Genomic DNA, 144,179 nt, shown 5'->3' with positions numbered 1-144,179 from the left:
AATGTCCTATGCTTTCCATGACATCCGTCACATTGTACAACCGTACCTGGATGATCTACCAGCTCATTCAGTCAAACGCCAAGACCACCCCACCCATCTTTGTGAAATCTTTCTCCGCTGTCGACACTACCGCATTAGGCTTAATCCTCATAAATGTGTCTTGTGCATTGAGTCAGGCAGACTGCTCGGGCTTATCGTCTCCCGAGAGGGCATCCGTTTGGATCCCCTTAAATTCAAGGCTATTCTGAATCTTCCTCCCCCTGCTTCTTTGCAGCAATTGGAGAGCTTGCAGGGCAAAGCAAATTTCTTAAGAAGATTCATTCTGAACTATGCCGAAGTGGCTAAAGGTTTTACACGGTTATTGAAGCGTGATACCCCTTTTCATTGGGATGCCATCGCTCAAGAGTCCTTCAAGCGTCTCAAGCGTCTCCTTGTTTCTGCTCCATTATTGCGTCCTTCAAATTACCATCGCGATTATACTCTGTATTTGGTCACTGCCGATACCACTATCGGCATGGTTCTTGTTCAAGACGACAATGATGACACTGAGCATGTCATATATTACCTCAGCCGCAATCTTTTAGATATGGAAACTCGATATGCTTATGTTGATAAGTTGGAATTGGCCGCCGTTTGTGCCATCCAACGTTTCTGGCATTATATCTTGTTGTATACTATGACCGTGATTTCTGATTGCAACCCGATGACGTACATTTTGTCACGTCAGTTGCTGGGGGGCAAGTACTCAAAGTGGATCATCATCCTCCAAGAGTTTGACTTGGAATTCACCATTGCTAAGTCTAAGAAGTCCCTGGCCTTTGTTGAGTTACTTTGCTCTTTGCCATCTCCTACCGCGCCCTCTCGGTCAGAGGACCATATCCCGGACGAAACTCTATTCCTAATTAGCACCCTCAATCCCTGGTACGGGGATATCATTGTATATCTATAGACGTCCTCTTTCCATCCCACTATGCCCAAGGATGCTCGGCGACGGATCCGTCATCAGTGTCAGCCCTATCGTATTATTGGCGACACCCTGTACCATCTCGGCGTTGACTCCGTCCTCCGCCGATGTCTAACTCTTGAGGAAGCTGAGGGAGTTTTGAATGATTGCCATTCTAGCGCCTGTGGTCGTCACATGTCCGGATATGCCACTGCTCAAAAATCCTCCACGCCAATTACTTCTGGCCCTCCATCTTTAAGGATTGCATTCTTTCCGTCCGCTCCTGTCACGAGTGCTAGATATACCAACGAAATATGCGTGCGCCTCCAGCTCCGTTGCACCCTGTTGTCACCGTCGGCCCTTTTGCAAAATGGGGCATGGGTATATTATCGTTACCGTCGATTAATTTACAAAATGGGCCAAGGTGATGCCCACATTAACTAAAGATGGTCACATAGTGGTGTAATTTTTGTTCAACCATGTTATTTCATGGTTCAGAGTTCCTCAGGCCATCGTCACGGATCACGGGAAGCATTTCCGTAATCACATGATGACCGAACTAACAACCCAAGTAGGCTTATGACATGATAGTTCGACTCCATACTATCCTCAGTCCAATGGACAGGTTGAAGCCGTCAACAAGGTCTTGGTTATGATGCTTCAACGTACCATTGGAATTCATAAGTCTAATTGGCACTTGATGTTGTTCCCCGCCTTATGAGCCTACTGAACCTCTGTGAAAGATGCCACCGGTTTCACTCAATTTCAATTAGTTTATGGACTGGAGGCTACCCTTCCTATCAAATGCGAGATCCAATGGTCGTCGAGTTACTTCCCAACACTACTCTGGTAGAGGAATTCCTTCTTTACCTAGAACGATTGGACGAGACCGGTCAGCTAGCCTCTCTAGCTATCGAAGCACAGAAGAAGAGAGTGAAAACTCACTTCGACCATACCATCCACCCTCGTTCCTTTGCTGAGGGAGGTTGAGTCCTGCTATATGATCAAGCGAATGATAAGCTGGGGGTAGGTAAACTCGAGCCCATGTGGCTAGGCCCTTATATTGTAAAAAGAGTTTTGCAGAAAGGGGCATATGAGCTAATTGACTACGAAGGTAGTCCTCTCGATAAGCCCCGAAATGGGTTGTACTTGAAAAAGTACTATGCGTGAATTCCATGGACTTCGGTTTGTACATGCATGTGTTTTAGCAGGTGTGTTGTGCGTGTGTGTTTTCATGTTTTTGGCTTGGTGTGAAGGCGTGATTGCCGCTTATTGTGTTTTTTGCTTCTTTTGCAGATGTCTAGTGCACCTTACGTTGGTTTCGCTGATGGTGCCTACCGCAGCACCCGTAACTTGTCTTCTGCAGCGTGGGTGATCTACGATCCTCATGGTGAGTTGATAGACCTTCAAGGTGTGTGTTTAGGTTGCACCACAAACAATGTCACTGAATATAGTGTTGTGATTGAATTACTGGCCGAGGCAATTAATCTCAATATTCGTACATTGGTTGTGAACCTGGACTCTCAACTTGTCGTCGACCAGCTCAATGGGCGATATTCCATTCGAGACCATCGCATTTTAAGGTTTTATTTATGTGTTAAATTGTTAGAGAGGAATTTTGATTTCATTACATATCAGCATATTCCACGACGATTGAACATGTTATCTGATGCATTGGCTAATCATGTATTGGACAGACATTTGCGTAACATATAATCAAAACATCATACAAGCAAGCACATAAATCACAATAATAGATATATATATATATCATATATATATATATATATATATATATATATATATATATATATATATATATATATATATATATATATATATATATATATATATATCGTGTGGCGCACCGAGGCGCTCGAAAATAAGTGTACATGTCTAAATAAAGCCTGTGTTCTTTGTACATCTGAGACACATGTCTCTCAAAAAATACCAGTAGGAAATAAAGACCTAGGTATCTACTGTGGCGGGTTGTGCTCCCTATACTGCACAACCGCTCGTGTTACCCGCCTCAACAGGCGGTGCATCCTGGGTTCTACTCCTACTGTATGGATCTGGGACACTATGGGGACCTCCTCTATCCCCATGTAGTTTGGAATCCCTGCTAGTAGGCCCTCAAGGTTCCGGATCACTATCTCCATCATGTCATCTCCCAGAGGAGCTGGGGCAAGAGCTCCAATGCCCTGCACGTCCCTCTGCACCTTTGGAGCCAGTCCAAGGGGTCTCACCCGTCCTACATCTGCATACCATAGCGTTCATCATTAGGACATGTACATAACAAAATCAAAAACATCATAAAAATAAAAAATCAAAAAATGAGATCAAGTGTCTTACCACCGTCATCCCACTGCTCTCAAGTGGGTAGCTGCATGTCAGGATCTCTACGGAAGTCCATGCTTGCATACGGCTAATCCTCCATGAAGATCATCTGTCGCTCCAACCACTCTCGAAAAAATGTCCCCCATGCCACTGGTTGGCCACCACCTCCTCGTGGCATGACGTGAGCTCATCGGGTGGCCCTCGTCTCACGTGGCCTAGGTGCATCCAAAGGCATGTCCTGCAACTACAGTGCTGGCACCCGCTCCAGCATGAGCAAGAGTAAGATCGATCCATAACCAAACTGTTTCGTCTCACCGCGACGACAGTTAGTGAGTTGCCTCTTCATGCTTGCCATTACTGCCCCTACCTATTTAAACATGGTGGGATTTAGGCATTCGAGGGATAGTCAGAGATGAGTCTTCGAGGCCTCATGTTGGGCTTGGGAGCCCGCTACCCGTGTCACCATGAAAAGCATCACACGAAGGATTATGTCCTCCACCGTAGGGATTGCCACCTTTCCGCTCCTCGACTTGCATGCCTGTGGGCACACCTGAGCCATCAGCATATCTAAAGTATCACCCCCGGTCGCTGCCCCTCCAGAACGGGCCTCTCACCTAGACGAGACAGCCCGGTCAAAAAATAGATGTCTGTAGAATCGAACTCAATATCCCGGCCTCGGATGACAAATTTCCCATCCGTGGGATTCCAGGCCCTGATCAGTAGCTCCAGAAGGTCAGGTTGTGCCCGTAAGCGTGGAGTTAAGAAAAATTTGAGTAATCCGCACCCCCGCAATGCGTTTCGGTACCCGGCATCAACAAAAGCTGCTATATCATTGTTATCATGAGCGCGTTCTTGGCAGACGAGCGCCATTATAGCCCTGCATGACCAAAAATCCCATTAGTGCCCTGCTTGCAATGTTTCAAATGTGAATTTTATTAAAAATTTGTCGCGCGGCATCATCGCGACTATTTTTAAAACAGTCGCGCTGATAATGGGCGCCTGTGTTATTTTCCCTGGTCAGCACGGAAGTACATCACTTTTCCACGTTGATCCAGGTGCAGCCTGTGGAAATTTTTATCAGTCATCGCGAACCCAATAGGGAAACCCGCGATGACTGAGAGTGGAATGCAGTTTGAAAAACCGCCTAAATAACCACATCCCGCCGTCAAATGCAATTAAAAAGACATTGAATCAGAGCGTAGGGAAATGTGTGTCTCCCTGGAACTAGTTTCGGGACGAATGATGCACGTATGGGGCCGAATTTCGTTCGCCAACCTCAATGCTCCAAGTTGCTCCACAATGGCTGAATGGTAACAATGGTAAAAGATATGGTTTAACCTCCCTATTTATATTTCATAAATATTGATTTTTCTCATGGTTTTTGCTATATGCATGTTCAAACTATGGTTTTTAACTATGTTTTATGTGCATTGTTCATATTATCTTGAATGGGTTTACGTGTGCAGTGTTCTTTGTGCAGGATCTCAGGTGGTGGAATTATGACAGTTTTATATGCACTTGATCCCAAAAAGTCATCTTTAAGCTCTTTTCAGACTTAAAACATGAGAAGATGGCTGAGTTTCCCTCTCAACTCGTTAAAAGAAGCGAGAGGTGGTCGCCTTTAAGCTAATTTTTTTACCGTTTAAACTTAAAAAGATCGTCGGGTTTTTGTCGTTTCAGAATCATTATTGGCTACGAAACGACATGCTTCTGACTGCTTTTTTACTTTTTTGGGTTGAAGTTACTACTTACGAAAAGTACTCCTCGATCATATTGGTCGGGCGGTTCTTTCAAGTATTGTTTTATACTTTTTCGGGCTCCAGAGACACAACTCTACGAAAAAGGGCCCCCTTGGAGTTTTCTTTTCCGTGTCTTTTTCAAACTCTCTAAACATGAAAAAGACTTTGAGTTTCACCTATGTCAGACTCGTTAAACCCTGAAGACATTGGACTCGTCACCATGACGAGACTCGAGCTTTTCCTTCCTAGGACTCGTTAAACTATTACTAGGTTGGATTCAAAAACATGTTTATCATTGATTGTCTATGGTAGCTCGTCACTCTTGAACATCGACACTTTTGCTTTTTGTCGGGTTGGGTCACCATACATCGTCATTTTCCCTTCCGCGGGTTTGGTCATCATTCTAGCCTTATTTCACACAATTCATGCCACCTCCTTCGTGCCTCTGTTCTCTCATTGCCTGAATGCTACCGCCCCCCTTCCAGAGTTGTGTTGCCGATATGTTCAAGAGTATAATCCCTCTGCAGTTTACACCCTCGCTTCCTCCTCTGGTACTCTGCTCCACCATCTACCACTTGTTCCTTATCTTGTGTCGTTGATGAGGGAAACATTATGGCCCTCCTACGACGGGTCGTCTCCTGTCGACATCAGCTCATTATCGAGGAGATTGACCTAGCGATCCCCTTTTGTACCTTAGAGCTTGCATGCCTCAATGGAAAGTTCTTCGCACCTGACGGATGGCTTTCATCATTGGTCGTCGATTGGGTGATTCCATGAGTGTTTGACTTCAGCTCCCTTTTTCACACTTCGTGGATTGTACTGGACAATACCTTGAGAGCCATTGGCATTATTGGTGGTTTCTCTCGCACTTGTTATGGTTTTCATCATTGATCGCTAATCAAGCGATCTTCTATCATGCTCAAACTCAGCACCTCTATTCGCATAGTAGGATTTGTACTATGATTAAATAGGTTCAAGATCCGAAACTCAACTTACACATGTTCGGGCTCCATGGACTGGTTTTATGATTACATGACTCATTGATGGATGGCTGTGACCATACCTGAGTCTTCATGGATGGATGTGACCATACCTTTATTTTCATCATGGTCTCATTAGCTGGGTGGCTACGTCCATACCACAAGCCTATTTCGTATGTCTTTTGGATGGCTGTGCCCATTCCTAGACTACAAGTAATTGATTGCCTGAGATATCAGTTGTACTTGCGTGCAGGTTCTTCCCGATGGTGTTCCAGTTCAGTTAGTTTCGTAAAGCATTTCACCCCTCCCACTCTCTCGGGCTTCATACTTTAGGGGGCATCTGTTACACAGTAATTTTTCATTGCCTTCATCCCAGTCTTCCTACTATGTCATGAGTCCAAATCATTCATGCTCATGCTCTCTGATGTTGCCAAATGACCCACTTTGCCAAAGTTTATGCATCATCGTGACTGTTGTCAAAATAAACGCGCTGATGAGTGCTCCAAAATAGACCATATGCGCCGTCATCACGGAAGTACACGTGATTTCCATGAAGGTCGGATTTCATGAGATAGCGCGACTGTTGCTTTTATTTGATAGCGACGACATGACCTTCTCTGTTATGCAGTAGTGATGTCAGTGCTCCAGTACAGTTATGTACCCACGATGATCCAGTGTGGGTGAGTTTGTTCTAACAGTCGGCCTTCCAGATGACTCTAGACCTAGTTGTTGGCCTTGTTTATGTTGCCCTCCCTTCTCTGGCATGACTGTTCCGTCATTTGTGCTACCTTCCTTGGAGATAAGCTCATCTTCCCACCATTCGTGGAGACTCCTCCTATTTAAGCTTTCACCATTGCTATGAGCTGCTAATTTGGAATTCTTAGTCTTTGGACTGTTGTTGATAATGTTGTGAGCTTGATAGGTAGATGGTGTGACAAGTGTGGGATTGTTTGAGAGCTTGAGGAAGGTTGTGAAGTGCTTTGATCTTGTGTGAAGCTTGTGAGTGAGAGATAATTGTATTGGGAGATCCATCTTCAAGGGTGAATGTTTGAGGAACATGCTGGCTGGACCCCCTTGAGAAGGCTTGTGACATCAAGACCTGGGTTGTAAGCTTACTCTATTTTCATATTTAATACAATCGATGATGTTTTCCTATGTCTCGTATGCAATGTACTGGATAGCTCATGATTCCTTGACTTTATGGGTAAAAAGTTCTTTTTTGTATCTGGTTATGTGCTTTGTTGTATTTCCTTGCTTTGTTTCAGGTTGATTGCTCTCTAGGAGAAAGAAGTGGAAGTTGGAGCAACGCAATGGAACTTCATTGACCACCGGTTGAGGTAGGCCTCTAGCTTGAACTATTTAAGGAGAATTGTCATTGATTTGTCCTTGTTTGTGACTAGACCCACTCTAGGGCTAGAGGGGTTGCCTCTATCCGCAGAGGGGACACTTTCCTGCTTCACAAGTACCATACAACTATCCCAATGTTAGTTTGATTTCCCTTGCATGTTGTTGTACCATTGCATTCTTGGCGTACTTGCTGCTAAGTACCATATAGTTATCCCAATGTTAGTTTGTTGTCCCATGCATGTTGTTGTACCATTGCATGCTTGGTGTACTTGCTGCTAAGTACCATACAATTGTCTCAATGTTAGTTTGATTTCCCTTGCATGATTCTATACCAATTTCTATAGTTGCAACACCATGAACTTTCTATATCATACTGTTACACCTCACCATTTTGATGCCCCTCATTATGTTGTGATACACTTCGTCACTATACCCATCATGTTTCAGCATTCATCATCATGTTGCTACAATATATCATCATCATGTTGCTTCAATGTATCATGTTATGAAACCAGCTCACGAAAAGATAGATCAACGCCTTAGAATTTAGCCTCTTCAAGGGGGAAACCTCCTTTACATTACACAAATGAATTATTCTTTGATGATACAAATGAAAATACCTCCTTTGTATATATAGGAGTCTAAAGGGTCATAATGTAATTAGAGCCAACATAACAATAACAATGTAAGAGCACAATAATAACAATAGTGGGCTTCTATGGGGCACAATAGTAACAATATTGGGACTACATGGGTACAACGATATAATAAGGGGGTTGTACTAATAACAATAAGGGGTTACACTAATAGTACAAGGGCCTAACATGCCCCTCTCCTTCAAAAAGTGTTGTCCTCAATGCTGAGTAGCTCTTGATGCTTTTGAATAAAATTCTTGTCCTCCCATGTGGAATCTTTAGTGGGTAAGTTCTTCCATTTGATGAGATACTCTGAAATTGATTGATTCTGTAGCTGTTGGGTTCTTCTTTCTGTGACTGCTCCAGGTTCCAATATGATTTTTCCTTCCTTGTCAAGTTCTAGCAATATTGTTGGAACTAGGATATTCGACAACATTTGAATGAGTCCCCTCCTTGCTTCACCATTCTTCCATTCATACCTTCCTTTGTTTATCAAATTTGGTTGGATAATTGTACCAACCTCTACCATTTCTACAATCATATGTTCAATTTCACTCCTTAGGGAATATGGATATTTATAAGGCTTTATGTTTGGAGGAACACATCCTAGAATAAAATGAATAGCATGATCATGATCATGAATACGTGGGAGACCTTTGGGAGTCTCTAATACCTTGGAATGATTGTCTAGGACATTTTGGAGATCTAGAGAGATACATGATTTCAATGTGCGAACAATTAACGAATATAATTGTGCAATTATGCCTCATTGTTCTTTATCTATAAGCTTTGTCATTCTGTCAAAGTTGATTATCTTTCCTGGTTTCCCTGTGATACCCTTTAACTCAACTTCCTTTCCTTCCGAAGAAAATTTCATAAAAAATTATCAAAAATTAAAAGCCATTGTACCCAAGGATTGCAGCCATTGGACTCCTAGTACAAAATCAACACCACCGATTTGAACAGAAAACATTGTGCTATTCAATACATATTCTCCCATGGATAGTTGGATATTATAGCACTTTCCAGAGCAATTTATGGTTCCTCCACTTACAACCGTCACTTGACACTCTGGTTTTGGATCTAGGAAGCAATTCAAGTCCTTGGCTATCTTACAATTAATAAAATTATGGGTACTACCCTAATCAATCAACACTATTACATTTTCTTCTTGATATGTCCTTATGTCTTTACCATTTGATGAGTGGTAATTCTGACGAATGCATTACAAGATATGGTCGGATTAATTTCCTCTTTCTCTGGGGTTGGTTCCTGGGGAGTATCCTTTTCTTTTCATGTTTCTTGATACTTTTCTTCCTCTTCTTCATACTCTATGTAAAATAATTTCTTCTTATCACACTTATGACCTTTAGTGCATTTGCTATCACAATTGTAACAAAGCCCTTTTTCTCCTTTTTCTTCCAATTATTGTGGTGTAACCCTTGTAGGTTGTGGAAGGCTAGGAGAAACAAAACTTTTATATTTTTTGTTGTGAGGGGTAGACTTCCTTGTTACCATAATTTTAGTTTCCACTATTTAACAAAGCCCTTTTACTCTTTCCAATTTTTGTGGTGTTGCTCTAAAGAAGGTGTTTCTCTTTGTATCCTCATAATGTGCTATCATTTCCTCCATGAAAATTGACCATGTAACAAGTTGTTTACGAGAACAAAGCCCTTTATACCATAAAAATTGATCCAGTTCTAAATATGAAGATGCAATACATACCTTTTGTAACAGTGGTACACCATGTAGATCAAAATATTGCTCCATCTGAAGTATCCAATTTATCGGATCCTTGCCATCAAACTTCCTCATCTTGATTTTTCTTGATTTTAGGAGCTTGATTTTGAAACGACAGTAACTTTGTACTTTCAGATCTTTAAGTTCTGAAATTGCGACCTTCAGTACCCCTTTGCATCGTCTTTCCAATTCCACTAGTTTGATCCAAATTGGATTCTCCAAGGAAGAGTTATGCCAAATATCCCACAGTGACCTGATTATAGACTAGTTCAATACAGTGAACTGTACGATGTGACACGTGTCACTATTTTGACCTTTGGCTCTGAAAAATATATACAAGAAACTACAGTCCGTCCTCTTTCTATAACTGCTTATGAAATTTCAATCTGATGCTCAGAGAGAAAGTTATGATGATTTTCCCCAGGTCCCTTGTTTGGAATGTAATTCAGGAGTCTGCAAAAAGACCAACTTCCTCATATCATATCTCTGCAAATATATCACGAAAAGCTTTGAAATTCGGATCCGAGGTTTAGTGCGATTTTGTCTCAAATGGGATTTTTTTTCACTCCTTAAACATCACAGAACAAATTTATATTTAAAATTCCACGATGACCTATTTGGAGCAACGAAACCCTAGAATCGAAAGCTCTGATACTGAATGTTATGAAACTAGCTCACAAAAAGATAGAAAAGATAGATCAACGCCTTACAATTCAGCCTCTTCGAGGGGCCAACCTCCTTTACATTACACAAATGAATGATTCTTTGATGAGAAAAATGAAAATATCTTCTTTCAATATATAAGAGTCTAAGGGGTCATAATGTAATCAAAGCTGACATAAAAATAATAATGTAAGGGCACAATAATAACAATAGTGGGCTTCTATGGGGCACAATAGTAACAATATGGGGACTACATGGGTACAACAATATAATAAGGGGGTTGTACTAATAACAATAAAGGGGTTACACTAGTAGTATAGGGGCCTAACATATCATCATCACTGTTTTGGGGCTTTTCTGTTTGTTGCATTGATGGACTAGTTAGGGCATTCTAATAGCAGTCCTAACAACCTTCAAAATGTGGCTAGAATAGCCCTCCACAACTGTGGCTGCCTTTCTAAGAGGTGAGTAAAGCCTTGGTTGCAATGCTAGGCTATTCCAACCCCTATTCCATCATTCGGACTCCTCTTATCTACTATGGTTTGTTACAACAAGTTGTCCCTTAGTTGCAACATCCATTCTATGCGATATTCCTTCACCTAACCACCCCAAAACAATCCCCTTACCTCTCAACCTCAAGATGTGGGTTGCGGTCTTCTTCAATAGCTCCTTGGCCTCCGAGAATAGCCTCCTAACTCCTCACTATTCTCCTCTAGGCTTTTTTTTGCTAGGGTATATCCATACCACCCTTAGGATAGTGTATAGGCTTCTTCATATGCTACATTAGGGCTTCTCAATAGGAAGACATTAGGGGTTCTCAATAGGGTAGCCTTTGCCCTTCTCCATAGGGCAATGTTAGGGCTTCTCAATATGGTAGCATTAGAGCTTGTCCATAGGGAAGCATTAGGGCTTCTTCATAGGGAAGCGTTAAGGCTTCTCCATAGGGCAGTGTTATTCCTTAGGATCTCTCCTCCTACTAAAACCCAAAGATAAGTAGAGAGGAAGAGATCCCAAGTGTGTGTAGAAATTACTTGAAGGCCACCTCTATTTATACTAAAACATTGAGCACAAGTGGGGTTTATTTGGTTGTTGGCCGACCTTGATGAATTGTCCCATAACACAAATAAATTCATATCTCCATGAATACTTATCAGAATCATATGATATTTAGATCAATCCTACACCTCATTTGATGAGAGGGATCCAAGAAAAATATCAACTTCCATTAATAAGATGACCCACATGGAGTTTGGACCTATTTTCCAATTTTAACACTTCCTCTCAACTAGGGAGAACTCCATCCACTTATCCATATGTCCAACTATACTATCCTTGCCATCGGTGCCTTGCACTGCTTTACTCTACTCTACTGAGCTCTACTCTGCTTTATTGAACCATGAAGAAGAAGAATTGATCGAGAATGTCTCATACCATTCTCTACTGACTCAAAGTCAGTTTCATATGAAGAGAGTGTTTCATACCACTCTTACTAACCTGAAGTTAGTTTCATTGATCCCAGATCAATATACAAAGATAGTCTCAAACCACTCATACTGATTCCAGATCAGTTTCATTGATCGCAGATCAATGGAGCTCATCCTAGCATAGGGAGCATAGTAGATACAATGATGCGTCCTTCAATAGTACTATTAATGGTCCCTAACCCCATTTCCCTACTCATTGATCAGATGAGAGGTACTTCCCATGAGTCCCGAAATGCATGGGTAGGATGCCTCGACTGGAGAACTAATCATCCTGTCCTAAAGTCACCACAAGATATCACAGGGGAAGGCTAAGCCATTCACCCTATACACATCACACCATCAGGTGAGGGTGAGTCGCCCTATAGTCGTGTGTTTATCCAGTAAGTACCCCAAGCCCCCTAGAGCTCCCAGAGCTCAATGCATGCAACATGTAGGACCCTTATGAGAAGTTTTCTCAACGACTCCAAGTCATTCGAAAAAGTCGTAGATTTGACCTTTCCCCATGGCTTTGATAAAATGTTTGCGACCTATACATTAGTCTCAATGCAATGGAGCCTCCTCGCTCATCGACTTAACATATGCTAGATAATTTAGTATCTAATGTCTATCTGCTAGAGCAATCATCGAATACAGGATTCCTCAACCATCAAACTCCCCCTGTGGTTGTCACAGAGGATCACAGTGGTATTCATCATGTGTACAAAAAACTCACTGAAGAGCTTCCACAACCAGGTAGCTTCATATGAGATCATACTCGTGGCTATGTATTCGGTCTCGACTGTGCTTATAACAACTGAACCCTGCTTCCTACTCATCCATGACATTGAAGCAGAACCCAAAAAGAACTAGCATTGAGAAGCTCTCTAGTGATCCTCCACACTGGGTACCCAGTGAGCATTTGAATAATCATGCAACTTCATATTTTTAACAGTGTATCTCAATCCATGAGATATTGTGCCCCAAAGATATCTCAGAAGATTCTTGGCACCAATCCAGTGAGGCTCAACCAAATATGAGCTCACCATGCTAATCGCAAAACATATATCTGAATTGAAGTTCACCAAGAACATCAATGCAAATGAGTTTATGAAACTTAGAGGCATTTCCAAAATCTGGTTTGGCATCACCACCATATAACTTCTAAAAGTTAAGATCCTCGAGGTAGTCACAGGCTTGCATTTTACCATTCCATATCCAGAATCCAACTCCATCTTACTTCTGCAAGTGAGAGGGTTTGTACCTGTCATAAATAGGTTTTCTCAGAAGGTGCTGGTATGAGAGGTCTATCATCCAAAACCTTCAAACAATGGTTTGGATCAGCTTCACCCTTAGTGAATCTCAGCTTCATCTGACAGCTATCAATCCTCTCATATCAAACCCGGGGTGATTTTCTTCAAGCCATAGAGGGATTTCTTCCACCTACACACATGAGATTCCTGATCATGAATGTCAAACCTCCTCAGGTTGTTCCAAACCTGTGGACCTACTACATGAGGGTAATGGTCCCCTTGTGAGATTTTCCTTCGATACATTTTAGACATGTACCTTCATGCTCCTTTTCAATTCAGGCACCCCTGTCATCATCTGACTCAAAGACCTCTGGTGCTATGTGTCAACTGGCATGGTCCCCAATGGAATTTCTACAATTTGATACAAATTGCCAACCCTGAACCCAGGAGTAAAAGCATCCTTCAAAATTCTATTTTCAAACACATACCTTTCCATTGATGAATGCCACCCTGAAACCTTTGACTTCCATTTATGAAATGGACACTAGGTTCTTCTTGTGATCGGGTACATAAAAGAGATTATGTAAATGAATCAAGTTATCGTCATTCAATTGAGGGGTATCACCCTTTTTGGGATAGGTGGCATTGACTTCAAGTATAATCCCACGAATGTTTCCATCTCTACCAAATTAGAGAGAGAGAACCCTTATATCCAATGGAGTGCCTTGACGCATTACAACCAATAAGCCAAATTCCCAAAGAATCTGAAGGAGAGGGCCAATACAAGATAACACTTCTTTATCTTATCATAAACAACATTTGATTCTTCATACTTGGGGTTCCTTGGTTTCTCTAAAGATTTGGTTGTGTCCTATCATTCCTATGATCATTGAAGATGTCCCTAGAATGATTGTTATCATCATCAAGTGATGTGTCCCTACCAGTCAGACACTCCTTTTCATAATGGCTAAACTTATTTCAACCAAGGCATTTGCCTTTCCTTCCACCTTTAGATTCAGACTTCACATTGAAGTGATCTTCAGGTAGGCCATCAGAAACTTCCACTGCGCCATTCTAATAATATTATCTACTTCAACTTCACCCTTAGTGAATTATAAGAGGGATACAGAATCCATTGATCCTTTTGTCATTTCCCAACTATGTTCGGTGATTTCTCTTTCAATATTTCTTGGGCTTTGTCTCCACCTCAACTCTGATATCATGTTAATTTTTGGGTATGTTCTATGCTAGAGAAATTTATTTCAATTTTCAAAGTTCGCTTAATATTTTTTTCTAGATAAGAAATCACATCAGCATTAAAGTAAACTGCAGATAGAACATAAATATAAATCGCAGAAGACAAGCTAAGACAAGAGGACACACGATGTGGTGCTAACCAGGGACAAACTCCAATGTGGGGAAACCCTTGAGCAATTCTTCTTATATGTTCTTCAATAGTTCAACAGAGAGAGAGAGATAGTACATATACAACTGAAGTCAACACTTTGACTTATCTAGATGAGAGCATCGATGATCTCTAAGAAGATGTGTTACACTAAAAAATGTCACCATGACTATTTGAAGTTAGTATGGCTCCATCAACTGTCATACTATCCTCCTTGGCAAGTCTCATGCCTCTGCTTTTCATGTCAAACTCCAAGAAAGAGAGAAAGTCTTTACAAATCTATATATCTCTGGGTACGCAGTTTCTCTTAGCCTTACCTGTGTGTACGCACCTCAAGTTCACAATACCTGTGTACTTGTACGCTCTGTCTGTAAAGAAATGGGTGCGTACTCCTGTAAAGGTCAAAAGGCGCAAGTTTCACTCCAAAAAAGTTACTTGTGGTCATTTCTAGAGCATTCTAGAAGCTTGTTTGACTTGTATTGAGCGCCTCCAGATGGTTCATGTATCGCTATGAAAGAGGAACTTATCCCATCAAGAGGGGAGCTAACCCATCCAAAGAGGGGCTTATCCCATTGATGGTGGGCCTGATTAACTTCCTCTAGAGCACTATAAATATAGGAATTGGGCCAGAGGGAGGGGAGGTTGAAAGCTAAACATTCCTAAGGGTAGATGCTGCTAGAATTAGGACTTCCTTGTAGAAGCTTGTGAGGAGAGATTCCCATCCTTTCTTGTTTCATTTGGAAGTGGGTGAGCTGATCAAAGTAAAGGAAAACTCTTGCTGGACCCTGGGAGGAACTTGCACAACACCAAGGCTCAGGTTGTAATGGTTTCTTTTGTTTCCTATTTAATACAAATAAGTCCATTCTTCTCAGCAATTTGTTATTTATGAGTTGTTTCATATACTCCTTGGTTTGTATGTTAAATATGTTTTATTTTATGAGATATTCAGGTGCTATTTAATTGTTTGATTGTTAGTGAATGCAGGTTTTGAAGAGAAGGAGGAGCTCATCCGGATCGACGAGGCTAGACTACTACAACAGCGTTGGACTACAGGTAGGATCTAAACACTTGATTGCTTATATGGTAAATGCATATTTAGAGAAGGATTGTTCTTAATTGTCTTGTTTGTCACTAGAAAGCCTAGGGAGGTTGGTTTTGTCCACAAAATTGACTCTTTCCGCATGACAAAATGGCGACCATACTGGGGAATCCATTGATGTGAATGATTTTTCCTTTGTTTGAAACTTTGATCTGAGATAAGTCTTTTTCTTTCTGGTTTTTGGTTTTCTGACTGTGTATTTGGGTGGGCTAGCTTAGGGTTAAATTAGATTTTAATTTTTCTTAATTTTGCTAGCAGTAAGCAGCCTCTGAGTTAAGCACAGTGCGTACTTGTACGCACTGCAGCTTTGTGCACAGATCGTACATGCACCTGTGTAAACAGGTTGCCTGCGTACCCTGTCAAAATTGAGAAAATTTCAATTTTCTCCTTTTTGCCTCTTGGATTTTGCTTTTAATTTGTTTTTTCCACCCAGATCCACTGGCTACCTACCAGAGATCTTCACCTAGGCTTGTTTCATCAGTGTCAAGAGTTTTAGTGAAATTCATAGAGATTTTTCTCTAGGGTTTGATTTTTGCACTGGTCCTGTAGTGACTTTAGCTTTAGAAGTTGAAAAACCTTTGATCTCCCTAGTTTTGTTCAGTCTTCTTAGGAGTCGGGCCTTTCATAGAATCCACCCTTATGAGAAACATACCTTTGTGTCTTCTCTTGCCGAATCTCGGAAAATTTTGTTGATTGAACTGTGAATTTCATTTTACGAAAGAGAACAAAAGATTTTATGTTTGTTTTTGGCTAGTTTTTGATTCTGCATTGACTAGTCCTTAGTTAAATCACGACTGAGTAAAACATCCTGGGATCATACTTTGTAGGTTTTGGCCTCATTAGATTTGCTTATTAGGTGAGTTTCTTTTGATTTTCTTTTAAGTAGCTTTGATTTGATTGTCATAGATTTGTAAAGGTTTGCTTTTTTATTTTTAAATACTTTGTTAAGTAGGAAAAAATCCAAAAAATCTCTTTTGAAAGAAAAGTTTTCTTAAGTAGCATTTGAGTCTTTGAAAGGAAAAGGACTTTTCGCAAAATAATTAGTGGTCATGTGTTGTATGTTTTGGAAAAGATAAAGAGATTGTTTCTTTGATTTTCATTGCCAAGAAAGTTGTCTTTATATCAATTTTGCATTCTCCAACTCTCTTAGCTAGGGAATTCATTGAAAAAGAAAATTAGTATAAATCATCCTAAGTGCATCTTGTTAGTGGTTTGAGTCGAGTCTACACACCATCAGTTTCATCTCCGCTACCTTTTATCTTAAAGAAAAGCCATAAAAATTAACGCTTAAAGTAAAATCAACTTAGTAACTTTTTATTTACTAGGGCTCTGAAACACCAATATAGATCAGGCTAGTGTCATGGAGTAGGAGAGTAATTAACTCTCCAAGACAGCAAAACCAAACAAGTAGCTTATCTTGTGTTAGGATAAATCCAACTATTTCATTTGTACTCTGGGAAAGCTCCTCTTAAAGGAGAAGCACGAGACCGTGTCCGAACCAGTGAGGGGATCAATCCTCCTTCATTGGGAAAGACGCCAGATACGCACGTATTACAAATGGTAAACCTTGGATTATTTTCGAGGAGCCTGGGGTCACTTGTCGGTAAACCTTGGATTATTGTCAAGGAGCCGGCAAGGGGATTGAGCTTGTTACTCTGCCCTTGCGTGCTATCAGGTCGTAGACTCTTCCCCCAGGTATATTTGTTTCTGTTGGTAACCTTAGTGACCATTATCTTTAGGATTCTACCCGAGGTGACGGTGGAGGGAAGATCCCACTGTACCTGGAGCAGACGTCGGCTAGACTCACTTGGATTTTCCGGGGGGTTCACTTCACTCGAGACGGTTAAAGTGGAGGAACTTGTGCTGGTCTATTCATTAAGCATGTTTCCGGGGTAATTGTTCCACCCACCACTTCTATACTGAATTCGGCGATCTTGGGCTTCATCACCAACTAGTGTTTTCGGTCTGGAAGGCTACTGTTTGTGTATGGTCTGACGCTCTAGCTTCTTTAGGCATGTGATTCAAATTTGTTTGGTTCTTTAGAGACTTTAGGTGGTTTGTTTTGATAATTTTACTTTGATTGCGTGTGCAGTAGTTAAAAGTTTTTAACTGTGGCAGAATTACCGAGACAGTCCCGTAGACTTCGGGGCCAGTCTCCTGAGATTGTTACCGTGGCCGATTTGTTGAGGAAGTCCCGTAGACTTCGGGGTGAGCCTCCTCAAGACATCCCGAGTCATTACGAAGGTTTGAAAGTCCTTGTAACTCCTCCTAGTGGCAGTAAAGTAGGTTCACCTGAAGAAGGAGAGTCTTCGTTGGTACTCCATCCAGATTACCAAAGTCTAGAAACAGGTTATAATCCTGAAGCTGTTGCAGTTTCCGAGCTTGCTGGTAGTTTTTCATCTACTAGTGATATAGGCAAAGAACCTGTTACTCCAACTTCTAGTGTTACTGATTCACCTAGGGTAGAAAGAGTCATCACCGAAAATCTTCCTTCTGGTTTGATAGCTATTGAAGAACTTGCTCCAGAAGAAGAAGTAGGTGTCCCTATTCCTGAAGATCAACCAACCATTGATCTAAGGGAGCGTGAATCCATTTTTTACAGTCCACCTAGAAGTACTACTTGGTATCTTTCGTTAACTAATTACTTAGACAACTCAGGGATAAGTTTTTCTCCACCTCGTACTCCTTATCCACCCGGCGGTATTCATACTCCTATAAATATGTCTAGTCAGTCATTCGTGTTTACTCAACCTCCTGAATCTTTCTTGTATGGTGGTCCTTCTGTTCCTGCTGGGTATCAGTCACTTTCAGGTACTTTTGCAGGAGCATCTCCTCAACCCATTGGACATGGGTCATTAGCTGGAAACAATGGTAATAAACCATTGGGCGTAGGAGACATTTATATGATGTCAGGTTCAATTCCCGGTTCTCAACCTCAAGGTGGTCAGTTACCGCCTGGGGGCCAACCTCAATTAACGCCTGGGGGGCAACCTCAAGGTACACAAATTGTGTCTGGGGGGCAACCTCAAGGACAGTATGTACCCATGGTATAGTACATTCCTCAAGGTCAACCCCAGCCTCAATATGTACCCCAAGGTCAACCTCAGTATCAATATATGCCTCAAGGTCAACCCCAGTATCAGTACTTACCTCAAGGTCAGTACTCGAGTCAAGGTTATCAACCACCCCAAGGTCAATCTTATGTTCAAGGTATGGGAAATGTACCTCTCAATTATCAATCCTACCCTCAATCCGGTTATGGATCTCAATATCCTCAACCTGTCATGGGTCAATACCCCGGAATGAACATAGTGTGGGATCCATTGCAAGTTCAACAAGTGTTGCAGCCAAGCATACAGTTGTCATCTCAAACTGGACAACCTGTGGTTTCTGGTCCACCCCAGCAACCAGTCCAGTCTAATGTTCAAACTTCTGTACCTTCGGTAGTTACTCAGTCGCCAATTACACCTAGTACTCCATCTCAAATGACTGCTGCAACTATCGCAACATCTGTTCCTTCCACCACACCTACTTCTGGAGTATCAACACCTCCGGTTTCTACTGTCTCTGTCGCTACTCCGTAGACATCTTTACCCTTGTTTGGATCTACGATTCAAACTACGGTTCACATGCCTGTGGGGCAGCCAGGTTTAAGTATGGTTGTCACTACTCAACCACAATTTGTTTATCAACCGTACCAGGGACAGTACCAATACGGGCCTGCTGTCCAACAACCGGTTTACCAGTATCAACCGTATCCTGGGTACACTTATCAACCACCACAGCAACCCCAGTACGGTCGGTTAATCCTAGTTTTCCGAGAGGATACAATATCCTGAATGTGATTCTTGTTCCAAGCTATTCTGGATATCCTCCTCCTGGGACTGGTCTTGTGACCCAGAGTTTTAGGGATCCTAATCGGCAATTGCCGTTTATCGCAACTTTGGATTTACCAGACTTGACGCGCCTAACGAACGATCCAATAAATTATCTTCCGTTCTGGCCACCAATGCCAAATAAGTTGCCCAGTGACATACCCAAGTTCGAAGGTAAGTCTGGAGAAGATCCATCAAATCACATGATGACTTACCACCTCTGGTGTGCTTCAAATTCCATCTCGGATGATTCGATCCGTTTACGTCTTTTTCAGCGTACGCTCATTGGTCTCGCGGCCAAGTGGTACATTGAGTTACCACGGGCCTCTTTTTATAATTTTAGTCAGTTAGCTACCTCGTTTTTAACACATTTTCAGTTGTCGTTCAGATATGATAATGGCACCGAGTTATTAACTTCATTAAAACAGTCGACGTCCACTTATATTTCCGACCATATTCATGAATGGAGACGTCGAAGGCGATTAGTGAAAGTTTTTATCCCGGACCAAATCTTAGCTGAATGGTTTGTTAAATCATTATTACCGAAGATTACTGAAGACGTATCTAAGGCCGGAGTAGTTACTGAAGAGCAAGTGATCGCTCAAGCGCAGTACCTTGACTTAGTTTATACTCAGTCGGGTGCGTTACACGAAAAGATCCCAGATCTTCCAAAGTCGAATCAAATCGCTGCTGCTCCTTCGGGATCTCATCCTACTGATGGCATGATTGGTATGGTAAATACTAAAAGCAAGAAGAAGTCTTCAAAGAATTCTTCGCCCATTATCACCTTACCAGACTCCCCGATAGGAGAATCTTCTGCTGAAGTCTCCGCTGATATTCATGCTGTAGAGTCATCTATGGCTAAATCAAAAAATGGTGGGAAGAAGAAAGGCAAGAAGAAGAATAAAGCAGACAAAACTCCAAAGGAGAAAACAGAAAAGTCGGAAACCAATGATGAAAAGCGCAAGCCCCGTTATCCTTGTCTTATTTGTGAAGAAGATCATTTTACAAGAGATTTCCCTCATCGGGCCGAGGTTGCGAAACTCGTCAAAGGTTCCCAAATTCCTACTGTATTGAAGGATCCATTTCCGAAAGATAGAAAAATGATAGGTTCTTCCTCGAGTGCCGTTGAAGAACCCATATTGATGATGTCTCATGTAAGGATTGCGACTCGGTCACACGATTATGGTAGTAAAAGTCCTGTTGATGGATCGAAAGAAGCATAATCTTCTCAGTCAAATCCATCAACCTCAGCTCCCAGTTACGATCCACTACAGATCGAGAAACCTAACCCTGACTTAGTAATTAAACCGCCCGCCAAGGGTGTACTTCGAAGGTCTGCTTTCAATCCACATGCGAGAGCGGCCCAGAATTACAACATTGTTGAGGATTTAGCTGTTTCACCCTCAGCAATGTCGGCTTTAGAAGTGCTGCAATCATGTCCAGCACAACGAAAATTACTTTTTTCGGCTATAGGAGTTGTTGATGTTCAGGACCCAAACCTGATAATCTTTGATCTAGAAAATAGTACACCACGTTTACCTCATCAGATGGCTTTCCATATCCCAGTGATAGTAAAAAACAGGCCTATTCATCGGACTGTAATTGAGGAGGGAGCTTCCACGTGTATTATGTCGATACAGTGTTGGAGATCGCTTGGTTCTCCATCACTAAATCAATCCCCGACAATTCTTAAGGCCTTTGATGGCTGTGGGTTCCATCCGTTTGGCATTCTACAGGATTTGCCTATAGGGGTTGAAGGAAAAACTGTTAGTCTGGATGTGGAGGTGGTTGATGCCCCTCTACACTACAACCTTCTCTTGGGTCGAAGTTGGTCTTACGCTATGATAGCGGTCGTCTCATCGGTCTTCAGAGTAATAAAATTTCCACATAATGGCAAGATCGTGACCATAGACCAGCTGGCTTACTTTTCATCCGACCCAGCCTCTTCAGAGAGTATCCAGCATGTCGGTAAAATGACTATCCCTTATAAGGATGTTGGTGTAGGATTAGTTAAAGATGCCGGTTTACTGGGAACTTTTCCTTTTCCTCCAATCAACGTCGTGTCTTCGTTTGCATCCATTCATATGATTACATCAGATACCATTGTTTACGACGATTCTTGGATCGTTCCTTCCGAATCTGAAATAGACTCATTTGGTGATGCTATGCCTTTGAGTCCGTATGAAATTGCTTACGAAGCCGTGCAATCTTTTACCGACCTACGTTCAACCAAAATCGACCAAATGAATGTGGTCTGTGAGGAATCACTTTTCACTTCAACCTCGGAGTTAATAGTGTTTCCCGAAGTTGTGTCATCTGACGAAAAACTTCGTGAAGTCCTTTGTGTAGAAGATTTACCATGGGAAGATCTCCATCATAGATCTTCGTTTTTACCTGAGGATGATCGCTTTGAAAATGATTTCTCATCAGTTTTTACAGCTGAATATGTCAAAGAAGCTCAGAGTCCAATGAAACATCCTGATTCAGAGCTGAATTTGGGAAACATCTCTCGCACTGTTCCCATTGACATTTCAGTCAAGCCCAGAATCATTGAAAACATTCATATAGGTGCCTCGTGTTCAGATGATGAAATTCAGACGTACAAGGCCCTATTTCAAGAATTCCGCGACGTGTTTTCCTGGTCTTATGAGGAAATGCCAGGAATTGATCCCGCCATTGTTGTCCATGAGATTAAGACTTACCCGGACGCTAAACCCGTTCGGCAACGTTTGCGTCAGATTCACCCTTGAAAATTGGCTGCAATTAAAGCAGAAGTCGAGAAGCTGTTGAAAGCAGGTTTCATTTATCTGATCCCCTTAATGGATTGGGTATCGAATATTTTTCTGGTTAACAAAAAACAAGGAACAATAAGAATATGTATCGACTATAGGGATATCAATCGTGCTTGTCCCAAGGACAACTATCCAACACCCTATATCGATCAAATAATTGATGATTGTGTCGGCAGTGAAATATTTTCCTTTATGGACGGTTTTTCCAGTTACAATCAAATCAATATTCTACTTGTCGATCAACCAATAACAGCTTTCATTTGTCCATGGGGGACATTTTCTTACTGCAAACTACCTTTTGGGCTTAAGAATGCCAGAGCCACTTTTCAAAGGGCGATGTCTTATGTGTTTCATGACATCAAACACATTGTGCAGTCGTACCTCGATGATTTTCCTGCTCATTCATTACATCGAGCTGATCACCTTGTCCATTTACGCGCAATCTTCATGAGGTGTAGGCATTATCGTATACATTTGAACCCACACAAATGTGTCTTCTGTATAGAAGTGGGACGATTGCTGGGATTTTTAGTTTCAAAATCCGGCTTTCGCGTCGATCCCTCGAAGGTAGAAGCTATCATCAAGTTGCCTCCTCCTTCGAGTCTTCGCCAACTCCAAAGTTTGCAGGGGAAAGCAAACTTTCTACGCCGATTCATTCCTAACTACGCCGAGGTTACAAAAGGTTTTACATGGTTTTTGAAACAGAACGCTCAATTCTCTTGGGATGAGATAGCTCAACAATCTTTTGATGCACTTAAACACGCGTTGACCCATGCACCGTTGTTGCATCCTCCCAACTATAACCAAGACTACTTTTTGTACCTCGCTGCCTCTCATTCCACTATTGGAATGGTGTTAGTTCAGGAAGACGAATTCGCAACGGAACATGTGATATATTATCTTAGTAGGACGTTAAATCCCACTAAGCTAAAATATTTGCATGTGGAGAAATTGGCCCTGGCAGCCATTTAGGTTGTCCAACGTTTTCGTCATTACATTCTTCTCCGTAAAACTACAGTTATTTCGGATTGCAACCCTATGATCTACATTTTGACTAAACAATTGCTAGGGGGCAAGTACTCTAAATGGATCGTTATCCTGCAAGAGTTCGACTTAGAGTTTGAAAAATCTAAGTCTAAGAAATCTTTAGCCTTTGCAGAGTTGATGTGTGACTTCCCGCGTGCTGACACGGAAACTCTGGCAGAGGAACCCATTGCGGACGAATCTTTGTTTCTCATCAGCACTTTAGATCCGTGGTATGGGGATATAATCGTCTATCTCCAAACTCAATCCTTTTGGCCCGAAGCTTCAAAATCGGAACGTCGGAAAATTCGATTCCAGTCCCAACAGTACAAAATTATTGGAGATACTCTTTATCGTTGTGGGGCAGACTTGGTTTTCCGACGTTGCTTAACTCACGAAGAGGCAGAAAGGGTTTTGAATGACTGTCACTCTGGGGCGTGTGGCGGTCATATGTCTGGGTATGCCACAGCTAAGAAGGTGTTGCGTGCTGGCTATTTCTGGCCGTCCATGTTTAAAGATTGTATCATTGCCGTCTGAAAATGCCACAACTGTCAAGTGTTTGATCGCAAGATGCGCGCACCACCAGCTCCTCTCCACCCTATAATTTCCGTTAGTCCTTTTTCCAAATGGGGTATCAACTTTATTACATGTAACCCTCACTCGGCCGGGGGGCATGCGTATCATCCTTGCGGTTGATTATTTTACTAAGTGGGCCGAGGCGATGCCTACATTCGAGGCAGACGCAAGACAGCTGCAATTTTCGTATTCAATCACATTATTGCTAGGTTTGGTGTCCCACAAGCGATAATCACTGACCATGGGCGCCATTTTCGAAACATTATGATGACAGAACTTACAGGCCAGCTTGGTTTGCGTCACGATAGCTCAACTCCTTATTATCCACAAGCCAACGGTCTGGTTGAGTCCATCAACAAAGTTTTGGTTATCATGATCCGACGAATCATTGGGATTCATTGGTCGAATTGGCACAACATGTTATTTTCCGCGCTTTGGTCATATCGAACTTCAGTGAAAACATCAACATGGTTCACTCCTTTCCAACTAGTTTATGGTTTGGAAGCCATGCTGCCCATTGAATGCGAAATCCCATCACTTCAAATGGCTGTCGAATTACTTCCAGCTACTTTCGAAGAGGAGAAGCGTTTATTATAGCTAGCTCAATTAGATGAGACTCGACGCGATGCTGCACTGGCAATCGAGACTCATGAAAAACGAATGAAAGCTCAGTATGATCGAAATGTGACCCCTCGAAATTTTTCGGAAGGAGACCTAGTACTATTGTATGATCAAGCTAACGATAAATTAGGTGCTGGAAAATTCGTTCCTATGTGGCATGGGCCTTACATTGTTAAGCGAAAGCTAGCAAAAGGGGCCTATGAGCTGGTTGACTTTGACGGGGACTCTTTGGGTAAACCCAGAAATGGACTTTACCTAAAGAGGTACTATGCTTAAATGATGGGTGTGAAGATTTTAGTTAAGTTAGTTAGGTTAATTTTTCTTTCTAGCTGGTGTGTTTGTTAGTATAGATAGTGTGCTTAGCTTAGAAAGTGTGTTTTTCGTCGTTATTCTGCTTATCTTGGTTTTATCCTTGATGTTCGCAAATGTCGATGCCTCTCCAAACGTACATTGGATTTGCTGACGGTGCTTGTCGTAATACACGGAATATCTCTTCCACAGCTTGGGTTATTTATTCGCCCTCTGACGAATTAGTTTCTATGCATGGGGTGAGCCTTGGTCAAACAACAAACAACATTGCAGAATACAGTGCAGTGATTGAGTTATTGTCTGAATCTATTTCATTTGGGATTCGGAGTTTGATAGTGAGGTTAGATTCTGAACTCATTGTATTACAGCTTAATAGAGTTTATGCCATTAGAAATCCAGTATTATTAAGGTTATTTTTGAGAGTGCGTATCTTGGAACGTGAATTTGATTACATTGAATATCAACATATTCCAAGGTCTTTAAATACATTAGCAAATGCAATTGCTTCTCGAATGTTAGATAGACATTTGCAATAATCATACATGTAAATTTAAAAACATTTAATAAAACATGTTTAACAAGATAAGCCGGTAATAATGATATATATAGATAGGAGTGTGTCAAAAATACATCGTCTTTGATCATAGGTTGAAAAACACCTTATGATCGGCAAAAATGATAAGTACAAAAAAACCAAAATGTCACATGTGTCTACAAAGTGACCATCCAATCACTGGTGGTGCTCCCTATACGACACCACTACACAGGCTACCCTACACAAGAACCTCCTAAAAGGTCCTGGGACTGCGACTACATAGCGCTGAAGTCTGATAGGAATATCATCTATAGTAGTCTCTGGTATATCCGTCGTCAGACGCTCTAGATCCTGCTCCAACTCAGCTAAGGTCTCTGCAGCCGCGTCCTGTGGGACCGGTGCCGGTGCAACTGGTTGTCTCCTCTCGAAAGGCCGGAGATTGGCTGGACGCCGTGGACCTACATATGCATTTTGAAAATTTTTACTGTTAGTTTTGAGACGATATATAAAAACAAAAAAATATAGATAATTTAAAAACTTGTGAAAAATGAAGTACCTCTGTTGTCCCATTGTTCTCCCTGTGGAACAACCATGTCCGGATCACCGTGAAAATCCACTACGGCATAAGGAAAATCCTGGATTGCAAAGACCTGGTCCTCCAACCAGTGAAAGTAACCCGCAGGAAATCGGACAACTCCCGCTCCCTCATCAGGATGTCGGGCCATCACTGCAACCCATCGCATCAACTTTGGCTCCTGAGGAGGCCCAACCTCAACAGTGAGATGCTGCGGGATCAGCATCGGAACTCTCTCTAGGGAAAAGCTCACAACTAAAGGCCCATACCCAAAGGTCTTTAATTGCCCGTTCTTTGCCCTAGTCAGTTGGCCCTTCATATTGGCCAACACAGTGTCACACCAGTTGAAAATGGTGCCTCGGAAGCAATCAATAGCCATCTGCATTTGGGACCTGGTGGCAATGTGCAAAGCGGATGCCCCGCAAAGTCTGGTAACTGTAAAGGCAATTACCATAAGTTCAGGTCGGGATATGTATTTGATTTCTATCCCCTTCTCGTGGTTCTGATTATTGCACCACTCTAGCCAGAGACTAGCAAGGGATTGGCCACCCGGCCTAGTCCCGAACAGAGACAGTTGCTCGCCCCTATTAGGAAAACCAGTGAGAAAATATATGTCTGAGGGCTCTATCTCCAGTTGGTGCCCTCCGATGTAAAAACATTGATCCTGAACATTCCACCTTTCAACCAGCCACTCTAAGAATGGCACCTAGGCCCTCATGCCAGGTATGGCCCAGTATTTGTAGAGACCGCATGCATTCAAAGCATCAATGGAAGGTTGATGACCTATTGCAGCCAAATCGACATCTTCGTGTTCTCTTTCGCGCCAATCAAGCATGGTGGGCAATCTACACACCAGAAAACATCCATTAGAATTCACTAAATCAAAAATTAATGGTTCAAATTTGAGATTTGGGGGTTTAAAAATGCTTTGCGCGGAGTACGCACCCCGCGTTCAGAAACAGAGCATGGGTACGTAACTGCTCTGAAGGTAGGTTGCGTACACCTGCCATTTTCCCAATGGAGAAAATGTCGGGTTACGCAGGTCACCCATGGGGCACCTGTGTATCCCGAAAAGCGGATCTTGAAACCCCAAAGCCCCCAAAAAATCAAACTAGGGCCTAAAATGAAATTCTAAACGGATGAAAACAAAGAGGAGGATGTTGTGAAATACTTGAAAGAGACGGCGCTCGATTCCGACGGTCGGATTCTCCGCAAAGTCCACGGGAAGTTTCTTGCTAAAAGCCCTTTTCTCTCCCTCAACAGTAAAATGGTAAAAATGACATGGTAAAAGGTATTTTTATAGGTTTTTTGGATAAATGATTGCTAAGTTTGTTTATTTTTCACCATGGAAGGATATTTTTCAATGTATTTTTGCCTATCTTAAACAGGTATGAGTAATGTGTTGTTTTTGTGCAGGACAAAAGGACTTTTCAGGCAAAATTATCATTTTTCACGAACAAAAAAATCAGAGTCATCTTTTAAGCCCTTTTCTGACTCCTAAAACATGAAAATATTGCCGAGCGTTTCTTTCACACTCGTTAAGACAGAATTAAAATACGGTCCCCTTATAGCCCTTTTCTGACCGTAAAAACAGGAAAAGATTGCCGGGTTTTTGTCGTTTCAAACTCGATACTGGAAATAAAACGACGTGTCCTTGATCGCTTTTTACTTTTCAGGTAAAAGACACTAATCATGAAAGTACTCCTTGGTTGCAAGATCAAGCACTTCTCTCAAGTATTATTTTATACTTTTTCGGGCTTGGGAGACACAAATTTACGAAAAAGTTCAACCCTTGAGTCTTCTTTACTTTTTTCAGACTCTCTAAAATTGAAAAACGTTGAGTTTCTCCTATACTAGACTCGTTAAAATTTCACAGTAGAGGACCTGTTCGATTACAAACAGGAACAAACCACTCCTTCTTAGGGTTCGAATCTAAACTAAGTTGGACTCATCCGAAGGATGAGCTTATAATCAAGCATATGTTATCCTCCTCAAGCTTGTAAAAAATAAAGAGGTACTTGCCAGAAATGGTGGGGGAAAAGAGAGAAGAATGAGCCTATTTGTTATCCTTTCTCACAGAAAAAACCTTATTACCACTCTTGAACACGACACTTTTCATTCACCTGGGTTGGGAAATCCTTTGCCTCTCAGTTGATTAAACCACTTTGAAAGTCTTCAACCGTCTCTGGGTATTAACTTTGGGTAAATCGTCGCCAAGCCATCTGTCGTGTCATTATGTGTTCAAGAGGTCGCTACAAATAAACCATTCATATGCAAAATATTTGTCATCCATTTTGACCATCCCTGAGTCAGTCCTTACAGCAACATTTCTTCAACTTGAACTATGATTTCGTGTTGTGGGCTTGCCTGCAATGGGTCGCTTTCTATCGACATCAGCACATTATCTAGAGAGATGACTTAGAAATCATCAGTACCTTGAAGTTTGCATGCATCAATGGCAGGTTTTTCGCCTTTGACGACAGTTTACATCATTGAATTTCAATCGAAGGATTCCGTGACATGTTCGACATCAACCCATTCATTTGCATCTCATGGATTGTACTGGGTACTTTGAGAACCATTGACATCACTGGTGGTCTCTCTCACACTTTTTAATAGTTTACATCATTGACTGGTAATCAAGTGGTTTCTACCATGTTCGACATCAACTCATTTATTCACATGGATAGAATCGTACCAATTCGGGAAGTAGAAATGAAGACCCTGGATCTAGTTTCCACCATCCAGGCTGCGAGGAGTTTTGTATTCATTATATAGTAGACTAATCATAAACAGATGGCTGTGTCCATACTGTGTCTACATGTGTCTATGATTGTGATGTACTGCAAAATCATTCCTGTATCAGAGCAGTAGTTAGATTGTTAGTTAAAGTTTTCAATCTGAGTATGGGAATGCCTACCTCAGCGATGATATCATCTTATATATGTATTTTGTGTTGAATATTTGCAGGTTCTAACCATGTTCTCCACAAGATAATCCTTGAAATGATAAAGTACTTCACCCTTCCTAGATGATATAAAACCCTAATCTACTACAGGCTTCCCACTTTAGGGGGCAATCTGTTACACTAAAAAATGTCACCATGACTATTTTCAGTTAGTATGGCTCCATCAACTGTCATACTATCCTCCTTGGCAAGTCTCATGCCTCTGCTTTTCATGTCAAACTCTAAGAAAGAGAGAAAGTCTTTAAAAAACTATATATCTCTGGGTACGCAGTTTCTCTTAGCCTTACCTGCGTGTACGCACCTCAAGTTCACAATACCTGCGTACTTGTACGCTATGTCTGTAAAGCAATGGGTGCGTACTCCTGTAAAGGTCAAAAGGCGCAAGTTTCACTCCAAAAAAGTTACTTGTGGTCATTTCTAGAGCATTATAGAAGCTTGTTTGATGTGTATTGAGTGCCTCCAGATGGTTCATGTATCCCTATGAAAGAGGAACTTATCCCATCAAGAGGGGAGCTAACCCATCCAAAGAGGGGCTTATCCCATTGATGGTGGACCTGATTAACTTCCTCTAGAGCACTATAAATACAAGCATTGGGCCAGAGGGAGGGGAGGTTGAAAGCTGAACACTCCTAAGGGTAGATGCTGCTGGAATTAAGACTTCCTTGTAGAAGCTTGTGAGGAGAGATTCCCATCCTTTCCTGTTTCATTTGGAAGTGGGTGAGCTGATCAAAGTAAAGGAAAACTCTTGTTGGACCCTGGGAGGAACTTGCACAACACCAAGGGTCAGGTTGTAATGGTTTCTTTTGTTTCCTATTTAATACAAATAAGTCCATTCTTCTCAACAATTTGTTATTTATGAGTTGTTTCATATACTCCTTGGTCTGTATGTTAAATATGTTTTATTTTATGAGATATTCAGGTGCTATTTAATCGTTTGATTGTTAGTGAATGCAAGTTTCGAAGAGAAGGAGGAGCTCATCCGGATCGACGAGGCTGGACTACTACAATAGCGTTGGACTACAGGTAGGATCTAAACACTTGATTTCTTATATGGTAAATGCATATTTAGAGAAGGATTGTTCTTAATTGTCTTGTTTGTCACTAGAAAGCCTTAAGCTTCTAGGGAGGTTGGTTTTGTCCGCAAAATTGACTCTTTCCGCATGACAAGATGATGCATGAGATAAGTTGAAGACATGTTGCTTCAACTAATTCTCCAAGATGACTTCTTCACCTATCGTCGTGATGCATCTCGTCATCATGCTACACCTCATCGTGTTGCACCATACTGCACCCATCATCACAATGTTGGACCTCATGACTGTTGCACTTAATGTTGTACTGTTGTGCCATGTGTCATGGTTGAACCATGTTGTCCATGTTTGTTGTCCCATTGCTTGCTTGTTGTCCCTTGCATGCTTGGTGTACTTGTTTCTAAGTACCATATAGTTGTCCCAATGTTAGTTTTATGTCCCTTACATGTTGTTGTGCCATTGCATGCTTGGTGTACTTGCTGCTAAGTACCATAGAGTTGTCCCAATGTTAGCTTGTTGTCCCTTGAATGCTTCTATACCATTTGCATGTTTGGTGTACTTGATGCTAAGTACCATACAACTGTCCCAATGTTAGTTTGTTGTACCTTGCATGTTGTTATACCAATGTGCTATACTTGCATCACCATGAACTTGCTATATCATACTGCTATACCTCACCATTGTGCTACCCCTCATTATGCTATGATACACTTCGTCACTATACCCATCATGTTGCAACATTCATCATCATGATGCTTCCATCATCATGCTGCTTCAATGTATCATCATCACTATTTTGAGGCTTTTCTCTTTGTTGTATTGTTGGACTGGTTAGGGCATTCTGACAACAGTCCTAATATCCTTCAAAATGTGGCCAAAATAGCCCTCCACAATTGCAGCTCCCTTATTAAGAGGGGAGGAAAGCCTTGGCTACAATGCTCAGTTGTTCCAACACCTATTCCATCCTTTGACCTCCTCTTATCTACTTTGGTTTACTACAACAAGTTGTCCCTTAGTTGCGGTAGCCCTTCTAAGGGATATTCCTTCACCTAACCACCCCGAAAAAATCGCCCTGCCTCTCAACAACAAGATGTGGGTTGCAATCTTCTTCAACAGCTCCTCAGCCTCCTAGAATAGCCTCCTAACACCTCGTTGTTCTCTTCTAGGCTTGTTGCAGCAAGGGTATATCCATACCACCATTACGACAACATATAGGCTTTTTCATAGACTATGTTAGGGATTCTTCATAGGGCAGCATTAGGGCTTCTCCATAGGTCAGCATTAGGCCTTCTCAATAGGGCAGCGTTAGGGCTTCTCCATAGGGCAACATTAGGGCAGCATTAGGGCTTCTCAATAGGGCAATGTTAGGGCTTCTCCATGGGGAAGCATTAGGGCTTCTCCATAGTGCAGCGTTATTCCTTAGGATATCTCCTCCTACTAAAACCCAAAGACAAGTAGAGAGGAAGAGACCCCAAGTGTGTGTAGAAATGACTTGAAGGCCACCTCTATTTATACTAAAACGTTGGGCACAAGTGGGTTTTATTTGGTTGTTGGCTGACCTCGACGAATTGTCCCATAACACAAATAAATTCATATCTCCATGAATAATTATCGGAATCGGATGATCTTTAGATCAATCCTACACCTCTCAATGAGAGGGATCCAAGAATAATATCAACTGCCATTAATAATATGACCCACATGGAGTTTGGCCCTAGTTTCCAATTTTAACAGCATAAAAACAAACACATAAAAACATTATAGGGTGAAATAAATCTAGCATGTGCTAGAATTATGTTTACCAAAATTACAAAAATGTTTCCAGTGACAATATTGCAAAGAAAATTAAATGTAGCACATGCTACATTTATTTCTAGTACAGACAAAAGCACATTGCCAAGAACAACATTAGAAGGGGAAAGAAATTTAAGCATAAGAAAAAAAGAAAAACTCTTATCAACATTGGTAGGTGAAAGAAATCTAGCATGTGCTAGATTTACTTCTAGCACAAACACAAATATGTTGTCAACAACAAGATTACAACAAGGTAAAAGAAAATCTAGCACATGCTATCTTTCCTTCTAGCACAAACATAAGTAAACAACATTATTGTATGGCTAAAGAAACCTAATGCATGTTGGATTCACTTCTACCACAAACACAGGCATATTACCAATAACATCATTGTAAGGAAAAAGGAATCTAACACCCACAAGAGTTTCTTCTAGCACAAACAAAAACAAATTGCGAATAAGAACATTGTAAGGTGAAAGAAATATAATGTGTGTTATATTTCATTCTATCATAAACACAAGCACATAAAAACATTGCAGGGTGTCATAAATCTAGTATGTGTTAGATTTACTTCTATCACAAGCACAAGTATATTGTCAACAACAACACTGCAAGAAGAAAATAAATCTATTGCATGCTAAATTTCCTTCTAGCATAGACAAAAACACATTAAAATACAAAAACATTGCAAGGCATTTGATTTCCTTCTAGCACAAATCACTGTATTGTCAAAAATAATATTGCATTGCAAAAAAAATATAACACGTACTAGATTTCCTTCTAGTACAAATTCACAAACATATTGACAACAACAACATTACCAGACAAAACAAATCTAACACATGCTAGATTTCCTCCTATCAAAAACACAAACACATTGCAAATAACAACATTACAAGGTGAAAGAGATATAATGCATAGTATATTTCCTTCTAATGCAAACATAATCACATAACAACATTGTAGGATGAGGAAAATTCAGTCTACGTTATATTTACTTCTAAAACAAACATATAAATATTTCCAATGACAACATTATAGGACAAAACAAATCTAGCACAAGCTAGATTTCCTTTTAGCGAAAAAAAAAACATGTTAGCAATAACAACATTGCAAGGTAAAATAAAATCTATCTAATGTGTGTTATATTTCCTGTTAGCACAAACACAAGTATATAGCAACAATGTAGAGTGAGAAATCTAGCAAGTGTTAGATTTATGTCTACCACAAATACAAGCACGCTGCCAACAACAACATTGTGGAGTATAATAAATCTAGCCTATGCTAAAAAAAGATTGATCCTAACCATACCATATCAGGTGATTATGAAATGAATCACTTCCCCCCCCCCTTTTTTTTGAAAAGGAACAAAGAGATCACAGTTTACAATTCATTATAAAAATAAATTAAAAAGAGGATCTTCCTCTATGAGATCAACCTTCTGCTACGACATCAACAATGCCATAAGCTTGGGCTTTTGTTGCTGACATAGAAACATCTCTGTTCACGTCCTGTTGAATTACCTCTTCGGGTTGGTCCGTTCTTTCTATATAACATCTGGCTATGTAATCGCGAAGCATCATTACGTGTTTCGATTCGTTATGAAAATCTGCAGCCGATCCGTCATAATAGGAACTAGCAGGTTGGTGGATCATAACCCTAGCGTGAGGTAATGCTATACGTTTAGGAATTTCTCTTAGGATGAAAGATCCCATTGAAGCAGCTACCCCCATGCATATTGTATGTACATCTGGTACTACTACTTGCATCATATCGAAAAGACCTACCCTTGGTATTACTGATCCACCGGGACAGTTGATAAATGAGAAAATATCTTTATTTGAATCTTCTGCACTCAAACATACCATGAGACCCATGAGTTGATTTGAAATCTCATGATTGATATCCTGAGCTAAAAAAAGTAATCTCTCTTGATAAATTCGGTTGTATAAGTCGACCCAAGTTGCATCTTCATCTCCAGGGGCTCGGAAAGGCACTTTTGGAACACCAACGGGCATTTGTTTTAATGGAAAGAAGTGAAGCACTATACTCTAATATGGGAATGTAAAGTATATGAAGTTGTGTAACAGATGAACTCTGGATGGATGGTATAGGGGAGGTTTTGAACCTATCTGGAGATAGAGCTTTAGATGGATCAAAGATCAATGTAAAAGATCCTTCCATTATTCGAGTTGATAATGTAACGAATCACACTTTTACCGCTAAACTATACCCGCCACGATCCGATTGTAACATACGGATCGATCTTTTGTCCAACCAACCCATTTATATTTTTTTGAGTCTTTTCCAGATAACTTCGATCAGAGAACGATAAGCCCCATTCACTATTAAAATGATTAAAATTATCAAGCATGAAACATTTTGTATAATTTGAGTCCATAAAGTCTTTTTTATCGGAACTAGGCCGATGGATCACAATTAGAGATTTCGTAAATTGCTTTAGAGTTGTTTTAGTTGCAATAATTAATTTCTGAAGGGACTCTATTTTATCGATAGGCGAGTTTATTGAAAAAAAAACTTGAGGAAACCAAGAATTCTGGTAATATTATTGACAACTTCCCGATCACTTTCATATTATAAAGAATAGATTAGTGGCCCCTGTCGTCTAGTGGATCATGACATCTCTCTTTCAAGGAGGCAACGGGGATTCAACTTCGCCTGGGGGTACCATGATCCATTCATTAGGTATCCTAAATAATTTTCAATTACTGTCTTGTTCCTGGGTCGATGCCCGAGTGGTTAGTGAGGACGAACTGTAAATCCGTTGCAAATATGCCTACGCTGGTTCAAATCCAGCTTGACCCAACCAATATCATCAATACCAATCTATCGGTATGGTTATATTCATGTTAATCATGAATGAAAAGATAATTGGTTATTGAACCCCGACATCGATATCTATTCATATCGTAGATGCCCAATTCTATATGAATCGATACATTTCAAAAATGAAAGAGAAGGATAAGATATTTAATCGACCTAACACTCGGATAATCTATATGGCCTATCTAGCACCTATCATGAAATAAATATTATCTAATAGTAGGTGAACTGTACTATATTGGGATTGTAGCTCAATTGGTTAGAGTACCGCCCTGTCAAGACGGAAGTTGCGGGTTCGAATCCCGTCAGTCCCGATCCAATAGTAAGTGAACTGTGAATGATCATGTCAGGATCTGGATGGACTAGTCCTTATCATTCCAAGGTCATGGGTGGGCCTCTGGATAAATTTGATATGGGATACTTCTTTCTATATCATCACCGAAGCGGGATAGATTCACAATTCCATCTAAATCGTGGAGATCCAAGCAAAATATCTCTCATGTCTGACGAACGTCTTCTGGAGGAGCATAAGGTTCTTATTCGTACGAATCCTATTCTTTCGAAATTATACCAGACATGTGCTGATCGGAGGATCATTTGACATGGATGAATTTGGTCCAACATTGCGCTTCGAAGCGGGACACCCCCTACCAAATAAGGGGGAGGGGCAGATTTCTCCCCAATTCAGAAAGGTACGAGAGAGCCGTGGTGCAGCAGGGTTTGGGGAGAGATTTCTCACTCTTACTGATATTGAAGAGCAGATCATCCACTCCATCCGACGAGCTTCGGGTTCGCGTCCTGGACTACTGAAGCTATGTTGATAAACCACCTCCTCACCTTTACCTTTTGCTGCCAGCAGGTACAACACTGGTTGATCGTTATCAACCGTAGATCCCCTGTGCCCTAGATGTGTGGTTGGGTTTTCCATGCGGTGGCGCGAACACTAAGGCAGTCATTAGGTGAGTTATAGTGGTTACTGACTGCTTTGACGGATATATTCAGGCAAGTCCAGGGAGGTCCAGCCCCAGGGAAGTCTTTGAATAGCCCCGGGGAGTCGGCCCTTCTAATTAACGAATGAAGACCTTCACTATATAAAATCCGCCTATAACGAAAGCAGTAAACTAACACCTTAAATGATTGGGATAAAGTAGTGGTAGAATAGTGTTATGGAGTTATGTCTTCTCCTTATGCGCTTAGATACCTGGCTAATGAACCTTCAAGTTCTGAATCTCCGCACCTCATGAATTCGATCAACAATCCAAAAGCTCTAAGTCTATTTATGGATGGTCTAATTCTTCAATTGTTGAATCCCATTCTTTTAGCAAATCCCGTATTAAGAAGACTGGTGAACCTCTTTCTTTTTCGTTACAGCCCTAATATATCCTTTATGATAAGTGGTCTTTGCGGTTGGTTGGGCGGTCATATTCTATTAACAATTTTTATAAAATGGGTATCTTTCCGTATAGATCGTAATTCACTTATCGATAATACTTTATTAAGATGTTATATCAATCGAACCTTTAGTTTACTTATTCTTTGTTATTGTTCGTTCTATTTGGGTAGAGCCCCATTACCTTTTCTCAAAGGTAAAAATTATGAAGACAACAATGGCCGCTCTGTGACTATGGCTAGAGATGACCGCTCCGTCGCTATGGCTAGAAAAAACCGCTCTGTGGCTATAGATCCACAAAAACTTCAAGAACTTATAAAAGAAGAAAATTTCTTCCGGCAGCAACCATGGCCCATTATGTGCTTTGATCATAATAGCGTTTATCAACCGATACGATATAGTTTGACATGTTTTACGCATCATTTGTTCCCGGAAGAGTCAATATTTCCATCAGCTAAACCCTCTCCGACCCTGCCTTTGGACCCGTATTCCATTCGTACACGATTGATGGAGGCCTCTTCAACATGTGTTACTACGTCTCTAGTAGCATGCTCCTACTCCGTCTTCCCCTCCATAAGTTATCAAATTTGGTGCTCTTCGATCCCTAGTTGCTACAGAGAATGAAGGGCGAGATACAGTCAATTTTTTTACCCAAGTAGTTTTCGCTTCTTCCCGTTCTTGTTTCTCACTCTTTCCCAGGTAGCTCCCAACACAAACACAAGCACATTTCAATTTGAAAGAAATCTAACACATGCTATATTTCCTTCTAGCACAAACACAAGCACATAACAACATTTTAGGACTAAAGAAGTCTAGTGCATGTTAGATTCATTTCTATCACAAACACAAGTAGATTGCAAGCTGAAGGGAAAAAAAACACATGCTAGATTCCTTCTAGCCATTGCTTTAAAAAATAATCTAGTCGACTTAGACTTGGTCGAGTCAGACTAAGCCAATGCCTCACCAGGTCAGATCGGTGGCTGAAACAGAATGGATGACCGAGTTGTTATCGAGCCAGACATTTACCTGGTCAACTCAATAACAACTCAGTCGACTCGATAATGACTTGGCTGGCTTGGTAACAACTCCATCGACTAGGCTCTTTGACAAAAATCCTGAAGAACATTAGTCAAAAGTTGTTCCACCTCCTACATATCAATGGTTAGGTTGTTTATTTCATATTTATAGCCCTAAAGTAATCTATCGTTGTCATAAAGTTTGAAAATTACAAGGCCAAAGTATGGTTATCTTAGTGGCATGAATTAGAAAACTGAAAAAATGCATTGAGCCTTACAATGTTTTTAAAAACACAAACATTGTGGCAATGGACTAATAAATACATATTTACCTCTGACTGTTCTGGAGCTTGACCAAAATTAAATCAAGGGTTTTCGGACTTCATTAGGGTAGAGAATTGGTGTTATTGTTGTTGTAGTCTGGTGATTGTCCTTAGGCTAAGGCAGAAAAGAATCCTGGCAGTGGTGGCTAAGTATGAACTTTGTATTGGATAGTGCACTGGGTGCCATTTTGATATAATGGATATATTCATGATCCTACTTTGATCTTATGTTGTCTTCTCTCTATATTCTAAAGCTTTGTGTTTGGAAACATGAACGAAAATCTTTAAAATTATGTTTTTTATAAAAAAAAAAGAAATATTTAATGTATTTTTTACAACTACCGAGTCATTGAAATCAAATCGCTCGAGTCGATACCAAGTCGGGGTCAAAGTTGGAGCCGACCCTTGGTTGTTTCTAAACGGACCCAGAATTTTAAAACATTTCTTCTAGAACAAGAAAACCTATTTCCAAAAACATTGCATTGTGAAATAAATATAGTGCATGCAAAATTTCCTTCTTGCCCAAAGACAAGCACATCACCAATAACAACATTGCAAGGTGAAAAAAACTATGCGTTTTAATTTTTCTTCTAGTATAAACAGACATAGACACAAACATTGTAAGGTGAAATAATTCTAGCTCCTGCTAGATTTACTTCTAGCACAAACACAACCATGTTCACAAAAACAACATTACATGGCAAGGAAACCTAGCACATGCTAGATTTCTTTCTAACACAAACACAAGCACATTACAGGATGAAAGAAATATAACTTGTGCTAGATTTCCTTCTTGCACAAACACAAGAACATAACAACATTGTAGGGTTAAACAAATATAAGACACACTAAATTTACTTCTAACACAAACTGAAACATATTTCCAATAACAATATTGCAATAAAATGAATCTAGTGTGTGCTAAATTTCCTTCTAACACAATCGCATGAAAAATTACAATAACAACATTGCCCGGTAAAATAATTCTAGCATATTTCCTTCTAGCACAAACACCCAAATTTCCAACCACAACATTGCATTGTGAAAGAAATCTAGTGCATGCTAAATTTACTTATAGCTCAAACACAAGCACATAGAAACAATGTAAGGTGAAAAAAATCTAACATGTGTTATATTTACATTTAGCAAATTATCAAGCAAAAGAAAGCTAACACATTCTAGATTTCATTCTATCTTTTTTTGTGTAAGTCATCTTGTTATATTAAAAAGAAGTAATTATAGTACAAAAAGTCTGCTCCAGGAGACAGAGGGCTGCCAGACTGCAAGCCCAACCCCAAAATTGACCAAAAGAGACATCCATACTACCACGAGCACACCACGTAGGGTGGCAGAGCAAAAGAGCTTTACTAAAACAAACAACTAAACACCTGCCTAACTGAGGCAGCAGACAGACATCAACAACGACAAACCAACTAACCGGCAGAGCATAAAGGACCATAACAGACCAGCCGAATGAACCCAAAAACCAGCCGAGGCAAAAACCAACCCCATTACATCTTGAGCACAAAATAATTCCTGGATGCTTCCGGAGCTGATTCAGACATCGAGATGCCTGCCTGCGCAGGCTTGGGATGATTGCTTTGATAATCGCCCGCCGGTTCTTCCTTTTGGTTTTCGACCTGCCTTGCATCCTGACCAATGGTTTGCCTTAAGAGTTTGATTAACACCGTGAGCTTCTTTGTAATGATATCTACCTGTTGCTCCAGTGCGCTTATCTTGAATTCCAGGCTCTCCAAAATCGCTATGTGTTCCTCAGACTTAGCCTCAGTGATGTGTTGGACCTTACGCATTTGCTCTGCATAGTTGCCCTGCATGCTTAAGGCTTTAGCTAACAGTGTTTTCATTCTCCAGCTTTCAGCTTGTGTCCTCACAAATTGGGTAGCCAGAGTGGTCACAGTTCCTGGATCTTGTAGCCAGTCCACCTCCTCTTCCATTTCTTGCTCTTTCAGCTTCTTTTCTTCCCCAGTTACCATAGCGTCTAGGTCGTTAATCTTTCTCTTATTCTTTTGTGATGTGCGAGTTTCATAGATCTCTCTGGCCATCTTAAGATCTCTATTAGTATAGGCGTTACGACTACCTTCCCCTGCCATGATCGTGCTTTCACTCACTGTATAGTTCTGAGTACTTTCAGCAGAAGAGAGGGGTTCTGGCCTATAACACGATAAAACAATGCTTTTGCCCCCGCCTTTGGTTGTTACTAAATAGAAGTTGCCTGGGAGATTACCGGCTGAAGACCGCCTTTTCCTTTGCAACTTGCAGGTCATATCATAATTACTTCTGCGTGATGGAGAATTGTTTTGGTAGTGGCTCGTATTCTTTCCCTTACGGTCACTTTTTCTCTCCTACTTCAGCGTCTGCCAAGTGTCCCACTCCTTGACATGGCGTCGGCGGCGCATATCCTTATTAATCATACCTGATAATATACCATCTTTCTTCTTCTCGCGCCATGAATGCGCCAGATTCGCTTGTCCTTCTTTCCTCTGCCAATATTTAATGGTGCCTGCATTGCCAGCATGTCTCATCATAGTATGACGTCGTTATAGCCTTCCCACATATCATTCTCATTCATCGTCACCCAAATCTTTCCTGGAGAGCTGGGTGCACTTTTCTTTTAATTCTAGGCAGGCTACATTCTACCAACAGCTGTCCCACATAGTATTTGGGTGCTCGATCCCATAGTTCGCCAGATGGTTCGCAACCATATTAGCTTTCCGTCACAAAGCCTAAAAAATCAGACCTTTCATCTCCCCCAGCAATACTGCGATGTTGTCTGTAACCTTGGCAAGTCTCCAATGTTTAGTAACCTTACTTGCTTTAGCTCCCACATAAAGCTTTCTTGTCGCTTTGATTGCGAGCTTTGAATCTCCTTCAACCACCGTTGCGCCAACCCGTGCATTTTTGAGGATTCTGAGTCCTTGTTCCATGGTAGCAAACTCCATCTCATTATTTGTTCCTTCCCCTAAGGCTCTGTTGTAGATGTGTTGAATATCCCCTGCACTGTCCCTTATGATGCCCCCGATGCCCGCCAAACTTGGATTACCTCTGGACGCTCCATCGAAATTCAGCTTCAGAAAGCTCGAAGGTGGATGCTTCCAGCCAATTGATGTGGTGTTTGGTTCCTGTTGGCAGTTCGTAGTGATAATGCTTCTATCGACATCCAATTTGAAAGCTTTTAAAATGTGTAAGTCTCTAACCGAAGCTTGGTTATCTGGTTCTATTCTGCATCTTACCAGGATTAATTGTCTTACATTTTGGGTAATTGTATCTAGAGAATGATTTATGTCTCTATATTCATTCTAAAAAATTCTTCTATTTTGTTCCTTCCAAATGGTCCAGGTTATAAATCCTGGCAAGGTTTTCCATATGCTATTAATTCTTGAATTACTTGAATAACCGCTCTGCCAATTCATAATGGTGTCCTGGATAGAGTCCCTGGTTCTATCTGTCTTTTGCATAATGTTTTCCACCCAGTTCCACAGGTGACAAGCCCAATCGCAAGTATTGAAGAGATGATTCATCGTTTCTTCATCCAAATTGCACATGGGGCATCTAGATGGGCCATGAAACCCTTTCTTGTGGAGATTCTCCCAAGTGAGGGTTTTCCTTCGCATCAGGAGCCAGAGGAAGGTTTTAATCTTAGGCCAAAACAGAGAATCCCAAACCTTATTGCTCCATTGAACCACCTCCATTTGCTCTGGATTTTCGAGATGATCTCTGGCTTCCCTGAGCGTGAAGTTGCCACTACCTTTCATGCCCCATCTTAGCTGGTCTTTTTCATCAGCTTTCCTTATCTTCCTTTTGTTTAGCAGGTTGAGCAGATCTCTTATTTTGTTATTTCCCTCAGTTGAACTTTCTGTGTCGTTGAACATCCAATCTCTCCATTCCTGGTCCCTACTACTGTGATTCCAGTACTGATGGACAGTGTTTCTTCCCCTCTCCTGACATTGTCTCTGAAGGGCTCCAAACTCTAGTCCTTCAAGCTTCGGGAATTGCTACCAAGCATCCTCCCAGAATAAATTTGTTTCCGCATTTCAAATTTCCCAAAAGTTGTGATCTTGCACAATGTCATGGTTTCTTCTTGCTAAATTCCAATAGGAGATCCTTCAGGAACCTCCTACAATCTAAATAGATCCTAACTTTCGCACTCTGGGGCATACTTTTCCTTCCAATGTCTAGCCCACAGGAGATTGGGTTCCTTCAACCATCTCCACCAAAGCTTGGCTCCACAAGTCATGTTGATCGTAGAAAGGTCCACTAGATTTAAGCCTCCTAAATCTTTAGATTTTCAAAGTTTATTCCATGCCACTAGTGCCCATTTTTTTTTCTGCATTGCCAGTCCAAACGAAAGATCTTTGGATCACTCTTATCTACTGTAAGACTCCTTTTGGGGCAGGGATAATAGAGAGCAGGTATTGCGGAATGGCTTGCAATACTGCTTTGGTTAGGACTAATCTCCCAGCGAAATTGAGGGCTCTGTGAGTCCAGTGCTGACATCTCTTCTCCATTTTAGCCAGAATTTTCTCCCAATGTTTCTTTTGCCAGGGTTTATCCGTAAGGGGAGCACCTAGATACTTTGAGGGGAGGCTACCTCTACGGAAGCCTAGAATGCTAGATAAATGTTTTTGAATGGCCAAATGCGTATTGAAAAAAAATATAGTAGATTTCGAAAGATTAATTTCCATACCTGAGGCCTCACTGAAGAGATTTAGAATTTTTTTAAATCCCATGGCTTCTTTGACAGTCGGCGTCCCATGCAGCATTGTGTCATCCACAAATTGCTGGTGAGTAGTCACTGGAATTGAAAGTAGGGGCTGTAATCCTTTGATTTTTCCTTCATCTTTTGCTTTGCGGATGAGTCTGCTCAGACCTTCCATTAGGATAACAAAAAGGAAAGGAGACAGAGGGTCTCCTTGTCTGATTCCACGGGAGGGAGAGAAAGGGTCGGAAGGGGAGCCGTTGACCAGGATAGAAAATTTAGTGGATTTAATCAGGGCCAGTATCCATTTAATCCAATGTTTATCAAAGCCAAAAGCGTTCAATATGGCTTCAAGGTAGTTCCAGTTGACCTTATCATAGGCTTTAGATAGGTCTAGTTGCATCAACATTCCTGCTATTTTCCTGGTCTGAAGAGTGTGAACCATTTCCTGGGCTAGTAAAATATTGTCCAAAATTTGTCTTCCTTCAACATACCCCGACTGCTCTTCCGAGATAAGGCCAGGAAGAATGGGTTTCAATCTGTTGGCGATAACTTTAGATATAATTTTATATATCACATTGCATAAGGCTATAGGTCTAAATTTCTCTGGGGAGTTGGCCTCTTCTTCTTTTGGAACTAGAGCGAGGAAGGTAGAATTTAGTGACTTAAGGATGGAGCTGGAGCACCTGGAATCTTCCACTACTTCCCATATTTCAGTCTTAACCAAACTCTAGTAGGCTTTATAAAAGTTGATGGTGAAACCATCAGGCCCAGGTGCCTTGTCATTCGGCATGCTCCTAACAGCTTCTTCCACTTCATCCAATGAGATTTCCCTACTAAGAGCTAGGTTTTTCTCATTTGTGATTATTTTAGGAATGCCCTGAGTTAGTTCCTCAATTGCTTCAGTTCTGTCTACTCCCGGCTCCTGAGCTATATTATTAAAGTGCTTTGTGAGCAGTGTTGCTACTTCTTGGTGACTTTGGAGAGTTTCCCCTTTTTCGTTGTTGAGACAGAGAATTTTATTGGCCCCTCTGTAATCCAGCGCTGACCTATGAAAAAACTTGGTGTTTTGTTCCCCTTCCTTTAGCCATTGTATCCGAGACTTTTGTTTCCACAAAGTCTCTTCCTATTGACAACAGAGCTGCCACTATTACATCAATACTTTTTCCTGTTTTGCCAAGTCCTGGTTTCTATTCCCACTAGTCCAATCCTTGTGAATCTGTTCTAACTTTTCCTCTATTATGGTTTTCTCCTTGAATATGTTCCCAAACTCAGTTGCATTCCACTCTTTGATTTTGTTTTTGATGTTTCTTAATTTTCTTTGAAGTTTATACATTTTGGTTCCTCTTATGTCCATTGGTTCGTGCCACCATTTCTCCACCAGTTGAATAAAATTAGGGTGATTCAACCAAAATTTCTCAAATCTGAAAGGCTTGTTTCTGGGGGTTCCTTGGATGGCAGCTACCAGAGAGATTGGCCAATGATCTGATCCTCCACTTGGAAGAATGTCAGATTCCACTATTATTCCTTCTAGTAGTATGCTTTCAAAAATAAGAAATCTATCTAATCGAGAGGCTATCTGTTTCTCACCTCCTCTTCTATTATTCCATGTGAAAGTTCCACTTTTTGGCTGGATGTCCACTAGTTTGGCAGAACCAATGAAATCAGCGAAGACCTTAGCATCCTTATTGAGTTTTCTAATCCCTCCTTTCTTTTCCAAAAGTGAGGTTATCATATTAAAATCTCCACCCATGATGATCTTCGTGCTGGGATATCTGAGCTTTAGATTTAAAAGAGAGCAGAGAAATGAGAATTTTTCTTCTAGCTTTTGAGGTCCATAAACATTTGTGTATAAATAATTTTTAGAGTTACCTATAATTTGAGTTTCCATGGATATACACGATATTGTTGCTTCTCTTGAGAGGATATTTATCACACGGGAGTCCCATAGAGTTACTAAACCTCCCTCCCAACCTTGACTGGTGACTTCCATATATTCTATGTGTTTACCAAGCCTTTTGCTGATATTCACCATGTTGTTGCTAGCACACTTGGTTTCCTGTACAAACATGATATCCGGTTTCTCTTTTTGGAATTTTCTCTTTAGGAGTCTTTGTTTCACTTGGCTATTAAGCCCTCTTGCATTCCACGATATAACTTTCATTTTGAACTAGACAGATTATTGGTAAGGAGGGAAAGCTTCCAGAGCTTTCATCTTACCAAAGTTTAACATTAAAATACCCAGTTCCTGCAGTACTTCACTGTTTGTTCTGTGGCCTCTCTTCCTTCTCTGTTTCAAGCTGGTTGAAGTGCATAAAAGGCTCTTTGAATGGCTGCCTATTCCTTTCGCTATGCCTAATTTCTTATTTTGCCTGTCCAGCTCTGCTTTCTGCCTTGCAATGAATAGTTCATTGATCTTTTTAATCTCCTCTTCCGAAATGTTTTCTATTCCTTGAGTTTTCCAGTTTTCTGCCATGACTAGTAAGTTAACCCCTTCCTGCTCTAAAACCTCATTTAGCTCCATCTCCTCACTTCCACCATCACTGGTTAGCATATCTGCATCTTCATCTAGCTCTTCTGTTGGCCCCTGCATCTGAACTACTGCATTGAGAGGATGTTCCTCCCCTTCTTTGGTTGTATGATCTGTTGTTTCTTTGTTCCCTTCATTAGTATTTGATTCCTTATTTTGTTCTTCTGATTCCGTATCTGTTTCTAAGATTTCAAAGGCATTGCTGGTATTGCCTTGTGCTAAACCTGTTCTGCTTGTTCTTTTTCTATTTTCCCTTTGTCTTGCTTTTGGTCTTATGAAGGCATCCCTGCTCTTTACTGCTTGCTCTTTCTTAGGCTCTTCCCCTGTCTTGTTTAATGGACATTCTCTTACTAAATGTCCATGTTCGTGACACTTTCTACAGCGGAAAGGGATTTTCTCATAGTCAATGGCTTGGAAATAGTCTTCATCCCTGTATTCCAACCACAATCCTTCGTGTAAAGCTCCTGAAACATCCATCTCCACACATATCCTCACACAAGAAGTGTATCTTCTTTGCAGCGTGGCTTCCGAGGCTTTGATGAAAGTTCCTAGTTGATCCCCTATCTGCTTTAGAGCTGAAAAGCCCCAATAGTCTATTGGAAGGGAGAAAAGTCGGATCCACACTGGGACCTGTGTGAAAGTTTCTCTTTCTGGCACGAAGTTGGGTTTCCAAGGTCTCATGTAGAGACCTGCTGAAGCGAAGAAGAAGGGTCCCCCATCAAATAATCTATCCTTGTCCTCTAAATTCGTAAAAACAACACTAAAAAAGCTTTCGCTCCTAGGTGTAGTTTAACATCACCTTTGGGTTTCCATTGCTGCTTGATCCATTACATAGTGCTCTTTCTGTTGGCCACAGTCCCATGAACTTGCAGATCACTACATGTTCGGACATATGTTCTCTGTAGGTTTGTATCTCCGGATTTGTGATCACTACTATTAGGGCTTCTACTTTTTTGGGTCTGCATGCTCCTTGTGCTACTCTATCATTGATGGGGTTTGGTTCAATCCCATTTTCCTCTTCTTCTTTTGATTGATTCCCTTCCTCTCATTCCCCTTCCTCCTCTGCTTGTTTATCTTTGTGGATTGTGTGTTTCTGCCCTGCGTTTTCCTTCTTCTCGTTGTTCTCCTTTCCAGTGCTCTCTTTTCCTTTCATTCTTGGGTTTCTGGTTTCCTCCCTGTTCTCCTTTTGTTTCTTCTCCTTGCCTGTACCGTCTTCTTGCTGAAGCTTTCCATACCCTATTATCTTCACTCCCTCCTGCGCTGCTTGTTTCTGCATGACTATTTGTCTGAAGGATGGGGTCCCAATGGACCCCCCGTTTACCATTTGTCGGGTCAATCCTTGTCCTCTTCTGTGCAGTTCCGCTATTCTGATCCTGTGCGCTTCCAGTTCCGATCCTGGTTCTGCAGGCTTGAAGACCTAAACCCTAAACTTCGAGCCAGCTCTCAGACACCCTCCATAATGAATTCTTTCTCCTTTTCGTCAGGGTGGAGTATGCTAGATTTCATTCTATCATACACAAGTTTATTGCTAATAACAGCATTGTAAGATGAAACAAATCTAACGAATGTTAGATTTTATTTCACACAAATAAGAACATAACAACATTGACCCTTAGTAGCTCCCACACACATACTTTTATTTGCATGTTTGTTTTTTATACCTAACACCCCTCAAGTGATTTCATGGAATTTTTTGAGAAGCCAATGCACTTTTATCATAATTATTAAGCTATATGAAACCCACTTTGTATGCACATTGGTTCTTATCCCCCTTTTCATCTTATTTGGTTTGCAGTTCTAATGCATTTATTAGTGTGCAGGAAATATCGTATTTTTAACACCAGACTTTTTAGCCTCAAAACATATAAAAGCATATGCACATCGATACTCTGGTCCCAAAACATATACACATACATACACATGGGCATGATACCCCCACTAGCCTAATCTTTGCATGTACATGTTATTTACAATCGAGGGGTTGGAGTTGGAGTGTTAGAAAAATCATCCAACATAGACAAAATTTTGGAACCTAAAATACACTAGAGGATGTGTTCCACGGTTGGAACAAGGTAGTTATATTTATCTAATGCTTTATTGATATTTTTGAAATCAATGAAAATATCGATTTCTCCATTCTAATTCCTAACAGGGACCATATTGGATACCCATAGGAAATTGTGAATGATAAAAAATATTTTTCCTCTTATATTCATTTTCATTTGTTATTATATTGTTGAATACATATCTAAGAATGTTTTTTGAATAGGATTATATATTTCTTTAATGATATCACATCGTGAATGATTTTAGTGTCATGGGTCCTCGAATCAATGTAATTCTATGAGAAAAAAGTCTTTATAATTCCTTAAGAAAATGAAACAATGTAGCCCTCTCAATAGGCACATATCCACTACTTAGATTAATATTTTGTGGGTATTATTTTTTACAGAGCTTCGAACCACATATTTAAGAAATAATTTCTCACTCTTTGGTTTTGCATCTAGAGTAAGTATTAATTTGTTGATGACAATGCAAATTTTCATCAATGGTTGATCCCCTAAAAGTATCTCCCTATGTGAGGAATTATAAAATAGGGGCATCATCATCAAAAAATATCTAGTTTGTAATATTGTTTGGTATAGAAGGTCTATAAAATTCTTCATTAGAAAACATGTCCATTGAAAAGTTTCCCAATGGTATAAATATAGGAGTTGTGTTTGAAAGTACATTTGCATTTTCATTTTGACTTCAATGTACATAATTAATATTGAATGTTTCAAAATTAGAAATAATAAACCATGCCGCATCTCTATAATTCTTAAGGTGATTAAAATAAAATGAATTGAATTTCCTAAATGTTTGATAACTATTTGTAAATCCTTATTATTTGGAGCTATTTAACATCCAAATCTATCACTTAGTGACATTATTTGTGCATGGGAAATACAAGCGACAAGACATCAAATATTTGTATACTTTAAGATCTCTAAGAGTGCATCTAGACCTTTCTCATGAACTCAACTTAGAGCCATCAAAAAATAAAAACCATACATTTTAATTTACATCTATATTTAGTGATTTTGAAAATAACCATGTACATGTTCTTACACAATTACGCTAATAGGCGTTCTCTTTGTTGTCTTGGGGTAGGAAAACATTGTTCACCCCCGGCCAATGGGAAAGCTTAAATTTCGCCCTTCTAACCAATAAAATATTCCCATGTGTTTGTCCCTCTAACCAATGGAAATTTTCCATTTGTCCAAATTTATTTTGACATGTTTTCTCCTACCTGCGTGTTTCTACAACTCTTTATGGCATCCTCCACCCTATTTTGAAACCTTCTACTCCTCTCTGGCAAGTTGTACTTGTTAATTTTAGGTATGTTCTATGTTGAGACCAAATTTACTTTATTTTTCCATATTAAAGTTCAATATCAATTCTAGATTAGCAATCACATTTAGCATGATAGTAAAATTCAGATATAACATAAACATAAATCATAGAAAACAAGCAAAGAAATGAGGACACAAGATGTTGTTCCAACCAGGAACAAACCCCAATGTGGGGAAACCCTTGATCAAAGCTTCTTATGTTCTTCAATAGTTCAACAGAGAGAGAGAGCAAATATACATCAGAAGTCAACATTTTGACTTGACAAAATAAGACAAGAGATCTTCACTAAGAAGATAAAACATGAGGTAGCTGATTTGAACTTAGGTGAAGGCATACTGCCTCAATTGATTCTCCAAGGTGATTCCATTACCATGCTACACCCATCATTGTGTTGCACCCATCACTATGTTTCTCCCATCACTGAGTTGCACCCATCACTGTGCTACACTTCATTACACTATGTTGCACTCATCATACTGCATACAATCATCATTGCACTTCACCCATCATGCTACACTTCATCATCACTATGTTGCACCATGCTGCACTATGTTGCACCATTCATCATCATTATGTTGCACCATTGTCATGTTGCACTATCTTGCATCATTCATCATCATTATGTTGTACCCATCAAGCTGCACTTCATCATCACTACGGTGCACCATTCATGTTGAACAATGTTGTACCATTCATGTTACACTTTCATCAATACTTTCAGGGAACAACCTTACCTTCTTGCTATGGCTTGCAGCCTAGCAAAGTAGCTAGATACCAAGTTCTTAAATGGCAGCGATACCCTCAGACTTCTAATATAGAGACAATAGCCCCCAACTTACCTATGCCTTAGAACAATTGTAATTAACATTGTTGCGGCTAGGTTTCCTTTGCAGCGTTAGTCGTATTTGTGACAATGAATTAAGTCTATTCAAGCTTGAGATTAGGGCCTCTTCTAGGCCCCCTTCCTGTGGCTTAGGGCAGCGTATGAGTAGCATATAGAAGGCTAAGTATATGCATCCTCCTCGATTGTTGCCACAATGTTTAGGGTACTCAAGGACAACGTTAGGGTGACTGTGTATTCCCTATCAATAGGTCATCTTATAGATCTCAATTCAGTGGATGGAGTCTCCATGATGACAATGGACATTAGGAGTTGTTTAGACATCAGATTAAGTCTCTCTTTTACTGTGTTTTGAGGGTCTCTTGTAACAAGGAATTGTGACTGGTGGTTAGGGCATTTAGGCTTATCCTTCAGCTGAGTGTAAGATTCTTTTATGAGGGCTTACACTTCACTCCCCTCCACGACATCATTGTGTGTGCAGCTAGGGCTCAGGACTTTAGGGCAGCGTTAGAAGCCTATCTTCATAACTGTGTTAGGCCTTCATCTCCATGCCAGCATTAGGAGCTAGGGCATCTTCTCTTAGGGAAGCGTATTCTCTTAGGAACTCTTCCTTCCACTAAAACTCAAACAAGTTGGGAGGAAGAGATCACAAGAGGTGTAAGTGTGTGTCTCAAATGACTTGCAAACCTCTTCTATTTATAGTAAAATGTTGAAGATAGATGGGGTAATTTGGTTGTTCATTAGCCTTGATGAATTGTCACATAACACAATTAAATTCATATCTCCATGAATACATGTTGGAATCAAATTATTTTTAGATCAATCCTACACCTCTCAATGAGAGGAAGCTAGGAAAAATATTAGATGCCATGAATAAGTAGACCCACATGGAATTTGGCCCTAGTTTCCAATTTTAATAGTACCCTTATCCTTCCCACTGGTCAGTCTATCCCCATCCGCCATACTATACCTTCAACATTGAATTATTGCACTAAGCATAGGGTATTAATTGAAAGTGCCATAGAAAACAACGTCAAATAGATTGTAGCCTAACTCTTATCCGAAGGATTCAATATCAGGGTTGGTGTCTGCAATGTGGACAGTGCAAAGAATAGGGTGCTGCTTAACTGAGTGAAGCAATGGGAAATGTTGAAGCTTCCATCTATGCAAAAAGGTTCCACTCTTTTTTGGATTTTCTAGCTCCTTTTATATGCATGCCAGAGTTTACAACTCTATCGTGTCTACAGATTTTACCTAATGAAGCATGGCTGTGTATGAATTGTACAACATTGAAAGACCCAAGTTCATCTTCTCCCCATTGATTACCTCCATCTTCACTATTCCAGAGCTCTGACTCAAGCGCCAAGCATAAGGTTAAGAATTTTTTCATCATAAGCCTTGGATTCTCAATTTCGCATTACTCTCTTTCAGAATTGCGATTGATAGGTTTAGCAATCTCAGTTTTTGGGTATCTAGGTACTAAACAAACTATTGATTACTATGTGAAAAGGAAGTGGGTCTAATCAAGTATGTCTTATGCAGGATAAAATTTGGGAGGGTTTTCATCAGATTTGGGCACCTACAGTTGTTTGGCATGCTGGGGAAAATTACCCTGTTCTTTTCCTTAAGGGCCCAAATACGTATTTTGTGTTACATTTTCGGTTGTTTGGCATTCTGGGAAAAACTACCCCCATTCGTTTCCTTGAGGGCCCAAATAACCCTTTTGTGATACATTTTCGATTTGTAAAAACAACCTACTCCCCTTATCAGTTCTTTGTTTCTTGAAATCCTATGCTTCCCATGGTAATCTCTCCTTCTGCTGCTGCAACAATCTCTTCCTCTGATATCAACTACAAAAGATGGCTTACTATGAAATGCTACAATTTTACTACTAGTGTCCAGGATTTAAAAAAGGTTTTGTGCACCTAGATTGGTAATAAAAACATGTCTAGAAATTATTGCTTTTTCTTTATATGCCAAGTTTGATCCCATGGATCCTAATATAACATGCATTGAGTTTCAAACGACCTTGCCTCCAAGGAAAAATAAGACCAAAGAGTCCTCGATGTTGAAGCCCTAAAGGTCTTATAATTTGTTCGTAGGATGAAGCAGTATTTGGCTGTGAGGTTTAGTTTGAGATTAGGAATGAAGCCACATGGTGTAAGCTTCCTAGGCAGTGTGAATAAAATATACCCCACTACTAAATTTTCATCATATAGGCATGTAAATATACAAATAATGCAAATCTAAATTGTGTCATAGATTTCCTTCGTGATGTGAGTCAATTGCATTAAAATATGCCTTTCTTTTAGCAAATAAATGACACCTTTTCAAGTGCATGTAGCACAAATATCTGGCTATATAATTTCCAAGCCTTTCTAGTGTAAAAGTGATGGTTATGTTCTGAACTTAGAATACTCATGTAAACAAAGATAGAAACCCAAATCTAAAGCCCTATGGCCAACATACAAGTATAGACATGAATATTATTATGTAGATGCAAACCAATTCTTGTAAGCATTTTGTAAAATAATTTTCATTCAAACACATAAAAACTTCAGAGTTATAAATTTTGAGTCATAATTAAGGGAGGATTGTGATTTCTAGGCATTAAGAAAAATTCAAAAATGTTTACTTTGCATCTATATTCATCATCAAAAGAATAAACCAACTTTGTTGTGCATGTACAATAAACCAACTCTAGTCTCTTAAGAAGACCCTCAAGTCTGTCCAAGACTTTTTAGTGATTGTCCTACCATATCTCTCAACGTGGATCTCAAAGCTAGAGAATGCAATATTGATATGGAAATATGCATGGGCAATGAAATTTCTTGAAATAAAGATGCACATTCAGCACCCAGAAGAATCAAAACCCATAATGGAAAGCTCACATATAGGGCAGATATTTCCTTGTATGACTAGAAAAAAGAATGTTGTATAATAAAAACAGGCCACATCATTCTGACTGACCATGGTTTATAGGTTTAAAAGTTGTGGCACCACTAACAAAAGTCTTTCTAAAGTCAAAATCATAATTCAATTTTTTGGCATCCTGCCGCTGCCTTTCGCATGTTTGCAAAACTTGTTGTAACTTTGTTGAATGGTTTGTAGGGGTTCACTTTCGAATAGTCATCAAGAAAAGTTAGCTATTGTACTAAAGCTCCATCCCTTATAACAGACACCCATAATATTCAGCAAATCCAACCTCAAATGGAATTTTTGAAGGTTGTTATGACTAAAATAAACTGCAAGCTCTTTCTATTAAACAATATCATCCTTAAATTCCTTTCTCTTGAACTGCATATAAAGACTTAGAACACAACTGCAAGCTCACATATAGCACATAGATTTCCCTTTATGATTGGAATAAAGTGTGGTGTACAATGTGGACAAGGCACATACTTCTGACCATAGTATAGAGGTGTAAAAATTGCTCCAAAAACAACAAAAGGATTTCTAAAGTCATAGTTCACTGTTTTTAGCATCCTGAAACTGCCTCCCACATGCCTAAAAAACTTATTGGGCCTTTGTTGCATGATTTGCAGTGAGGTCATTTGCCAGCAGTTATCAAGCCAAGTTAGCAGTTGTACTGAATTTCCCTAAAAAACATCTATGGTGTTCGGTAAAGCCAACCTCAAATGGATGTTTTGAATGTTTCAATTAGTAAAATAGGTTGCAAGCTCTTGTTGTTCAACAATATGACCCTTAACATCTTCTTGACCCCCATTTGAAGATCTAGAACAGATTCTTTAGCAATTCCAATCAATTTCTTCACCTTCTCAACCTCCGAAATGAAATCTACAACAATAACTAGAATTGTGTGCAAGATTGTAAGAAATAACCTTAATGACTCACTAAACTTCCCATGTGTTGTGGCTTTGTAAGCTAACTTCCCATCTGTTGTGGATTTGTAAGATAGTCTAAGTTTCTCATCTAATAGAAAAAGCTTAAATACCAAATCTCATGGACCTCTGACATTTGAGCTAGCAATCTCACTCCAGCCTCCCTCTATTGCTAAGAAGGCCACAGTGCAGAAACAAATGTAGGAAGGTATGTCTAGCTGCTCACATAAAGATCCAAAAACAAAGGTTTTAACTTTTAATGGAGTGAAATCATTAATACCAAGTTATTGACTTGAGCGTTGCATCACCATATTTATGTTACTAGCAGCTGCATTCTCACCTGCAAGAAAAGATTTTCTATATCCATATTTAAATTACTGGCATACATGGTGATGGAATAACTAATGACATTATGAGTTGTACCTACAACATTTGCAGCTTAGACATCTGTATGGAGCTTCAAATCTTCTACATCCCATCTCACCTCATCGTAATTATCTCCTCTCACTTCTCTTTCATTGACCACTACAACCTCGCCATTTTGTTTTTCAACTCCAGAAGTGTCAAGGTATTAACCCTTATTGGCTACAGCTCCTTCATCCTCTTCTTCATGGATTGCACCCCACCAAAAGTGTCAAGTTCTTAACCTCTATTGGTTGCAGCTCCTTCATCCTCTTCTTCATGGACTTCAACCCTGCATTATCCAGCCCACCCTCAAATAGGCCTTCGGTAACCCTCAATACAACCATTCACGATTGAGAAAAATTGATGGAGTAGGCACAATAAGTGATGATTTGTTTCCATATGGTAGAGTGGGCAGATTTCCACCTAACTATTAAGTACAAGCATATCAACGATCTTTGTAAGCCCATGAACTACTGCACTCACATATGGCCATTGTAAAATTGACCCATAACATCATTTTATATTTATGCAATCCCAAACATCTTCAAAAAATTATCAATATTGTTCATGATAAGATACAACATGAAAACCTTTCAAAATTCTTTAATCTTTGGTAAGAATATTCAACAATGGCAGCATTTCCTTACCAAAGGGCCTCAGTTCCAAGTGTATAACAGTGACCTTAACATCTCTATATTTTGCAAAGGAAACATTAATTTGAATAGTTTCACCCTACACTACTAAGTTAAATCGTGCCTTCTCGTCTTTGAAAAAGTGAAGAGCCGCTTCTGGGAAGCCCTTCAGATGCAGCTAAGCAATCACTGCCTGTCCACAAATCAGTTCCTAATCATGCTCATAACACTTTCATACTTCATTTTTATGAGTGCCAACTTGAATATATACTCATGCATCAATTTGTATGACACGGTTATTTCCAACTCATTCATGTAATTGACAAAATTCTCAGGCACCTTCATTATACATACTTGAAAATTAAATGTTCCAATAAGGCCATTGTTTCTGTTTAGAAGACAAAAAAGCACAATTGTCACCCCTAGCACCACTCTTAAGTTTTAACACAAATAATATTATGTAGAGAACAATGTACAAGCTCCTTTCTTCTAATTATGATTGCATGTTTTCTCAACAAGGCTACATTTTCCATGTCATCTGACTAAATGTATTTAACAAATGGAATATGGCGGTACCCAAGTACAATCCTTTGTTTCAAACGAAGGTCACTATCTTTTCTTCCTGCATTATGTCACTCTTTTGCCCCAACACTATCTTCAAGCCCAGGAAGAAGGTTTTATGTTCTTGCACGTCATAGTTACTGGACAACTAGACTTCTTGATCACCTTATTTCTGTGATTTTTATCACTTAGTTATGACTCATGTAAGTTAGTTTCGATTGATTGCAAGTAAAAAGGGTAGAAGGTCCTCCAAGTCGTTGTCTTTTCTTCCTACATTGTGTCACTTCTCCCAAGTTCCAACACTATCCTCTGGCCCAAGCATAAGTTCATATCACCCACCATCAACATCCAAACGTATTAGGACAACATTCTCCATGGGGCTAAACAATGATGATCATCATCCTTGATCCACTTCGTGGATCTATCCCTTCTTATCTGTATAAGTTGAGAGTATTTTTGAGTTGCAAATTAATGAGAAAACAAAAAATGGTCATTATTGCAGTATATGGTGCCCTCATAAACAACAAAAGTAGATCTTTCTCTTTCTAACTTGAAAACAATCATCCCACAGTCATGCCTAGTAGCAAGAAGATTCATATCAAGATGTGCTAGAAGGATCCAGAAGCAATCATGATCTCTACAAAATGTTTGGACACCTCTACAATACTTGGATACATCTCAAACTTAGATACTTTTATCTTCTAAATTTTAACAATAATGTCATGGCATGGATGGAACATCACATGAGGCTTTATTTCAATTTAAGCTTTCTAGTGTGGCCAATGTATTGTATAAACAACACCTTATCATACACATATTTCTATACAACATATAAAAACCCTTTGCCCCCCTATTATGTGCTCAAAATATTATTTCATTTTTCCTTATAATTTATGCCCCAATATGAAAGCATGTGATATGGTATTTCTTTGTTAGTGAAGACCACGTGATACATTCACATGTGGGAATTAACAACATGTTATGTTAGATCTGTGTACGTATTTGCGTGCACCAAAACTAATAGCTAAAGGTATATTTATTTTGGTAAAGTTTATGTAATTCGCATGTAAAAATATTATAATTGATGTGTTAGTTCCTTTAAAGGAATATCTAGAAAGTTGTAGTAATTTGTCTTGTAAGAATGTGTGCTTATGTGAGGGGAAATATTAGTTAATGTGGTATTGTTTATAAATGTTCGTTGATGGTTATACACTTATAACTAATGCATATGTAGTGTTGTTAAAGGAAGCATGTTTCAATACTTTATTGACATTTCATGTATGCCATGAATAGATGTTGAATAATCGACATTAAAGATTGATTATTGGTTGATAAATGCTCTAGCTAATCATGATACCAATATTTGCTGACGAAAACATTGGCATGAAAAGATGGTGACTTGTGCAAAGGATAGATTATGTTTAAAATTATGGCAAGTAAAGAATTAATTGTCCATGCAAATGAGTGTGAGTTATAGGATGACCCACTGATGAGACAACCAAGCCACAAAGTCATAAAGATTGAATATTTGTGGGTAAATGATATCATAATGATTGTAATAACTTTTAGCTAGATATATTATATTTTAAGTTATTTTTCCTTTTAAGATTTTATGGAAATGCTTAAGGGATGGACTCCCTTATAACCAATGAGTGAAGGGTGCACCCCCTTAAGAGCGTTTAATAATAAAATTAAATGTTTGATGGTTTCCACCCTATGGGGTTTCCAGGGTATATCAATGTGTAATGATGTAGTTTCCTATTGTGCTACTTTTTTTATGTGGATTCCTTGAATGAGTTGATTTTTATAATATCAAGTATGTGGTTAACTAATCTAGTTAACGGAATCTTAAAAATTATGGAAGGTTACATCAACAAGTGTATGTCAATATGTTACAACATTGGTTGTTAATGGTTATGTAAGTTACTACTCCCTTACTAAAGTACTTTATGTAATGAGGAAGATTATATTTAATGGCTAATGAGGAATTTGGAATAGTAAACTAGATAGTCACTCATAGGTAAATTAGGTAAAAAAATTCTAACTCCACACATTTTCATGCAAGGTTACCGGGGTATGTTACAAGTGGTATCAGAACTGAAGGTTTGCAACAGTGACGCCTTTTGGGAATTTCTCAGTGGAAAATAAGTCAAGGTATGATACGAGTGGGCATGAGCTTAGGTATGATTCTAACAAAATACATATCTATATATGCAGTATACTGCTTTTGTCATGGACCACTTGATGCATGTTCATAATTGCATTGAAGAGTAGTAAGTAATAAAGTTTGCTGCAAAATTTTTTTCATGACATTTGAATCTTACTGAGGATAAAAAACAATAAACCTTTGTTACACCTGTAAAGAACCTTAGTACTCACTAGTGAATGTGAGAGTGGACTACCAACCTTTGCAAATATGAAAATATTGATGATATATTTAATGAACATGACTAAAGTTACAATGTACTACTTATAATGAATGAATGCAAGAGTGTAAAAGATAGGGAATTTCCTTGAAGACAACGATAAAATTTTTGAAAAAGGAAATTGACAGAACCCCTTTAGATGTTAAAAATAAATAATGAGTCAAGTAGTGAGACTTGATTGTAATAGCTAGTGACTAGTTGAGTCCATATTAACTTGTACCCGAGAACAAAAAACATACTAACTTGTCACAAATGAATTATCTAGAAATTTTTCACGTGCCCTCCTAAAGTATTCAACTTCCCAGGCCTTGATCTCTGAGAACAAAACTAACTTTTCAAATGCCCTCTTAAATTATCCAACTTGCTAGGTCTTGGTATCCGAGAACAAAACAAACTAACATTTCAAAAATGAATTACATGCAAACTGAGATGCTACTCAAGAAAGAGGAGTAATAAAAAAAAATAAGTTAATATATCTCTAATAAAATAGACATAAATTCACCAAGAAATTGAATCTTCATTCCATTCAATCTGCTTGGTGAACATCTGCTCTTGACACAATCAATGAAAAGCTAGGATCAAAAGCAGCAACCTAGTTCACTCCATGGTCATGACATTCCAAAACATATTTGACAACAACATCACCCTCTCCAAAAATATCTATGTTCATTTTTGTTAACCTTAATATCATCAACAGACGGTTTTCCTCGTCGTAACACAAATATCCCATACACAATCAATCTGATCCAGGGGGTTTCAAATGACCAAATCTTCCTTTGGATGAAAAGAAACACACATTACGCAAAAAAATGTCTCCAATAAGGTCAAATACAAGTTCAATATTGCCAGTTCCATATCGTTATTGTTTGTTCATCATTGGCACTGAAAATCTAAGGATACTCATTGTGGAAATTAACTCTCCGGATATAGGTAGCGTGCATATTGTAGTTATTGGAACTTAACTTTTTGATCTTAAAGTCATTCATTGTAACATTAACAAGTAAATTGGAGTTATAACAAATTCTCATAATTGTATTTTTTACTGTTATGTTAGATGACTTATAGTTAATATCATTTACAATTGAAGACACTACTCTTTAAATGTCCTAAATATACACACACAATGTCTACATAAGAAGCTACATGGCTCGGAAGCTTCGCTAAACGTACCAATTCTAAAATAACTTTGTTCGTTGGATGGGAGATGGTGGGATTTTTTCTTACAACTCTCCTTTGGCTAAGTGGCTACACTATGATATGCATTTCTAAGCCTGCCAAAATCATCAAGGACTTGTCATCTAACCCAATCCCTGCCCATTTAGAAGGTTTTAAACTAGGTATACCAATTTGATTACCTTGCGACCTTTTTCCTTGCAGGTAATTTCTCACCCCACCCTCCATCCAGTAGTGAGATTGAGATATTCCTCATATCTCCAAACAACAATTGACTCACAAACATGGAAAGATAACATTTTATTCCCAACCACCCAAGCTAGACCCAATTGAAACCACTACAAAACTTTCCACTAGACGTGTGTAATTTCTAGACATTTTATAATACATAGCAAGTAAAGGTAATCTCCTAGATGATCCATGAAAATTTTGTCAAAATACATGAGGGACTCACACAACACCAATGTGTTCAAGGCCCTCTCCATGTCATCAAGGTGTTAGACACCCACCATTCCAAGATATAAAAAGTATCCATTGAAACCCATATCAATCATCCAATTGATGGAACTACTTAAAAATGAACCTTGGTGATTAGTTTCAAAGTGGTGCTCAATCTATGAAATACATAAAAAAGGAGGTTCACATGGACCACAAAACATGCAATAAATATCCAAGCCAATTGGCTTACCTACAGACACAAACACGACTAAGGCTTGTGAAAATGTACTCCTCTAACAGACCCATCATGCTCATCAAATATATCAATGTTCCCATCTAATAATGCCATAACTGAATAACCCCACTATGAAAACTGGCCAGGACCCATGGCCTTTTCATATAAAAGCTCAACCCCTTTACCCAGTTACTTTGGGACTCAAATTTGGTCAACATTGCAAATGATCTTCTAGCCTATATAACATAAAAGGGGTTGAATCAACATACCAAACCGGTACAAACTCTAGACCAAACCCGACATGCAATATCATGAATGATTCAAACCATTTGCCCCATATTTATGTGGTATTGTAGTGATGCTTTATTATTTCTCCTTTAGGATTCTTATTTATAAAAAAAAAATTGAGGCATTCCCCTCCATTATAGGGAGAAATTTCTTAATGTGAATTTTATAAATGGACTTGCTCTCACTACAAAGCTCATTCAATCATTTAGTGGAGGGAATGACACAATGTCTTGATATTGTCACTACATCAACAAGCATCATGGTTAATCAAGAAAAGATAGAGGGCTTTATTATTTGGGCAAGAAGAATTTGTAGATTGGCTTGTCAATTAGGGGATTATTGTTTCTTAAGAGAACTTAAGTTTGGGTTCCCTCACTTGCCTTGATAGTTCCTCTTCATAGAAACTTGAGGTAAGTGAATTCAAAGAAACTCTTCAAGTTATGATCATTTATGTGTTATTTATGTTGATGATGCATATCCTGGTAATGCAATCGACATTGATAAGGAAAATCTTGTAGCTCTCTCAATAAAGGAAATCATTTTCCTTTTCTACAGGGAAATCCATTTACTAGTGAGGGAAGGATATTCCTTTCCTCTAACTCAAGGAATCACCTTGCAAGTATAAAATGAAAGTCCTTTTCTTACAGAATATGAGAGAAGTATAAATCTGAAAAATAATTAAAAAGTAATTTGAAGAACGAACTTGAGAATTGGTTGAAACATGTTCTTGAGAGGAGATTCTAGAAAGAAGAAAAGCATAATTAATCATTAAAAAGGAATGAATTCTAGAGATAAAAATTATAACTACCAGTACTAAAAAAAAAACTTTTGGGGGGGGGGGGGGGTCATACGTTGCCACCAAAAGTGGGAATTAGAAGTGCTTTTAGTATTAGTTGCAGTTTTTTAAACCCTCACTCAACCCCCCCCCCACCCCACCCTTCATGGCCCCTAAAAGCATCACCTCTAAAAGTCAAGCCTTTTACGGGTGGTTTTTTAAGAGAGATGAATTGCCCCCAAATGTGTCACTTTCAAAGGGGGTTCCAAACTTGAAAAGTGACTTTTGGGTGCAATTTTTTAGACCACCCCCCCCCCACCCCCACCTTCAAAGCATCACCTCTAAATGTCAAGCCTTTTAGGGAAGGTATTTGAAGAGATAGAGTTGATGGGTAGCCTAAATGGTTGGTTGAAGCCCCCTTGCGAAGTCATTGGCCCTCTGTTATGAGGCATTGGTTAAATTCTCCTTGGCTCCATCAGGGTCAAGCCCCAAAAGTTGCGTCAATTAGGTGTGAGGGTCCTTCAGGTGGGCTAGCCTAAGGGCATTGTGAGGAAAAACAAAAAGGTATTTTAAGAGATATTAACTAGCCCCAAAAAGTGACCTTTAGGGGTGATTGCAATAGCCCTCAAAAGTCATCTTTCAAGGTTGGTTGTAAATCAACTCCAAAAACTCACTTTTGGTGGCGATTTGAAACCCCATTGAAAATTGACCCATGGGGGAAATTTAAAACCCCCCTCGTAGCAACCTACAAGGGCGGCTTACAATCCCCCTTGTAGAAACTTATTAGGATGGTCTAAAACTGCATTGTAGCAATGTTTGGGGACGTTGGGAGACCCCCTCATACTAAATTTTGGGGGTGTTAAGAGCCCCTGTTGTGGCAACTTGTGGGGGCATTAGAAGCCACCCTGATAGTAGACTATACATACTTTAAAATTTTTAGATTGCGATACTTTCACAGTGTTATGCTGGGCACGAGTGAAAAGGATCAAAAAGTTGGGTAGTTGTATCCAATTGAGGTTGGCTTACATGACACGTCATTGAATTCATGAAATCAAGGAGAGTTTTCAAATGGCATTGAATTTTCTTTGCACAAACCTTCATTCGAGAATACGATCATCTCTTCGCATTCACTCCATAATGAAAGCACTGAAGAAAATTGATGATGTCATTGAATATAGTGTTGAACCCGATGTATTCTATGGGAATCTTAGGAGGCGTTTGGGAATGTTCTTTCTGTTGTTCTTGATTTGTGCTAAAGGGAATGGAATTATCAAATCATGAAGGGGAAAAAGATTTGAATATTTCCCAATAACAACCAGGCAAGTTGAAGGACCAATCCCTCCTAGCCTAGTCCCTTTACCTCTTTGTGTTATGTTTCCTTGCCAACAAACTCCTGCACTTTATTTTGATAGCCTTTGGTAGGGCATCACTGGTAGTAGAGTTTGTTTAATTCTCAAGGATTTTTCTCCCCTTAACACAAAGACATTTAGATATATTTGCATATAATGAATTTTCATTTAGTATCTTGCAGTTGGTTTGGTCTCTAACTCTTTGAGTCTGTAATCTGTTGGGTTGTTAGTGCATCTATCATATTTACTTTCTCTCCAAAGTGCATCCCTCAAGTCCAATATTTTCCCTAATGTTCTTTCTCCTCACTTTTTCATCCCAATGGAGAAATGCAAGGGTTGGTCAAGGTCGTAGCCAAGGCTAGGTTTGTGGTTGTGGAAGAACTAAAGCTTAACCTCAAACCACCCAAAATTGGGGTAGTAGAAATAAAAATGGTTTAATATTGGAAGGAACCCAGTCTTATCAGACTAATGCACACCCACAGGATCATTATGTTATTTCGGGTTGGGATAATGAATTGAAGAAACAAGCAATGAATAATGAACTGGAGCTAAATGAATGGCAGGATCTCATCCCTGACCCCGATACCAAAGGTCGATACACCCAGTTCGAGCAGACCCTTTACCTTTTCTGGATAATGAAAAATCTCTTGGAAAAAGCTTTAACGTCCACCTTTGCAGGAATTTTGGAGTTGGCAACAAAAATACTGGAAATCCACAAGGAATTCTAGCTCATTCAATGCCATATTCAATAGAAAAACACTCATTTAAGTCATATTGAGAATCATATTCCTTGCCTTACACAAAATAAATAAGGACACAATTTCCCTTTTATAAAGTAATAAGGAAAAAAATGGAAATTATTTTTTATTATTAAATTGATAATTAATTGAGTTTGCCTTGAATAATTGGAAATAATTTTGTCATAATGACTTGGAACCTTGTTATTAAATCTAAATACAAACATTCTCAATATATGTGATAAAATTTCTATGGTTTTGAATTATAAATCCATTTTTAAGATGCAACCAAAAAGGTGCATGTTTCCTACATTAATGTTCATAATGATAAACTTGTGACCTATTTAGCTGAAATTCTAAAATTTTGCTCAAACAACCTAATCCCAACAACTAATTTTACTTTGTTGATCATAACGTGATTATTTCTCATTAATTATCACTTCCAAGTTTTCTTTGGAGATTGAATAAATACAAATGAAATACAAGACCATAACAATCTCAATTTTGGATTCGAACATTTAGAACTCACTCTTTTTTCTTGTTTCTCACCAATTATTCCAAAGAAATTAGATTTCTATGCTAAAGTTTTAAATATCCCATAACTTCCATGAGAGAAAATAGATTTATGTATTGACTTTGCCTATGGATTTTGAAAATTGAAGTTGCCTCCTCTTATCAGGCTACCTAGTCATATGCTTTATTGACCTCGAAGATGGTAATAATTCCATTAACCACTGATCACATGAATTTTGTTTCTCACCCCCATCATCTACCGCATTCTCGACGATTTTGAAAAAGTGATTCTCAAAATAATCCCTGAGAGGCCCTCAAAATAGAATCAAAATATCCTCCATGCACAAAGATCAAGTCGACCTACATGAAGGGGTAAGTCGGCCTAAAGAGATCATTTTGTACCCCTCACAAGCCTATAAATAAGAAGGAACTCAACCTCATTGTGACTCAACAAAAGAAATCTCGATCTTCTCAAGTTAGAAGCTGGTAAAAGGACGAAAAGTAAGGAGAAGAACTAGATCTAAGTTTTTGGGCCTCTCTCTCTCTCGTGTTAGGGTTTCTACATTTGATGGATAGAAGAATTTGTTGGGGAAGTTGAAGTTGCAGAGAATTTGTTGGGCAAGTAAAAGTTGTAGAAGAGTTTGCTGGGCATATCAACATTTCAAAAGAATGTGTTGGGCAGGTTGAAGTTCCAGAAAAATCTGGTGGGCAAGTCGAAGTTGCTGGAATCAACTTCTTGTCATTTTCCCTGTTTCATATAGTTTCATAAAAAATCTACCCCTAGTTTCTGGAACTTTCTTGATTGTTACCCTACCCATTTATAGAAATTCATTGCTTAACATTTCCTCATTCTGATTTCCTTCAATTCCTTCAGTTCCTTGATTATTTTGATTTTGACTTATTTGGGGTAGAGTGATGGGATTTTTAACTTTCACATTAACAATAAACCCTTAAAAATAATCCATACTCTATTACAATACTTCATGCTAGTTTATCATTTGCTTTCTCATTATTTTGTTGCTAAGATGGAACATTTGAAGAAAGAAAATAACAATCAATTCCTTGGTGCGAACATATAATGATCTGTTTGATTTCAGTGGTAACAAGTGTCAAATAATACACAAAATCCTCAACGTTTTTGCTATAAGGTAAGTGTTGACAAATGTACAGGAATGTATCAAAATAACTAAGAGCACAATTAAAACCTCAAATTCGTTTACAAGCCTTTGGAAACAAAATGTTGTTCAAAAATGCATCTGGATAACTAGCAACATAAGGTAAAACATAATGTATTTTTGATAGCCCTATGGATAACTAAAAGCTAAAACCTACTATATTTTTGACAACCCTTAAAATTTTGGACCATACTGATCTTACCAGCCATTCATGTCTTAACAACGCTCTTAAGCCACTTTGGAAATGAAATAGAAGAAACCCCTGCTAAAACTGAAAATAAAAACTCAATAAAAAATTCACAAATGCTAGTTGTGGTCATTTTATACACGAAGGAAGTTTTAGGATTATTTCAAATAGTGTCATTTAACTTAGTAAAATGAGATAGGTTTCCTATAAGAAACCATCCATTTTGCATGACGCTATGTAATTTTCATCTTAAATCCTGCAAATTTTATTATTCTCTTAAAATAGCTCCCAAGGTTCTTTAAGAAAATTATTTACCCTTGTAAACCCCCAAGTTCAGGGGTCAGTTGCCAAGTTATTCAATCTAATTAAGCTAAAACTACAAAATGACAGTTAAACGACCCTATCTACTCAATGTGGAAACTTATTCTTCATCATGGGGTTGCATACATAACAACATTTTCATTGCCAAAGCTTAAAATAAACCAAAAAACTGCAAACCCTAAATTTATCAGACCCTAATGATTTTAATGAGACCCCCAAAAAAAACACATGGAAAACCACAGTCTACTCCAGAATAGTCTTTTTACTTAAAAAATAAGATTGAAGACCCAATACATTGTTCGATGACGAAAATATATAGCCAAGAAAGGCTGACATAAGACAACGTCATTAAAAGTATTGGGTATGAAACCTCAAACTAAGAAGAAAACATGAAGATACAAACCTCACGCCTAGAGAAATATTTTGGACCAGAAGGATAGTGGGCAGAGTAGAGTGCATGTCTCTAAACCTATCTCGATCCCTATATTGGTTGATCTCCCTGCAATCCTTGTAACGTCTTCTATGAGGAGGGCTTTGGCTCCTCCTGGGGATGTCGCTTTCGCTGCATCTCCGATTTCCTCCCATTTCACCTGTTATCAGGAAATCTAATGTCTATTTAGAGCTGCTAGTACCTCTAAGGCAGGTAGCTATCTTAGAAACAAATAGATTAAAGTCACTTGTTTTTCCTTTACTAGAGAGAGATGAGAAAGAAGCAGAGAGTACTAACCTCAGTCTTCCGCTTGGCTCCTTGCTTGTTTCCTTTCCCCTTTGATATTATCTCGCCACTGCTTCCTTACCTGTCCAGCTTCAAAGAGCACCTGTAGCTTCACGACGACATAATACCATCAAAGCATAGAGATCTTTCACTGTAAACAATATAGGATCAGATATATATTGACCATATAAATGCATATAACAACACAATATTCAGAGATACACAAGAATATGGAGGAAAACTCAAATAGCTTTATTAGTAAAAGTCATAGAAGAGAGCATTACAACCACTTAGTCTGACCCAATGCCATCCTCCCAGCTTGAAAGCCCTCTTCACCTCACACAAAGCAAGATCACCCAACAATGTCTTCAAAGAGAAACTAGCGGTACCTCTTTGCAAATTACCCAATTTCAACCTTTGGATCTCTTATATGAGGGACCCATTTATAGATATTTGCAGGGGGGTGAGTCATCTTCTGGGATTTTGATTAGTGTCATCTCTCTAATAGCTCTTAGTTCCACTCTGTTGTTTCCGTTTATTCACTGCCATTTGATTGTACCCTTTTTGGGGTTGTAGTGCCTAAATATGTCTATAATAGTTGTCCCCTAAAGCATGAGGTCATAAATCTTTTGATGTCAAGTGAATGCTTTAAAATGAGGATCCGAGGCTTTTCACACTGGAAGGTGACCTGTAATAAGATACAATACAATACATTATCTTCATAATATTTTCACGATCTAGATGAGGTGGGCTTTCCCATGCTTAGCTTCATAAATTCATTTTCATGTACATAGGACAGACAACCGTCTATGTGCAGACTGATGATTCTGGTAGATCCATCATCCCTTAGTTTGGATGATTATCTGTGCAGCAGTGATGTACATTTGATGTCTTTATTTTCCTGATTATATCGCAACCTAGATGGATGAAACTAGATCCGAGGTCTTCAAAACTCGTTCAATCTTCGCCTGAAAGTACAAGTCAATCCATGTGAAAATATGTTATGATGTTGAACATGGAAGGACATCGCCTGATTATTAGCCAATGATGTAAGCTGTTAATAGACGTGAGAGGAATCAACGATGATGATGATGACCGTCAAGGTACTACAGTACAATTCATGTGGTGTGAATACATGAGTTGATGTCGAACACCATGCGAAATCTTTCGGTCGAAGGCCATTAGTTTAAACCTGTCGCCAGAAGTGAGAAACTAGTCATTGAGGCATGCGACCTTCAAAGTACTGGAAGGGTTATCCCTAGGTCGGCTTCTTGGATAATAAGCGGATGTAGACAAGAAGTGACCCATCGTAGGAGGGCATTAATGGATCCCACATCTACGACACGGAACGGAGCAAATGATTTTGTAGAGGTGAAAACGATCTGATGATACAAGGTTCAGGGTGGCGGTCATGAAAGAATGAAGCGTGAAGGTATTGTAGCAGATGAGACACAAGCTGGGTAGGTAAATTCTCTGAGCGACTTCTCTTGAACATATCGGTGACATTGAAATGGATTGGTAGCGTTAACCCCAAAAGTGTATGGTACGGTGGACGAATGGTGATATGACCAGTGAATGGAATAAGCCAACCTGACTCAATCATGGTGATGGAGTGAAAGTGTCATGTTCAAGAGCGACCTGCTACCAATAAAGTTCCTTCAAATTTTCTTCCCAACTTGCCCTAGTAATTTCTGACCAGTACCTCTTTATTTTTTTCAAGCCTGAGGAGGATAACATATGCTTGTTCTATAATTTTCCCTTCGGGAAAACCCATTGCTATGTTTTAACGAGCCTAGCAACGGTGAAAATTTCTCTTATCTGAATGGACAAGTTTGTTGCTATTGTTTTATTGAGTTTAACGACAAGGATAACTCGGTCCTTTTAAATTTTAGAGAGTCTAAAAAACACAGAAAGAAGACTCCAATATTCATTTCTCGTAACATAATCCCTTAAGTCTAAAAAAGTATAAAACAATGCGAAAGGGATGACTTTTCGATAGTTTTAACGAGCTAAACAAGACAAACACTCAATCTTTTTGTGTAATAATCCCTCAGGTCCAAAAAGAATAAAATCTAGAGGAGGGATAGCACTTCCAATCACTTTAACGTACTGGAGAGGCCAATAGCTCGGCAATCTTTTCCTATTTTACAAGTCAGATGGAAAGATCTTAAAGGAGACTCATTTTTTGAGGAACGAGTGATGTTTTCAAATAGCAGTTGGTTCCAGGTAAGTTTTGGAACTTTCCAATCACGACAGTGTAAAAAGTTGGCAAATAGGATCACTCATCGCAGCTGTTCCTCAAAAAGGGTAAACAATTAAATGGAGGTGAATGATCGGCAACAACAGAGTGGAGGTGATGGCAAGAACACAACGAAGGCTCAAAAGCTGATGAAAATGCATTCATAAAGGTTATTTACCAGACATGGTTTCATTTTTTAATGAGCTTAAACTCTGGTGGAACATATTCTCATTGCTAGGTTTAATTTTTAACGAGCTTGAACTTTGCGTAAAACTACTCGTTCCAGTCGTATAATAAGGATGTCTCATCAATAGGTTCATTTTTTAGGGATCTTGCACCATTCGAAATTATGCTCCGACTCCTTTTATTATGCAATCTACGAACAACCAATCCTATGAGTTTAAAGGGTTAAGAACCCACAAACTAAGAAAATAAATGGCTGCTTTTCACTTTCACACAAAACGTTTGCATGACCCCAGGTATAGCAAAGTAGAGTTTCCAAGGTTACCCCTCAATTTGTAGACAAAACACTTGTTCTATCAGGAAAAGCCTACCTTTTTAGGTTACCCTTCAATTTGCAGACAAAACATTTGTTCTATCGGGAAAGGCCTACCTTCTAATAGAGGTATCTTATTCTGTTCTAATCCCATTTCCCTAAATGGATGGGTGTGTCAGACCAATCATATATCCTCTGTGGAAACCTACCCTATTCCTGAAGTTTCCCCGTCGAAGCAGACCAGGGTGCATGCCCCCTGGGTTTTAGTCATAACCACCGAATCACTCGCATTCATCAGGTGGACGAACTCAAGATTGATGAGACATTCCTTGTGCAAAAAGACCTGTTAAGGACGGAATTTGACTATTAGCTATGTGTGAACCGGGGAATGAAATCTAGTCTATGAGCTGGACCACTCTGCCTTCATGCGGAAAACACATTACTCAAAAGAGTGAGGAGACAATGGCTCCCATGCTATAAATGTAGTTGCGCCCAAGGAGTAGATTGTAATCTAAAGGTCCTTGTACTACCATTATGTTCAGATAAATGGTTTTCCTTCTCAAATTTATAGGCAAACTTGGAAGGATCCCTAATTTCCATCTGGTTCCTTTATCGAAGCCTGTCAGATATCACATCTCAGGCTAAAGCGATCGTGAACCAAGCACATTCCAAGTAGTTGAGGAAAGGATACTCACAGAAGCCCCTTCATCTATGACTGTACCAACCATGACCATTTTGTAAGTTTGCACTATGATTCAAAATAGTACATTAGATGGTAAACGGGGTGTGCCTAGTAGATTCCAATCGAAGGAAATGACTAGGTTGCTTGGAGGTGGGACCGAATAAATGGCCGGATACAACTCTGACGAATTTCCTTCTTCTGGTAAAGGAATGGCCAGATTTCCCCCATGTTCATCGGAGTCTGTGTTTACGAAAAGAATTTGAATGGTGTCGTTCTCATTCTCTTCGGTGAGTGTATCATCTTAAGGTAAATATTCTGAAGTCAAGATGGGGTCGACTGCCATCTTGACCTGTTGACTTTGGTCCGATGTGGATTCAAAGGGTCTATACTCAATGATAGGTGCTTCGACTGACTCCAAAGGAGGGTTAGTCAGATTTTCAACTAGCAATCGATTCGGTAAGAGTTTCTTGTTCCCAGGAGCGAGTCTCTACGGTGATGCAGGAAGATTATCCAAGACTCTTTTAGCTTCATCTAGGAAGGGACAATGGTGGAGGGAATGATCGCCTTCACATAGTTGTTGGCATTATGGCTAAAGTGTTGTCCTTGATGGCAACCCATTCAGGTGATAGATCACAGTAGCAGAGATTGATGATCAGCGGGGAGATTGTTGGCATTATGGCTAAAGTGTTGTCCTTGATGGCAACCCATTCAGGTGATAGATCACAGCAGCAGAGATTGATGATCAGCTATCAAATATTGAAGAAAATAAGGGGTACGCAGGTACACCTTACAGAAGGTGCGTACACGCAGGCCAATGTTACATAAAGTGCGTACATACCCGCAGTTATCTCGTTCAGGAGGTACGTACCCCCAGTGCACACATTTCAAGGCAAAGAAATTCACATGTGGGGTTTTCTTATGTTTTAATCTTGGAATTTAGCCGACGGTATTGTGTTATTATGGTGTCAGCTCGTGGTATTGATCCATGATTTAAGGAAGAGCTTTCCTATATAAAGCAAAGGAGATCATTTGGCTTGAGCATGTTTTGGGGTTGAATATCTTGTGAGGGCTAGATCTGAAATATTATGATCTCTTGGGAGTATGTCTAGATCTAAATAAGGCGAATCTACTGATGGATAGAGATCTTTTCGGCGCACGTTCAGATCTGTAGATCTGACCGTCTGGGTTATCTCTAAAGTCTTGAAAGCATCTATGCCCGAAGGTACGTAGGTACAATGAACGAAAAGTGAGTACATACGCAGGAACGAAGCGTTTCGGGTGCGTACATACGCAGGCACAGAAGGGTTGCAGGTGCGGAGGTCCGCAGGTAGTTCAATGGACTTAGAGCGAGGTACGCATGCGAGCAGTTGAGCAAGATGCGTACGTAAGCAGGCGAGCAGTTGAGCAGGGTACGTACTGTAAGCAGGCAAGCAGTTGAGCAGGGTGAGTACTATAAGCAGGCAAGCAATTGAGCAGGGTGCTTACGTCAGCAGGCGAGCACTTGAACAGGGTGCTTACTTCTCTTAAATTCTTTGTTTATCATTTCTGTGTTCTAGGTTTGGTCCTATTATTGTTGATCTGGTTACTACAGTTGACTAGGTGATTCTCTTATACTTGATGATCATTTGATGCTTATGGATCTAGTTTGAAAATTTATGAAAAGTGGTCCTTGTAAGAAAAGAAGTAGGGGGTTGTAGCTCCCTTCCAGGAGAGACTGGAAAACGAGAGAGAGAGTTGTAGCTCTCTGCAGGTTGCAGCCTGCGTACTGGTAAATGACTGCACCAGTACATAACCATTGTAAAAGGAGTTTCTAATCTGAAAGAAGATAGAGACATATTGCAGCAGGTGGTTTTCACCCACATTGGGTTTCCACCTTACATCTTGTGTTCTTTGGTGTGACTATCTGTTTTTCTTTGTTCATGTTCATTATTTTATGGTACTGACATGCAAAAATAATTCAAGGAACAAATAAGGAATATTTATTAAAAAGCGTTAGATAATACTGATTCACCCCCCCTCTCAGTATTATTTCCAACAATTGGTATCAGAGCAGGTCCTTCAGAGAAGCTTGATCGCTTGAAGGTAGATCGTTCATCATGAGCAACTACGAGAGAGAAGCATCAATCAGGCCACCGGTTTTTGATGGGACAAACTTCAATTATTGGAAGGTAAGAGTTACTGCCTATCTTCAATCTCTTGGTACAGAAGTTTGGGACATCGTAGAGACAGGCTACTCTTTTCCTTCAGCCACTCCTACAGATGCAGCCAAGAAAAAGAAGTATGAAACAAATGCGAAAGCAGTCAGTACTCTATTAGGATGTATATCCGAATCAGAATTCATGAAGGTAATGCACTATAAATCCGCAAAAGAGATATGGGACAAAATTGTCACGAGCTATGAAGGAGATGAACAGGTAAAATGCGCTAAACTTCAAACTCTCAGAATTCAGTATGAGATTCTCAAGATGTATAATGATGAAAGTGTGGCTAACTATTTTCTTCGGGTAGATGAGGTTGTTAATTGTATGAAAAATTTGGGTGAAGAAATAAAAGAGGCTATTGTGGTTGAAAAGGTTCTAAGATCATTGTCTCCCAAGTTTGAATCTAAAGTATCTGCAATAGAAGAAAAGGAAAATCTACGAATCCTTACTATGTCTCAGCTACATGGAATTCTAACTGCTTATGAAATGAGAAAGGGAGGTCCATCAGACAGAAGAGAAGCTGCTTTCAAGGCATCAGCCAAAGGAGATTATTATGAAGCAAGCCACGTCCCAGAAGAAGAAGAAGAAGAATCAAATTTTGTCAGAAGTCTTCAAAGGGGTTCTGGAAGGTTCAGAGGTAAGTTACCTTTTAAATGCTTTTCTTGTGGAAGAGTAGGTCATTATGCTGCAAAATGTCCTTATAAGGATAAAGGAAAGGAACCTGTTAGATGGAACAAGAAACAGAATGCAAATAAGAAAAGCTACTACACTCATGAAGATAGTGATGGTCTATCAAACAGTGATGAAGATGAACGAGGTAATGAATATAAGTTGTTAATGGCAATTGAAGATGATGATTATATGGATGCTATAGATGTGGATAACCTTTATGATGAAATTACTAGACTCAAGAGATGTATAGAAGAAAAGAATATGATCATTGATACTCTACAATTTCAAATTGATGAAAAAGAAAAAAATCTTGAAAAATTAGAAGGTGAAATTGTTGGTCTTAGAAAAGAGATTGAGAAAACAAAATCTATTAATCTTAAGTTTGTCTAAGGATCTGAAACTTTGGATGAGATTATCAATGTGCAGCGGTCTCCACTAAACAAGACAGGTCTGGGCTATAATGGAGAAACTTCTCAAGCATCCACCTCAAAAAGTTATCTTGATGCAGCAAGAAGAAATGAGCAAAAGCACAATGAAGATCATCAGGTAAAGTAGGGACGAATTACAAACAGAAACTATCAGGGGCAATCCATCTTAAGGGTGAACAAAAGCTACAACCAACCTTAGGTAAAATCTTCTCAATTTGGTTCAAGAATAGATGACAATAGAAATTACAATCAATTGGCTGGTAGATTCGATAACCGCAGAAGTTTCTTCAATGGACAATGCTTTTCTTGCCATAACTTTGGTCACAAAGCAGCTCAATGTGTTGCATATAAAACGATCATGACTAGGGAAGCTCAAAAACAAAGAAGTATGACGGGGATTACAAAAAGGACCTATAACAATTTTTCGGTTCTTGAAAATGAAGTTGAATGTTCTATTTGCAATAACTTTGGTCATGAAGACTCTGAATGCAGGAGCAGGTTTCAGTAGAAAAAGGAACAAGCCTCAAGCACCAAAACATGGAGAATAAAGGAACCTCAAACAGAAAGATGTGGGATAGCATTTTATGCAGAGGGAAAGGAAAATCTATGGTACATTGACAGTGGATGTTCGAAGCATATGACAGGTGATAAAGAAAAGCTTGAGTCTTATTCTGCTCTAGAAAAGGGAAAGAAAGTCTCTTTTGGAAATGATACTCCTACAACTATAAAAGGAAAAGGCATTGCTCAGTTAAAAGAAAAGGTCAAGGCTGGAAATGTTTTTTATGTTGATGGATTGAAGCATAATCTTCTAAGTGTCAGCCAGATGTGTGATCAAACAACCGAGGTTATATTCAGATCAAATGGATGTCTTGTTCGTGATCTTGATACAGGTAAAACAGTGATCAAAGGCAAAAGAACTCCAAATAATCTGTACATATTTGAAGAAGGACAACAACAATGTTATCTGAGCAAGGATGATGAGCACTGGTTATGGCATCGGAGGTTGTGACATCTAAGCTTTTCACAAATAAGGAAAGCATGCAAATATCAGGCAGTTTGCGACCTTCCAGATATCAAAATTCCTGACAACACCATATGCAAATCATGTCAGTTTGGAAAACAAACCAGAACTAACTTTCCAGAGAAAGAAGGATCAGCTAGCATGCCTCTTGAGCTAGTACATACAGATACATGCGGTCCTTTCAGGAAAAGAACACCTCGAGGAGAAGAATACTTGATATTATTCATTGACGATTTCTCCAGGTTTGTCTGGTTAGGACTTATGAAGCACAAAGATGAAGCATTCGAAAAATTCAAATCCTTCAAAGCCTTGGTTGAAAATGAATCAGGTCACAAAATTAAGTGCCTCAGATCCGACAGAGGTGGGGAATTTACTTCAAATGAATTTTTCGATTTCTGTGAAGAACATGGGATAAGAAGATAATTCTCTACAGCAAGAACTCCTCAGCAAAATGGAGTTGTGGAAAGAATGAACAGAACAATCCAACAAATGGCTCGTGCTATGCTTGATGAGTCAGGAACTCCCGCAACTTTCTGGGGTGAAGTTGCACATGCTGTGGTTTTTATTCTCAACAAAACAAATGTCCGGGTGAACAGCACTCAAACTCCTCATGAGCTCTGGAGTGGTAGGACTCCTTCAGTAAAGACTTCAAAATATTTGGGAGCAAATGCTATATCAAGAATACTGATGAGCAGCTTGGAAAACTTGAACCTAGAGCAGATGAAGGTATTCTTCTTGGTTACTTTCCACATAGCAAAGCATACAAATGTTACAATAAAAGACTTGGCAGAATTGTTGACAACATTGATGTAGTGGTTGATGAGAAGGGATACATTCCTAGGCAAATACATCATGAAGACATCGAAGAAGATGAAGGCTACCCCCAATGACAGAATGATGAAGAAGAAGAACCTCAAGAAGAACCAGAAGAGCAAACAAGAATAGAAGAAAAGACTCCATCCAGATATGTTCAGAAGAATCATCCAGAATCTCAGATTATGGGGCAGAAAGAAGCAGGTGTACAAACAAGAAGAACAGTTGCAGAAGCTTCAAGCTATTTGGCATTACTCTCCTCTACTGAACCACAAAATGTGAAAGAGGCATGCAAAGATGAATGTTGGGTGAAAGAAATGGATGAAGAACTTGAGAAGATCGAAAATAACAACACTTGGGAGCTGGTTCCTAGACCAAAAGATAAGAATGTTATCGGAACAAAATGGGTCTTCAAAAATAAATTGAATGAAAATGGAGAAGTAATTAGAAACAAAGCCAGACTTGTTTGTAAAGGGTATGCACCGCAAGAAGGAATAGACTTTGAAGAAACCTTTGCTCCTGTTGCAAGACTTGAGGCCATCCGAATGTTCCTTACTCTCTCAAGTTTTCAAAACTTCAAAGTATTTCAAATGGACGTGAAATCAGCCTTTCTGAATGGAGACTTGGAAGAAGAAGTGTACATTGAACAGCCAGATGGGTTCATTCTTGGAAATGATCCAAATCTTGTATGCAGATTGAAAAAGGCTCTCTATGGTCTCAAACAAGCTCCAAGGGCTTGGTACTACCGTGTGAACAAGTATCTTCATCAACAAGGCTTTTCAGAAGGATCAACAAATAGCAATCTTTATATAAAAGTTGAAAATGACAAATTGTTAATACTTGTTGTGTATGTAGATGACATTATTTTTGGGAGCAATGAAGAAGCTATGAGTCAAAGCTTTGCCTTGGTCATGCAGAAAGAATTTGAAATGTCCTTGCCAGGAGAACTGCCATATTTCCTTGGTTTGCAAATCCAACAAAAAGAAGGAGGAATCTTTTTATCTCAAACCAAGTATCTCAAACAGATTTTGAAGAAATATGGTATGGAAGATGCAAAACCAGTATGTACACCCATGGTCACAGGATGTAGCCTCAGTGCAAATGATGAATCTGCAGTAGTACATCAACCGACCTACAGATCTATGATTGGAAGTTTACTTTATTTGACAGGTACCCGACCGGACATCATGCATGCAGTTGGAATAGTTGGAAGATTTCAGGCAAATCCGAAGGAGACTCATCTTCAGGCAGTGAAGAGAATTTTCAAATATCTTCAAGGGACTCAAAATTATGGCTTATGGTATCCTAGAGATACAGATCTTACACTTCATGCTTATACAGATGCAGATTGGGCCGGAAGCATGGATGACAGGAAAAGCACAAGTGGTGGTGCGTTCTTTATGGGTTCCAGACTGGTATCTTGGTTCAGCAAGAAACAGAGTTCGATTGCCTTGTCTACAGCTGAAGCAAAATATGTTGTTGTTGCATCTTGTTGCACCCAACTCCTTTGGATGATGCAGACTTTGCAGGATTTTCAAATCACTTGTACACCACCAATCCCCATCTTATGTGATAACACAAGTGCAATCGGTATCTCAAAGAATCCTGTTATGCATTCAAAAACCAAGCACATACCAATCAAGTATCATTTTCTCCGGGAACAAGTGCTTGAACAGAAGGTCAAGTTGGAGTATGTTCCTTCTAAGGAACAAGTTGTTGATATTTTCACCAAACCATTGCCCAGGGACACTTTTGAATACCTCAGGCAAAAGCTGGGGGTTGTTGATGCATCATCTTATTGCTGAACCTCTTCTGATTGATGGTACAGGTTCAGGGGGAGCATATAATGCATTGTTGGCATTATGGAGGATGTGCAGAAGGAGATCTTGGAAGTAGCTGCAATATGTATCTATCTCTTTCATGGTGGATTATGGTTCTTTGTTGCAGATCTGGTTCATATTCAGGGGGAGCATGTTCTTAGGGGGAGCATAACTCTTTGCCCTTGATGTCAAAGGGGGAGAATGAAGCTGAAGTTTTGAGGTTGCCATCAAGTCCAAAGGGGGAGATTGTTGGCATTATGGCTAAAGTGTTGTCCTTGATGGCAACACATTCAGGTGACAGATCACAGCAGCAGAGATTGATGATCAGTGGGGATATTGTTGGCATTATGGCTAAAGTGTTGTCCTTGATGGCAACCCATTCAGGTGATATATCACAGCAGCAGAGATTGATGATTAGCTATCAAATATTGAAGAAAATAAGGGGTACGCAGGTACACCTTACAGAAGGTGCATACACGCAGGCCAATGTTACATAAAGTGCGTACATACCCGCAGTTATCCCGTTCAAGAGGTGCGTACCCCCAGTGCACACATTTCAAGGCAAAGAATTTCACATGTGGGGTTTTCTTATGTTTTACTCTTGGTATTTAGCTGATGGTATTGTGTTATTATGGTGTCGGCTCGTGGTATTGATCCATGATTTAAGGAAGAGCTTTCCTATATAAAGCAAAGGAGATCATTTGGCTTGAGCATGTTTTGGGGTTGAATATCTTGTGAGGGATAGATCTGAAATATTATGATCTCTTGGGAGTATGTCTAGATCTAAATAAGGCGAATCTACTGATGGATAGAGATCTTTTCAGTGCACATTCAGATCTGTAGATCTGAGTGTCTGGGTTATTTCTGAAGTCTTGAAAGAATCTATGCCCGAAGGTACATAGGTACAGTGAACAAAAAGTGCGTACATACGCAGGAACGAAGCGTTTCGGGTGCGTACATACGCAGACATAGAAGGGTTGCAGGTGCGGAGGTCCGCAGGCAGTTCAATGGACTCGGAGCGAGTTACGCAGGCGAGCAGTTGAGTAGGATGTGTACGTAAGCAGGCGAGCAGTTGAGCAGGGTGCGTACTGTAAGAAGGAAAGCAGTTGAGCAGGATGAGTACTATAAGCAGGCAAGCAATTGAGCAGGGTGCTTACGTAAGCAGGCGAGCACTTGAGCAGGGTGCTTACTTCTCTTAAAAGCTTTGTTTATCATTTCTGTGTTCTGGGTTTGGTCCTATTATTGTTGATCTGGTTACTACAGTTGACTGGGTGATTCTCTTATACTTGATGATCATTTGATGCTTATGGATCCAATTTGAAAATTTATGAAAAGTGGTCCTCGTAAGAAAAGAAGTAGGGGGTTGTAGCTCCCTTCCAGGAGAGACTGGAAAACGAGAGAGAGAGTTGTAGCTCTCTACAGGTTGCAGCCTGCGTACTGGTAAATGACTGCACCAGTACATAACCATTGTAAAAGGAGTTTCTAATTTGAAAGAAGATAGAGACATATTGCAGCAGGTGGTTTTCACCCACATTGGTTTTCCACCTTACATCTTGTGTTCTTTGGTGTGACTATCTGTTTTTCTTTGTTCATGTTCATTACTTTATGGTACTGACATGCAAAAATAATTTAAGGAACAAATAAGGAAGATTTATTAAAAAGAGTTAGATAATACTGATTCACCCCCCTCTCAGTATTATTTCCAACAATAGTTTGCAGGGAAATTTAGATTTCCCTTTTTGTCTGGTGACTTCACTTTCACTAGTTGACGGTGTACTTTCAACATGATCGTTAGGGGTTGATGACACTGGATTGTGCAAACGGGGTGTTATAGACATTTTTGGGCACTGCAACACCAAGCAGAAAATTTCCATAAACCAAGGGCTCCTAAGTCCCTAAAAGTGTTGTTCCAACCCCTAAAGGAACAAGGTCAACTCATTACAGCTTCTCCCAGAAATTCTCCATGAAAAACTACTCAGCATTGGTCAAAACTGGATCATTTCACCTGCTCCTTAGGCAAAGTGCGTTGCATCTCACCTAAATACACTCAGTGGGTGTGTTGCATTTCAAAAAGCCCTTCTATGGGGTGCGATGGGCGAGAAGACACAAATGGCAGTGTCAATCCGCGAGGTGGAGAAACATAGAATCTTCCAGAAACTTCTCCTGTGACACTTGCCTCTCTGAATTCGACCAAGGATGAGTAAGAGATCATCAATCTCCAAGTGGAAGCAAGAACTATCAGAGGGAAGACACTAATCAAATCACAAGCTGACTCATCTCCCTTATAGACATCTATATAAGGATCCCTCATCCCAGAGATCCAGAGGCTAGAATTTTGCATCTTGTAAGTAATTGTTGTTGGTTTCTTGAGGCAACGTCGTAGTGCTAGGTGATATAAGCTTTGCATGAGGTGAAGAAGGGCTTACTTGCTGAGAGGATGATGCTGGGTCAGAACAACTGGTTGTAACTCTCTTGGCTCTTTCTTGATTATCAATAAAGTTATTCAAGTTTTCCTCCATACTCTTGTGTCATTTATGTTTCATGCATTTGTATGGTCAATTTACATCTGATCCTAGATTTTTTATGATAATAGATCCATGTTCTCGTATAGTGTCATGTTGCTTTGATTCTACAGGTACTTTGTGAAGGTGGGTACACAAGGAAGCACATAGCAAAGGACTATCAGAAGAGAGAGGAATCGAACAAGGAACCAAGCGCAAGACAGAGGTTGGTCTCCTTTATTCTTCTCTCATCTATCTTTCATAAAGGAAAACGAAAGTAGTTTTACTTTGTTTGTTTCTAAGGCAGCTACCCGCCTTAGTGGGATTAGAAATTCTGCATAGACACTTTTCCCTGTAACAAAATGGTGACTCCGTTGGGGAGTGACTAGGTTGTTTGTTTATCTAAATTTGTTTACTTTATAAACTTACAGACTGTGCCTGAAGTTGAGCCAGGTGGCTTTCGAACTGCATTTTCTATGCAAATGCAAAGTAGATAAATACCGCTTCAGTCAATCTCCGGGTTTTGTTTATGAATTAAACAACTGATTTACAAACTCTCTAATTTCCTTTGTGGTGGCTCTAGTAACCTCCTTGGATCTACCCCTATGATTGATTTACTGATTACCACTTGCTCGGCCAAAATCCCTGAACTGAACTGTAAACTATGACCCGAAACCCAAGCAAAGTATCGTCTCTGGTCCAGCGCACTGTCTGTTCTGTGAATCTCAAATTCAGCGCACTTCCTGAGTGTAGTAGGTGCGCTGCATTTCAAATTCACTGTGTTACAGGTGCGCTAATCAGACTAGGCATTGGTCCTAATTTTTGGTTTCTGTGTTCACTCTTTTCAGATCTATTCAATAATTTTGCTGCATGTAGTCAGTACACCTCTCTTTGAAACCCCTTTCCTTGCTATTATTCCGCCTCCATTATGCAAAGAACTGTAAATGTTTTTTTGTATTTGTTGAGTCATTTTCAGTTCTCCTTTGCAAAAATGTAACGTAATTGTACTGTCATTTCTTGATTTGAAAGTGTCGCAAGTGTCGTTTTCAGTCGTAGAAGAGAATCTGATTATTCTTGATAGTCAATTACCCTCTTACTATTGTATTTGATCTGAATTAGGAGTTTTTCTAGTGTCAAAAGCAAGTTGTCATTTCCAAATCACAAAGTGTCATCATTGTGTTCATTTTGATTTTGAAAAGAAGCTTGTTAGTAATTGTCGCTTTGAAAAGTAATTTAGATTTGTGCATTAGCTTTCTTTTTATCATTCACATATTAAGAAGGCTGAAAACAAATACATGCATGTTCATTTTCATTTAGACTATTTGATTGGTTTGATTTAGGACGGTGCATATAGTGTGTGCTCTTTGCTCTGTGTTGAAAGAATACTGTCCTTCTTTCCTTAGTAGCTAGGATTTTCATTGCACAAAGAAGATAAAAGATTGTTTATCATCTTAGATTTCATTTTAGGAATTGTACATCTACATCACGCGGTGAACCTGAAAGGAAAATTTCTTAAGCAAGATCAACTATAAAATAAATTTAATGAATCTAACAATGCTTTGGAACCTAACGCACAACATCTAGAAGTCTAGGCTAGAGACGTATTCCGGCATCGTAAAGCCTGGTAACTATTGTTCTCACTGTAGGTTAGGTGATTCCTCCACTTTCAGACGATATGTGCCATTACAGATTTGTGCTCCCTCGTACCGTTGAGTATATTTTGGGAGACTACAATAGGCTTAATCCTTTATCCATAGGAAGCCGTGTCTGCCGCCCTATCGATCGCAATGCACTAAACATAGCATTCGGGAAGGTTGACTACCATACCGTAAAAAGTATTTTGTAGTTTTGCGATTGGTTTGGTATTCCCTCTGCCCAGATTTCTAGAGCAGTCCCTTTCGTTCCTTTTCAGACTCCTTAATGGAAAAGGTCCATCTGAGCACTTGTCACCTCAGGCTCATTAAAAATCAAAGGCGACTAAAGTCATATTTTGTTTTTTCTCGACTCCTAAAAATTGAAAAAACAAGTTGTATCAAAGCGTCTAAAATTTATTTTAAACAGAATAATCGTCACCTTTCCTACATTGGTCTTAGGTTGAGAAAATGGAGTCCACCAACCAAGGACTTCCCCTTGGAGGAAATCCTAGTCCCTTCTCCTCTTGGGGAGATGTTGGTGCACCCCATATGGCCACATTGTCGCTTCTAGGATTGACAATTGGCTTTCCCATATGGCGTTTCTCAACCTCTGTCATTCAGAACACTACAATTCCTGAACAATCGAGTTAGCAACTAGACAATTCCAGAATTACCCCCCAACCCTCTACTTCATCCAATTTTTCCTCTCCTCCTTCCTGTTCGCTTGATGAGGCTGGTAAAGCCAAAAATCAAGTACCTGAGAAGAAGAAGGAAAGGAAGAAGAAAGAGAAGAAGAAAAAGGATCCAAAGGCGAAAAGGGGAAACCAAGCGTCGTCTAGCGAAAATCCACACACTGCACTGACCAGGCCTAAATTTTCATGTGTCATTTGCAAAGGAGACCACTATCATAGAGATTGTCCCTTCATCCCTCGTATCTTAAGGGACTGGTCCCCTCATTTGCACAACCCGGTGTCGTCAACCTCTGATGATCATGTTGAAAGCACACCGTCGACTAGTGAAAGTGAAGCCCCTAGACAAAAAGGAAAGTGCAAATTTCCTTGTAAACTGTGTGAAGGTGATCACGCCATCCACCATTGTCCCTTCTTAGACGAAGCTAAAAGCGTTTTGGACGATCGTCTGGTTTCACCATTATGACTTCCTCCTGGATATAAGAAACTCTTACCGAGTCTGTCACCAGTTGAAAATCCGGCTAACCCACCGAGGTGGTCGGCCGAAGCATCTATCATTGAAGATAAACCATCTGAACCCATACCAGATGAAAGTCAAAAGGTCGAGGCGGCAGTTGACCCGGTCTTACCTTCGGAGGTTCCATCTTCAGATGATACAGTCATCGAAGAGAACAAGGATGACACCGTCCAAATTCTTTTCGTAAACACAGAATCTGATGAACATGTGGGCAATTTACCCATTCCTTTACCGCAGGAAGGAAGTTCGTCAGAGTCGTACCCGGCCGTCTATTTGGTCCCACCTCCAAGCAACCTAGTTGTTTCCTTCGACTGGAATCAGCTAGGCAGACCCCATTTACCAGCTAGTGTACCATTCCGAATCATTGCTCAAGTATATAGAATAGTTATGGCGAGTACCATCATAGATGAAGGGGCTTTTGTGAGTATCCTTTCCTCGACTTCTTGAAAAGCGCTTGGTTCGCCATTGGTTTTTCCTGAGATGAGAAATCTAACAGGCTTTGACAAAGGAACCAGTCAACCGTTAGGGATCCTTCCCAATGTGCCCATAACATTGAGAGGGAAAACCATTCAAATGAACATAATGGTAGTCCAAGGACCCCTGGATTATAATCTACTCCTTGGAAGAGACTATATTTATTGCATGAGAGCCATTGTCTTATCACTCTTTAGAGTAATGTGTTTTCCGCACGAAGGAAGAGTGGTTAGGCTCGTAGACCAGCTTTCATTTACCAGTTCAAACATGGCAAATAGTCATGTACCATCCCTAAATGGTCTTTTCATGCAAGGAATGTCTCATCAATCCCCAGTCCGTCCACCTGATGAGCGCGAGTGATTCGGGGGACATGACTGAAACCCGGGGGGCATGCACTCTGGTCTGCTTCAGCAGGAAAACTTAAGGTATAGGATAGGTTTCCGCAAGAGATATATGACTAGTCTGACACTCCTGTCCATGATTGGAAAAGGGGGTTGGACTGGAATAAGATTCCTTTGTCAAAGTTATGTGGGTGGAGGCATCTGCACTACTCGCCTTTGTCTATTTTGGTAGGCATCGCCGAAGAAGTGTTTTGTTTGCAGTGCAGATAGAACAATCTTTGGTAACCTGAAAGAGGTAAGCCTTTCCTGATGAAACAAATGTTTTGTCGATAGATTGAGAGGTGACCTTGAAACTCTATTTTATACCTGGGAGCATGCAAACCTTTTGGCGTGCAAGCGAAGAGCGACCATTTATTTTTTAAAATTTGTAGGTCCTCTAACCCTTTAAACTCGTAGGATTGGTCGTTTCCTAACTTGCATAAAGAAAGGATGTGGGGCAAAGATTTGAGAAATGTCCAGTTTTATATATGAGACATCCTTATTATACGACTGGAAATATCGAGCAGTTTTAATGCAGACTTCATGCTCGTTAAAAAATAAACATAAGCAATGAGAAAATGTTTCCCCCAGCGTTTAAGCTCAATAAAAAATGAACCAATTTCCGGTAAATAACCATCGTGAATGTAGTACTTCAGCCTTTAAAGCCTTGGTCGTGTTCTCATCATCACCTCCACTCTGTATTGGCCGATCATTCACCTCCATTTGATTGTTTACCCCTTTTGAGGAACAACTATGAAGAGTGATCCTATTAGTCATCTTTGTAACACTGTCATGATTGGGAAATTCCAAACCTTACCTAGAATCAGCTGCTACCCAAATTTATCACTCGTTCCTCAAAGACGAGTCTCCTTTAAGCTCTTTTCAACTGACTAGTAAAATATGAAAAGATCGCCGAGCCATTGGCCTCTCTAGCTTGTTAAAGGAACCGGAAGTGCTATCCCTCATTTAGATTTTAATCTTTTTGGACCTGAGGGATTATTACACAAAAAGATCGAGCGCTTGTTTTATTCAGCTCGTTAAAAGTATCGAAAATTCATCCCTTCTGTATTGTTTTATACTTTTTCGGACTTAAGGGATTAGGTGACGAAAAAGGATTTTTTGGAGTTTCCTTTATGTCCCTTTTCAGACTCTCTAAAATTGAAAAGGACTGAGTTATCTTTGTCGTTAAACTCGTTAAAACCTAATAGCGACAAACTTGTCCATAGCAGACAAGAACGAGTTTCACTATCGCTAGGCTCGTTAAAACATAGCGATGGGTTTGCCCGAAGGGAAAATTATAGAACAAGCATATGTTATCCTCCTCAAGCTTGACAAAAATAAAGAGGTAGTGGTCAGCAATGACTGGGGAAAAATTGGGAAGAAAACTTGAAGAAACTTTGTTGGTAGCAAGTCGCTCTTGAACATGACACTTTCACTCCGCATCCAAGTCGGGTTGGGTTGTTTCATTCACCGGTCACATCACCATGGTCACATCACATCATCCACATTTGGGGTTAATGCTACCAATCCATCATGTCAGTGTCGCCAGTATGTTCAAGAGAAGTCACTCAGAGAATTCACCTGTGTCTCGCCTGCTGCAATACATTTACGTTCCATTCTTTCATGACCACCACCCTGAACCTTATATCACCAGACCGTTTTTACCTCCATTAAAATCATTTTCTCCTTTTCGTGTCATTGATGTGGGATTCATTAAGGCCCTCCTATGATGGATCGCTTCTTGTCGACATCATCTCATTATCCAAGAAGTCGATCTAGGAGCACCCCTTTCAGTACTTTGAAGCTTGCATGCCTCAATGGCAAGTTTCTCACTTCCGACGACAGGTTTACATCAATGGCCTTCGACCGAAAGATTTTGCGTGGTGTTCGATGCCAAGTCCTTTATTCACAAAAGGTAAATTTTACTGCAGTACCTTGAGGATCATTATCATTATCGGTGATTCCTCTCGTGCATGTTAACAGCTTACATGATTGGCTGGTAATCAGGCGATGTCTTTCCATGTTCGACTGCATAACATCTCTCACATGGATCGACTTGTGCTTTGAGTGAAGATCGAACGAGATTGAAGACCCCAAATCTAGTTTCATCCATCTGGGCTATGATATATATTCAGGAAAATAAAGAAATCAAATGTACATCATTGCTGCACAGATAATCATCCAATCTATGGGATGATGGCTCCTCCAAAACCATCAGTCTACACTCAGATGATTTTGTCCTATGTACATGAAAATGAATTTATAAAGCTGAGCATGGGAATTCCCACCTCAGCTAGATCATGAAAATATTATGAAGATAATGTATTTTATTGTATCTTATTACAGGTCTCCTTCCAGCTTGAAAGAACTTCGGATCCTCATGATAAAGCATTTCACCTGACATCAAAAAAGATTAACGACCTCATGCTTTATGGGGCAACTGTTATAGAATTTTTTTGGCACTACAACCCCAAGCATAAAATGTCCATAAACCAAGGGCTCCTAAGTCCCTAAAAGTGTTATTCCAACCCCTAAAGGAACAAGGTCAACTGGTTACAACTTCTCCCAGAAATTCTCCATGAAAAACTACTCGAAATTGGTCAAAACTGGATCATTTCACCTACTCCATAGGCAAAGTGCGTTGAATCTCACCTACATACACTCAGTAGGTGTGTTGCATTTCAAAAAGCCCTTCTATGTGGTGTGATGGGCGAGAAGAGACAAATGGCAGTGTCAATCCGCGAGGTGGAGAAGCATGGAATCGTCCAGAAACTTCTCCTGTGACACTTGCCTCTCTGAATTTGACCAAGAATGAGTAAGAGATCATCAATCTCCAAGTGGAAGCAAGAACTATCAGAGGGAAGACACTAATCAAATCACAAGCTGAATCATCTCCCTTACAGACATCTATATATGGATCCCTCATCCCAGAGATCCATAGGCCAGAATTTTGCATCTTGTAAGGAATTACTGCTCGTTTCTTGAGGCAACATCATAGTGTTGGGTGATCTAAGCTTTGCATGAGGTGAAGAAGGGCTTACTTACTGAGAGGATGATGCTGGGTCAGAACAACTGGTTGTAACTCTCTTGGCTCTTTCTTGATTATCAATAAAGCTATTTAAGTTTTCCTCCATACTCTTGTGTCATTTATGTTTCATGCATTTGTATGGTCAATTTACATCTGATCCTAGATTTTTTATGATAATAGATCCATGTTCTCGTATAGTGTTATGCTGCTTTGATTCTACAGGTACTCTGTGAAGCTGGGTATACAAGAAAGCAAGTAGCAAAGGAATATCAGAAGAGAGAGGAATCGAACAAGGAACCAAGTGCAAGCCAGAGGTTGGTCTCCTTTATTCTTCTTTCATCTATCTTTCATAAAGGAAAACGAAAGTAGTTTTACTTTGTTTGTTTCTAAGGCAGCTACCCACCTTAGTGGGATTAGAAGTTCTGCATAGACATTTTTCCCTGTAACACGGGGAGACTAGTCCCTTAGTATCCATGGGATGTGAGGACAATCTCGGTGATAGTGGTCTCCTTTGCAGATGACACATGGATATTTAGGTTTGAACGATGCAGTGTGTGGATTTTTGCTAGATGATGCACGGTTGCCCCTTTTTTCCATTGGATCTTTCTTCTTCCTCTCCTTCCCCTTCTTCTTCTTCTCAGTTACTTCGTTTTTAGTTTTACTATCTTCACCAACCGAAGAGGAAGAAGGCGAGGGAGAGACAAACGAAGTAGAAGGTTGGGGGGGAACTCTGGTATCATCTAGTTGCTGATTCAGTTGTTCAGGAATCATGGTGCTTTGAACGACAGAGGTCGAGAAAATCCATACCCGCAGGCCAATTGTCAGTCCTGGAAGGGACAATGTGGCCATATGAGGCACACAAACATCTCCCCAAGAGGAGAAAGGACTAGGATTTCCCCCAAGGGGAAATCCTTGGTTGGCAGACTCCATTTTATGAACCTAAGACCAATGAGGGAAGTCTAACGTTATTCTGATTAAAATAAATTTTAGACACTTTGACACAACTTTCTTTTTCAATTTTTAAGAGTCGAGAAAAAGCTAAAGATAACTCTAGTTGCCTTCGATTTTTAATGAGCCTGAAGTGACAAGTGCTTAGATGGACCTTTCCATTTAAGGAGTCTAAAAAGGAACGAAAGAGACTACTCTGGAAATCTAGACAGAGGGATTACCAAACCAATCGCAAAACTGCAGAATACTTTTTAAGGTATGACAATCAATCTTCCCGAATGCTGTGTTCAGTGCATTGCGATCGATAGGGTGGTAGACACGGCTTCCTAAGGATAAAGGATATAGCCTATTGTGGTCTCCCAATATATACTTGACAGTAGGTGGGAGCACAAGTCCCTATTGACACTTATCATCTCAAAGAGGAGGAATCACCCAACCTATGATGAAAGCGACAGTTACCAGGCATTACGACTCCGGAATACGTCTCTAGCCTAGAATTCTAGATGTTGTGCGTTAGGTTCCAAAGCGTTTTTATTTTCATTAAATTTATTTTACAGTTGATCTTTCTTAAGAAATTTTCCTTTCGGGTTCACCACGTGTTGTAGATATACAATTCCTAAAATGAAATCTAAGATGATAAATAGTCATTTAATCTTCCTTTTGCAATGAAAATCCTAGCTACTAAGGAAAGAGAAATGAAATTCTTTCAACATAGAGCAGAGAGCACACAGTAGATGCACTGTCCTAAATCAAAATCAACAAGCAGTCTAAATGAAAATGCACGTGCAAGTATTTGTTTTCCGCTTTCTTAATGTGTGAATGACAAAAGGAATGCTAAATACAAATCTGAATTATTTCTTCTTTCAAAGTGACAGTACTAAGGATTTTCTTTTCAAAAATGACAGGAAGGCAGGAAGACACTTTGCAATTTTGAATTGAAAACTGCTTTCGACACTTGAAATACTTATAAATTCAGATCAAGTACAAGAGTAACACTGCAACCCCAACCCCAATCACAATAAAATACATTATCAAAATACAATACAATACAATAAAACACATTATCTTCATAATATTTGCATGATCTAGCTGAGGCGGGCATTCCCATGCTCAGCTTGATAAATTCATTTTCATGTACATAGGATAGACATCGTAGGTGTGCAGACTAATGATTCTGGTAGAGCCATCATCCCTTAGTTTGGATGATTATCTATTAGGCAATGATGTACATTTGATGTCTTTATTTTCCTGATTATATCGCAGCCTGGATGGATGAAACTAGATCCGGGGTCTTCAAAAATCGTTCAATCTTCACTCGAAAGTACAAGTCTATCCATGTGAAAAGATGTTCTGATGTCGAACATGGAAGGACATCGCCTGATTACCAGCCAATGATGTAAGCTGTTAACAAACGCGAAAGGAATCACCAATGATGATAATGACCCTCAAGGTACTGTAGTACAATTCATGTGGTGTGAATACATGAGTTGATGTCAAATACCACGTGAAATATTTCGGTCGAAGGCCATTAGTGTAAACCTGTTGCCGGAAGTGAGAAACTTGCCATTGAGGCATGCAAGCTTCAAAGTACTAGAATGGTTGTCCCTAGGTCAGTTTCTTAGGTAACGAGCTGATGTCGACAAGATGTAACCCATCATAGGAGGGCATTAATCTATCCCACATCTACGACACGGAATGGAACAAATGATTTTGTAGAGGTGAAAACGATCTGATGATAAAAGGTTCAGGGTGGCGGTCATGAAAGAATGAAGCGTGAAGGTATTGTAGTGGATGAGACACAAGCTGGGTAGGTAAATTCTCTGAGCGACTTCTCTTGAAAATATCAGTGACACCGAAATGGATTGGTAGTGTTAACCCCAAAAGTGGATGGTACGGTGGACCAACGGTGATATGACCGGTGAACGGAATAACCCAACCCGAATCAATCATGGTGATGGAGTGAAAGTGTCATGTTCAACAGCGACCTGCTACCAATAAATTTTCTTCAAATTTTCTTCCCAATTTTCCCCAGTCATTTCTGACCAATACCTCTTTAGTTTTGTCAAGCTTGAGAAGGATAACATATGCTTGTTCTATAATTTTCCCTTTGAGCAAACTCATTGCTATGTTTTTACGAGCCTAGCAACGGTGAAACTCGCTCTTGTCTGAATGGACAAGTTTGTTGCTATTGTTTTAACGAGTTTAACGAAAAGGATAACTCGGTCCTTTTCAATTTTAGAGAGTCTGAAAAACATGAAAAGAAGACTCCAATATTCCCTTTTCGTAACATATTCCCTTAAGTCCGAAAGAGTATAAAACAATGCGAAAGGGATGACTTTTCGATAGTTTTAACGAGCTGAACAAGACAAACGCTCGATATTTTTGTGTAATAATCCCTTAGGTCCAACAAGATTAAAATCTAGAGGAGGGATAGCACTTCCAATCACTTTAATGAGCTGGAGAGGCCAATCGCTAGGCAATCTTTTCATATTTTACGAGTCGGATGAAAAGAGCTTAAAGGAGACTCATTTTTTGAGGAACGAGTGATGTTTTCAGATAGCTAGTTCCAGGTAAGGTTTAGAACTTTCCAATCATGAGGGTGTAAAAAGGTGGCTAATAGGATCACTCGTCGCAGCTGTTCCCCAAAAAGGGTAAACAATCAAATGGAGGCAAATGATCGGCAACAAAAAAGTGGAGGTGATGGTAAGAACACGACCAAGGCTCAAAAGCTGATGAAAATGCATTCACAAAGGTTATTTACCAGAGGTGGGTTCATTTTTTAATGAGCTTAAACTCTGGTGGAACATATGCTCATTTCTAGGTTTAATTTTTAACGAGCATGAACTTCGCGTATAACTGCTTGTTCCAGCCGTATAATAAGGATGTCTCATCGATAGGTTCATTTTTTAGGGAGCTTGCACCATTCAAAATTATGCTCCGACTCCTTTTATTATGTAAGCTAGGAATGACCAGTCCTACGATTTATATGGTTAAGAACCCACAAAATAAGAAAATAAATGGTCGCTTTTCACTTTCACGCAAAAAGTTTCCATGCCCCCTGGTATAGCGAAGTAGAGTTTCCAAGGTTACCCCTCAATTTGCAGACAAAACACTTGTTCCATCAGGAAAAGCCTACCTTTTCAGGTTACCCTTCAATTTGCAGACAAAACATTTGTTCTATCGAGAAAGGCCTACCTTCGAACAGAGGTATCTTATTCTGGTCTAATCCCATTTTCCTAAATGGACGGATGTGTCAGACCAGTCATATATCCTCTATGGAAACCTACCTATACCTGAAGTTTCCCTCCCAAAGCAGACCAGGGTGCATGCCCCTTGGGTTTCTGTCACAACCACTGAATCACTTGCATTCATCAGGTGGACGAACTAGAGACTGATGAGACATTCCTTATGCAAAAAGACCTGTTATGGATGGAATTTGACTATTAGCTATGTGTGAATTGGGAAATGAAAGCTAGTCTATGAGCTGGACCACTCTCCCTTCATGCAGACAACACATTACTCAAAAGAGTGAGGAAACGATGGCTCCCAGGCTATAAATGTAGTCGCGCCCAAGGAGTAGATTGTAATCTAAAGGTCCTTGGACTACTATTACATTCAGATAAATGGTTTTCCTTCTCAAAGTTATAGGCAAACTTGGAAGGATCCCTAATGGCCGACTAGTTCATTTATCGAAGCCTGTCTGATATCGCATCTCAGGCAAAAGCAATGGTGAACCAAGTGCTTTCCAAGAAATTGAGTAAATTATACTCACAGAAGCCCCTTCATCTATGACGGTACCAACCATGACCATTTTGTAAGTTTTCACTATGATTCGAAATGGTACATTAGATGGCAAACGGGGTCTGCCTAGTAGATTCCAATCGAGGGAAACGACTAGGTTGCTTGGAGGTGGGACCGAATAAATGGTCGGATACAACTATGACAAATTTCCTTCCTACTGTAAAGGAATGGGCAGATTGCCCCCATGTTCATTGGAGTCTGTGTTTATGAAAATAATTTGAACGGTGTCGTTCTCATTCTCTTCGGTGAGTGTATCATCTAAAGGTAAATCTTCTGAAGTCAAGATGGGGTCGACTACCATCTCAACCTGTTGACTTTGGTCTGATGCGGATTCAAAGGGTCTATCTTCAATGATAGGTGCTTCGACCCACTCCAAAGGTGGGTCAGTCGGATTTTCCACTAGCAATGTATTCGGCAAGAGTTTCTTGTACCCAGGAGGGAGTCGCTGCGGTGATGCAGGACAATTATCCAAGACTCTTTTAGCTTCATCTAGGAAGGGACAACAGTGGAGGGCATGATTGTTGTGGGGAAAAGTATCCGACTCGGAATGACCCTATCCCTACTCTAAGGGTGATAGTTCCTTAGCAACAACTGAAAGTAAAGCTTTGATATTTTTCCTTTATGAAAGTACAGAGAAGGAAGAAAAGATTGACCAACCGATGTCTTTCGCTTTTGTCGATCCTGTCTTCTCTCTTTGCCTCTTGTTCCCAGCTCCTTGCTCCCTTTGCCGGCCCAGCTACACAAAGATCCTGCAAAAACAAGAGAGGGAAACTACAAGAAACATGTACTCATAACTGATGCATGGATTAGAATGAATCAAATATACAGATAAAAACAATACATCATTGCAATACAAGTATATAGGAGAACATCAAAGCTTTATTGATAGAAGAAAAAGGTTCTGAGAAGGTTACAACCATAAATGGCTCCAATCCAGCAGCACCTCCCCAGCAGCAAGAAATCTCCTCTTCCCCTCTATAAAAGCAATCACCCAATAGCTCTAACTGTAAACCAACAGCACTTCCTTGCTTTGCACAAAATTCCAGCCTCCTTAGACCTCATAGAAGAGCTCTATATATAGGAGATTTGGAGAAAGGATGAGTCAGCTTGAGACTGACCTAAAGCTGCCTTGTGTCCTCTCCGTCTTCAGTTAAACTTCAGTTCTTGAGTCCACTTGGAGATCCTTGCTTCCACATGGAGATCAAGTACCTCTTACTCATCATAGGGCGAATTCCTTGAACCAAGTGTCAGTTTGGAAGCTTCCTGGGCAGTTGACACCTTGCAGAATGACTGTGCCACTTGGCCAATCTCGCCCAGCGCAGGTAGCCTTCATTGGTTTTGACTTTCAGTGCAGGTACAAGGAGGAGCAGTTGACATTCAGCGCAGATGCTCAGTGGAGCAGCTGACATGATCCAAAAATAGCCTGTTTTTGAGTGTTTTCAGGTGGAGAACTGATAGGAAGTGCTGTGGTTTGCTGACCTTGTTCCTCTAGGGGTAAGAACAACATGTTTAGGGACTGAGGATCCCTGTAATTATTGACATTTCATGCTCCATGCTGCGAGGCACAAAAATGTCTATAACAGTTGCCCCCTAAAGTATGAGGTCGTTTATCGGGTGAAATGCTTTATCCAGAGGGTCCGAAGTTCATTCAAGTGCTGAGAGGTGCCCTGTAATACAATACAATACAATATATTATTTTTCATTCTGTTTTCATGATCTAGCTGAGGCGGGCATTCCCATGCTCAGCTTTATAAATACATTTTGGTACATAGAACAGACGATCGTCTGATGGTAGACTGATAATTTTCTGCTGAAATTATCATCCTTTGAATAGGATGATCATCTGCTGCAATGATGTACATGACAAATGCTTTTATATTTCCTGAATATGTATCGCACCCCGGATGGATGAAACTAGATCCGGGGTCTTCAAACTCGTTCGATCTTCACTCTAAGTACAAGTCGATCCATGTGAGAATTTTGCTGAAGTCGAACATGGAAAGACATCGCTTGATTACCGGTCCATGATAAAAACCGTTAACAAGCGTGAGAGGAATCACCGATAATGATAATGACCCTCAAGGTACTGCAGTACAATTCACGTGGCGTGAATAAAGGACTTGGCGTCGAACGCCATGCAAAATCTTCTGGTCGAAGGTCATTGATGTATACCTGTCGCCGGAAGTGAGAAACTTGCCATTGAGGCATGCAAGCTTCAAAGTACTGATGGGGTTGTTCCTAGATCAACTTCTTGGATAATGAGCTGAAGTCGACAAGAAGCGATCCGTCAAAGGAGGGCCTTAATGAATCCCACATCAATGACACGGAACGGAGCTAATGATTTTAGTGGAGGTGAAAACAAACTGTGACATATGATTCAGGGTGGCGATCATGAATGGATGAAGGATAATGTATGGCAGTGGATGGGACACGGTTGACACTTTCAGAATGACCTCTCTTGAACATATAACGACACTGATGCGATGGATCGGTAGCATTACCCCAAAATGTGGATGGTTTGGCGAAGACCATGGTGATGAGACCGGTGAATGAAACAACCCAACCCGATGTGGTATGGAGGAAAAGTGTCATGTTCAAGAGCGACTTGCTACCATTAAGCTTTGATGTTCTCCCAATTTTTCCCCAGTCATTTCTGACCAGTACCTCTTTATTTTTGTCAAGCTTGAGGAGGATAACATATGCTTGTTCTATAACCTGCCCTTCGGGCAAGCCTATCGCTATGATTTAACGAGCTTAGCGATAGGGAAACGCGTTCTCGTCTAAAGACAAGTTTGTCGCTATTTAATCATTTTAACGAGTCTAACGACAAGGAAAACTCGGTCCTTTTCATTTTTAGAGAGTCTGAAAAGGTACAGAAAGTTAACTCCATAGTTCCTTTTTCGTCATCTAATCCCTTAAGTCCGAAAAAGTATAAAACAATACAGAAGGGATGGGTGTTCGGTACTTTTAACGAGCCGAACAAGACAAGCGCTCGATCTTTTTGTGTAATAATCCCTCAGGTCCAAAAAGATTAAAGTCTAAAAGACGGATAGCTCTTCCGGTCCCTTTAACGAGCTGGAAGGCCAAAACTCGGCAAACTTTTCATATTTTACGAGTCTGAAAAGAGCTCAAAGAGGACTCGTCTTTTGAGGAACGAGTGATAAACAGGGATAGCAACTGATTCCAGGTACAGGTTGGAATTTTCCAATCACGGCAGTGTCACAAGGATGGCTAGGTGAAATCACCCTTCGCAGATGTTCCTCAAAATGGGTAAACAATCATATGGGGGTGAACGATCGGCCAAATGAAATGGAGGTGACGGTGCACAAACACGACCAAGGCTTTTAAGGCTGATAAAATTACGATCACTGAGGTTATTTACCGGTATAGGTTCTTTTTTAGATAAAAATGAGCTTAAACTCTGGAGGGAACATTGCTCACTGCTTCTATTTATTTTTTAACGAGCATGAAGACCGCGTTAAAACTGCTCGGATCTTGCGTTTATTTTTTAACGAGCATGAACCATGTGCTAAAACTGCTCGATTCTTTGCATGCCCCCAGCATAACAATGCAAATCGAGGTGCATGCCCCCCAAGCTTCATTGCATTCAACTCGGTGGTTGGAATGAAGGTTTACCTTTGAGAAAGGGGAATTGTTTCATTTTTTAATGAGGTTGACACAAGATAAGAACCGTCCTCGGAGCCCACTGTATTTACAGTATTTCCATTAGGGCGATGATCCATGCTGACAAAATGTTTAGGAATCTTCCGAATCCATTAGACATAGAAGATCTCATATTGTAGGTTTCCACTGTGGCCACTTCCGCCAGATTACTTGCAGGCGGTAGGGCAAAAGTACCCATTAAGGCAGGGTCTTTCAGGAGACCTACTCCAATATTTTGAAGCGAATGATCGCTTCCATGGATCATTGGAATGCTTCCCGTAACTTGTGAACTGTCGGGGAGGAAAGTTTGTTGGTCGACGACTGTAATCCCTCCTTGAAAGGGAAATGCAATCTTCCTGAAGTAGGTCGACACGACTGCGGCCATGGCATATATCCAGGGCCTTCCTAGTAGGATGTTGTAATCGAGGTTTCCATCGATTACTTCAACATCAACTTCTACTGTTTTGCCCCCCAGTTCAATTTGCAAGTCACTTAAAATCCCGTAGGGAGTGTATGATCGTCCATCAAATGCTTTTAAGGTCGTTGACGATTTCGACAAGGGTGGTGAGCCTAAATTTTTCCAGCAACTCATCGACATAAGACATGTAGATGCCCCCTCATCAATAATTGTTCGATGAACAGTTTTGTTGAGGGCTCTCACTTGAATAAGGAAAGCTAGTTGAGCTGGTAACTTAGGGTCATATCCTTTATGATCAAAGGCCACAAGATTGGAATCCATTGGGCCAATCCCACCTATTGCTAATAATAAAGTTTGCTCTTGGGAGGGGCAATTTTGCGGTACCTCAAGTGTCGACATAGCGGACGGCGATTGGGCCAGGTCCTCTATTATATTATAATTCTGTGCTATTTTGGCACGAGGATTAAATGTCGATTTGTGTACTACTCCCTTTGGCAACTTTATCATTGGTTCAGGAATGATGGGTGGCACAACTTTGGTCAAAGCTGTCGTCGAACTACTAGGTTGTTCATTAGCCTTGTTATTCGACAGCCTTGGATTCCCGTAATCTTTATTCCTTGTCAAAGCATTATTTTGCTGCTTTGAGGTAGACAACATAAGCACTTGGGATCGGGAAGCATTTTGATTAGCAACCAGATTTTGACCTGGATTAGGAAACGGATCAGTCAACACAGCTAAGGTTTTTGGACTCTTAAAGAATCTTTTAAGCTCAGCTTTGCATGGACAATCTGCTGTCCAATGATCCTCATCGCATATATGACACCCCGAAGGGGGTTTCCCTTTTCTCCCTTTCTTTTTCTTCTTGTCTCCTGGTTGCTTCAGTTGTTTGCCCTTGTCGTCCGACACGGCACTTACTTCCGAGGCAAGAAGTTCTTCATTTGCATTTTGATTCGAAGTCTTACGGGTTTTCTTAGACGATTCCCGTGTTGACTTTGCGTTTGCAGTGCCAATCACACCATCGCCGGCATGAGAGTCACAATTTGATCCAGGAGGGGGAGGAATTGAAAATTCCAGTCTAGGGGCGTCAGGTATCTTGTCATAGAGCGTGCCAGACTGAGTATATACTAAGTCTAAATACTGGGCACGAGCAATAACTTGCTCCTCTGTTACGACGCCTCCCTTGGCCACATCTTCTGTTATAGCAGGAAGAAGCGACTTTATAAACCACTCAGCTAAAAGCTGATCTGGAACATAAGTCTTTACCATTCTGCGACGACGACGCCACTCATGTATATGATCTGATATATGTGTGGCCGTTGTCTGCTTGAAATTGGTTAAGATCTCGGTTCCAGTTTCGTACCTTATAGGTAACTGAAAGTGTGTTAAGAAAGTCGTGGCTAGGGAACTAAAATTGTTAAAAGAGGCTCTAGGTAATTCAATATACCATTTAGCCGCCGGACCAGTCAATGTCCTCTGGAAAAGGCGAAGCCTTATCGAATCATCATTCAAGGTATTCGACGAACACCACAGATGGAAAGTCATCACATGATTCGACGGGTCTTCGCCACGATTTCCATTGAATTTAGGAATGTCCGAAGGAAGTTTGTGAGGAATCGCTGGCCACCAATGGGCATAGGCGATTGGATCATTCGTCAATCGATGTAAATCTGGTAATTCTAGAGTCGCCACGAATGGCAACTGCTGATTCAGGTTTGGCGAGGCATACCCAGGATACGATGGAATCGCCTGATCAGTAGGCCTTTGCATACCAGCATAATGCAACTGATGTTGATAGGACTGATATGGCTGGTGGGCTTGGCCACTGTAAATTGGTTGATTTAACCCATTCTGAATATAGGGTTGCCCACTATTTGCAAAGATCTGTTGCTCAGATCCTTGGTACACCTATTGAAACTGAGGTTGTTGGTATTGCACCATCCATGGCTGCGAAGCCATGTTTTGCTGTGCGATACTAACCGACGAACCAAGATGCGGGGTTATGGTTCCCGTTTGTATCTGTGTCGTCCCGGCAGTTGGCGATTGTGGTTGTGTTGCAGGGTCAAGGGGCTGTTGCATTACAACTTGGGGTTGACATACAACAGGCATCGATTGAACTTGCGACACGGTTACAATTGCTGGCGTCGTCGGGATGCTAGACATAGGTACACATTGTTGCATGGAATATACAACTCTCGGTTGTTGGGGCAACATAGGCACCCAACCACTCGTTGTAACTTCAGTCAAACCTGAATGTGGTTGAAAACTGCCGTATGGGTATCCTCCCGGAGGGGGAAGTGAAAGGGCATATTGCCCCCCATACGGTAACAATCCGGAGCTCAAGGGTATAGATTGCCTTTGAGGACTGGATGGTCCAAACTGATTTCCAAAGGGATCAATTTGTCTAGTTTCAACATAAGAATTACCGGGTATTATACCGGAAGAACAAACTGGAACAGACCAAGTTGTCCTAATAGTCCCTGGGTGGACTCCTTCTAGCTGTTGAGAGCTAGTCGGGACAGCTGGTATGCCGGCAAACATCGTCGGAGTGACAGCAGGAGCTTCTGCTGTCGCTGTGTCATTTGGCACAGTCCTAGATGTTGACGGTTGCTCAGACATTTTAAGTCTATCGAATAAACTGCCTAACGATTCTACAGGAACTTCCACTGGCGATGGACAAACTTCTGATGTAGAAGGAAAAAGAGTGATGCCTACTCCAAAATGAGTTGGAGTATTTGCTTGTTGGTCCTCTACGATTTCCTCTATTGCAATCAGACCAGGAGGAAGAGGAAGACCGTCAGGTCCGTAAAATATTTCTGGTGCCGAAGAAGGGGTTGCTTCGACAGCGACAGTTGTTTGAGCAACAAGACTCTGTGGACCGGTTTCAGATGGAACTGGTTCAGTTATGCAAGTACTTGTTCTCAGACTAGGATCAGTACAACTGTCCCTCTGTCGCTGTTGAACTTCTTCAATAGAGGCAGGGATTCCAGAAATATTAGGAGTGACCAGAATCTCAGATGTAGTTGGAACTGTTGTTCTAACTTTAATGGGAGATTTTGACCCAGTCAAGCGAGTTTGCTTCGTCTGTACTACTCTCGATTCCGGAGACAAAGACGGTTGACTCGCGAGTCTCCTCGAACGACGGAGTTCTAATTGACTTTCCTCCACGGTTGCGGATTACTCGATCAACTAAAATACAAAAAGGGGAATTAGGTTTCCGTATTGAATGAATTTTATTAGACGCTTTTAGACACAACTTGCTTTTTCATGTTTTAAGAGTCGAGAAAAAGCTAAAGATGACTCTAGTCGCCTTCGATGTATTAACGAGCCCGAAGTGACAAATGCTCGGTTGGACTTTTTCAGTTATAGAGTTTGAAAAAGGCCAAAAGAAACTGCTCTGGAGATCTAGGCAGAGGGTGTGCCAAACCTTTCGCGAAACCACAGAATACGTTTTACGGTACGGGTGGTCGATCTTCGTGAATGCTGTGTTCACTGCATCGCGATCAGTAGGGCGGCCAACATGGCTTCCTAAGGATAAAGGATAAATGCCTATAGGGGTCTCCCAATATACGCGACGGTACGCGGGAGCACAAGTCCGTATTAGTGCTATCGTCCCTCAGGAGGAATCACCCACCTTCGTAGAGATCGACAGTCACTACGTTTAATGACGCCGGAACACGTCTCTACCTAGACCTCTATTGTGAGCGTTATGTTACAAAGCGTTTTTAGATTCATTCAATATATTTTAAGTTGATCTTGTTTAGCAGTTTGTCTTTCAGGATCACCACGAGATGTATTGGTACAAATTCCTAAATGCAGCTAAAATGATAAGCAAGCTTTACAATCTTTTTAGCTTTGAAAATCCTAACTACTGAGGGGAGAGAAAAACATTATCTTTCCACACAGAGAACAAAGCACAAACTAATGCACTTTCTCCTAGATCAATCACGCAAACTTATCAAAAAATGCAAATGCAAGATGCAGGTATTTCTTCTCTTTTTCCTTAATGTTGATGTAAGACAAAAAGGAAACTGTTGTATAATTTCGAATTCAATTTGAAGCGTAAACAAACAAGTTTTGTCTAAAATCAAAAGACGCCTTACAGGTACTTGTTTCGACACTAAAAATGTATGAATTCAAACCATAAAATGAAAAACAAACAAACTCAAACAGCCATGAACAGTAATAAAACTAGCTCTTAAGATCACGACGACACTTTTACAGTTCAAGATCTAAGAGGCCACAGCTATACTGGTTTGCTTTTCACAATGGGAAACTGTAACTGAAACAAGAAATACTGAAAGGACAATCACAGTTTCATCACACAACTGAGGCGGAATAATGTCAAGGAAAGTTGGTTTACAGCAAGTACAAATGACAAGCAATCAGCAGCAAAACAACAGTGAAAACAGGGCCAAGACTCAGTAGGAAACCTCAGCAAGACACTGGCTAACTGGTCCAGCGCAGGCTCTGGTCTGTCAAACTGACTTTCAGCGCAGTTCCCGAAGGGAGTACCTGCGCTGAAATGCAGACTGCCTTTGGACAGCCTGCACTGAGACACGAGGGTTGCGTTTACAAGGGTTTCCGGGTCATAAAAAGCTCAAAAATTCACTGTTTTTGCTGAAATAAAAAGCTATAGGTCAAGTACAAGCTAAGGGATGATCAAGAGGATGAAAAGCTATCACAAAGAGCACAAGAGTCCTTGTGGATCAGCTCTTCAAATCATAAACTTGCTCAGAAACTGAGCCAGAGCAGCTGCCCTCTACTTTGCAATTGAAGGACTCAATTGCAGTTCGATTTGGTGCTCTCCTTGTTTATGAGATAAATAGCAAGAAACACAATAAACCAACAAGATACTAGTTCCCCAGCGGAGTCGCCAGTTTGTTGTGGGGAAAAGTATCCGACTCGGAATGACCCCATCCCTACTCTAAGGGTGATAGTTCCTTAGCAACAACTGAAAGTAAAGCTTTGATATTTTTCCTTTATGAAAGTACAGAGAAGGAAGAAAAGATTGACCAACCGATGTCTTTCGCTTTTGTCGATCCTGTCTTCTCTCTTTGCCTCTTGTTCCCAGCTCCTTGCTCCCTTTGCCGGCCCAGCTACACAAAGATCCTGCAAAAACAAGAGAGGGAAACTACAAGAAACATGTACTCATAACTGATGCATGGATTAGAATGAATCAAATATACAGATAAAAACAATACATCATTGCAATACAAGTATATAGGAGAACATCAAAGCTTTATTGATAGAAGAAAAAGGTTCTGAGAAGGTTACAACCATAAATGGCTCCAATCCAGCAGCACCTCCCCAGTAGCAAGAAATCTCCTCTTCCCCTCTATAAAAGCAATCACCCAATAGCTCTAACTGTAAACCAACAGCACTTCCTTGCTTTGCACAAAATTCCAGCCTCCTTAGACCTCATAGAAGAGCTCTATATATAGGAGATTTGGAGAAAGGATGAGTCAGCTTGAGACTGACCTAAAGCTGCCTTGTGTCCTCTCCCTCTTCAGTTAAACTTCAGTTCTTGAGTCCACTTGGAGATCCTTGCTTCCACATGGAGATCAAGTACCTCTTACTCATCATAGGGCGAATTCCTTTAACCAAGTGTCAGTTTGGAAGCTTCCTGGGCAGTTGACACCTTGCAGAATGACTGTGCCACTTGGCCAATCTCGCCCAGCGCAGGTAGCCTTCATTGGTTTTGACTTTCAGCGCAGGTACAAGGAGGAGCAGTTGACATCCAGCGCAGATGCTCAGTGGAGCAGCTGACATGATCCAAAAATAGCCTGTTTTTGAGTGTTTTCAGGTGGAGAACTGATAGGAAGTGTTGTGGTTTGCTGACCTTGTTCCTCTAGGGGTAAGAACAACATGTTTAGGGACTGAGGATCCCTGTAATTATTGACATTTCATGCTCCATGCTGCGAGGCACAAAAATGTCTATAACAATGATCGCCTTCACACAGTTTGTAGGGAAATTTAGATTTCCATTTTTTTCTGGTGACTTCACTTTCACTAGTTGACGGTGTACTTTCAACATGATCGTCAGAGGTTGGCGACACCAGATTGTGCAAGCGGGGAGACCAGTCCCTTAGTATCGAGGGGATGCAAGGACAATCTTGGTGATAGTGGTCTCCTTTGCAGATGACACATGGAGATTTAGGTTTGGAAGGTGCAGTGTGTGGATTTTCGCTAGATGATGCACGGTTGCACCTTTTTGCCATTAGCTCTTTCTTCTTCTTCTCCTTCCCCTTCTTCTTCTTCTAAGTTACTTGGTTGTTAGTTTTACTATCTTCACCAAGCGAATGGGAGGAATGTGAGGGAGAGGCAAATTAAGTAGAAGGTTCGGGGGCTAATCTGGTATCATCTAGTTGTTGATTCGATTGTTCAAGAATCACAGTGCTTTGAATGACAGAGGTTGAGAAAAGCCATACCGGCGGGCCAATTGTCAGCCTTGGAAGGGACAATGTGGCCATATGAAGCACACCAACATCTCCCCAAGAGGAGAAAGGACTACGACTTCCCCCAAGGGGAAATCCTTGTTTGGTGGACTCCATTTTCTCAACCTAATACCAACGAGGGAACAATGACATTATTCTGATTAAAATAAATTTTAGACACTTTGACACAACTTGCTTTTTCAATTTTTAAGAGTCGAGAAAAAGCTAAACATGACTCTAGTCGCCTTCGATTTTTAATGAGACTAAAGTGACAAGTTTTCAGATGAACCTTTTCCTTTAAGGAGTCTAAAAAGGAATGAAAGAGACTACTATGGAAATCTAGACAGAGGGATTACCAAACCAATCGCAAAACTGCAGAATACTTTTTATGGTACGACATTCAATCTTCCTGAATGCTATGTTCAATGCATTGTGATCGATAGAGTGGCAGACATGGATTCCTAAAGATAAAGTATATAGCCTATTGTGGTCTCCGAATATATACTCGACAGTACGTGGGAGCACAAGTCTGTTCTAGCACTTATCGTCTCAAAGAGGAGGAATCACCCAACCTATGATGAAAGCGACAGTTACTAGGCTTTACGACGCCGAAATACGTCTCTAGCCTTGTCAGGTGGAAAGAGTCGATAGTGCGGACACAACCAACCTCCCTAGGAGCCTAAGACTCTCTAGTGACAAACAAGACAAATAAGAGCAATCCTTCTCTAAACATGCATTTACTATACGTGAAATCAAGTGTTTAGATCCTACCTGTAGTCCCACGATGTTGTAGCAGTCCAGCCTCGCCGATCCGGATGAGCTCCTCCTTCACTTTGAAACCTGCATCCACTAACAATCAAACGATTAAATAGCACTTGATAATCTCATAGAATAAAACATATTTAACACATAGACCAAGGAGTACATGAAACAACTCATAAATAACAAGTTATTGAGAAGAATGGACTCATTTGCATTAATAGGAAACAAAAGGAACAATTACAACCTGAGCCTTGGTGTTGTGCAAGTCCCTCCCAGGGTCCATCAAGAGTTCTCCTTTACTTTGACAAAGCTCACCCACTTCCAAATAGAACAAGCAAAGATGGAAATCTCTCCTCACAAGCTTCTAAATGGGAGCCCTAATTCCCAGCAGCATCTACCCTTAGAAATGTTTAGCTTCCAACCTCTCCTCCTTCTGGCCCAATGCCTGTATTTATAGTGCTCTAGAGGAATTTATTTAGGTCCACCATCAATGGGATAAGTCCCTCTTTGGATGGGATAGCTCCCTTATTGATGGGATAAGTTCCTCTTTGGTAGGGATACATGAACCATCTGGAGGCGCTTCATACACGTCAAACATACTTCTAGAAGCCTCTAGAAATGACCACAAGTAACTTTTTTGGAGTGAAACTTGCGCCTTTTGACCTTTACAGGGGGACGCACCTGCCCCTTTACATACAGAGCGTACAAGTACGCAGCTTTTGTGAACATTGGGTGCGTACCTGCAGGTAAGGTTGAGAGAACCTGCGTACCCAGAGATAAATACATTTATAAAGACTCTCTCTCTTTTTGGAGTTTGACATGGAGAGCAGAGGCATAAGACTTTCCTGAGAGGATAGCATGACTGTTGATAGAGACATACTAACTATAAATAGCCATGGTGACATTTTTTAGTGTAACAGATTGCCCCCTAAAGTGCGAAGCCTGTAATAGATTAGGGTTTTGTATTATCTAGGAAGGGTGAAGCGCTTTATCATTTCAAGGATTATCTCGTGGAGAGCCTGGTCAGAACCTGCAATTTTCAACACAAAATACATGTATAAGATTATATCATCACTGAGGTAGGCATTCCCATACTCAGATCAAAACTTTAACTAACTGACTAACTACTCTGATACAGGAATGATCTTGCAGTACATCATAATCATAGACTTTTGTAGACACAGTATGGGCGCAGCCATCTGTTTATGATTAGTCTACTTAGTTAATGAATACAAAACTCCTCGCAGCCTGGATGGTGGAAACTAGATCCAAGGTCTTCATTTCTGCTTCCCGAATTGGTACGGTTCTAGCCATGCGAATAAATGAGTTGATGTCGAACATGGTAGAAACCACTTGATTACCAGTCGATGATGTAAACTGTTAACAAGTGTGAGAGAGACCACCAGTAATGTCAATGGTTCTCAAAGTACCCAATACAATCCATGAGATGTGAATGAATGAGTTGATGTCGATCATTTCACGGAGTCCTTTGATCGAAATTCAATGATGTAAACTGACGTCAAAGGCGAGAAACCTGCCATTGATGCATGCAGACTTCAAGGTACTGACGATTTCTAAGTCATCTCTCTAGATAATGTGTTGATGTCGATAGAAAGCGACCCGTTGTAGGCAAGCCCACAACACGAAATCATTGATCAAGTTGAAGAAATGTTGCTGTAAGGACTGACTAAGGGATGGTCAAAATGGATGACAAGGTATTTTGCAGATGAAAGTTTTGCTTGCAGACCTCTTGAACACATAATGACACAACAGATGGCTTGGTGATAAATGACTCAAAGTTAATCCCCGGAACCCGGCTGAAGACTTTTAAAGTGGTTTGATCAACTACGAGGTAAAAGATTTCCCAACCCAGGTGAATGAAAAGTGTCGTGTCCAAGAGTGGTAATAAAGTTTCTTCTGAGACAAAGGATAACAAATAGGCTCATTCTTCTCTCTTTTCCCCCACCATTCCTGGCAAGTACCTCTTTATTTTTTACAAGCTTGAGGAGGATAACATATGCTTGATTATAAGCTCATCCTTCGGATGAGTCCAACTTAGTTTAGATTCGAACCCTAAGAAGGAGTGGTCCGTTCCTGTTTGTAATTGAACAGGCCCTTTACTGTGAAATTTTAACGAGTCCAGTATAGGAGAAACTCGACGTTTTTCAATTTTTGAGAGTCTGAAAAAACTAAAGAAGACTCCAAGGTGAACTTTTTCGTAAATTTGTGTCTCCCAAGCCCGAAAAAGTATAAAATAATACTTGAGAGAACCGCTTGATCTTGCGACGAAGGAGTACTTTCATGATTAGTGCCTTTGACCTGAAAAGTAAAAAGCAATCAAGGACACGTCGTTTTATTTCCAGTATCGAATTTGAAACGACAAAAATCCGGCAATCTTTTCCAGTTTTTACGGTCAGAAAAGGGCTATAAGGGGACCATTTTTTAATTCCGTTTTAACGAGTGTAAAAGAAATGCTCGGCAATCTTTTCATGTTTTAGGAGTCTGAAAAGAGCTTAAAAGATGACTCTGAAGTTTCACTTTTTCGTAAGTTTTAACGAGTTCGAAAAAGGGATAAAAATGTACTCATGGTTTTCACTTTTTTGTAAGTTTTAATGAGTTTGAAAAAATGATAAAAATGTACTCATATGGCCGTCTTTCAATTTAATTTACGAGCAGGAAAAGACGGAAAGAACTCAGCATTTTCATTTGTTTTACGAGAATGAAAGATAGCAAAATAATCTCGAGATTTTCATGAGTTTAACGAGTCTTGAAAATAACTGAAATTGACTCAAGATAGGTTTCATTTTTACAAAAGCTTGAAACAGAGAAAAACTATGCTTCAAAGTAGTTTCATTTTTTACACAAGCTTGAAACAGAGAGAAAACTGTGCTTGATGTCCCCTAAGCATAACTGCTAGAGCGCATGCCCCCCTAGCTTCATTTCATTCAACCAGTTCGATGAAATGAAGGTTGAGTTACGAGATCATTTGAAAGACTCGACCTAAAACTATAAGAAAATTATGCAAAAAACCGAAATAACTAACCTAAATAGCCAACTCAACATTTATGAGATCTAGTCAAATTCTTGACTCAAGTAGAGGAGGATTTGTTTCATTTTTTAATGAGCTTGACACAGGAAAAGGAACTATGCCCGGATTCGGTTTCATGTTTACGCAAGCTTGAAACGAAAAACTATGCTTGTTATAAGTTCACATGCCCCCAGCATAATGACGCAAAACGAGGTACATGCCCCCCAAGCTTCATTGCATTCAATGAGGTGGATGGAACGAAGCTTTACTTTCAAGATCTTGGAAAGACTTGTGGGAGTTGTTTTATTTTTTAATGAGGTTGACACAGGAAAAGAACTATCCTCAAAACCCCTGTTTCATTTTTTAAACGAGCTTGACACAAGATAAGGAACTATGCTCATAACTACTCTCTACAATTTACATAACAAAAACTTTACTCTAAAAACCTTGATTCATTTTTTAACGAGCTTGACACAAGACAACGAACTATGCTCTAAAATCCTTGATTCATTTTTTAATGAGCTTGACACAAGACAAGGAACTATGCTCATGACTACTCTCTACAATCTACCTACTTAACCTACCTTGTTTCATTTTTTAACGAGCTTGACACAAGACAAGGAACTATGCTCAGAAAGTTCGCATGCCCCCAATATAATGATGCAAAGCGAGGTACATGCCCCCCAGGCTTCATTTCATTCAACCAGATGGATGGAATGAAGGTTTACTTTCAATATTTACCTTGAAAAGGGAGTTGTTTCATTTTTAAGGAGGTTGACACAAGAAAAGAACTATCCTCCTACCTGATTCATTTTTTTAACGAGGTTGACTCAGTAACAGGAACTGTCCTCGCAAAATTCTACTTTCTACAATCTACCTACATATCCTAAAATCTACCTGATTCATTTATTAATGAGGTTGACTCAGTAAAAGAACTATCCTCATGCTAGCCTGTTTCATTTTTTAACGAGGTTGATACAGGAAAAAACTATCCTCGTAACTGATTCATTTTTTAACGAGGTTAACTCAGTAAAAGAACTATCCTCATAACCCTTGTTTCATTTTTTAATGAGCTCGACACAAGGGAAGGAACTATGCTCATGACTTCCAGTTTCATTTTTTAACGAGGTTGAGACTAGAAGAAACTATCCTCACCACATCCTAGTTCATTTTTTAACGAGGTTGAGAGAGGAACAAACTATCCTCGTTCTCACTGATCATGGCTTCCAATTGGAAGAAATACATGTCAATGGACACACATTGATCATGGCTTCCAAAAGGTCTTCATCAGAAGGAAGAATAGTTCTCTGGAAGGAACACATGTCAAGGGACTCAAAAGGGATAAGAACATCGTGTTCAAGTAATCCCATAGAGTTTTCCATGTCAATTACCAGATCTAAATCAAAGGAAGATGAGAAAACAATGAAAGGCTCACTTACATCGGTAACTGAAGACATGGGACCAGTTGCCACATAATTAACCCGTGGCAGGGTAGATACCACTTTAGAATCAGGAACATTTAGGGGTGTCATATTATTGGTAGTTGAAACAAGACTAGGGAACGAAAGCTGGTCTACAGTCACAATACTGCCGTTGTGAGGGAAAGACACCACGCGAAAGAGTGTCGATACGACAGCTTTCATTGCATAAACATAGTCTCTCCCAAGGAGTAAATTGAAATCCAAGGGACCTCGAACTACCATAAGATCAATACAGACAGTTTTACCTTCCAAGGTAATAGAAAACTTAGGAAGGATCCCTAAAGGTTCACTAATGGTTCTGTTAAAAGCTTTCAGATTCTGCGTAATAGGTGCAAGCTGAGGAGAACCCAAAGCTTTCCAAACAGTTGAGGATAAAATACTAACAGAAGCACCTTCATCTACCTGAGTACGATGTATGTCCCTACCACCAGCCTTAACAATGATTTGGAAAGGGATGGAGGAAGGAAGACGAGGTTCTGTCAGTCTATTCGAATCAAAGGAAAAGACCTCAGTACTTGGAGGGGGTTCTATAGAAACAGGTGAAATGCCCCCCGGCATAGAAGAATCTGATGTAACAAGAAGAACTTGAGCGGTATGAAGTTCACTCTCTAAATGGAAAGTGGGATCGACCGAATGTGAAATTGAATCGACCACTTGATCAACTAATGGATCATCAACCTGAGTGACTTGAGTTTCACTCTCCAATGGGAGAGTGTGATCGACTGTACTTGAATTTAGATCAATCACTCTGTCAGTTGACGGTAGGTTGGGAGAAAGTTTACGGTAACCAGTTGGAAATTCTTGCTGTGGAACAGTAAGGTTTTCCAACAATGTTGAGGCTTCATCCATGTGAGGGGAAATGTGAGTTTGATGACTCCCTTTGCATAACTTACAAGGAAACCTAACTTTACCCTTTTTCCCAGGAACCTGACTATCACTGGTTGATGGATCAATGGAAAGTTGATGAGATTTTTCTGACCATACTTCCAGGACCTTTGGAATACCAGGACAATTGACAAGGAAGTGGTCACCCTTACAAAGCCTGCAAGGGTATTTGGGTTTACGATGCATGTCGGAGTTTTTCCTAACACAACTAACACTTACAGCCATGGTTGGTTGGTTGACTTCTTTCTTATCTTGCTTCTTCTTCTTCTTCTTCTTCTTCCCTTTCTTCTTCTTCTTAGCCTCCTGGTTACTAGCATCAAGGCTTTTACCAGGCGAAGAGGAAGAAATGGAGGAAGAAAAATTAGGCGAAGAAGGTAAAGGGTCAACAAAAGGTTGGTGATGTTGAGATGGTGAACTCTGTTGAGGTGAAGCATCCGGTTGAGATGGAACAATTGGAGTATTTTGGGCCAACGAAGTTGAAAATAACCATATCGGTAAACCTATTGTAAATCCAGGTAATGACAAAGTAGCCATATAAGGAGGACCAACATTTCCAAAGTAAGGAAAAGTACTAGGATTCTCGTTAGGAGGGGTTCCTAGGTTGGTAAATTCTGGAACACTTGCCATTATATTCAACTTCAGTGAATTTTATTAACAATTTAAAACTAAAATTAACAATTCACAATTCACACCTATGGTCTCTAAAAGTAAAAACAAACAAATTAACACGCGCTATCAAATCTAGGAGTCAAACACACACAAACAGTAGCCTTCCGGACCGAAAACACTAGTTGGTGATGAAATCCAACATCGCAGAATTCAGTACAGAAGTGGCGGGTGGAACAGTTACCCCGGCAACCTGCTTAATGAATAGACTTGACCAAGTTCCTCCACTTTAACCGTCTCGAGTAAAGTGAACCCCCCAGAAAATCCAAGTGAGTCTAGCCGACGTCTGCTCCAGGTACAGTGGGATCTTCCCTCCACCGTCACCTTGGGTAGAACCCTAAAGATAATGGTCACTAAGGTTACCGACAACAACAAATGCACCTGGGGGAACAGTCTACACTCCGACAGCACGCAAGGGCAGAGTATCTAGCTCAATCCCCTTGCCGGCTCCTTGACAATAATCCAAGGTTTACCGACAAGTGACCCCTGGCTCCTCGACAATGGTTAATCTGAGGTTTACCGTTTGTAATACGTGTGTGTCTGGCGTCGTTCCCAACGAGGGAGGATTGATCCCCTCACTGGTTCGGACACGAGCTCGTGCTTCTCCTTTAAGAGGAGCTTTCCCAGAGTACAAATGAAACAGTTGGATTTATCCTACCACAATATGAGCTACTTGTTTGGTTTTACTGTCTTGGAGAGTTGATTACTCTCCTACTCCAAGACACTAGCCTAAGCTATATTGGTGTTTCAGAGCCCTAGAAATGTAAAAATTACTAGATGAATTTTAATTAAGCGCTGTGTTATTAAGGCTGTTATTACTCAAATGGGTAAATGGATATGAAACCAATGGTGTTATGACCCGACTCAACTGAATGCAATGATAATGCAATCCTTTCAATTCGATGAATCCTAATTAAAGTAAGGAGAGAGTTTCCATTCACTTCCAACAATGCAAAAAATTGATCACTAAGAGAAAATATAACAAATTCTCTAATGCACTAATTTCATCAAGAAAAACTAATGCAAATCAATTCCAAACCTTTTTTATTTTATTTTTTATTTTGTGTAAATTCAAATCAAAGAAAACTGATCTAAATCTACAATTGATTTTTCAGAATGTAAACTATGCAATTGTAATCTATGCACAATTCACTTGAAAAGTATGCAAATGTAATCTATGCACATTTTTCATTCATATTCTGAAAATGAGAACTCTAATTATGCAAATGTGATCTATGAAAGAGAATTCTCAAACACAAGATGATTCTAAGGTAATCTAAGAACCAACAAGCGCAAGTCGAGAAAATTGGGTGAGAGTTCCAAAGATCATAAAATAAAAACACTCAAAGGCGATTAACACTCATACACAATTTAGTCCCCCCCCCCCGGCGAATGAGGGGGAATTTTTTTTGCAAAAACAAAAGCAAAAAGATGCAAAATTGTGAAAAGACTGAGACAAACCTCCAAGTAATGACCAATGGAAATCAAATCAATAATTTCTCAAAAAAGAGACTCAAAACACCCAATTGATGAAAGCTTAAAGCAGGAATGCCAATGAAACAAGCTTAGGTGAAGATCTTTGACAAGAGACTAATGGATCTGGGCAGTAAAAACTAAGAAAAAGAAAAATCTAAGAGGAAAAATGCAAAAAATGGAAATTTCTTAAGTTTTAGCAAGGGACGCAGGCAACCGGTTAAGCAGGTGCGGGCCCGCTCTGTGCACACAGCAACAGTGCGTACAAGGACGCACTGTGCAATACTCAGAGGGTGCGTCCTACTAAAAAAACCAAGAAAAGATAAATTCAATCTAACCCTAAGCTAACCCACCCAAATACAAAGTCACAGAGCCAAAAACCAGAAAATAAATGACTTTTCTTAGATCAAAGTTGCATACAAAGGAAAAGACTTTCACATCAATGGATTCCCCAGTGGAGTCGCCATTTTGTCAGGCGGAAAGAGTCGATAGTGCAGACACAACCAACCTCCCTAGGAGCCTAAGACTCTCTAGTGACAAACAAGACAAATAAGAGCAATCCTTCTCTAAACATGCATTTACTATACGGGAAATCAAGTGTTTAGATCCTACCTGTAGTCCCACGCTGTTGTAGCAGTCCAGCCTCGCCGATCCAGATGAGCTCCTCCTTCACTTTGAAACCTACATCCACTAACAATCAAACGATTAAATAGCACTTGATAATCTCATAGAATAAAACATATTTAACACATAGACCAAGGAGTACATGAAACAACTCATAAATAACAAGTTATTGAGAAGAATGGACTCATTTGCATTAATAGGAAACAAAAGGAACAATTACAACCTGAGCCTTGGTGTTGTGCAAGTCCCTCCCAGGGTCCATCAAGAGTTCTCCTTTACTTTGACAAAGCTCACCCACTTCCAAATAGAACAAGCAAAGATGGCAATCTCTCCTCACAAGCTTCTAAATGGGAGCCCTAATTCCAGCAGCATCTACCCTTAGAAATGTTTAGCTTCCAACCTCTCCTCCTTCTGGCCCAATGCCTGTATTTATAGTGCTCTAGAGGAAGTTATTCAGGTCCACCATCAATGGGATAAGTCCCTCTTTGGATGGGATAGCTCCCTTATTGATGGGATAAGTTCCTCTTTGGTAGGGATACATGAACCATCTGGAGGCGCTTCATACACGTCAAACATACTTCTAGAAGCCTCTAGAAATGACCACAAGTAACTTTTTTGGAGTGAAACTTGCGCCTTTTGACCTTTACAGGGGGACGCACCTGCCCCTTTACATACAGAGCGTACAAGTACGCAGCTTTTGTGAACATTGGGTGCGTACCCGTAGGTAAGGTTGAGAGAACCTGCGTACCCAGAGATAAATACATTTATAAAGACTCTCTCTCTTTTTGGAGTTTGACATGGAGAGCAGAGGCATAAGACTTGCCTAAGAGGATAGCATGACTGTTGATAGAGCCATACTAACTGTAAATAGCCATGGTGAAATTTTTTAGTGTAACAAGCCTAGACTTCTAGATGTTGTGCATTAGGTTCCAAAGAGTTTTTATGTTCATTAAATTTATTTTAAAGTTGATCTTTCTTAAGAAATATTCCTTTCAGGTTCACCACGTGATGTAGATATACAATTCCTAAAATGCAATCTAAGATGATAAACATTCGTTTAATCTTCTTTTTGCAATGAAAATCCTAGCTACCAAGGAAACAAAAATGAAACTCTTTCAACATAGAGCAGAGAGCACACACTAGATGCACTGTCCTAAATCAAAATCAACAAGCAGTCTAAATGAAAATGCACGTGCATGTATTTGTTTTCCGCTTTCTTAATGTGTGAATGAAAGAGAGAATGCTAAATACAAATATGAATTATTTCTTCTTTCAAAGTGACAGTACTAAATATTTTCTTTTCAAAAATGACAGGAAGGCAAGACGAAACTTTGTGACTTTGAATTGAAAACTACTTTCGACACTTGAAATACTTATAAATTCAGATCAAATATGAGACTAACACTACAACCCCAACCCCAATCACAATATAATACATTATCAAAATACAATACAATACAATACAACACATTATCTTCATAATATTTACATGATCTAGCTGAGGTAGGCATTCCCATGCTCAGCTTGATAAATTCATTTTCATGTACATAGGATAGACAACCGTCTGTGTGAAGACTGATGATTCTGGTAGAGCCATCATCCCTTAGTTTGGATGATTATCTGTGTAGCAATGATGTACATTTGACGTCTTTATTTTCCTGACTATATCACAGCCCGGATGGATGAAACTAGATTCGGCGTCTTCAAAACTCATTCAATATTTTCCCGAAAGTACAAGTCGATCCATGTGAAAATATGTTTTGGTGTCGAACATGGAAGGACATTGCCTGATTACTAGCCAATGATGTAAGTTGTTAACGGACACGAGAGGAATCACCGATGATGATGATGACCCTCAAGGTACTGCAGTACAATTCACGTGGTGTGAATACATGAGTTGATGTTGAACACCACACGAAATCTTTCGGTCGAAGACCATTAGTGTAAACTTGTCGCTGGAAGTGAGAAACTTTCCGCTGAGGCATGCAAGCTTCAAAGTACTAGAAGGGTTGCCCCTGCGTCGGCTCCTTGGATAATGAGCTAATGTCGACAAGAAGTGACCCATCATAGGAGGGCATTAATGGATCCCACATCTATGACACAAAACAAAGCAAATGATTTTGTAGAGGTGAAAACGATCTGATGATACAAGGTTCAGGGTGGTGGTCATGAAAGAATGAAGCGTGAAGGTATTGTAGCGGATGAGACACAAGCTGGGTAAGTAAATTAGCTGAGTGACTTCTCTTGAACATATCCGTGACAATGAAATGGATTGGTAGCGTTAACCGTAAAAATGGATGGTACAGTGGATCAATGGTGATATGACCGGTGAATGGAATAACCCAACCCGACTCAATGATGGTGATGGAGTGAAAGTATCATGTTCAAGAGAGACCTACTACTAATAAAGTTTCTTCAAATTTTCTTCCCAATTTTCCCCAGTCATTTCTGACCAGTACCTCTTTATTTTTGTCAAGCTTGAGGAGGATAACATATGCTTGTTCTATAATTTTCCCTTCAGGAAAACCCATTGCTATGCTTTAACGAGCCTAGAAACGGTGAAAATCGCTCTTATCTAAATGGAAAAGTTTGTCACTATTGTTTTAACAAGTTTAATGACAAGGATAACTCAGTCCTTTTCAATTTTAGAGATTCTGAAAAAGATGGAAAGAAGACTCCAATATTCCTTTTTCATAACATAATCCCTTAAGTCTGAAAAAGTATAAAACAATGCGAAAGGGATGACTTTTCGTTAGTTTTAACGTGCCGAACAAGACAAACGCTCGATATTTTTGTGTAATAATCCCTCAGGTTCAAAAAGATTAAAATCTAGAGGAGGGATAGCACTTCCAATCAATTTAAAAAGCTGGAGAGGCCAATCGCTCGGCAATATTTTCATATTTTATGAGTCGGATGAAAAGAGCTTAAAGGAGACTCGTTTTTTGAGGAACGAGTGATGTTTTCAGATAGTAGCTTGTTCCAGGTAAGGTTTGGAACTTTCCAATCACTACAGTGTAAAAAGGTGGCTAATAGGATCACTCGTCGCACCTGTTCCCCAAAAAGGGTAAACAATCAAATGGAGGTGAATGATCGGAAACAATAGAATGGAGGTGATGGTAAGAACATGACCAAGGCTCAAAAGATGATGAAAATGCATTCAAAAAGGTTATTTACTAGAGGTGGGTTCATTTTTTAATGAGTTTAAACTATGGTGGAACATATGCTCATTGATAGGTTTAATTTTTAAGGAGCTTGAACTTCGCGTAAAACTGCTCGTTCTAGTCGTATAATAAGGATGTCTCATTGATAGGTTCATTTTTTAGGGAGCTTGCACCATTTGAAAGTATGCTCCAACTCCTTTTTTTATGTAAGCTAGGAACAACCAATATTACGAGTTTAAAGGGTTGATAACCTACAAACTAATAAAATAAATGGTCGCTTTTCACTTTCACGCAGAAAGTTTGCATCCCCCCTGGTATAGTGAAGTAGAATTTCCAAGGTTGCCCCTTAATTTGCAGACAAAACACTTTTTCTATCGGGAAAAGCCTACCTTTTCAGGTTACCCTTCAATTTGCAGAAAAAAAATTTGTTCTATTGGGAAAGGCCTACCTTGTAACATAGGTATATTATTCCCCTCGAATCCCATTTTCCTAAATGGACGGGTGTGTCAGACCAGTCATATATCCTTTGTGGAAACCTACCCTATACCTGAAGTTTCCCTGCCGAAGCAGACTAGGGTGCACGCCCCCTGGGTTTCACTCACAACCACTGAATCACTCACGTTCATCAGGTGGATGAACTAGAGATTGATGAGACATTCCTCATTCAAAAAGACCTATTAGGGATGGAATTTGACTATTAGCTATGTGTGAACCAGGGAATGAAAGCAGGTCTACGAGCTGGACCACTTTGCCTTCATGCGGAAAACACATTACTCGAAAGAGTGAGGAGATGATGGCTCCCATGCTATAAATGTAGTCGCACCCAAGGAGTAGATTGTAATCTAAAGGTCCTTGGACTACCATTACATTCAAATAAATGATTTTCCTTCTTGAAGTTATAGGAAAACTTGGAAGGATCCCTAACAGCCAACTAGTTCCTTTAATGAAGCCTGTCAGATATCGTATCTCAGGCAAAAGAGATGGCAAACCAAGAACTTTCCAAGCAGTTGAGGAAAGGATACTCATAGAAGCCCCTTCATCTATGACAGTACCAACCATGACCATTTTGTAATTTTGCACTATGATTCGAAATGGTAAATTAGATGGTAAACGAGGTCTGCCTAGTAGATTCTAATCAGAGGAAACGACTAGGTTTCTTGGAGGTGGGACCAAATAAACGGTCGGATACAACTCTGTCAAATTTCCTTGCCACGGTAAAGGAATGGGCATATTGCCCCCATGTTCATCGGAGTTTGTCTTTATGAAAAGAATTTGAACGGTGTCATTCTCATTCTCTTCGGTGACTGTATCATCTGAAGGTAAATCTTCTGAAGTCAAGAAGGGGATGACTGCCATCTCGACCTGTTGACTTTGGTCTGATGTGGATTCAGAGGGTCTATCTTCAATGATAGGTTCTTCGACTGACTCCAAAGGTGGGTTAGTCGGATTTTCAACTAGCACTGGATTCGGCAAGAGTTTCTTGTACCCAGGAGGGAGTTGTTGTGGTGATGCAGGACGATTGTCCAAGACACTTTTAGCTTCGTCCAGGAAGGGATAATGATGGAGGGCATGATCGCCTTCACATAGTTTGTAGGGAAATTTAGGTTTCCCTTTTTGTCCGGTGACTTCACTTTCACTAGTTGACAGTGTACTTTCAACATGATCGTCAGAGGTTGATGACACCAGATTGTGCAAGGGGGGAGACCAGTCCCTTAGTATCAATGGGATGCAAGGACACTCTCGGTGATAGTGATGTCCTTTGTAGATGACACATGGAGATTTAGGTTTGGATGGTGCAGTGTGTGGATTTTTGCTAGACGATGCACGGTTGCCCCTTTTTTCCATTGGCTCCTTCTTCTTCTTCTTAGTTACTTGGTTTTTAGTTTTACTATCTTCACCAAGCGAAGAGGAAGAAGGCGAGGGAGAGGCAAATGAAGTAGAAGGTTGGGGGGGACTCTGGTATCATCTAGTTGCTCATTTGATTGTTCAGGAATCACGGTGCTTTGAACGATAGAGGTCGAGAAAAGCCATACTGGCAGGCCAATTGTCAGTCTTGGAAGGGACAATGTGGCCATATGAGGCACACCATCATCTCCCCAAGAGGAGAAAGGACTAGTACTTCCCCCAAGGGGAAATCCTTGGTTGGTGGACTCCATTTTCTCAACCTAAGACCAACGAGGGAACAGTGACATTATTCCAATTAAAATAAATTTTAGACCCTTTGACACAACTTTCTTTTTCAATTTTTAAGAGTCAAGAGAAAGCTAAAGATGACTCTAGTTGCCTTCGATTTTTAATGAGCCTGAAGTGACAAGTGCTCAGATGGACCTTTTCCTTTAAGGAGTCTAAAAAGGAATGAAAGAGACCACTCCAAAAATCTAGACAGAGGGATTACCAAACCAATCACAAAACTGCAGAACACTTTTTACGGTATGGCAGTCAATCTTCCCGAATGTTGTGTTCAGTGCATTGAAATCGATAGGGCGACATACACGACCTCCTAAGGATAAAGGATATAGCCTATTATGGTCTCCCAATATATACTCGAAGATATGTGGGAGCACAAGTCTGTACGGGCACTTATCATCTCAAAGAGGAGGAATCACCCAACCTACGATGAAAGTGACAGTTACCAGGCTTTACGACGCCGGAATATGTCTCTAGCCTAGACTTCTAGATGTTGTGCATTAGGTTCCAAAGCATTTTTATGTTCATTAAATTTATTTTATAGTTGATCTTTCTTAAGAAATTTTCCTTTCGGGTTCACCACGTGATGTAGATATACAATTCCTAAAATGCAATCTAAGATGATAAACAGTTGTTTAATCTTCTTTTTGCAATGAAAATCCTAGCTACCAAGGAAACAGAAATGAAACTCTTTCAACATAGAGCAGAGAGCACACACTAGATGCACTGTCCTAAATCAAAATCAACAAGCAATCTAAATGCAAATGCACATGCATGTATTTGTTTTCCTCTTGCTTAATGTGTGAATGAAAAAAAGAATGCTAAATACAAATCTAAATTATCTCTTCTTTCAAAGTGACAATACTAAATATTTTCTTTTCAAAAACGATAGGAAGACAAGACGACACTTTGCGATTTTGAACTGAAAACTACTTTCGACACTTGAAATACTTATAAATTCAGATCAAATACAAGAGTAACAGTGTAATCGACTATCAAAAAGATAAGTATTCTTTTCCTTGACTGAAAACGACACTTGCGACACTTCCAAATCAAAAGACAATAGTTCGATTAAGCTACTTCTTTATAAAAGAGAACTATAAATGGTGCACAATACATAAAAACATTCACAATTCTTTGTACAATAGAGGTTGGATGATGCAAAGAAGGGGGTTTCAACAGTGGTCTATTGATCACAGACAGTAAAACTCTTGAATAAATTTGAAGAGAGTGAAGAAAAAACCAAAATCTGCAGGCAAATCTAATCTTTTCTGATCATCGCACCTGTAACACAGGGAAACAGGGATGCATCCCACCTACTGCACACGGGAGGTATGATGCATCTAGATTTCCTAAAGGAGAGGGTGTGATGGTCAAGGAATGGGAATTTAACTTGGTTTTTGGTCACAGTTTGCAGTTTAGTTCAGGGATTTAGGTCGAGCAAATGATAGTCAGTAACTACAAAGTATAGGGCTGATCTAATGAGGTTACTCAAGCTACCTCTAGGGCACTTAGGATGTTTGCAAGTCAATTTTTCAGTTCATAAACAAACCCGTAGATTGACTGAAGCAGTGTTGATCTACTTTGCACTTGCATAGAAGATGTAGTTCGAAGGCTAGCTGACTTAACTTCAGGCTCTGTCTGTGGTTTATGAAACAAACAAATAGAGACAAGAAATCAAACTAATCGCTCCACAGTGGAGTCGCCATTTTTTAATTGGGAAATCTAGTGTCTATTCAGAGTTGCTAGTCCCACTAAGACGGGTAACTATCTTAGAAACAAATAGATTAAATTCACTTGTTTTTCCTTTACGAGAGCGAGATGAGAAAGAAGCAGAGAGTACCAACCTCAGTCTTCCGCTTGGCTCCTTGCTTTTTTCATTTCCCCTTTCACAGAATCTCACCGCTACTTCCTTACTTGTCGAACTTCAAAGAGCATCTGTAGATTCACAACAACATAATACCATCAAAGCATAGAGATCTTTCACTGTAAACAATATAGGATCAGATATCTATTGACCATATAAATGCATGTAACAACACAATATTCATAGATACACAAGAATATGGAGAAAAATCAAATAGATTTATTAGTAAAAGTCATAGACGCCTCTGGGAAGGTAGGACGGAGGAGCAAGCACATCAAGATCAGATTCTCTGGAGTCAAATTGAAGACCGCAGGAAGCAAGAGGAAATCCTTTGGACACAGAAGTCCAGAATCCAATGGCTCAAGGAGGGAGAGAAAAATACAAAATTCTTCCATAGAACTGCTATCCAAAGAAGAATGCATAATAACATAGCATTCATAAATAATCAACAAGGGGAAAGGTTAGAAAATCATGAAGACATGGAGAAGGAATTCAAAGATTACTTCCAGAAAATTCTTCGGGAGCCCCATGGAAACAGAGATCACACCATCATAAAGATCACGCAGCACATACCCAAAATCATAACAGAGGATCATAACAACAATCTGCTCAAGTCCATATCACTACAGGAGGTAGAAGAGGCAATAACCCAACTCAATGATGGCAAAGCTCCTAGTCCTGATAGATTCACTGCCAATTTCTTCCACGAGTTTTGGGAGCTCATCAAAACAGAGGTTTGGGAATTAGTAGAAGAATCAAGAACTATGCACTGGATTCTACCCTCCCTCAATGAAACATTCATAGCACTAGTTCCCAAAGGACATGAACCTAATAAGCCTGACAAATACAGACCGATAGCACTCTGCAACGTCATTTACAAGATCATCTCTAAAGTACTGGAAAACAGGCTCAAACCTCTCCTTCCTCTTCTCATCTCCCCGGAGCAGACAGCGCATGTAGAAGGGCAGCAGATTATGGACGGCATCATCCTATAAAATGAAGTAATACACTCTCTTAAGCTTCTAAAAAACCAGGTATGCTTCTAAAGCTGGACCTCTCCAAAGCTTTTGATAAACTTAGATGGAATTACATTCATCAGATGTTATTGGCTTTTGGCTTCAATTCCACCTAGACCAAATGGATCTTAAATCTCATCTCCTCTCCCAGCTTCTCTGTCCTGCTCAATGGCTCCCCCTCCTCGCCTTTCTGTCCTTCCCGTGGTATTCGTCAAGGGGACCCCCTTTCTCCCTTCCTTTTTGTCCTCATGGAAGAAGGTTTAAGTCGACTCCTCAAATCAGCCATTTCCTCCCAAGCTCTCAAAGGTATCTCCCTTCATGTTCATAATCCCCTATCCCATCAGCAATTCATAGATGACACCATGTTATTTGTTCATCCCTCCTCACAAGAGGCCAAAGCCTTTAAATCTCTGCTTTCTCTTTTCTCAAACACCTCCGACACCTCCATCAACACTTCAAAGTCCCAACTCTTATTCTTTAATACCCCTGTCACCACTCAGAGGAATATCGCTCGTATTCTGGGGTTCACCATTGCCACACTCCCTTCTAAATACCTAGGGGCTCCTTTGCTAGACTCAGCCATCAAACACGCTTCTTGGAGAACTCTCCTTGACAAGCTAGAATCAAGGCTCTCTTCTTGGACCTTCCGCTCTCTAAACATGGCTGGACGACTCATCCTGATCAAATCGATTCTCCAGGCCATGCCTTTGTATCTTTTCTCCATCCCTGCAGCGCCAAAATGGGCTCTCAAAGCTATATGCAATCTTCAGCGAAACTTTCTGTGGGGCTCCTCTGGGCTTAACATGAAATGGGCTCTTGTCAACTGGAAGGAAGTTTGCCGAACAAAAACAGAAGGCGAGCTTGGACTAAGGGATCCTCTACAAAGCAACAATACTATGGGAGCTCGTATTTGGTGGAACTGGATTTCCAAACCACATACACCCTAGGCAAAGCTTTGGCAAGCAAAATACGCTCAAGGCAGCCAATGGAATGATCTCATCAGAATCAGCACTACGACTCAAGGTTCTCTAATATGGAACGCTGCCAAGATCCATAGCACCTTCATCCAAGAACACAGTTTTTGGGAAATTCACTCTGGTACCACAAAAAGGTTTGGGAGGACTCGTGGCAAAACCTTCCAAAACTAGCCACACTCTTCCACAAGCCAATCTGGCAGGTTACCATGCAACAAGAAAATCGAATCCTCGTCCATCAATTCTGGTAGTGGCACACGGTCCAAGACTTCCAAATTTGGAAACCAGCAAGCACTTGGCAACCTGATTGGCGTGGGGAAACGTATACAGAAATAGAGCAGGAGCTAAATTACAGGAGAATCAAATGCTCACAACTAGAGGACAAACTGAGATGGGGTCATACGCCAAAAGGAATGTTCACAACCAAGGAAGCTCACCAGCTTCGCTACTCAGTCTCCCAAAGAGAAAAGGATCCATTATGGGAAAGAGTCTGGCAACCAGCATATGGCCCAAGATCTCCACTTTTTTATGGCTTCTAAGCAAAAGACGCATCCTTACCTAGGACAACCTACAAAAAAGAGGATTTATTGGCCCATCAAGATGCCCCAACTGCAATCTCCACTCTGAATCCATCAGACATTTAATGGAGATGTGTCCACTAGCAACCCAACTATGGGAGAGAATTGACCACTGTTGGAAATAATACTGAGAGGGGGGGTGAATCAGTATTATCACGCCAAATATTTCCTTTTTAAAATTCCAGATGATATACGCTACTTCAGTTAATAAAAACCGCGTATATACGCAACTACAGATAAAGAAACTTGCGTATATAAAGCAGACTTATAATTTGAATTATCTTTCAGATGTCAGTTATTAACCTGTGTTTCAGATGCACATAAACAGTACCAGAAACAGTGAAATAGAGCAGAAGACATTCACACACAAGAACACAAGATATAAGGAGGAAACTCAATGTGGGTGAAAACCCCCTGCTGCAATTCGTCTCTATCTTCTTTTAATTAGAAACTTCTCTTTACAATGTCTTGTACTGGAGCAGACTTTACCAGTATGCAGGCTACAACCTACAGAGAGCTACAACTCTCTCTCGTTTTCCAGCTTTCTTGGAAGGGAGATCCAACCCCCTTAGTTCTTGTACTAGCTTGAGATACTAGTACGCAGGCTCCTACCTGCAGAAGGCTGCAACCTTCTTTTTGCTTTCAGGGACCTCGTTTCACTAATTTTCAAACTGGATCCACAAGTAACATCAATCAAACATCAAGAATTTCTGCATAACCCAAACTCCTTTTCATCAAACAAAAGCCGAAACAAATAAGCACTTCTCTGACCACTGTACCCAGAACACAGTAAGTGTAATCAAACACCAATTCTAAACCCAGAGCACTGCAGCAATAAAACAGAAGCAGCTAGAACATAAATCAAGATATATACGCTACTTCACTGTTAATCAACCTGCGAGTATACACGTCTGTACCACAACCAACCTGCGTATACGCTTCTTTCATTCACAGAAAAAGCGTTTATACGCACCTGTAATTCACTGAACCTGCGTATAGATCTATAAAGGATAATTTATTCTTTTAAGAATTCAGACATTAGTTAACCCAGATTTATATATCAAGAGAGTGCCAAATAGATCAAAATTATACATAGATACCAATGTCCAAGCCTTGAGATTTTGATCCATCAATAGCCCTTATCCTTCTTGCGCTTAGGTTCCTCCTTTTCCAGATCTAGATCTGCACCATAACTTGATCACACCTATTCCAGATCTAGCACGATATCAGATATTCAATAAATCAGATGATGCCTTGCCACATGATCTCCTTCCTCTTTTATAGTTATAGGCCTTGCATAATACCACGGGCCAAAACCATAATAAAAAATACCAAGGGCCCAAAACCTAGGGTCAACTCTTCTGATGAGATACAATGGTCCACAACCATGGGTTCGAATTCCAAGGACTAACAACCACGGACCAAAAGTAAGTTTCCCACCATGTATGTGCTTTTATGTGCATAAAAGTGCGTGTATACGCATACGCGACTTATGAACGTATAAACCACGTGTATACACGACTTTTGCAAGGTGTACCTACGTATACAAGATTTCCTTCATTCTGAGCATCTGAACTGAGATCTATCATCAAAGTGAGTTGCCATCAAGGAAAACACCTGTACCATAGCGCCAGACCTATGCCAAAATGCCAAAAATCTCCCCCTTTGGACTTGATGGAAACCCCAAGATCCTCAAAGTCATTCTCCCCCTTTGTCATCCAGGGCAAAGGGCTGTGCTCCCCCTAAGTACATGCTGATATCTCTGCTCTGCTGTGCTAAACATGCTCCCCATGACTGTAGGCAAGAATTGAAAAAAGGTGTTCTTCAAGAAGAACCATGACTTATACATCATAAAAGACCTTCCTATCACCAAAAGACTCAATACATACAACCATCACCCAACTAAGTGGGGATTCATCAGAAATTCACATATGACAACCAATTGCATTAATCATCCCAGGCATAGTGGGGAAACCAAAGTAGGCTGTTACATGACCTTGATAAAAAAAAGATATACATTACATAGAGACAAAATATCAAGACTATGCAAATCACCAATAACAATTATCAGCAGCATCTGACAATCACTGTAGATATCAGAAATTATGTTCTCCTTCTGATCTCCTTTCTGCAGCTGATCCACCTGAACCAAAACAGCTTGAGTACTAGAACCAAGAACTTCTAAGGTAATGCCAACAATGCATTATTAGAAGATTAACTTCTCCCCCTAAACTTGCGCCTGATGATCTCTGACAGACCCATATCAGATGTTCTTCAACCAGAGTCTGCCCTTGCTGATTTTCTTCAGAACTCCATATACGCGACTGCACCTGCATAAATCGGCGTATGTACGCGGATTACCCTCATCCAACTCGCGTACACCAACTTTTCTTTGGAACACACAAGCTTCAACATCAGGATGAAGCATCAATGACTCCCAGCTTCTCTCTGAGATATTCAAAAGTTTCCCTCGGCAGTGGTTTGGTGAGAATATCAGCAACTTGTTCCCTAGAAGGAACATACTTCAATTTGACCTTTTGTTCCAACACTTGTTCCCGGAGAAAGTGATCCTTGATCGATATGTGCTTGGTCTTTGAATGCATGACTGGGTTCTTTGAAATGCTTATTGCACTTGTATTATCACATAAGATAGAGACAGGTGGATTACACGTGATTTGAAAATCCTGCAAGGTTTGCATCATCCAAAGGAGTTGTGTGCAACAAGATGTAGCAGCCACATATTCCGCTTCTGCTGTAGATAAAGCAATCGAACTTTGTTTCTTGTTGAACCAAGATACTAATCTGGAACCCATAAAGAATGCACCACCACTTGTGCTCTTCCTGTCATCCACACTTCCGGCCCAATCTGCATCCGTGCAAGCATGAAGTGTGAGATCTGTATCTCTAGAATACCATATGCCATTGTTTTGAGTTTCTTGAAGGTACTTGAAGATTCTCTTCACTGCCTGAAGATGAGTTTCTTTTGGATTTGCCTGAAACCTTCCAACTATTCCCACTGCATGCATAATATCTGGTCGGGTACCTGTCAAACAAAGCAAACTCCCAATCATGGATCTATAGGTTGGTTGATGCACTGCTGCTGATTCATCATTTGCACTAAGGCTACATCCTGTAACCATGGGGGTACATACTGGTTTCAAATCTTCCATGCCATACTTCTTCAAGATCTGCTTGAGGTACTTGGTTTGAGACAAGAAAATACCGCCTTCATTTTGATGGATTTGCAATCCAAGAAAATATGTCAATTCTCTAGGTAAGGACATTTCGAATTCTTTCTGCATTACCAAGACAAAGCTTTGACTCATAGCTTCTTCATTGCTTCCAAAGATAATATCATCTACATACACAACAAGTATTAGCAATTTGTTATTTTCAATTTTTATATAGAGATTGCTATCTGCTAATCCTTTTGAAAAACCTTGTTGATGAAGGTATTTGTCCAACCGATAGTACCAAGCCCTTGGAGCTTGTTTAAGCCCATAGAGAGCCTTTTTCAATCTGCATACAAGATTTGGATCATTCCAAAGGATAAAGCCATCTGGTTGCTCAATGTACACTTCTTCTTCTAAGTCTCCATTCAAAGAGGCTGATTTCATGTCCATTTGAAATACTTTGAATTTTTGAAAGCTAGAGAGGGCAAGGAACATTCTGATGGCCTCAAGTCTAGCTACGGGAGAAAAATTTTCTTCAAAGTCTATTCCTTCCTATTGAGCATACCCTTTGTAAACAAGCCTGGCCTTGTTTCTAATAACTTCCCCATTTTCATTCAACTTGTTCTTGAAGATCCATTTTGTTCCTATGACATTCTTATCTTTTGGTCTAGGGACCAACTCTCAAGTGTTTTTCTTTTCGATCTGCTCGAGTTCTTCATCCATTGCCTTGACCCAACATTCATCTTTGCACGCTTCTTTTACATTTTGTGGTTCAGTGGAGGAGAGCAATGCCAAATAGCTTGAGGCTTCTGCAATTGTTCTTCTAGTTTCTACACCTGCTTCTTTCTGCCCCAAAATTTGAGATTCTAGATGATTCTTCTGCACATACCTGGATGGAGTCTTCTCTTCTATCCTTATCTGTTCCACTGGTGCCTCTTGAGGTTCTTCTTTATCATCAGTTTGATTTGGAGGGTAGTCTTCATCTTCTTCTATATTTTCATAATTTACTTGCCTAGGAACGTTTCCTTTTTCATCAACCACAACATCAATGCTGTCAAAAATTCTTCCAAGTCTTTTATTGTAACATATATATGCTTTGCTGTGGGGAGAATAACTAAGAAGAATGCCTTCATCAGCTCTAGGTTCAAACTTGCCAAGATGTTCATCATTATTCTTAATGTAGCATTTGCTTCTAAAAATTTTGAAATGTTTTACTGAGGGAGTCTTACCATACCAAAGCTCATGAGGATTTTGAGTGCTATTTACCCGGACATTTGTTTCGTTGAGAATAACCACCGCAACATAAGCCGCTTCACCCCAGAAGGTTGCGGGAGTTCCAGACTCGTCAAGCATAGCACGAGCCATTTGTTGAACCGTTCTGTTCATTCTTTCCACTACTCCATTTTGTTGAGGAGTCCTAGCCGTAGAGAATTCCCTTCTTATTCCATGTTCTTCACAGAAATCAAAAAACTCATTTGAGGTAAACTCCCCACCTCTATAAGACCTGAGGCATTTAATTTTGCGATCTGATTCGTTTTCAACCAATTCTTTGAAAGATTTGAATTTTTTGAACGCTTCATCTTTGTGCTTCATCAGTCCTATCCAAACCATCCTGGAAAGTCATCAATGAATAATATAAAGTATTATTCTCCTCGAGGTCACCTTTCCCTAGATGGAACACATACATCTGTATGAACTAGCTCAAGAGGCCTGCTAGATGATCCTTCCTTCTTAGGAAAGTTAGTTCTGGTTTGCTTACCAAACTGACATGATTTGCATATGGTGTTGTTTGGAATTTTGATATCTGGAAGTCCACGAACTGCCTGGTATTTACATGCTTTCCTTATATGTGAAAAGCTTAGATGCCCCAACCTCCGATGCCATAACCAGTGTTCATCATCCTTGCTCAAATAGCATTGTCGTTGTCCTTCTTCAAATATGTATAGATTATTTGGAGTTCTTCTAACTTTGATCATTGTTTCACCTGTATCAAGATCACGAACACGAAATCCATTTGATCTAAATATTACCTCGGTTCCTTGATCGCACATCTGACTGACACTCAGAAGATTATGCTTCAATCCATCAACATACAACACATTTCTAGCTTTGACCTTTTCTTTCAATTGAGCAGTACCTTTTCCTTTTATGGCTATAGGGGAATCGTTTCCAAAAGAAACTTTCTTCCCTTTTTCTAATGCAGTATATGATTCAAGTTTTTCTTTATCCCCTGTCATATGCTTCAAACATTTTCTGTCGATATACCATAGATTTTCTTGTCCTTCTGCATAAAAGGCTATCCCACATCTTTCTGGTTGTGGTTCCTTCATTCTCCATGTTCTGGCACTTGAGGTTTGTTCCTTCTGAGTTGTCTTCCAAAACCTGCTCCTGCATTCAGAATCTTCATGACCAAAGTTATTACAAATAGAACATTCAACTTCATTTTCAAGGGCCGAAACGTTGTTACAATTCCTTTTCGTGATCCCAGTCATATTCCTTTGTTTTTTGGCTTCTCTAGTCATGATTGTTTTATAGGCAACACATTGAGCTGCTTTGTGACCAAAATTATGGCAAGAGAAACATTGGCCATTGAAGAAACTCATGCGATTATCAAATCTATCATCCAACCGATTGTAGTTTCTACTGACATCCATTCTTGAGGCAAATTGAGAATATTTTACGTGTGGCTGATTGTAGCTTCTATTTGTCCTTAAGGTAGCTTGCCCCCGATTTTCTTGATAGTATTTGTTTGTTCTTGAGGTAAACTATCCCTGATTTACCTGATTATTTCTATTAGGCCTTTGCTCGCTCCTCCTTGCTGCATCAAGATAACTTTAAGATGTGGATGCTTGAGATGTTTCTCCATTATATCCCAGACCTGTCTTGATTAGTGGAGAACGCTGCACATTGATAATCTCATCCATAGTTTCAGATCCTTTAACAAATTTAATATTAATAGCTTTTGTTTTTTCAATCTCCTTTCTAAGACAAACAATTTCACATTCCAATTTTTCAATATGTTTTTCCCTTTCAGCCAGTTGACATTGTAGAGAATCAATAATTGCACTTTTCTCTTCTAAGCAAACTTTGAGATCAGACATTTCATTATAAAAACCCTCTACATCTATAGCATCCATGTACTCATCATCTTCAAAAGCCATTAAAAGTTTATACTCATTACCTCGTTCATCTTCGTCACTATTTGAGAGTCCAACACTATCTTCATGATTGTAATAGCTTTTCTTATTTGGATTATGTTTCTTGTTCCATCTAACAGGTTCCTTTCCTTTGTCAATCTTATCTTTATGAGGACACTTGGCAGCATAGTGACCTACTCTTCCATAAGCAAAGCACTTGAAAGGTAAATTACCTCGGAATCGTCCAACACCCCTTTGAACATTTTTGACAAAATTTGATTCTTCTTCTTCTTCGGACCCATGTCCTGATTCATAGTACTCTCCTTTGCCTGAAGCCTTGAAGGCAGCTTCTCTCCTGTCAGATGGACCTCCTTTCCTCATTTCATAAGCAGTTAGAATTCCATGTGGTTGTGACATTTTAAGATGTTGTAGATTCTCCTTTTCTTCTATAACAGAAACTTTAGATTCAAACCTAGGTGACAAAGATCTTAGAACTTTTTCAACCACAACAACCTATTTTATTTCTTCACCCAAACTTTTCATGCAATTAACGATCTCATCCACACGAAGAAAATAGTTAGCCACACTTTCATCATTATACATCTTGAGATTTTCACACTGAATCCTGAGGGTTTGAAGTTTTTCTCCTTTTACCTAATCATCTCCTTCATAGCTCAGAACAATCTTGTCCCATATTTCTTTTGCGGATTTATACTGCATAACTTTGACAAATTCAGATTGCGACAAACATCCCAATAGAGTATTGACCGCCTTTGCATTTGTTTCATATTTCTTCTTCCCAGCCGAATCTGTAGGAGTTGCTACAGGGAAAGTATATCTTGTATCTATGATATCCCAGACTTCTGTACCCAAATATTGAAGAGAGGCAGTAACTCTTACCTTCCAATATACGAAGTTTGTCCCACCAAAAACCGGTGGCCTGATTGATGCTTCCCTCTTGTAGTTGCTCATGATGAAAAATCTTCCTTCAAGCGATCAAGCTGTTCAGAAGGACCTGCTCTGATACCAATTGTTGGAAATAATACTGAGAGGGGGGGGGGGGGTGAATCAGTATTATCAAGACAAATATTTCCTTTTTAAAATTCCAGATGATATACGCTACTTCAGTTAATAAAAACCGCGTATATACACAACTACAAATAAAGAAACTCACGTATATAAAGCAGACTTATAATTTGAATTATCTTTCAGATGTCAGTTATTAATCTGTGATTTAGATGCACATAAACAGTACCAAAAACAGTGAAACAGAGCAGAAGACAGTTTCACACAAGAACACAAGATATAAGGAGGAAACCTAATGTGGGTGAAAACCCCCTGCTGCAATTCATCTCTATCTTCTTTTAATTAGAAACTTCTCTTTACAATGTCTTGTACTGGAGCAGACTTTAACAATACGCAAGCTGCAACCTGCAAAGAGCTACAACTCTCTCTCGTTTCCCAGCTTTCCTAGAAGGGAGCTCCAACCCCCTTAGTTCTTGTACTAGTTTGAGATACTAGTACGCAGGCTCCTACCTGCAGAAGGCTGCAACCTTCTTTTTGCTTTCAGGGACCTCGTTTCATTAATTTTCAAACTGGATCCACAAATAACATCAATCAAACATCAAGAATTTCTGCATAACCAAAACTCCTTTTCATCAAACAAAAGTCGAAACAAATAAGCACTTCTCTGACCACTGTACCCAGAACACAGTAACTGTAATCAAACACTAATTCTAAACCCAGAGCACTGCAGCAATAAAACAGAAGCAGCTAGAACATAAATCAAGATATATACGCTACTTCACTGTTAATCAACCTGCGAGTATACGCGTCTGTACCACATCCAACCTACGTATACGCTTCTTTCATTCACAGAAAAAGCATGTATACGCACCAGCAATTCACTGAACCTACGTATAGATCTATAAAGGATAATTTATTCTTTTAAGAATTCAGACATTAGTTAACCCAGATTTATAGATCAAGAGAGTGCCAAATAGATCAAAATTATACATAGATACCAATGTCCAAGCCTTGATATTTTGATCCATCAATAGCCCTTATCATTCTTGCGCTTAGGTTCCTCCTTTTCCAGATCTAGATCTACACCATAACCCGATCACACCTATTCCAGATCTAGCACGCTATCAGATATTCAATAAATCAGATGATTCCTTGCCACATGATCTCCTTCCTCTTTTATAGTTATAGGCCTTGCACAATACTACAGGCCAAAACCATAATAAACAATACCAAGGGCCCAAAACCTGGGGTCAACTCTTTTGACGAGATACAATGGTCCACAACCATGGGTTCAAATTCCAAGGACTAACAACCACGGACCAAAAGTAAGTTTCCCACCATGTACATGCTTTTATGTGCATAAAAGTGCGTGTATATGCATACGCGACTTATGAACGTATAAACTGTGTGTATATGCGTCTTCTGCAAGGTGTACCTGCGTATACAAGATTTCCTTCATTCTGAGCATCTGAATTGAGATCTGTCATCAAAGTGAGTTGCCATCAAGGACAACACCTGTACCATAGTGCCATACCTGTGCCAAAATGCCAACAACCATTGTAATAGGAGATCAGAAAATCAAATGGGAGACATCACAGAAACCATTCGTACATGGACAAAGAACCCTTTTAAAAGCCCGCTACTAAACTCGCTGTGGAATCTAATCCCGGGCTTCCTCTACTGGATCCTCTAGAAAGAAAGAAATAGAAGAAACTTCAACAACATCAGCCGACCAATCGATGCACTGTGGCTCCTCCTAAAACAATATCTTCAAGAAACTTTGGGCATCAGAAACTGGAAGAATTCGGATGCGCCAGAAAATCCATAGGAATGCCTCATCCTAAAAGCCTAGAATTTGGATCTATCCTTTCTAGCTACGATCAAAGCCAATCCAGCCTCTAGCTCTACATCGCCCCTCAACTGGTCCCCCCCTGCAACCAACTCATTCAAGCTAACCTTTGATGGGGCTGCTAAGGGTAATCCTGGACCGACGGGATTTGGAGGAATCTTCAGGAGCCACCTGGGCACAGCTCTGCATCTCTATTACGGATCAATTGGCAAAGACACTAATAATGTAGCTGAGCTGGAAGGACTCTGGAAAGGGATCTGCATTGCAGAACAAAAGAACTTCTTCCCCTTAGAAGTCGAGGGAGACTCGCTTATCCTAATCACAGTCGCGACCAGAATCCAAGCAGGCACTTCCGCAGCTAAGATCGCCTCCAGCTGGAGGTTGCTTAGCAGATTGGAACTACTGGAGGAAAGGCTAAGAAATCCCCGAAGCATCACCTTCAAGCATGTTAGACGAATGGCCAACAAAGTCGCAGACAGACTGGCCAATCAAGGAGTAAACCAGCAACTTCTTCAATTCTCAGGCCCCCTCGAAGAAGCAGATGATCATCAGCTCAAAAAGGAATGCACATCCCTGGTGCATCAGGATCACTCACCCCCGGATGCGGGTGGTTAACAGCTCAATGGTTACGTGGAAGGCGTATCACATGGGTAGGTGTCAACCCCCATGTGCCACGAGTAATAAGGCTGGTCAGGCGAGTTGGGCTCGCACAAGTTCATTTATGAAGACATTAACTTCGTCCATCTGTTGCAAGGTTAACAGTGCCATGGCGCTCCATAAGCAAACTACTCCCGTGGCTTTGTTGCATTCCTCTGCAGCTCCTTGGATTGCAGCACTGTGCGTTTTTTTGAGTCTCTCCACTAGCGAACACGGGCACGTTAGTGCGCCAGGTTCATATGAACCATTTGATGTTTTGTTGTTGTCTAGTTCACAGAACTCTTCTATTTGCATTCACCCTCTGAACGACGCAATGTCGCGTGAAAGGCTCAGGTTATTGAGAAGACGAGGTGGCTCTGGTGGTCGAGCGGCCTCTCAGTGGTCTTTTGAAACACTGGAACCTGGGCGGAGCAGTCCACCGGTCACAAGAGGCGGAAGAGGCAGGGTCGTGGAAGAATTGGGAGGGTCGAATGTGAGCATGCTGCTCATCCCACCGTGCATTATTGCATTCCATTCTCTCTCGCTAATTCAACTTTCATAGTCTCTGTCACCATAGAAAAATGTGAAGATAACAGGGATCTGGGAGCCACCCATCCTAAAGCACTCGTCGAACAGAGGAATGTGAATCTAGTGGATAACCTGTGCCCGGTCATGGGGAGTGATTTGATGTTGGACACAACCATTCCTACAAGCCCAAGTGCGCTTGTACGTGGCGTACCCACAGGCTCGGTATCTCCACATTCTGACTCGGAGGACTCTCTTCAATATGGATGCAGAGTTGCCGAGGAGCCTTATACCACTGATGATGACTGATACAGCATGACTATGTTTTGTTTTCACAGCTACGGTTTGTCTCAGGTCTCTGACTGTCAATGTGTCATTTATACTTATCATGACTATGTATTGTTTCATGCAGGTACTGTTTGTCTCAGGTCTATGTCCGTCCATGTGTCGTTTACACTCAGCATTGTGGCATGTTGGTCCAATGTATTGTCCTCGCTTTGTTCAAATATGTGTTGTGTCGAGATGAAGCAAACTTACTGATGAAGGTTCACACTGTTTTGACCTCATGAGTGTTTTGTAATATGCCATTCTCAAGGCAGAACTCTCAAGGCCACGACCTTGCTGTAACTTTTTGGTATCAATAATAGAAGTAGCCAGATTGAGAAAAAAAAAAATGTGACCTGTTACCACTCAAACTAGCGGGGGTCCTAAAAGGGGATCCTTGAAGGGTTACTACTAGCCTAAGGGAAATAATGGACCGATAGCCCATTGTCACCTTGGCTAAGGCTCCCTTCTCTTTAAAAAAATTCATTAATGGGAGGAAACCCATTATGATAAGGATCATGAAATGGATGGACCAATGATAGGGTGAGGGGTGATCCTAGAAACCTATTCACAAGAGAGGCTCAAATATGTGGCTTGCTTCTCTTGGAAGATAAGATGTAAGGATCTTTGTGAAGGGCTTGGGGGAAATTTATAGGGTTAGTTTTTAAGTATGTGCCTTATAAAGGAGATACCTAAGCCCTATAATTCTTTTTGAAACTTGGGTTCCATGTGATCTTTGAAGAATTAACCTTGATAATGCATGGGACCACATGGGACCAAGTGGACCTAAGGTTCAGTCAAGGGGATAGGATTTGGCAACAAACGATATGCTTGACCTAATTAGGGAGGTGAAAGGGATCAATGAATGAATTTTCAATGAAAGACAATGCAAGGATACCAACGATGTTTCTAATCTAAGGGAAACCAAGTGAAAGAATTGGTCTTCGATCTATGGCTTGCAATGTATCAAGATCCCAACCTCAAAACCTCATGAAATTTTGGAGGGCTTATTGAGGAAACAAATGTATGTGTATGTATTGATTGTATCCATATGGTGTTACAGTCTCAAAGCTATGTACGGTGAAGTCTTATCTAGTGGGTATCTGATCCAACCTTATGAAGGCAGAGGGGCATTAGTCAACATGGTTGATCACATGAATTAGAGGCTTCCAATGTACCTAAATCACTCCATACCTTATATGAGTCATCTACAAATTTGTGAGCATACTTTTCAAGTTTATGCATAAACCATGTGAGGGACATTGGTCTGCTGCAAAAAGAGTCATGAGATACTTAAAGGGGACTCAAGATTATGGGCTTAAGTACACTAAGGTGGATGACTTTTGCCTTATTTCACATTCTAATTCATATTTCAATGGGACAAGGAAAACATAGTATCAACTTCATGATATCTCATGAGTCTTGGATCAATAATGGTCTCCTACACGAGGCTTCACTCAATGAACCTCTCACATATTACGTGAATTCATGGCATACTAAACGATACCCCTAATTTGATTAAATATTGAAAAACATCTCTATAAATCACATTATATAACCCCATTATGAATGAATGTGGTATGGTATTTCTCCCCAAATGAATCCCTCATGGACTCCTAGAGGTCACGTAAGCAATCATTTTCGATAGATTCAACAACAAAATCAGAATATGTGGCATTCATAGAAGCGACAAAGAAAATTGTGTGGCTCAAGAAAATAATTGAAGGCTTGCAAGAGAAACAAGTGAAATCAACTCCTTTATGTTTAGATAATACTTCTGCAATCAAGTTTTCCAAGAAACCAAGATTTTGATCGAACCAAGCACATCAATATGAAATATCATTTGAGTCGATATCATGTAGAGGTGAAAACTATTCATCCAATACATTGTTGTACGAGTAAGAAAATTGTAGACATCTTCATCAAAGCTCTAGGAAGAGAAAATTTCAAAAAGTTCAAAATGATGGTTGGGCTAACAAAAACTCCTTCAAATTAAAGGGGATATGTTAGACATTGCAATCCTTTGAGATTATACTTTAAAATAATTAGACGTAAAATTAGGTGAGGTAATGAATAATGGGTTGGGTTTTAATAACTATCTTTTTATGTGATAAATTTGTTTTCATTTCTCAATGAATGACCATTAGAAATAATCAATCCTCAAAGATTACAACCTTTCAAACCCATTCCCATTTTATCTTTCCTAAAAAAATATCCTTGCTTAAATGACAATGAGCTTGAAAATCAATAAATAAAAAATAAAGCACTCTCTAATGGTCAAAAACTTCAAAAAATAAATAAAAAATGCACATAATTTTTCCAAAATTCAAATTTTAAAATTTTACATTCTCTTGCACCTTCCTTGTGTGACCACAATATCTCCACAATTTGAGTAAAATAAAAATAAAATCTATTTATGAAAAATAGAGAGTATAATGTAACTAAATTATTTCCTCCAAATTCACTAATTTGAATTATTGCCTCCAAATTTATGAATTTGGTCAAATTTTCACAAATCACTAAATCACTTTGCAATCTGAATTAAACCATGTGAAGAGTTTCAAATTTTTCCCAATGAGGGAGAGCATTCTATAATAATTGGATGCCCTTTCCCCCTCCGCCATTTATTTTTGTATAATGACAATATGAGGGTAGTGAACTTGATTAATCTATTTATAGCTAAGTTTTTATAGGGTTGGCTAAGGACTTGCAATTCAAGGATAAGGTTTTCATTTTTAAAGAGATTCAATGCTTGAAGCTCTAAGGTGAAAAATAATATATATATATGTATATATGTATATATATATATATATATAGATATATATATATATATATGTATATATATAGATATATATATATATATACATATATGTATGTATCTATATATGTGTGTGTGTGTGTGTGTGTGTGTATATATATATATACATACATACATATACATACACACACATATATATATATATATATATATATCTATATATATATATATACATATATACATATACAGATATATATTTTCATGGAGCAAATTTCAAAATTTGCATATTTATGATCCATTGACAAAAAGGATTTCCCCCCTCTCTTGGAGACATTTAAATGATCATTGCTACGAGGCTTGAACCCTCTGATAATGTCTAAAAAAGGGATGTTCGATGAGTCAAAGAATGGGGAAACAAGAAGGCGAGCAGAGCATCATAAACTGTAACAAGGGGGGAGGCTAAAGAGGAGGAGGGTAGCAATGAAACAAAAGTAATAGGGAGAGAAGGGGGGATAGAGGGGAGGGAAGGGATGAAGGAGAACATCAAGGAAGAAAGAGAAAAGGGGAGTCTTGGGAGAAAAGTTAGGTTTTCCCTAAGATCCAAGGGGGAGGAAGTGATTCATGGAAGGACACTAAAACATAAAAACACAATAAGAGATAGGCAAGGAACTAGAAAAAGGAAGTTGTTTCATGGGGAGGGAGGGCCCTACTATGTGGTTGGAGGAGCTTGTCTGATAGTTTCCAGAAAACTCGATTGAAGTCGAAGATCAAGAGAAATCTTCCATGCATGACACAAGGGAGAAAGAGAGGCTCTGGATTATGATATTAAAGGAGATGCTTGAATGTGTGGAGTTTTGAGAGGTTTTCCAATGATGCCAAAGAAAGGGTCATTGTTGAATTGGAGGTAACCCTTAATATGTTGCATGTGTCATGAGTCTTATTCAGAATTGTTCAAGCCTTCTTAAAAGACTTCCACCAAGGAATTCACTATTTCCTGAACTTCACTATAATCCCTTGCCTAAAAGAATTCAAGGTCACACAGTGTGCTAAGAAAAAGCTTCAAGGCTCTCATAATGTGAGGAAGCATTTGCATAGTAAAAATGCAATAGAGTATGAATAGTTTAAACATGTGCATAGATCAATAAATAATAAACATATGTATGTCTATGTGTTGATTATATGCATATGGTATCACAATCTCAAAGATGTATATGGTGAAATCTTATCTAGTGGGTATTTGATTCGACCTACTGAAGGCAGAGGAGAATTAGTCATCATGGTTGATCACATGAATTAGAGGCTTCAAGTGTCCTTGAAACACTATGTATCTTAAACGAGCCATCTAGATTATTTGCATGGAAGACGATAATTGAGGTAGTGAACACATTATCTGATGATGGTTGGATGTCATTGTCCAAACATGGGTTGGGGGATGTCACTATTTGTATAAAGTCTTTCTCAAATTACATAAACCATATATCATCATTAAATAGCCTATGTTCAATAGACATGAGCATATTGAGTGTAAAATATTCCTTTCTTTTACAAGAGGTTTACATGGTAGACCTCTTGAAGGAATTATTTTGAAGTATTTTGATAAAGTTTTTTAGGTATAGTTAAAGGCTTCAACATAAGAGGATTGATGTCCTCATATTGGCCAGGTTGTTGGTTGGATTGGCTTAAGAGGATTTTTGTCCTCATTCAAGGTTGGCACCTTGAAGAATTAAAGAACTTATATTACAAGTTGGATCCCACATTTATAAACGAGAATCAAAGTCCTCACTATATTTATTAAAGTATTATTTTTGTTGTACTTCTTATGTTCTGGCTTAACCTTTTAACTAACATAATATAACAAGTGTAAGAAGTATCAATTCACCCCCCCAGTATTTCCAACAAGGGTTGAGACATATTTGGACATACCAAATCCCATGATTATGTTGTTTAAGTGATAGATAAGTATTTTCCACTTGTGTGTCTGTTGAGACCCTCTCTCTGGCACTATAATTCTATACTGGTTAGTAATGGTAGCAAAACAACATGTAAACACTACTTGCAATATGTTTCAACATATACTTTTATAAGTTGATATTCAGATATGTCATTAGGTAATGGAGAGATTTTACAGTGATTTTCAAACTATTTATCATTCATAATTTCAAACCCTCATCATATAGATTATATCAACAAGCTCATCTTCTCTCCAAGGTCACCTTCAAATAATTAGGAGGTTAAGAATAAGGGATTTTCTCCAAATAGATTTGTTGACCTCAGAGTGCAATGTACTAATTGTGCTTTCCACATACTCTCAAGGTGGGACATTCCTTCAAGCAATATAACAAACCCTTCAAAATAGAAACATGTGCCAAGATGGTAGCTCTCATTTAATACATCCATATCTATTTATAATGAGGTCATGATAAGCTCATTAGATTCTACTTATAATGGTTGTTCCAACTTACACCTCAAGCCTTGAAAATTATCTTTCTAAATTCAACTCAACTGGTAATCCTCTCAACATTGCCTCAATTATGGTGGATGTTTAAGGGTTTAAAATTGGTCTAGATTGGTGCATTTCTATTCTCAAACCACTTGATTCATCTTCCAACTTATGTTGAATCCAATAATAAATATTAGCATAAATGATTCCCTCCAACATACTCCCATAAAAGCACATAAAGCTAGGCTAATGCTTTCATTCCCTCCAAAAATCTAACAATTTTGAAAATACATCTCAATTTTTTAAGTTATGTATTTTACTAAAAATATATTTATATTATCAAGATATTTTTTTAAAATATATATAATTAATATATATTGAATCAATAAATTTTGATTAACACATTAAATTAAGCAAAATAAAATAATTAATAAATATTAAATCAATAGATCCTAATTAATACATTAAAATTATGTAACTACTAGATAAATAAAAAATCAATCAGGCACTTTTCAAATAAGGTGGTGGGAAATTTTCAAATTTCAAGCGCTTCTAGAACAATTTGGTGTTGAAGCATTTTGGGACACTTTTCAGCAAATAGATAAACCGTTCGAGGAGCATTAGTTGGTGCACACATTTATAGATAGATGATTAACTCCACTATCCTCAAGGAGTATCATGGAGCATTAATAGGTGAGGTGCTTCTAGCAATAACCCTTCCACATCATAAGACATGTTTACAAGCTATGCAATTATAGCCATTCCTTCTACGAGGCCCAATATTCCATGTATTTTGCGAGGCCCGATATTCCATGGTTTTTTCCTAAAACATGTATTTTCTTTTATTCTTCTTAAAAATTAGCTCTTTGAATAAATTATCATCTCCAGTAGGTGAAAACGGAAAACATTTCTCCAGTCTCTCCTTGATTTGTGCTTTTTCCCTGTAGAAAAGATAGTTGGTAGAACTATAGGGCACTTCAATCAACAAATTTTCCTTTAAGTTAGATTGAATAAACAAGAAATTGCTCCCAGAAATGGGAAATGTAATGCTCGAGACAATAACAAGGGTCAAACTAATTGACCTGAAGTTTAACCTTCAAAACTAGGACACTAGACAACCTAAAATTTAACCCTACTTTCGGAATAGGACACCACATAGAAGGCACACCGGTCTAGATATTCTCTTTAGTAGTCCATGCCACCCATAGTGTATCTCATACCTGGGACTTCTATCTTATCCTTGAGAACCACAACAATGACGTACTCTGTTGTGGTTAACAATGAAGACACACTTGCAACATCAACCAAAACAACTCTGATCACTTTTAGGGGATCAATAATCCCTGTGTTCACCTTATCAATGTATTCACCTTAGTTAGCATCGTAGCCAAGGTCAAGATTATATTGCTCAGTAATTTCCCAACAACCACTACACCTTCCACACCATCATTTGCAACACTCTCACATGAAAACATCTTCAATCATATATGTAGTTTCACCTTCTTGAGGAAAAGTTCATCATTTTTTCTTGAGGCAGGGTTTGGTGACCCTTTCCTGAAGTAATTTGGGCCTTCACTTCCTTATTTTTATGTGATGCCAATTCATGCAGATCTGTAGACTGAATTATAACATCCTTGAAAATATCTTAGAGAACGTTTTCTTTCAAAAACAATGTTACCTTGACTTTTTATGACACCTATCTAGAGGTACCATTTAGTTTGTCCTCAAATCTGAGACTTGATGTTGCCATCTCTGTGATCTATTTTACAAAATTTTCATATATGAAAATAAAATAACAAAAATATTCTCACAAGAGTGGTTATTCCTTCAAGCAACAATAATGAAACCCTCTAATTGTTGGTCTTTCATTCTGGTAGTTGACCTATTGTTGTAAACCCTTAAGGATCTCAATTAGAGATGATCCTCTTATACCATGTAAAATTTTTCTAATTCAAGAGGACAATTGCCCGACGTTTCTTTCTCAAATAACTCAGATCTTGAATTACTTTAATAATTGAATAAAATTATAAACATGCAACAGTCACACATATAACTAGAAAATCTGGATGCATAATAGCTTTTCAAGTACACACATAATTTTTTCCTTCAAATCCGCTTATCGTTAATGATCAAAACTTACAAGGAGACGTCAAAACTAAGGTTTTTAGCTTCCTGGACACACAGATCTACTCTATCTCCTTGCTGGATACTCAAACCCACACTTTACTGAATTGTTGTACAACACTGTTCAATATGGATTCTGATCTAACCTTGGCTCCTCTCCTATGCTTTGAATCTACTCAGCCGATCTTCCTCTAATCTCTTGTCTTTTTGATGTCAAAAAATGTTTGCATACAACTTCTCTCATCTTGTTCTATTTATTCTCTCAGACTCTAATTGAGAAAATTAATCTCCCCTACCTCAGCAACTAATCTATTTAATCCGAGCAACCACCTTTTCTCAACAATTATGTGTATACATAAGATTAGATCAGATACAAATCACTAATATTCCAAAAATATCTAGAATATTTCATTTAGATTTCTAAGAGTTAGGAGATCCAATGAAATTGATCTTTCACTTTTATTTACTATGTGAAATTACAAGATGGTATTATTTCACAGTTTTACTAGGTGGTCACCAAAAGTTGTCTTGAACCACTTCTCACACATTCAAACCTTACATGTCTAAGAAGTTCCTACATGAGTTACACTTATCGACATACCCTATATACCTTGTACATAATTCCAAACAAAAGCAAAGGTCTTAGCAGAGTGCCATTTCTCACATGCTACTTGTCACACTGGCTTCTTTAATACATATAAAAACAAGAGTAATCTCTTTTAGAATGGACTCTAATAATAGGTGAAAAATATTTGTTGCTTCATGTGAGACTTATTAGAGGAATAAAACAGACACTGTGAGAAGTCCAAGACTAATGTATGCCTTGCCCATTCCGAATAAAAGGTGAGAAGTCGTTAACATTGTCTTTAGAAGTTTGCCTCAGGCCAGAGGGAAAATCTCCATCTTTGTTATTTCTATGGTGCTATTGAAAAATTCTCACATGTCGTTGAATTATTCATGCCACATGTTTATACGCTTCATGGATTTAAGAAAAATCAGTTTGGAGTTAGAAGAGCCAACTAGGTTTAAAGAGAAATTTAAGCTTGAATGGTAGCTTTAGGATAACAAAAATTAGTGGTATCAATTTGAAATTTTAACAAAATAAAGTTTATTGTGTAAAATTGGTTATCCCACATGCAAGAGATAAGTGAGCCTTCCTGAAGGCTTTAGATGGGCTCTTAAGCCTAATAAAAAAGTATAATTAGGAATGTTTTCATGTGAGTAATCTGTGAGAAACAAATTCCTAGGTCAAGTGCAGTGTCCATATTCCTCTCAAACAGGCATGTATTCACATCTAAACCTATATAGGAAAGCATTTTGGGGTAATTCTTCAAAAAATGTGCCTCGAGTGGCTAAACCATGGACCAAATTTTCATTGGCATAAGGTGTGAATTTTGAGGGGTATTTATTGGTGCAAGGTGTGAAATTTGAGGGGCATTTATTCTATGAACTCTAAGGCGTATTTATTCTACCAAAATTGCTCAGGATATGCACCATGGAGTAGATTTTCATTGGCTAAGGTGTGAACTTGATGGGTATTTATTTTTCCAAAATTGCTCAGGACATGCACCCAATATAATCCCTTTAGATCAAAGTGAGAATGGAGCCCTGGTGGACAACAAAACACTTGTTCACCTCACTAGTTAGTCAATTGTCCATTGGAAGGAAAAGCCATCTTATCCTATATATTGTTGAAGCATTTTCTTTTCATAAAAATAAACGCTCGATTTTGAGGGTTTTCCAGAAATATTTGAATGTTTTTCTTCTTTATTATCAAATATTCAACGTTTTATTCCAAAATTTAAAATTTTGTTTCAGATTTCAGGTATTTCAAAACATTTTTTTTTCCCGAGCAAAAGTATGGTAATTTTCATTATCAAGGAAAATTACATGTTGTAAATGCCATAGGCATATGTAGAAAAATAATCGTGGTCATATGATAACTATTTTGTAATGTAGAAATCTATAAAAAAAACCCAGAGAAGGGTGTGCTCACAGTATCTGATCATATACATTATTATTTACATATTCAATTTTTTTCAAAATTTTTCCCATAGTGATTACTGTTCTGTAGAAAAAAAAAAATAACAGAAATAGATAAGTTAGGGCTTGTCAGACCTCTGCAGTTCCTGATCCATGTATAGTCTATGGAAATACGGGTAGATCTATTCTAGTGTGTCCCCTCTAGGATGATGCGTTGTCACTTTTGAAAGATATTTTGTAGGGTCATTGTGCTCCTTGTAGATATGAGCGCATGAAACATGATCAAAATGTGTTTTAAAAAAAAAACGTCATCCAATATGTTTCTGATTGTATATGCATGGCATGTAGAAATGCAGTTGAACGAGTTAATAACAATCTTGGAGTCCCCATAAACTTTTAAATGTCTACAGTTTTTGTTTACAACAAAATATAAAAGATGACAAGGTGTAAGGAGCTCCACAAAGTTATTTGTGCCATCTCCCAACCCCATACAAATATGGAAATAATGTGTCTTAGATACATTGAGGACAATTCCATCGCCACAACCCTATTCCTATGCTGATCCGTTGAAATAGGCCCAAGGGTGAGCTTTGTCTATGACCTTCAGGGTGATGGTTTGAATCTTGGTAACCTGTTCATCAACTGGAATTTCCATATAACTATTACAAATCTTAAGAATAATCAAAGGCCGGACTATATGCTTCCCAAAAAATATGTTATTGTTCTTGCTCATCCATATGTGCCAACACACCATTAATGGAAGATTTCGGGATCTTGGGTTTGGAGCATCAGCCCACCACCAGTTCCAGGCATTTAGTATACCATCAACAGACCAAGTAAGTGATAAATTAAGAGTATGTAACACCTACGCCTAGACCTGTTGTGTTGTAGGACGGGAGAGAAAGAGATGATGATTTGATTCCTCCTCCTCACGACATAATACACACCATGTAGGTCCCTGAAAATATCATTTTCTGAGATTAGTTCCAGTTGGGGTTTTGTCCATAATGATGTTCCACGTCAAAAGATGAGTACGTGACAGGCCTTTTAGCTTCCATATGTTGCTCCACCAGCTATCCAAAGAATCAAGTTTATGGCTAGCATGGATAATAGGATATCCATCCTTTGGAGTATAGATACCCTTCTATGAAAAACCCCAAATTAGTTTGTCATCCTCATCCCTTAGTCTCACATGAGATTCAATTAAAGCCACTGAATATCTCCTCCACTCCATACGCCATTGATCTGGTATATCCAAGGCCTCCACTATTATATGTAGTGGTGTTGTATAGGTCCCTGATTTATGTGATGTTTTCCACTCCATTATGATTTAGGAAGGCAATCAAGCCAGGAGGGAGATGGTGTGAGTTGCCGCAACCAATCCATGGATCAGTCCCAATGCAGACAAACATACCATTACTGGTCTACCAAGTAAGACCCCTTCTTATGATAGGGTATTTATAACTGCATTCCAAGTCACTGATATTCCTTTCCTATTCCAAGCAGGTAACCTTAACCAGTCCATGGCTATGCGTGACCATATGTATTTATAAATAACCACCTCCAACTAAAGGCTCTTGTGCTTCAGGATAAACCATCCTAATTTGGCCACAAGTGCTGGAGCAAAGGCAAAGAGGTTCTTGAGGCCCCAACCTCCCCATTTTTTGAGAGTTACAATTCTACTCCATTTAACCCATGCATAGGGTTTTCCTCCTTGTGACCCTTCCATAAGAAGTGGCAGCAAACTCATTGAATCCTTTGTAATATACCTTGGGGGATAAAGGCTAGAGACATCTAGAACACTAGTGTTGCTTCTGGAATCGATTTAATTAGCACCAGTCTACATGCTCTAAATAGTAGATGATGGCTCCAAATATTTAATATTATTTCCACCTTGGCAATCAAGTAGGGCTAATTTGCAATTTTGTATTCATCTGATTTTATCACGAAACCCAAGTACTTTAATCCATCCTCCATTGTCAAGTTTTGGAAGGGGAAGTTTTGGAGTGCATGATAGGTGTCCTATTGGGTACAAGCTGAGAGAGATCTAGTGGATTTGGCCCCATTTATTTCCATCCTTGTTGTGGCACAAAAAAGATTTAGCACTTCAAAGAGATTGTTGTTGTCCTAAATTCCTCCATATAAGAATATGAGCATGTCATCAACAAAGAACATATGTGTTAGAGTGCATTTCTCCATGATCTTGAGACCCTTAAGCCTCCCAACTATTTTTTTCAATGCAATCATCTTTCTTAAGCCTTCCGTCATAATAAGAAAAGGAAAGGGGGAGAGAGGACACCCTTGCCTAATTCCTTGCTCCACATGAAAGGAATGGGAGACTAATCCATTGATTAAGGTTCCAAAGGATATAGATGTAATGCAACACATTATCCATCTGATAAAAACTAGTGGAAGGCCTAGGTGAGTAAGGATCATCCTTAAGAATAACCAGCAAACCCTATCAAAGGCCTTTGAGAGATCAATCTTGAGCATCACCCCTTTAAGATTCTTTTGTTTGATCGAGTGTAAGCCTCTTCTACTGTGTCGATCGCCTCATGGATTTTTCAATTATGTAGGAAGGCAAACTGTTCTGAGGAGATGTTGCCCAATAGGATTGGCTTAATTGATTAGCAATGATCTTCAAAATAATTTTGTATAGGAAGTTACATAGGGATATAGGCCTGAAGCCATTGAAGGATAGTAGGGAGTCTGTCTTGGGAATGAAGGATATATAGGTGGAATTTATGGGTTCATACATTCTGCCCGAAAAATGACATTCCCCAATCACATCAAGTAGATCTGGTCCAATAATGTCAAATAACGTAAGATAGAATTCCACGGGCCAACCATCTGGCCCCAGACTTTTTTCCTTCTTAAACCACTTCAGGGTGCCCTCCAATTCCCCCATTGTAACAGTTTTTATGAGATCGTCCACCAAGTCAGGTTCCACAAATCTAGGAAATTTCCCTGCAATGTGAATGATATCAGCTAGAGGTGTGCATGGTGGGACTTTGAACAGTTACTTTAAGTGAGTTTTACCCAACCATGCCAGCTGATTATAAGTTTTAGCAATCAAACCCTCTTCCATAGGCATCTGCTATATAGTATTGCTGGCTTTCGTTCCATTTGAAAATTTATGGAAGAATTTTGTATTGCCATCCCCTACTTGTAACCAAATTTCACTTCTTTTGAGTCTCCAAGTTTCTTCCCGATTCAACAGAATCTTTGATCTTTGGGTTTCCAAGTCCACAAGGTGTAGTTTTGTTGCTATAGAGGTGTACCCTCTTCCTTGATCATCCGTTAGAGTGACCAGTTGATTTTCAATGTCAGCAAGGGTATGTTCTTCCTTGGCCTTTTTCCTTCTGGCCCAATCTATTGATAATCTCTTGAGTTTGCTCAAGTTACTATAGAAACCCTCAACCTTCCTCTAGACATTTGGTAAGGGATGGGCCTTCCAAAATTCTGAAACCAACATGAGATATTCAAGGTCCTTTAACCAGGTTGAGTTAAACTTAAAAGGAGCCCTAGGTTTTTTGAAGGAGCCTGCCACTTCCAGATAAATAGGGGAATGATACGATAGTCCTCTAGTGCCCACCCACTATTTCTAATTAGTGAGGGAAGTAAGCAGATCTTCATGAATGAGAAACATGTCTAGTATCCTCCGCAGAGCTGCATCTCTAGTCCTTCTGTTGTGCTAGATTGGAAACTTCTTGTTCATAGGGACGTCAATAATACCATGTTGCTCTAAGAAGATGTGAGCTAATCTGAGAGTGGATTTGGCGACGAGTGGTGTCCCCAAAATTCTTCATGTTGGATGGAGAAATTAAGATCTCCCCGTAGAATAGTGGATTGGTCTATCAGGGGATTCTCAAGGAGCTACTACCAAAAGCCAATATAGTGTGATTGGGTGCATAAATGTTCATAATACAGAGATTTCTACCCAATTTAGCTGAAAATATATCGATACCCAGGAAACCTTGACCTCCCCAAGCTGATGTAACCTTGATGGTTCGAGGGTTTATCCTGAGAGCTAGACCCCAGGATCTCCCAACAACATCCAAGGCTTGAAAGTGCCATCCTAGCATGATAGTTAGAAGGGTCCTAAAAATCATCTCAAAGCTACTTAAGGTTTCCTGAAGAAAAATAATGTCACAAGGCTCACAACTCAAGAGTCTCTTCAGGGCTATTTTTTAGAGGGACTAGCTAATCCCCTACAACTGAAGGAGAGCCACTTCATGGGGGGACATTTCCAAGGGTGTCTAGTGCTCTAAGTACCCTTTCAATGGTATTATGTCTACCTTGAGCTAAATCATCGCCAACAATCTTAATGTCTTTGGACATCTTGGAAGGCCTCCCCGGGTGGGTCCCTGGGGTGGGTTTATGCTAAACATTAGAGGGTGTGATACCCAATCCAAGTGATTTAGGGATTTCTTGGTGGTAGGAACGGAGGTTGTAGGAATGTGAACCCGAAGAAGATGGGGAAATACGATTGTGTTGGAGCCCCTATCCAAGGGCAGTCGGGCGGGTGGTGGAAAAGATAGGTAATGGGTGATCAGGTGCATAGGTAATGGGAGAGGTAACCAAACAAGGTGAAGATGCAGATGATGCCAATGAGAAAAATATTGATTAGAATTCAGTGCAGAGGATAAGGGAGAAGAAACTATACCCAATGTAGAAGTATCCTCCGCAGCAGATCAGGATCTAGTCATAAGGGGGGAGATTGGCGACATTTGGGAAGCACTGGATGGCTGAATAATGACCCTAGCAACATCCTTTAGATTATCTGGACTTATGGGCTGCTCATCCACAATTGAGTCTTCTGTCTGGTGATATTTGGTTCCCTTTGTAGCAGCCGAAGTAGTAGACATGGGTAGTGGGCATTCTTTGAAAAGATGTCCAAACTTATGGCATCGTCTACACCTGAATGGAATGCCTTCGTAATTAAGATTTTTTCATTGAGAGAAATGCCTCCAATGTAGGGTAATATTTTCCTCCAGGCCTTCTCTGGTGTCCAAATGAACCAGGATGTGAGCCATAGTCATATTCCTTGATGTGTCATAGGACTAATCATGTTCCAAATAGGTACCTAGTGCGTTGCCTATGCACTTAAAAACAACTATAGTCAAATATTGCATCAAAAGGCTTGGTAATCTAACCGAATTGGATTGAGTCCCATCTATTCCCTCTTAGGATCAAATAAGGGATCCCATATTTTAAGCAGAACAGGGGCTAATTCGATATGCCAGAATCTAGAGAGTATCTTGTCCGTATACTCTTCCCTGTGGAATCGAAGGGCAAACCATCCTCACGCAAGCACCCGAATGGTGGGTAATTCTTTGAGTAAAGAACCCCAAGTCTCCAAGGTCTAGAGATGAAGTCTCTCCACAATACAGTTCTGCCCTCAAAGTCGGCCAACCAAGACCTTCTTGGCTATATCAGCAACTTCCCCCATGGAGAGGTGTTCTCCCAAGGATAGGTTGATGTCCCTATCGACAGCTTTTAGGCACCTTGCTTTCTTTAGCTTGTCAGATTTGTGACCCATCAGATAGTCCCAAGGATGTTCCCATATGCCATGGTTAATCATCTGTGGGATGGATGGGGTCAATTTAGGGTTTGGGGCCGGGGAGTTGAAGCATCTAGAATGGATAGGGGTGCTAGGAGATGGGCCACTAGGGTTAAGGGGGCTACTGATAATGCATCGACAAGGTAGGTAGAAGTCACAGGAGGGGGAATGCCAGAGGAGGAAGGGTTGTAGGGTGGGGTGGAGATGTGGGGTAGATGAGGCAGTGGCACATCAAAAGTGGGCGATGGTTGCAGGTAGGTACCAAGGAGATTCAAGGTAGCCAGGAAAAGCAGTGGGCAGTCCAAGCCAGAGGTGTCTTCAATGTTGAAAGAGGGCAAAGGATGGGGCACAGATGGCCCAGGTTGGTCCAGTGTAGAGCTAGGAGCTGATAGAGATCGCAAAGATGTGGAACAGGGACCAGAGCCCAACATGGCATGATGGCGAGACCAAATGACCTCATGGGGATCGGGGTCCTCGGTATAGTCTACCTTGTGTAGGTCCATTGCAACCAATAGGAAAATGGTCGATGGTCGTTACGGACTGCGAGGA

This window comes from Pinus tabuliformis, chromosome 4_2 (genome assembly GCF_031772625.1).
Source record: "Pinus tabuliformis cultivar Carrire ecotype Pingquan chromosome 4_2, CPIR1, whole genome shotgun sequence".
Lineage (NCBI taxonomy): Eukaryota > Viridiplantae > Streptophyta > Pinopsida > Pinales > Pinaceae > Pinus > Pinus tabuliformis.
Note: the sequence above shows the minus strand (reverse complement) of the source record.